General features: G+C 43.9%; 2 protein-coding genes across 2 annotated transcripts; both read left to right on the forward strand.

Annotated features, from left to right (window-relative positions):
- Window positions 1–7,200: 7,200 nt before the first annotated feature.
- LOC131289380 (loricrin-like) lies at window positions 7,201–7,784 on the forward strand. The gene is made up of 3 exons (XM_058318616.1): window positions 7,201–7,338; window positions 7,471–7,701; window positions 7,761–7,784. The coding sequence occupies exons 1-3, from the start codon at window positions 7,201–7,203 to the stop codon at window positions 7,782–7,784; spliced, it is 393 nt and encodes a 130-aa protein (XP_058174599.1).
- Window positions 7,785–7,875: 91 nt separating this feature from the next.
- LOC131286004 (uncharacterized protein CG43867) lies at window positions 7,876–111,610 on the forward strand. Its single transcript, XM_058314862.1, has 17 exons — window positions 7,876–8,004; window positions 8,071–8,163; window positions 80,539–80,601; window positions 103,419–104,176; window positions 104,270–104,654; window positions 104,723–104,975; window positions 105,453–106,015; window positions 106,083–106,223; window positions 106,290–106,434; window positions 106,501–106,613; window positions 106,690–106,869; window positions 108,657–108,752; window positions 109,710–109,822; window positions 109,911–110,289; window positions 110,363–110,537; window positions 110,615–111,254; window positions 111,420–111,610. Exons 1-17 carry the CDS (start codon window positions 7,945–7,947, stop codon window positions 111,607–111,609), a joined length of 4,347 nt encoding a protein of 1,448 aa, XP_058170845.1. The 5' UTR covers window positions 7,876–7,944; the 3' UTR covers window position 111,610.
- Window positions 111,611–113,519: the final 1,909 nt, after the last annotated feature.

Raw genomic sequence — 113,519 nt, forward strand, 5'->3', positions numbered from 1 at the left:
ATAGAACCATTTCCCACCCATAACAGAATGCAAGAAAAAAGGATTTCCTCCTACGACAGTCCAAACGTAGAGTGTAATATCGCAAGTAGCCGTTTTTCGAAACTCAACGCTGCCATTTCCACCATCATCATGGGATCGTAAAAAAGCGTTAAAATATGTCTCCTTCTGCCGGCTCCAATCGATACCGATTTGTGTCGAGTATTATCGAATATTTATATTTTTAGCTGGCGGCAAAGAAGAAACAAACCAAACATGGGGGGGAGAAGAGTCAGCGTGCATCCGATAGCGAGCATCTTAAAGTACCCGTGAAGTGCTGTGTATCCTTTTCCCAGCCCCCGATCCGTTCGCTCATCCTTTGTCACAAACGGCTTTCCGCGCCACAGCAAAGAGTAGCAGAACGAAAGTAGATCCCGTTTGGGAAAGCGCGATTTGTATGCCCCCGTTCGGACGCACGAACTCACGCACGCACGGAAGCGTATGCTAATGTTAGGCTGCTGCGTGTCACAGCTGCGAGTGACATTTCCCGACCCTGCACTGCTATCGTTTCCATTTTCCTGTACACATCTCCATAGCGCGATTGGGTTGTGTTTTTCCTCACCCCCCATTTTTGTATGTTGCTTCCTTCCGACGACCCCAAGGATCATCCGTGTTTTCCGTGTGTAAAAGAGCCATCTTTTGGGCCATCGCCACAATCGCAATCCACGGCAAAAAAGTGTCCATTTTCGGATGAGTTTGAACGCGTGCATTATATTAGAGTATTTTGGGGCGCAGAAAATGGGTTTGAAGTTTATTTTGTGAGGAAAAAAGAAAATGATTTTCGGTCGGTACTTGGTACACCGGCATTGGTTGCTTTCGAAGGGCCCATTGATTTTACCATTTTCGTTTCAATGGGCCACAAAAACGCCTCTACATGACCGGATTTTGATATGATTCCACTACCAGTTTGGACCAACTTTCCTAATACAGTCATTGGTGCTTATTTTTGCATGAAACGAAGCCGTGATTGAAAAAGAGCAACAAATATTTTGCTAAGGCATTTTTTTTGATAATTTTTGTCACTTAAACCATGAATTTTTACGCGTCATAAACAAGTTTTATCAGAAATGTAGAGAAAAAATATCTCTTAAATTCAAAATTTGTTCCCTATATCAAAATTTTGTGATTGAGCTTGTATTATAACACAGTTTTGTTTTAGAAAATAAACCAAATATTCAAACAAAACAGTAAAATGCTGAAAAGAAAATATATTAGCAAAAATTTATAACTACATAAGAAATATGTGAGTTTCAAGAACTACCATCAACATACAAGTCAAGTGAAGTTTGGTAGCTATTAACATACGTTTTGATATCGAAGGCAATTACTTCTGAGGGGAATTTAAAGTAGGCATGCAATAAAATCGACTTATAGGAATAGGAGTAAATACAATTATAGAATATAAAGAATAATAACGACAATTATCGTGTTTATTCTCTTGTTTTCGGTTTACTAGTATAGACAAAACGGGTTCAACTTCTTTGCTAGGACATTTCCTCTACGCTAGAAGCCAGCTTTGGTGAAAAATAAAGTTGTGTATCAAAAGTTTATCTTCTGTCGAAGCAGAAGCAATCAGCGTTTTTCCTAGCTTTAGAGGCATAAGAATTGACCTCGTTACCGTTGCCAGAAAAGGCAAAGCGGAATTGAATCGGATAATCTGCCAAACTTTTTCCTATCAAAATCGCATCGCCACGATCGTCCGGAACGGCCCCCACCACGGTATGGTACAAATCGCCATTGTCACAACATGAATTGATCCTCATTTAGGCAGAAGCCTCCATTCGAACGACGTCGAAGCCAACACAGCGCGCGATGTTGGCGTAAACACATCAATCAATCCTGCCAGGAGGAAAGTCCCGCCAAGAAGATGGCCGGAAGATGAATCGATGTCCTCGGGCTCTCGCTTGATCCAGTGCGGCCGCGCAAAGTGGTTTCGATGCTCAAACTCTTGTCATCTGCAATGAATTAGTAGCGGCTGTGGAGTCGACCTTTTTTTTACTTCTCCCAGGAAACTGTTCGGGCCTTCCGGAGTGGGCTCTCGGATTAGGTGAATCGATTTATTGGATGCGAACTCACAACTTTCCTCCCATGGTGCCGCTGTTATGTTGTGCGGCACTTGACCTGTTTAACCATTGTCAACCTTTTTTTTCATGTTCTTTTTTTCCTTACTTTCCCACCATATTGCTACGTTGATCGGGGAAAACCGTCGCACACCATCATACCGTCTCACTTTTCTCACTTATTTTCTGGTGCGACTTGATTTATGGTGTTGATGAAAGAATTTTGGCGCAATGGCACTGAACTTTCCTCCTTTCTTTGTTGGCATGAACGCACTGGTTAGCGGTAACGGTTTTTTTCCGGGGGAACATTTCGAGTTTTCCATCATTTTCCAGCACGTCGACCATTTCCCCCCCGCTTCGCTTCTTGGGCTCGGTGAACTAACTTTATCTATAAATCAAATTGATAAAAGTTTTGGTAGAAAATCAAATTTGTGTTAATGGATTTATTTGCTCGGTTTGTGCGGTACCGCGCGCCCGGGTTTAAGGTTGCCTTTAGGTTTTTTCTTCTCTTCATCTCGAGCTTTTGCCGTGTACACGTCCTTTTGCCATTTTCGATTCGCGAGAAATAGAAATCGTACTGAAATTTTGCTTCACCATTGTGTGTCCCCGCTCCCTCCATTTTCTGCAATCCGAGCGTGAAAGGCTTTTCCAAACGGACAGCTTGCCGGGTTTCGGGAAGGGAACGAAAATGGTGATGATTGAGTGTTTTACGTGGCGGAAGTAATTCAACTTTGACGACACTTTGTTACGATTGCTACCTGCGGCAGCCGAGATTTTTCTTTCATTTTCTTTAAATTGTTTCAGAAGGTTTCGGGGTTTCTCTTCATGGATAAATAGGATCAACCTCTTTTCGAGGGCTTCTCAAAGTTCAACTCTAATGAAATGTGTGTCACTGGACTGGTATGTTCCGTTGTGCTGTGTTTTGAAAACGATTTGTGAAACTCCTGTTGAAATATCTCATCACGCATTCCGAACACGCTCCGGAAACAAATTCACCTTTTTGCTCCCTTCGTGGTTTCGACGCGGGCAATAAAGTGATTCCTCGTTCGCCTTTTCCTTCGGTCGCCCGAAACGGGTGTTGTCTTACCAAACACCGGAAAAGTGGTTGCCACTTCCGACGCCGAAGTAATTATTAGCCAGTTTTTGTGGGAGATCCGCACGAGAAAGTTCAGGAAGTGAGACCCGGGTTTTGCTTCTTACGCTTCGGTTGCGTAAACAGGCTGTTGGGGTTGTATTGGTGGGTAATTATTTCCAAGTGTCAACGATTATGCAGTAGGATTTCGAGATATGGAGCCGGCAGTTCGCTGCCTCTTTCGATCGATGTTAATTCGGAAGGGATATGATGCAAAACCGTTTCGAGAACGTGCCTGATTGGATTATCAACGTCGGGAGGTACCTTGGAACGTACTCCGGAAAGCAATGCCAGTGTTTCCATTATCGATAGGGGCACAGGGGGAATTGGAGAAGTCAACCCGATTTAGAGGGTAGAGTTCCAGAAATTACTACGAGTCCGCACCGAAACTTTATGAGTTTGGCGAGTGAAAATCCAATCCACTCGGTAGACGAAAGGAATCCGTTGCGTTCAGTGTGTCGTAGCATAAGTTAAATGTTATGTACACTCGTTTGACCCATTTGGCACCGATATCTCTGCGGTGAGCGTATCCACAAAGGAGTAGGCAGCCATATCAAGGGTTCTGGGGGTCGTTGGGTAACGGTTTCGGGGAAAATTCTGCAGTAATTTGCCATCCGGAGAGGTATTTGATATGCCAGTGGGAGGAATGGGAGCGGTTTTTACTTTGTGGAGAGGTATTTGAAACCAGATCGTAATAGTGCGGAACGGGCACGTCCTTCCCACCAACCCCTTCGCCTTACCTTTGCCTTTGTAGGGCGTAGGGTTATTGGAAGAAAACACTTCGGTCCAGAGGTTCCAATGAGTGGTTCTGCAGTAATTTGCAAACGGAGCAAAGAGCCCTTTCTCCCGCCTCGAGGGCCTTTGGCAGAGTTTATTGCATTGGCATTGTGTGCAGCACCGAGTAGTTCTTACCTACTGAATACTTCACTCCGTTTTTCACTCTTTCTTTCTCTTGGTGCTGCACTGAATTGGTTGGAAGCTGTTATGCGAAGGAAAACTAAGAGCGGGTTTTTACAAACGAAATTGCTTTGCTTTCTTTTGAAATAGCGTAAAGAAGGATTCTTTCATTAGTATTTCAATGATTTTCTACGTATTTATAATTTTCAAACCCATTTCAATTGATGATATTTATGGGAGTAAAGTGAAAGACATAAAAGAAGAAAGTAATATCAACATAAATTTTACAACAACATTCAAATAATATCTACCAAACTTTCTCCTGTTTGGTTAAGATCATCGATTTGTTTGTAAATGCTATGTTAATTTCATGGTTTCCTTTATTTCTATGTGGTAGCAATTTATTCCAACAATACAGATAACATGAAATAAACATGTGTCCAATTCAATTCCAATCTGTTTACTCATAATTTGACTGTCCAACACTGCGATAACACTCATCTCGAACGATTCCATTCGTGCAAGCTCATGCATTGTGAATCCGTTACCCGTAAAACCACATAAATCTGAACCGCAACCGCCACATTGTAAAACATTTCACCTTCGTTTTGCGGCAACCCGACCGAAGCCCAGCATTTGGAATGGAAAATAAATAAAAACATTCGCCTTTTCCTCCGAAATCGACCCTCAGGCTTCAATCAAAACGGTCTTTTGCTACAGCCTTCATACAATCATATTTTTTCACGCAACAACCATACGCATTTGTGTCTTTTTTGGGGGCTCGACAACGTTTAGCCATCGGAAAAACCTGGCCTGGAGAAAGGCAAACGGCACAATGATTATTGTTGCAGCCCGCCGGATCGAACAGTGTGATCGATTTGCGTATTTTTATTTAAGGGTTTTTGATTTCGGTGTAGGTTGTGGATAATTTCGAGCCGATTCGTAAACAAGCGAACACTGTTTGATGGAAACATATGAGCGCTTCTGACTGCGTTTAATTTTTTGCCTCCGTTTTCTTTTGGTTCTTATTGCGGTCCGCAAAACTACGAGTGGGATGGCAAATGTTTGACAAATCAAATCCAAGGGGTGTGGAAATCCAATTTCCTTTTTTCCGCCACCACCACCCCAAGGTTTTCCTTCACAATAGAGGAAGGTTTTTTGTGTGTTATTTTCTTCATCCCCCCCTCCCATTCGCGTCTATGCAAAGGGTACCATTTTGTTCATTTCGTTGGGAATGTGTATGATATAGGTACTCATCGATTTCTGTCTCCGTTTTCGGTACGCAACAGAACCGTGTTTGGTTTACATGTTTTTCACGAACCAGTAGCAGAATACAAAGGATATTCAATGCAAGAAAAGTGGGAGGGTGGAGTGATTTGATGGGTGAGAAAATGCTTTGTTGAAAAGTGATAGCCCGTTGGAGCCCGCGGGTGTAAACCTTGTTGGTTTCCTTCATGTCCTTTGACGTATGATATTTTTTCAGTTGGGAAAATATATGAGTATCGGACGATTTGTTTGCAAACGTAATCTTGAAAGAGATTGAGTGTTGATACCTTCGATAAAGGCGAGTTTTGTCTGCTTGATCTGTAACCAGATGTGGGTGGAGTTGGACCTTTGGAATTAATCCACGAATCTTATTTTTGTCGTTTAAAATATTCCATTTCACTCTATGGAGTTTAGTTTTGGTGTAACAAAACAAATGGTTAGATGTATTTAAAGTATGTATAAGCTTCCAATGTTTCTTTAACCCTTGTTTTTCGCCAATCCCATTCGGCCAATATCCCATGTTGAAAACCCATCTCCGAGTTCGTGGCACTACGCAATTCCGGTGTGGAATTGCAAATGTGCGCGCGGCAAAATAGCATATTGGGGCGCTGTCTCTTCCGGTGGCGTCGTGTGAATTATGTATAAAATGTCCGCGCGCCCGATATGGTTTTGTGGGAAACATGGCAATATGCTGAGCACACGCCTATGCTATTGTTTATCGTGTCCTCGCGGGCATGTTCAGTTGTGTGTGGAGTTGTTTGCGAGGAACGGATTAACGAAGTTTTTTTTTATTTCTTTTGGTTTTGTGCAGAAACAAACGACTTCATGTTACCAGTTGGCATTTCACCGGGTGTTTATTCATGTGTTCATTTTTTTCACACCGCGTTCCACTCATGGTCTTGTTAGAGCACAGTTTGAGCAACAAAAAGGATAACGAATATAAAAATCGATTCCAACTGCCTTTGTGAGTTTGACAGTTCTTTTTATCAAACACGTTGGCTCTTGATGCATGGTTTAGAAAGATCGTTAACATCCTTCTACAGGTTTTTAATGTTGAAGTTTCCATAAAGCTCACAGAAAGAATCAAACAGTATCGATGTTTATTATCGTAGCTCGTAAAACAACCGCCACTTTGCACAAGCTAGAAACAAGAAACGTGCGCAATCTAGGACATTAGAGCAATGAAATATTCATATCGGATTAGAACTACTCGTAGTTATGTTCTCCACAAGTCGTTCGTGCCGTTGGATTTGAGTGTTTAGAACGTTCTGGTGCTAGTCTCGAGTGCATATGCAACCGACCAGCGCGCAGACAAGAGACACGTTCTGTGAACGAACTCTAACTGCACGCAAAATCGATCCTTTACCATTTTAGAGTGCTCGTGCTCGTGCAAATGATGCGAACATCGGCCTTGTGTGACCAATAAATCATGGCGCAGTATCAGGACGTGATTGAAAATTTATATCTACGCGTGTATTAACCAGTCAGTTCCTTTGTCTCGCACTCCAATGTGGAGGATGTGAATTATAACTGATAGAAATCGTCCACATGAATGCTTCGACTAAACAGATGTTGTATCGTTTGGATGGTTCCTACGGCGTTTGAAGTGGTCAACTGTAAAAGTATTATATAATTTCACCCATGTTGATACTAATTCTTTTCCTATTTAATTTTCTTTACAGATATTAAGATCCCATTGACGTGAAGGAACTGACCATGTTTATAGGAGCGGAGAAAAAATCCAACACCTGTGTCGTGACTTTTAAAGCGACTGTTACACCGTAGCACACTTGCTCAATTCTACACAAGATGGCGGAGGAAAGCCCGCCACGAAGGTTGTCGCAGATTTTCGATCCTCTGATGAGCCTTAGCGAGCTGCAGGCTCAGATCCAGCAGCAGCAACATCAACTAGCGCATCTTAAGTATGCAGGAGGAGGTGGAGGTGGTGTTGGTGTAGGAGGAGGAGGAGGAGGAGGATGTGCTCAACAACTTCCACTGCATCATCACCCTCAAGCCATCGGTGGAACACTGCCATCTTCTTCCTCGACACAAACGTTTTCGTCGTCTTCCACGCTACAGCACCACCATGGAGGAGGTAGTGGAGGGGCAAGTGGCCACACCAACGGTGCTGGAGGCGGATGCTACAACTACAATACGACCGCGTCTTCCTCCACATCGCTATCGTCCGTGTCAAATCAGAGTACGAAGCTTAGCTCGAGCAGCAGCACTGGGAGTTACATCGGTGGAACGCTCGGCTCTGGTGGCAGTGGAAGTGGTGGAGGAGGTGGTGGTGGTGGCATGGGCCTTCCTGTACCTCCCCCTCACGTGCTCGGTAGGATTATGATGGGCTCACGATCAACACCGAACAGTCCGCGATTGATGAGTCGACGTAATGGAAGCGGCGGAGGAGGAGGACCAGGTGGAAGCAGCTCCAAGCCACCGCCAATTCCGCAGAAACCAAGTGCGGCCTACATCGCGAACCCCTCGCTGGTGGCGTTGGACTGCGATGCACCGTGGCCTCCATTTACCAGCCTCGGTTCCGATCCGCTTTCGATGGCGGAAGGACACCATCATGGTGGAGGACCGGGTGGATATCTTCATCATCAACCGGAGGTGAATATACAAAATACTTAGCTATATAGTTCATAGTTTAACTGGTTTTCTTTTCACCATAACCAGATTAACTGGCAGGAGCGTTGTTTGGAGTTACAATTGGAACTGCATCGATCTCGGAATCAAGCTGGACGTGTACGGGATATGCTACGGGATAAGGTATGTATGGTAGTTACTCCCAAGTCTAAAGTCTTTAATCAACTCTAACGACTGCTTGTTTATGCAATCTAGGATTAAAACGAACGGTTGAATAATCTACTGATGCTGGGACACAAAACGGGATATCCAAACCCTGCTCTTTAATGGCGAATTAATCTGGGTTATTGGAACAAGTTCCTTTAACGATGTGTGGTGCATCATAAAACGGCCTTATTGGACGATCCCACCTCGATACACTCACAGCAGCTTCGTTTTGGCAGCTTCCTAATCAAATCAAATCACAAGCCACGCGTCAACGTGCTTTAACAAAGTGTTGCTGTAAGGCAAACAACGGCTCAATCCTCGCATGAAACTACATCTTCATGATCTTCCAACGGGCCCATTAAACTTATCTGTACTTTGTGCACAAAAGCTCGGCCGTTGTGGACCGTTGTCGCACGAGCTTCACGAGTCAGGGCTTCAGGCACCCTGGTCAAACTGGCGTTGCCGATGGCATTTTTTTCGCTTCCTCCGCATCAGAGCCGGAAGGCACGAAGGGCAGGATTCGCTCATCAACTACGGGACATTATCACCACCTCGTAAAAATGATATCCTTCGCTCGAATCCTTTCGTCGGTGAATGGGGGAGAAAGAAGTGAACAGCCGGGACGTATGAGTCCGTATTCGCCACCGGAAACCAGCTCGTAAAGCTCATTATTTTATGATTATTCATTTAGCCTCAAAGAAGAGCCTGCCAGTGGCTGCCTTTTCGCCTCATGGTAGCATGGATTTTTAGTAAACTGTCCGCATCCCGCCTCACACTCTGTGTCATTCCCTTATTGGTAAATCTCCATATGGTATGGTCCATTTCCCCCAGTTCATTGCGGTTCAACCTTCGAACACATTAAACGATGGACGTACAACGAGTGACGGGCGGGAGTGTGTAAGAACACATCATCTTTTTTGCGTGAGTGTGGGTGGTGAAAAAGAGGAGAGAAAGAATCAACATCGGAATACGCAGGGATAAAGATTTTATGGCACTAAAGCCGACCATTTTCTCCATTCCCAGCCGATCCTTCCTTAATTTCCTCATTTTGACAGCTGAAACGACGAGCCGTTCGCATATTGTCATTTCTATGGAATGGTGCAGCCCTGTCGGTGACCGTCACCACCCGCTTCTTTCCTCGTGGCCATATTCCCCGGTGCTCTCACTCTCTGTCTCTCTGTGTGAAAACCGCATGGCGGCCAGGCAAGATAAAGTATTTTAACACGAAATAAAACTTCTGTATGTGCTCTATCTCGATGTTAGATTTAATTTACTGCACCATTTCTCGGCCATTTGTGCCGGGGCTTCCCTCAACACGTGGGTGAAACTGAAACACGCGGATGAGGACCGGATGGAGGTGGCTCAAACACACATTCAACCGCAATATACCAGCGGGAATCGTACGTTTCGTTCGATTCCTTAGAGAATTGTGTTCGTTTTCTTCGAGAAACTTTCGTTTAAAGCTATGGCTTACACACTTCATATTTGATAGTATTCAGTCCTTGACATTCAACATAGTTTTATAGGAAGAATTTAAAAGAGAGAAATGAGAGAAAACTTAATATTTAAATTGTTGTCATTATAGTGTTTTATAACCAAATAACCGAATAATAATCTGTGACATAAAAGTCGCTCTTCAACAGTCGGTCCGTTTGAGAGGTGTTTTTTCTTTAATATCTTACCCGGCACGTGTTGAGATTGCGAAATGATGTTTAGCTGTCGCTACTCTTGGAAGGGTATGTTGACTCCACTTTGCTGGCGGAGTGTTCTTTTATTTTCACTCGACTCTGGCTTTTTCTTTCATTCACGACATTAGTTGCAAGCAGTCAATTCCGACGTGACAATGAACTCGCACAAAGATTTGCCCGAGAACGACGACGGGGAAGAAAGTGAAAATCGACGGAGGAGCAAAAAGGACGGAACCTGTTCAAATATGTTTTCTAATATTCTGTTTGAAAAAAGACCCATTCCAGAAACCAGGGGGAACTGAAAAGTGGATGAGGGAAGCAGGGGTGTTGGCGAGATCGTAATGATTTTCCCATTTTATGCAAGAACGTCTGCTAAATCGCTAAAATTAATTCAGCGACACGAACGTTCCCGTACCCGAAATCCGTTCGCTCTGTTTGCAAAGGTCCCGCTTTAGTATGTCCACACGAGCAGAAAACCGGATAAGAGGGGGCGTGGGATGAGATGAGAACATATTTTATGCGTGAGTCAGCATAAGGCGACCGAGAAACCCTTCGCAACTGCTGCAGCCCGCTAATAGTTAATTCTTCCTCGACGGCTGTTGGGAAGAGAGTGTGAAATGGCACTTTGAAAATTTGTCCATTTGCTTGCAATTTTGCATACGAAATGAAGCGTGCGATAGCGACGCTTTTAATCACGTTTGAAATATCCCATGGTCCGCCGAAATTCCAACAGCTTTTCAGACGAAAAGTGCTTGGAACCAAAGAGAGCAACAATGGAAATATGAAACGTGTTGAACGCAATAAGAACGGTAGAAAAGAACTTACTTCGTATGCCGAAGTTAATGTCCTGTAAATGTGTCTGTACAGGTGTTTTGATTAAACAGCGTCCATTACAAACCTCGTTACATCCATTACTTTTCCTTTGTGTCGTGGAAAAACAACTCAAATATTAAAAGTAAGCACTTATCGACGCTGTTGCAAAAAGTTTGGCCATTTGCAAAAATTGTTCCTCATTTCCCGGGCAGGCATTTTCAAGGGCAGGTACGGCAGCCGTCTGGCTTTCGAGAGTTCGTGAGTGGTATTTTCATTTTCTTCCCAAAGTCACACACACACACACACACACACACACACACACACACACACAGAGCTGGCATCCCAAACGGTGAACGGTGTAAAAAATCAATATTTTCCAGTTTAATTTGTTGGCTTCCTCCCCGCCTTTCCTTGCTTCGACGGGCGTGTGTCTGAGGATTCCTGAAAGCACTTTACATTGGGCTGCTTGAGACGGCAGCCGGGGATAAGAAAAGCAGCCGTGTTGATATTCGTATAATTGGCCGTCTGGCGAAAGTCTCTCTCTCTCTCTCTCCCTCTCTCTCCAGACGCCATTCGAGGTTCGGTTGATCTTGGTAACCGACTCCTTGGTGAAACGGGGGATAAGAAAGTGTGGTTGAAGTGGATTACTAAGGTTTAAATTTACCAGCGCTTGGCAACAGAGCCGAAGAAGGGCAGCATTTTCAACGTGGGACCTTTTTTAATAACCGACTGTTGCTAATGATATTCAAACGAATTGAGTTGATTGCAATCCCCTCTTTATATTCGGTTGTTTTGATAAACTTAAAATGTTTAAGTACACTAGACCTATTGGCTGTTGCGATAAGAAATATGGAAGCGTTTCTGAGCTGTTATGCGTATCTATTCGACAATTTTCACCCTTTCAATGAATTGAACAATTATATGCTACTAAGGTATTTATATTTTTCTTTTGCTTGTTTTTCTCTTGTGTGGAAATTATGCTTAGAATTCGCAACGATGCGCCAGCGACGTTTTTACATTTTCGTTTACTTAGAATGCCCTCAAATTTATGAGAGGACACCGAAGGAATTCTTCCAAATAAACTGTTCCTTGCTTGGAAATATGACCGTTTCAATCTTTAACATTATAGAACAGAGCTTTAAGGTGAAGGTTAAAGAATAAAGATTAGCTTCTATGTTGTGACAATAGCAGGGCTCCGTTCTGCTTATTGTTCTCAACACTCTAATATCCTTTTCTTGGCGGTTATTTCCTAATCGTTTTATGGTCAATGGCCGTAATCGATTTCTTTTTTTGATAGGGGAACGTTTATCCTGACGTGACGGATTCGGAGGTCGTTTTGTTTGGTGATTATGTTTAAGTCATTTGCTCCTATAGTTTCTCGCTGATAAAAGGTAATTCGAAGCGGAATATATTCAATAAAATAGCGACGCTACCATGGGTTGATGATTATGTTATGCTGAAGAATAAAATATTTTATCAGTCATTTGATGAAATGTTGATTTTTTTTCAAAATACATTAATATATGTTGAGCTTAAACTAATAAGTTTTCTCAGCGTTTTCATTCAGCAAACATCAAGTTAGTTTGCCTGCAAATATGGCTCCTAGAGTATAACATTCTATGAACCACGTGTGAGATTTGTTTAACTTCAACCCGGGCGTCGAAAGTTAATGGAAAACCATTTCGAACCTGCCATGAGTGGGACGAGTTTCCCGACCACGGAGGTGTGTTTGCTGTAATTGAGCTTTTGTTCGCTTGCGTTTGAACAACCGTCCACTCGAAGGCTCGTTCATCAAACACACCTTGTTGTCCACCAAGTTTCCCGGTTTGTGTTCGATTTCGTTGCTTCCGGCGGAGCGCTGGGTGGTCGCATTGTATCCTTCCACGTAAACAAATCCGGGTAAATGGTATTTACAGCGGGTTTGCCCTCTTGTCAAACTCTCCCCTGGTTGGGGGCCGCTGATGGATTCACCTAACTCGTAGGTTTGTCCCTTTCCAGACAATCAACCCGCCCGGTAGCGACCATCGATTTGTTGCGATCATCGACATGACCATCATCATCATCAACAGCACGCTTCGGGATCGTCGTGGGGTGGTCATTTGTTTCCACATGTTTACTGCAAACATTGCGAACGTGGGCCGATGCAAACACACGGTGCGACCATAAGAGTCCTTTGGGAATCCGGTTCGGGATTCCTGGTTTCAACCGGGGCTGGTCGTGACATTTACATCATTGCTTTGTTTTTACCCCATGAATAAAGTAATGGAGCGAACAAGTTGTTGGAGTGTTCGATCGTTTTGTTCGGCGGGTGTGGTTTTGTGAATCGTTTTCTATTTAAAGACCGAGCTGTTAAAGTTTAACTTTCGTCATTTGAAGTGTTTAACGAACACATGATTGAAAACACAAAGTGTTGAAGGTGGAAAGCCACCCGTTTTCAACCACAAAACTCATCCATGACATATTGAACAATAGAGCAGGGAAAGCATAAAGTATCATATGTTTTCAGCACAATAATTTTCCACCATTGGTCGTAAATTGCGGCACATTAATTTCTCTCTTTGTGATCACTGTTAGATACACTTGAGCCTATGGCCTTGGTACGACGTATAATCGATGTATCTCCCGGTATGGTTTTGGGCCTTCGGAACTAATTCCCATTGACACGTAAGGTTTTCCTCAAGGGGGCAAAAACCCCCGGTCCCCGGACAGTGTGAGACTCGGGTGAAAGTGAAACTCTACAGCAACATACGATGCCATTTTCCTCCGACCGGGGGGAAAATCGAGACGGGACAGCAAATTAATAGGAAAGTCAATGTAATCCTACACCAAACTGATGCTGATTAGGAGTGGCAAAACCCCATTTCATCATCATCATCATCATCTGGTGATGTGCAGGAAGCGTCCAACATCGACGGACACCGCTGTGCGAATGCTCCAAACGTCGCCACTAGGGAAAACAAGGCACCGAGGATGGGGGAAGCGTGTGAGCGAGTGTGGTAAACATATGCGCCGTCACGGAATGCGATTTATCTGCATCCCGTGCATTATCCGTGTCCGTTTGGCATAGACCCACGTTGGGGTTCGGTAGCCCCGAACGGTTTTCATTGTCGACAAATGAGTTCGTATCGAATGAAGAAGCATTTCCCGGACGGGAAAAAAGGGGGAAACGCGCCGTCGTGTGGCCGTCCTGCTCGGAAGGATTGTAATCAATCAAACCGTAGGTTTCTCGTGTGTTCGTTTCGTGCGATCGTTGTTCACCACTTGTGGTGGAACTGTGTGTGATTCGGTGCAGCTGATGTTCACGCACGATTTTTTTTTCTCAAACCATGGGTTGAGTTGTTTATGCAAATTTTGAAAGTATGAAATCCTCTGGCATGTGCATGTTTTTTTTTCTGTGCAGCACTGATTCGTTCATGAGTGGAAAAAGAGAAGGACCCTCCTCTGTGAAAAGCCATCATTAGTGGAATACTTCATCAAAAGGAGGTATAAGATAACTAAAGAAGGGTAAATCAACTCTAATTCTGTATACAATTATTGTAATTATTGTAAAATCCCATACAACTTGTTTTTTGACAAAATATCGCAGAAAAAACAACAAATTGTGCACTATAATTTACTAAAAAAAAACTCTCCGAAAGCAATAAGTTAGTTTCAATCGTTTAAATCCTTGAAAAAGTAGAGCTCAATACAAAAAAGTCATTCTAGTAAGTTAAAAGTATCACAAGAAAAAGGACTTCGTTATATCCAAAAGGTTTTTGTTTCACTCTTTTGTAGTCATACAATAATCCTTCTTCCTATTCATTTTAAAATCTGTGGTGAAAGATTTTTTTATTTGCAATTGCTTTTAGTATTGACTGTACCTTTCATCAGTGTTTTGTGTTTGTTAGTTTCAGCTTCCACAAACCTCTTTTTTCTCATATTAAAAGGAATCATGTGTAATGTATCTGTCGTGACACATTGTAGCTTTGTAAAGTGAAGAATTCATCAAATGGAATTTGCATTTGCACTATCGCGACGACAATGTTTGTTAACACCGGATATAAGGGTTTTGTTATTTTCATTTCATATCCAGTTACGTTTGTTTGAATGAGCAAAATAATGAAGGAAACATTCGTTACGTCAAAGGATAGTAAGCGAAACAACTTCCTGCGTTGGAGGCGAGAAATCATACGGCGACGATTCAAACTTGCTCGTGCTGTAAACCAAACCACCATTTGAAGTTCCTCGGAAGCTTTCATTCGCCGTCAGATCCTCCGATACCATGCTGTTATGGTATGTGTCTGATACTTCCGTTTGATCCCCACTCCCGTATCGATGTCGGTGTCGTCCTGGTGGCAGGATGGCAAATAAAAGTCAATCGATTTTTAAACGAAACAGTCACATTCAATCAAGTGGACGGTGGATGGGTGATGGAATAATGATTGCAACGCATGTGTGCCTTCGTGTGTATGTGTGACGAAGGGATTTCTTTCACCATGGTTGCACGGGTATTCCCTACAGCGAATTCCTACGCGTCAGCAGCATTCATCGTCGATTGGATGATGTTTCGTTGCGATGGAGACGCCTGGTCGCTTTCATGATCGCTCTGCGAGCAACTTGACACGCGTTCGTTTGATGCTCGGACCGGGTGTTTCCTTGTGTTTAACATTTTTTGTTTCGCTTTCTACACCCACCTAGACACCCAAAAAAAAAGGAAAAGCAAGCGGGGTTTGATTGTCGGTTGCAAATGGTCGGAATGTACTATGTACCGCGTCGAACCGGTTCGCTCCCGGTTCGTGTCGATTGGCATTGTTTGGTGAAACTCCACCCCGAAGTTTCGAAAAAGCCCCACCTGGAATAAAAAAAAGCAGAACGCCATCGTTTGCGTGTCGTGTTGAATGTCGATCTGTTTCAGCCCGGTGCTGAAGGGTATGTTGACACTCACTCGTGCGTCGGTCAATATGAGGCCAATGTTTGCCACCGATTTTCGGTCAGCGATGGGTTAAACATTGTACCTTTGTTTGTGCTTTGTTGCGCTTGTTTGCTCCGATTGGCGTTTCCCTAAACCAGTATGAGGGAAAATGGAACGTTGGTTACCGAAAGTTATCGTTAAGAGTTGCATTAAAGTTCATTTAAGATCAATTTCGAAAATTAATTCCCGAATAAAAATATGTTTCGCAAGATTTTAAATTAACTGTTGGAAGTCAACTGTGAAAAGGCAAGAAGTAAAATCTTTCAAACAAATGTTTCTGACGTGTGGTGGTGATGATTAGGAAGATTATTTCCTTTTCAGACTTTTCCGGCAAACCCTGCACAACGGAACGAACGCATCCAATTATTATCTAGTGTCTTTTCTCATCCTTTCCTGCGCTTCATACCGCTTCATCATACTTCCCTTGTCCTCGAAGTGGCCCTTAGCAACACTCGCTCTCATTCCTCGTACGGATGGAAATGCTAGGTTCCGTTTTCCTACCCAAAAAAGCGAGCGGACACGACGCACGACCGGCGGCCGGCCAGCTCGGGCCGAATGAACGTATGACTCTCCGGGGAGTACTATGAAGACCTTTTCACTCCTAAAAAGGGTTCCCCGCAAACGACGGAGAGGGGACCGGCAGGGATAATGTGGAACATGTTTTTGATGTTTCCCGCCACGTGAAGTGCTGCCTCGGCTGTTGGCTTTTCATTTTTCAAGCATTTAATTTTACCCCACTCGAAAGCAGACTTTCCTCCGCCGCCCGAACGCGAGCTCGTTGCGTACGTTTTCTCGGTTTGCAAATGGCGGTCTCTAATTTTTGGGACTCGCCAACCCCTCCCCCCCCGGCATGACTGTACGTATTCGTGTACGTGTAATTTTTCCGGTTTTGCGACTTCCTTTCGTGTTTGGGCAATGCGTTTTCGGTTTCTGTTTGAAAATGAAGTCGCCCGGAGCGGTGGGTTCGGAATAAAGGCGCTGCGCCACTGTACCCTGCGTTTGCTCGGGATGTGGATATTAAATGTGACGAACCAGGGTGGTAGGGGAAATGGACACTCCTCTTAGGGAAGTAACCAAAATCGAAGCAAAGCATGTTTGAATATTTTCCTCTCTATTATTACCACCCACCCCACTACGCCGAATTGAAAGCAAATTTGTACGTTTAATATCCGGGGCCGCATTGTTTATGCAATAATAGTGTTTTTCCCTGTGCAGTCATTGAAAGTTATTCGAAATGATTCGTACATTAAGCAGTGGCTATATTTTCCTTGTCGTAATAGATTTTGGTTGACTGTTAAAATAAAGGTCGCTTCCTTTGAAAGAGAAAATTGTGGCATTACAGTAACTTCCATCCAACGAAATCATTAAATTCATAATTCTTCGTCATTTATTTGTTTATGCGTAACTTCGCAAACGCGTCGGTTAGAAACCCGACTCGCAGTTGTTGATAGTTTGGCTTCATTTTCCTCCCAACAACAAGCCTAAAAGCTTCGCTCCGGTTCGACGAAATAGTTGCGGTTGATAATTTACTCGCTCGTAAATTTTATGCGAACTAATCCCCAACCCCTTTTGCCCCGGGAAAGGTGTACAACGCACGACACTAGAAGACAACACCTTATGCTGGGAAGGTGGAAATCCCCCCCGGTTGTTGGTGGATAAGGAAGCCGCATGACGAATTTGTTTATACTGTTGCGGGCGCTGCTGCTCAGTTCCCGGCCACCGTGCGGGGAAGAATCTTAATTATCAATTTTCCAACTCGCGTCGCTGCGGTATTTGGTGGTTGCGTGCGTGTGTTAGTTCTCGCGACACGGCGTGGCGTTCTCGGGGGCACGTGACAGCGGTTTGCCTGCGGGCAAAATGGTTGCTTTCGTTCATCCTCACGCCCCTGGAGCTCGTAATTGGAGCGGCTCACGAGAGTTTCCGCCGAGGCGAGCAGCTTTCAGGCGCGCCGCCGGTATTGTTTACGAAGCGATCAAATTTCATCATCTTCAGCGGGTGTTGTGGGTCGTGCGGAGGAGCTTATTAACATACGAGCCAACCGCGAACGTAGCGTTACCACCACCCATCGAAAGGTAATCAAGTTGGTTAATTTGCCGTAAACGCAAATCAAATAATTAACGTTACACGCCTGTCGCTTAGTTGCGTGATGGATGGGTTGGAGAATTTTATAGTTTCATAGATGTTGTCGTTGTTTAATCGTAGAATATTGGCTGACAAAGAGAGCCTTAGCAATGCACGTTTGAGTTCAAAATGCTTTCAAAATATTCTGAGGGAATTTGTCGTTTCACCAAAATAAACTCCGTTTCAGACTAATTCAACGACTTTCAAGGACCTCGATAGGACAACGGACAAGTCTCAAGAGTAGAACCTCAACGAAAAGGATCCAGTTTTCGTACGGTACTTAAAATATACCCACCTTTCTGTTCTCTTTCCGCTTCGGCTCTCCAGTTCGCCATGTGTGCTTTATTCTTGCTTTGTCTTCTTCACCGTCATCGATTCCAACCGCCGTAACCACTAAATCGTCAATCATTTGCAGACGCCAGCTAACCACCCATCGAGAGCCGGCTCTAGAGGCTATTATCGTTGGCATCAGTTTTTGGCCTTTTCCACCCACAAAAAGGCACTGGGCGACGAGATGGAGTGGTGTGGCCATCATGCCCAATCCGGCGATTGACCGAGGGACTATTATCCTTTTTAGGGGATGGCTGCTGGAAGTAGGTTTTTTTTCCCCGACCGAAGACACCACACTTGAGAATGGCCAAAGGCCGTTGAGGGAGGACCGCCCCAGGGATACTCCCAATCAAGCTATTTGTCCGTCTTTCGCTAGATCATCACCCCTTTCGGAGCGGCTTCCATTTTCCTGTCCGTTATTATTTTGCCGTCCTTACGATGCGCCCTCGATTTGAGTACCCATTCACGGCCATCATCGTACCATTTTCTCGTCCGCAGCGCGTGTGAACCATAAATTTACCATATTTCGCTAGTTGTTCCATTATATATTTTTCTTTTACGACCCAACACTATCGGTGATATAAAATTGTCATAAAAGAAAATATACAAATCATTCCGCGACGGTGGGAAGGGGTAAGGCTTTTGGGGACATCATAACAAGCAGAGACATGCTTGAGGCGAAAGCTTATACTCATAAGTGGGATGAATAAACTGAAGAATAGTCTTATCTTCCAAGCAGAGATTGGACTCATTAGACAATTTGTGTTTACTCTATCGTAATTGTTCAAATACAAATATATTCTCAAAACTGCTCCTGACATTCAACTTCTACCATTACTTAATGCATTTATTTTTTTTATTTACACTCCTTTCATAAGTTATCGTTCACCAGATCGATACCAGATTTCTTTTCGATGGTTTAATCTGTTTATATATTTTAACAACTTGTGAAACGACGCCTCAGTTGAACACTTAACCATTTTGTCATCTTTTTACTCATTCATTTTCTTGTTTTAAAAGAGTCTTGAAATATAATACAACATTTCCCATGCTATTTTTATGAGATTTTCGATTCTGCAACCTTTTATTAGTAGGTTTCTCACGCAATGTGTATTCTCGACTCTAACCTCAATTGATAAACCTCGGTAACTGCTGGCATATTGCAAACGGTGCATGTTTGTCGAATGATGTTGATACAGCTTGGGAAAACCATCAGTAATAACAAATTCGCACCGATGTTGTTCCTTTAGTTTCTTTTATTTCATTTGCTTATGAAACTTTCCCAATGATTCGTCCTATCTGGTGCGCTGCAACAGAAATCGTACGAGTTAGAGGCTTTCTCCTTCGTGCTACCCTTCTTCTGTAGTCTCCAAAGAAACGTTTCCATTCGCTGCGCGTTCACTTTCACTTCCTTTTTTGCAGTGAACATGAAGTGACCGAGTGGCGTAGAATAAATAAACTCGACCAAAATATGATCCCTGCAGTTTGGGTGGTTCCGCAGCTGACCTCAGCCGCCCGTGCCGCTTGTCGATGTTGGCTGAAAATTGCGGCCACAGGCGGAAAACGGCTACAACACACACTAACCGCCACCGTCACTACCAGTCCCCCTTTCCGGCAGGAAGGTAACCGAGAGGAATATATGACGGTAGCCTAGTTTGTGAGGCGGCTTGCCTTCCGTCCGGGGGACGGCTCCGGGAGGGCCGTGGTTTGTGCAGTGTCAGCACCACCATCAGGACCGTCATTACCCATCCCCCCGGGTGCGGACGGGAAGTCCGTTTAGCGATACCGGAAGGCCAGTTCAGTCGACCGAGATATCCTTTCATCGTGTGTATCGTTGCGGAAATGGGGAAGGATTGCTCGCCATACGATGCCTTCTCGAGTCCTTCGCCTTTCGCTTCCAACCGCAGAAGTCGACGGTCGGGTCGGTGGAAGAATTTGATATGTTGTGATAATTTCGTCGTATTTCATTTCTAGCATTCCTTTCTTGCCCTGTCGACGGGTTTGGGCTTCATTCTTTCGACGTTCATGGTTTGTCACTCCATTTGATTGTTAGGGTTTTGAAAGTCCCGGTAGTGGACGGTCGTCTTCATTCATTCCCTAGCCTGATGCAATTTCCTTCCTGTTTTGTCTCTGGTTTGATTTTGGCCCCCTGCTATGAGGATGCATTCCGTTTTAATGAACAGAAACCGAGCGTAGCGAAGGGCTTATCTCTTCCGATGGAGTTTGGCGAGCTGAATTGTCAAAAAGGAGCAAAAGTACCTAGCTTTCCCCTGCCTTATAGTGCCCAATCAAAAGTCACAATGCTCCTATTTGTCTCTCGTCTATGTGCTAATCGCATTTGTTGCATTCTTGATGAAGCTTTTAATTAAAAATTGAATAATTTCCTAAAGTTCTACACGCTTCAGCTGATTATGGCTCCAGACTAATTGCGAGAAATGTTGCTTGGGGCGCTTCATAGCAATCACCTCATTGTGGAATTAGTTTCCTTGCACTTCAGCTCAACTACAGAACTAACGCATATCGTTGGTAGTGATGGTCTCGATCGGTTGGGATTGATTCTCCGAATAGCAGGCAACTGGTGATATCCATCTAGATGACAATTAATCTGGTCAATACATCCAGATTCTGATCCTGCCAGATCCTGATACGAAGGGATTGCAATCTAGTATTTGAATCTGGATCCCTCGGGATCTGAATCCGAAGCAAACTAGATCTGGAACCCAAACGATTTCAATCCGAATTTTTGAATATGGATTCAAACACTGGATCTGAATCTTGGGAATTCCGGATCACATCCGGATCAATCCATCCGACTAACGGTTCAACGATCCAGACTCAATTCCCAACTCTAATCATCAACTACACTTACTATTAGATTTTTCAAGTTACATTTAAACTACTCAAATAAAGAAAAATTATTGCTCATTTCATTTGGTATCTAATGTTTAAGTAATCTACCGATGCTTACGTTAGCTTGAATAGCAGCAATCCTAATTGACACGAGCTGATTGTAATAGTGTGCGCAAATGAATCACCTTACCTGGGATGCTATCCAAAAACCGGACGTTGCCGGACGCTTACTGCTGTCGAAAGAGAGGATTGATTAATTTGCGAGTTGGTTTAGTTTCGCTCGTTTAACCAGTTTAAACGCGGGGGCAGAACGCCGCGAGATTACAGATCCGCTCGATTCGGCCCTCCCCTTTCAACGGGTGTTAAATTGAACGAACAGTGGATGGACAGCTATCAATTAGCTTTGAAATTGGACTTCGATCGTAATTACAAGCACGCGGGGAGGAGCGTTCGTTATTTTAGTGCAGGAATTTGTTGAATAACCAGTTGTTACATGAGCGTTACAGGACAGGGTTCTGTGAGTGATGGACATTGATCAAAGAGGTTCTTCGGGTTGGTTATTTTCGATGTGTAATGAAACATTGGAATATCGGAGGGAATCGGGTTTCGACAGGATAAACACTATAATTTACATTTTAATTTATTTAATTGTAAACGTTTGTTTGATATGAAAAATCTTTGATTCAAATTGTATTTAACAACTGCACTTTGGATCCCTTTTAAAAACCCCCCAATAATGTTGACCACACTCTTGTTGGACGTGTTTCCTCTTGAACACAAACTTGCACTGTCCGACAAGCAATATAAAGCCGCTTATGGGGGCTGGCCACTCAATGATTTCCTGTTGTCCAGCCAATATCCGGCAGACGGCAGTTTAATTTGTTTTTTTTTTTGGTTTTCGTCCTTGACTATCGCTAGGATGCGATCAGTGCGAGACGAAAGCGAGCACGAAGCACGAAAAAGTCCACAAGAAAACCACTCCAAGCCAAAACATTTAACCAAACCCGTTTTGGTCACACTCAACACAATAATTGCCACATTTATTGCCGTGAAACAAGCGATCCGACACGAAAAACTATGCTGCGCCCCGGCGAGTCTGGAATGTGTTTTCCCCCCCGTGCTGGCCCATCTTCCCCTCCTATCCTCCGGGTAGTTTCCTTCGGTTGGTCCCCCGTTTTGGCTTGTAATACAGTTGCTTCTCCTCCTCCGTCCTCGTATGGGACGGAAATTAATAAATTAAGCCATTCGGCAATTGGCCATATGTGGACACGGTCATTTAGCCTCGAACTGCCGGGACACGAAACGAGGACCACAGAAAAAAAAATAAAAGCACCGGAAACAGCTAGACACCGTCCGCAAAACGGCCAGACGACACTCCGGAAGCCAAACCGAACACGATTTTCTCTCGTTCTCTGCCGACCACAACGCACACACACACACACGGTGGCCGGTCGCATTAAGCATAATGTATTGCGTATTATTTACTGCCATATTTTCCCCGCCGGCATCATTTTGGGCTGGTTGGGAACCCCGGTTTTCTGGCGATAGCATTCGTGACCCTGACCGCCAGCTTCTGACACGAGTGGTCGTACTCTAGCGATGACCATGTCGGTGTGCGTGCGAGCGTGCGTGTGTGTGTGCGTTTATGTACTCTATGTTCGCCAAAATGACCATCATCCTGGTCACCAGCCGTAGGAGGGTGCGACGAGTTGTAAATTTTAGGATTTAATTTAAAACCGTTTTCCACATTCAAACCTCCTCCTCCCTTCGATTCGCATGTCTATCTGTCTGTCTGCGACTGTCTGGTTGTGTTTTCCAATGACCCCGAGGTCATGTCGACTGATGACTTCGATAATGAATTTTACATCGCTTCTTCTTGTGCAAGATATGATGGTGTTGCCAGACTTAGGCGATCCGGCGTCGTCGGAAACAAGATCCTACTCAATATACGGATGCTAAATTATTGAACATCTTTCTTCCTATCTCTATAATCCTTATGAATCATGAGAATTTACCGATGGGAGATAATGTTCATGACCCCAGAAATAGTTTCCCGGGCAAAGATTTATTTTATGGATATCAGTCTCATTAAAGCAAAAGCTTATTACTAACCGAACTTACTAATCTGAAAATCTTAGATACCGTTTCCAGACGGTTTGGATTTTCACTTTTCTTTATTTCAATGAAATACCGTGGCTCGCCGATGCTGAGCGATAGTGTGGTGATGTGTTTAATTAAATATTAATCTTCATCATCGCAGTAGGAGGCAAACGATGAGTCGATAGTGTTGGAAGCAAACGAAAAGAGCGATGCTGGACATGGTGGAAGATAAGAAAAAATGTTGAAATAACCTGATCAGGGCAGCATCAAACAGCGTCTCAGCAACACACGTGATTGCTTTGATTATTCAGAAAAGTAGCTAGCCTGCGTTTCGCCGATAATCTTTCCCTCGCTGAGAAGTACAAGTTTCGCGAGAAAAGTATTAAAAACCGCATTTCACATGCCCGTTCTTTTGTTTTTCTCCTTCGGTTGAAATCTTATTATAAGATCTACTGAAACCAGTCCAGCTGCGTGCTAAAGATATCGCCGAGAACGGATACCCTTTGGCGAGCGCTGGGTAACTAAGCAAGCGGATAAGTAGAAAATATTAATGAAACAGCTGGCATTCCCGGCCAATCGAAGTCCGAATCAGAAGTTCTGATTGCCCATGGAATGGAACCTTTCTTATCGATAGTGATCCGGGGAGTTGTGGAAAACAACGATTGGAAAACAACTTGCTCACGCTCGGGTGACTAGATTTCTTTCCGAAAAAGAAACGGAAAGGGGAGTTTCCGATGGCATACTGAGAAAAATACCATGAAACACCAGTAGCATACGGAATTTCGTATAACCCGGGGCAAAAGGATCGCCAGGATGTGGATGTGGTGCGACGAACGGCGAGGAGTATTTCTTAATTTTCACATTTCTTTCACTTCTGCTTGGCCGGCGGCACACCCGGGGAAGCTTTCCCCAAAACTGTTTGCGGAAAGCAAGCCCCAACCGAGGGTCTTTGATCAGAAAGCTCAAGCCTGTCGACTGACCCTTCGCTTGGAGTCAATTTAATTTTGATTCTTGAAACTTTTCATTGAGTTCACCCTCGTCGCATTTCGGTTCGTTCGTTTGTTCGTTGGGCGAACCAGATGTGAGATGGTCAGTTTTCTTCGGGGTGTTTGTCTATCTTTTTTTTTCTTCTGTGTCCAAAATGATAACAGTCATGGACATTTATTGGGGTTGAGAGTAGGAGAGTTTTCATTTTATGTCGTTGAAAACATGGTGTTTTTAATATAAAGTCTGTGGAATAAGACATGCATAAACAATAAAAGGGAAGTGGTCAACAATTTCTTTTTTCACGCAGAGTTTTAAAAGTTGGTCGGTACTAATTTTTTGTGATGTCTGAGTATACTTTGAATTGAGTTTTATCTACTGAACTTCTTAATTAAGTAAGTTCCCTTACTTTTTATTTTCTTTATTGTCATATTTCATTAAACATTAAATTTCAAATGGTTTACTAATTTAAAATTCTTTGTTTTTTCTTTGTAGGTAAAAACAGCTTATGTTCATCCATTGGCAACCTTGAAAGCCAAAACGGTTAAGTATGAATTTTTCGTTTCAAAAATCTATCTAAATGCCGACCAACGTGAAACCTTCGCTCATCAGCTTGAAACGGATTAAATCATCATCCGCTTTGCTGGATGGATGTCGAATGTCGAATCCGGAAAGTGTCGTTTTCCCATCCGGTCCGTTTTCTTTCGTCGGAGTCGGTGGCCTAAGCTGAAGACAGTCTGTTTTTCGCTTCCGGATGCCCCAACCTAGAACTCATTTCAACCTAATCCTTCACATAAGCCGCCACCATGGTTGTGTGATGGTGCTCGGCGTGGAGTTAAACTGAGCCACAACTGAGCTCTCGTCGACGTGGTGTTTTGTTCGGCTCACGCGAAAGGTTTAGTCGCAGCATTCAGTCCGACGGCAACGAATGAATTCGAACAATTTTCCAACGGCCTCGGAACGACATCCGCCTTCATTAAGAGCATGTTTAAGCTCTCGGGTTGCGTTTGGTTGACAGAGCTCAGTGGGAAAGTCCTCGATTCTCACACGATTAAGGTGGAAAGTGGTATTCCGTCGCGCGGTGGAAAGAAGGAATACTCCAGATGCTTTGGGAATTTAAGCCTGCAATGATACTTTGCCTTTCTCGGCCTTTTGGTGTGTGTGTGTCGTGTCTGGCCTGATGTTTTCCGGTATTTTGTACCGCTCGTCGCTCGATGGGCTCGGTTTGAATGAAAATTCCACACGAGTAAGGCTTCCAGCGAGAGCCGTTTTTAATTAATTTGTTTACAAAGACAGAGCCGTGCTCTCTCTCTAATGATTATAAAGAGATAATTTAAACAAGATAAGAGGAGACGAATACACTTTGAAATTGATATCTTCCCGGTCCAAGTTAAAGCTAGTGTCTGTCTAACTAAGAAGATCCGGAGCACGTTTTCTATTTCTTCAAATCAGCTAAAGGTGTTGAAAAAGAAATCCCCCGGATGTGTCCCCTTTTAAATGGTTTCACCGGAAAGTGTCGCTCTAAGGTTCTTATCAGTTCAAAGCTGCATGCTTCGGCTGCTGGACAAAGCAGAACCGCACAGGATCCACGAGAAACCCGAACCGGTACGACCGGCGTGGTTCCGTTTTCCGATTTCGCCGCAGACGAAATCTTTGATCCGGTCGTTGGCCGCCTCCTTCCGGCGAGAAATCGGAGACCCCGCCGAGGGCCGATTCCCTGGTGCACAGTAATTTCAAAGGATTTATAGGGAGGAAACGCTTGTTCGGTGGCCGATTGGTCGGAACCGAACCGAATGCTGGGCTGCTTCCTGGCGCCGGAGCCGGCTGGATGATAACACATCCTGGTTCCAGCAGAAACGCGCTGACTGCAGCTGACATTTGTGCCCTCCCGGAATCGGTTAGTCTGGAGCCAGTCGGAGGGCATTTCAAGGGACGCTAGAGCCCTGGACAAATAAAAAACAGGGAAATTCCCGGCGCTTGGGGGAGTTTTTCCACACTCTGCTCCGCTCCATGGTGGACATTTTCCGATGGTCCACTCGGGAGTATATATCGTACGATACTTTACTTTCTTCCATTTTTTCCCCCCGATTTTCCGACGCCGACGGGACGGAAACAAAAATATAAGTGTCGAGAAATAAAATCTCATCCATCCCGCGGGGGATGGAAAGCATAACCCACTCGTGTGCACTTTTCCCCCGATCGTCAACTATTTTCATCGGTGGAAATCCGTTGCCCCGAGACACTCATTTCCGGGTTTTGTATATGTGTCGGTTGACTTTTAATATCTGAGGCTTGGAGATTTGACCGAAGGATGTTTTTCATATATTCCTGGCTTGTTTTGTTTTGTGGTTTTTTTTAATTTCAACTATTTTATTCTTTTTCCGAACTACTGGAAGTGTTTCCAATAGAACTGCAAATTTAGTTCTTTTATTTCAAAATTTTTGACCAAACATTGTTACGTTTTTACATTTTTACAATCTTTTCAAGGAAAAGAAGACAAAGTCGGGCCCTTTCCTTATCAACTTTGCCTTGACCCTTCTCTAACACACCGCCCTACGGATGCAATGATTTTTATTTGTCCTTCCATTACCGGTTTTCCGGGTCCTCCGTCCATTGTCGCGAGCGCACACGATAATGGCTTGTAATGTCTTATGATGGGTTGATGTTCGCCCGCGGCAGCAGCATCCTCCCCTGGATGCGTACCGGGATTTCCAAAGGGGTTGCATTCCATTTAAAAGAACTTTACGAGCCAGGGATTTCCATTTTCCATCCTGCTCCATCCGGGGTTATCGGCAGCGTTGGCCATGGCCGAGACATTGTGCGTCCACCGTCGTTTCGCTATTAGACTCTGGTGGGCTGCAAAATGCGCTATATCTAAAAAGGAGGGGTTATGGTCGGAGGCTGGATGGGGGAAAATTACGACGACGATGGCCGCCAGCAGCCGGGAGGTGCATTCCGGCGAGGGCGATGAAAATGCACCGACTTGGCCACGGCCGGGTGTTGTTGGGACATTGTCGTCTTCGCCATCGTCGACGTCGTTGTTGTTTCGTGCTGTCATTGCTATCGCTCCCGGTTCGCCATGTTGCGCTGATCAAATGTTACTTCGGTGCGTTCCGGCCATTCCGCGCTGTAGACGAGTGCTCCGGGACCACCGACCGCATTGGCGGCAGGACATGGGTGGGGAAGGATGACAGGGAAATGGTGCGTTGTCGCATCGTTCCTTCTCTATTCCGAGCTGCTTGCATTTTCGAGGATGTCTCTTCTACTTCTCTTCACTAGAGGGACCGGAACCGGGGCAAGGAAACAGGGATGGTTGTGGGGAAGTAGATAAAGGTTAGCAGTAAATTCTTAATATCGCTACACGACGGCGACGACCAGGCACTATAAAACAATGGTAATAAATGTTGTTCTCACAGTAATTTCTTGTACCGGAAGTGCACCCGGAACCCAGCAAAAAGGACATGGAATGGGGCGTGGGGGCGGGATTGGAAATGTGGAGGTTTCTTGCCAGCAGTTACTGGGAAGATGTTCACGACGGAACTTATGCGTTACAATGTAAACCATTCATCCGTTGTGTTCGCTTTGGATCGTTTTTATTGTACTTTGCTCGACAAAAATTATGTATGTGTCCCCAAATGGTTGGCATGTTTTACTTTGATTTTTCATTTTACATTGCAAAAAAGCCGTTGAACATAGCAACTTCAACGGGTTTTTTGCAACTTGTACAGAAATGAATCATCTGAAGTTACAACCTTGTTCATGGGTGAATGTTGTAAAAAAAAGAATTAAACAATCTGAAATACCGTAATTATTAGTGATGTGCGCTCTGAGTGAGAATGAGTGAGTGATTCGAATCTTAATATTGAATGAACGATTTAAATCCTAACAGATAGTTTTTGTGACTCCCTTTGATTTGAATTCTTAACTGGGATTCGAATCCCAAAAGAATGAACGAGTGGGTAAAAGAGTCGCTAGTCGCCATAGATATTCGAATCCTAAGTTGTGATACGAATCCCAAGTTGTGATTCGAATCCCAGATTGGGATCACTACATGGGCGACTAGCGACTCTTTTGCCAACTCGTTCATTCTTTTGGGTTTCGAATCCCATATAGTGATTCCCAGTAATTGGGTTTCGAATCCCATATAGTGATTCCCAAACTGGGATTCGAATCACAACTTGGGATTCGAAACACAACTTGGGATTCGAATCACATTTTGGGATTCGAATCTCTATGGCGACTAGTGACTCTTTTACCCACTCGTTCATTCTTTTGGGATTCGAATCCCAGTTAAGGTTTCAAATCACCTCGAAGGTTAATAAATCATTTTACACGATTTAAATCACAAAAGAATGACTTAAAGATTCGAATCATCGTTATGATTATTCACTCTCATTCAAATCTCTAAAAAGAGTTGTTATTCTCATCACTAGTAATTATACCTTATTAAACCAGGATAAACGAAGTTTTTTTCAACACATTTTGGGCATAAAACAACCACGTCTTATGCCTCCTTCAGATTATCATTTACTTCATAAAAATCGCATCGTTCATGCATGGCAAATCTTGACTTGCAAGCCTGCTATCTCTCAGCCTGGTTCAATATTCCCAACATCATCCGCCAAGTGACTCGAGTGATGCTTATACGCCGCAGCCTTCAACCTTATCTGCTGGTTGGGTTTTCAACGCGCCCATCCCGCCGTAAAGTAAGGAGCCATTCCTTACGACCACGCTTTTCCCAGCACTAGATCAAGGGAGCGAGTCTGACTTCATCCGTCGGGGGGAGGGGAAGAGAAGAAAAAATGAAGCCAATGTCGGAAAATTGCATGATGCGGGCAAGAGGATGGTTAAAGATAGCTTGCAGATCGTAAAGAGTGGTAATATATGCACTCTTTAATGTTACTGAAACCTCATTTCCTTCTTGCCGAGTTGTGAGTTGTGCAGGGTTTTTCCTTTTTCCCCCTTTTTTCCTTGTGTGTCTGTGTGTGGTGTGTTCTACTTCTTACCAGTTCCATAAATTATCTGCTTTCTCTCCACGTTCATTGCAGATGCCTTTCATGCCGTTACCTTTTTGCCTTGTAAAATGGTACAATCCGAGTTAAACCCAAGAAATCTACAATCTTGATCTTTTTTCCTCCTTTTGCTTTGTCGCTCGCGCTCTCTGTGCTGCTCACCTGGTTTGTGGAACCTGGTTGCATGTTTTCTTTCAACCGGAAAACTGTCCGTTTGCCATCGTCAAGAACGTAAATGCTGGGAGCAGCCCATCTTTAGGGGAAGCAGGCAAGAGCTGTGCTGAACGATTTTTCTTCAGGGGAAAACTTTCACCCACAATTTCCCACGTGATCCTGCAACCGTCCGGGCCGTCTGCAGTCTGGCAGGAAAGGAAAAGGTAAGCGCGATGCGCTCGCCCTTCGTCGCTCTTTTCCTAACCGGCCCTCGTGATGATGATGATGATGATGATCCTGATGGTGCTGATGGTTCGACCCTTGCACGTTACCTTTCACGTTACTGGATGACGATGCTCGTGAAGTAAGCAGCAGCACGCTGATGGAAAAGAGAACTTAGCTGCAGTTTTTGAGGCGGGTCGGGGCAAATCTAGGACATTAGGGATAAAGAACGCGCTCTCGGTGGAACTGCTTTCCGCCCATCCGAGCGAGATCGGGCCGTCGTTGCTTTTATCTGATGATTGCAGCGCTTTTCTTTTAGCCCCTGGTGGGCCGGGTTGGTTTTCTTTCGCCCGTTAGAAGGGTCTTTAAAGATGGATTCTGGGGAAAAGTGGCCACCGATTAGCCCGTATCGAGGACAACTGACACTTTTTGAAGTATATTTTTATGTGTCAATAAAAACTATTCTTTTTAAAAGAATCTAATAACGTGTTTGTTGCAATTAAATGTGGTGGAAAACCACAGCCTAATACGGAAATAAATCATCTGATAAATATCTTTCCCATTCATCATCCTTGCTAGGGCGAGCTATCAAAATAGCAATTTTGCTGTTGGTGTCTCATTTTTCCGGTGTGAAATTTATAACTTGACGTTTCTCGATGGGGATGGAATTTATGACAATCCAACAACACCAAGCTTGGTGATCGACAACTGGAGGCTCGTTATAAAAATGATTTCATACCGAGTTGAAAAATAAACCGTCCTAAAATGTGCCATTTGAAACCAACGATATATGATTCCGTTTTTCTTCTCGATGCGATAACAAAATGTTGGTAGCTTTATTTATTTCACGCTGAAGTCTGCCGATGTTCGGAATGATGAGAGATAAAAGAAGACTCCGAAAAGGACACACCAAGTGAACCGAAATATGATTTCAAGCCGGCAAAGTTCATCGGGTTTCCCAGCGTACGCTTGCCCCACCAGGGAGTACATTAATAAACGGTAAGACTAGATTTCGCCGACTCCACTTGTCCCGTCCACCGTCCGCTCGTAATAAATAGGATGCGAAGAAGCGGAAAAATCGTTTCCACTTATTGGCTTCCTTTCAATCGCCAGTGGACCGAGTGGCGTATCCTTTTGGGGAAGGAAAACTAGTTATATTTTTCATCACTCCTGCCGTTCCGAGCGGGGATCCGGATCGTATGTCGCTCGGTGGCTTTGCCGAATGTGAGAACATTGACGGATGTTTCGATACAGAACATCTGGAAACGTAATTCGCTGCGTTGGTGAAAGGGAGGATTTTTTCCTTCCTTAACTTGGTTGGATGATGTGGTGATCCATTTAATAAATTTCCTCCATTTTATTCGGTTCGGCTTTAGATGGTACGACTCCGGCATCGCTGGTGGTCAAAGCTGCACCGCAATGGATCCCAATGCAATTTCAATCATACGTTTGCGATTGCTAATAACGTTGGTTAGTATTAAAAAATACTTTTAGCTCTATAAAAGCCACTCTCAGTACTGGTTCGCCATTCAACGTTGCTGCCGTTCCAGGAATCCATCCTGAACGTCGGTATGTGGTTTCTAGACTCGAGTGATCAAGATTATTGGCGTGTTGGATGAAAGAAGTACACATTACGAATGTTCCTAATTGAATGAGCAATACATTTTTCAAATAAATGTTTACACCACGTTAAACGATATCTCGAGTAAGAAGTTTTCAGGGGTTTTATAAGAATTTTGGATATGGTTTTGTATTAGAAATGACATACTAAATAGTAGACTACTCAAATATATGAACAAGTTTAAAAGTTCGCAAGCTAAATTACTACATATTAGTGATGGGAAATTAGTTATGGATGCGATCCGCGAATTGATCCAGATTTGTTCCCAAATGCGGAATTGTCAAGATCCGTATCGAGAAACTGGTTTCAAAATCGGAATCCGGATTCAGATCCTTTCGGATCTAGATCCATAATCCTTGAGCACCAGATCCAGAATGTAGAGCATTTGCCATCTTTGGAATCTAGGATTGGGATCCTTGTAACAACAAAGCATCGGATCGGATTCGGAGCATCAATCCCGAGTTGGCCGAATCAGCCGAAACTATTCTCAGCTAGGATCGGATCTACTCTTCACTACCTCATAGTTTAACGATCTTTATCCACTCTACATAAAATTCACTTTTCTCCACAATGGCATGAACATCTCCCCCTCTTTTCGATGCATCCCCAAACTTGATCCACTCATCAGCCCAAACGATTCACGCCCTTCCGATCCTCGCATCGTGTTGCATTTTGTGCGGTTTCATAATTTATCATAATTAACATTGTGCGCAACAATTCTGCCGGAAACGTTCGTTTTGATGTTCGCCAGACAATGACGAGTCGGAGGACGAAACCTTCCGCTCATACCTCTAGGTCTCGACCACAGACCGCTGAGACTCACACCGCCCGGTGCATCGGATTCGCTGGCGTTTTGTGTCGAATGTCGCAGGGCGACCGAATTGCGGTGCGATGCACTTTCAGTTCGCCGTTCGTCTATTTGTTCGTTAGCGATTTTCCGCCCTGACGCAGGCACTCATTTACTCGCACGACCGAGGGTATGAAATTTGTCAAACGTTGAAAGGACATTTTGCGTTTCCGAGCCGTGGTGTTGCTTGAAACTCTTTCGGCGAGGTGCGAGTGATGATGTTGCTGGTAATTGATTAAATTTTAGCAGACGATTGGTATTGGAACCGAACGGAAACAACTCGCAGCTCGTTAGAACAATGTAGAGCTGAGCGGTGGGATAAATTATCAGAAGCAATTAAAATTGAATTTTATTCACCAAACTGGAACATTTTAATTATTCCGTTACTTGGTTTATTAATGCCAATATTGTTTTGTTAATATGTTTTCCAGTTGGCTTTAAATTCAAGAGCTTTTCAATAAATTGAAATTTTTTCATCTTTTGCACTCTCGCTTCAAAATTATGAGTTTTAGATGTGACCTGACGTACATAAATTCGAGTGATAAACTCACTTCTTTTTTATGGAATCCATTAGGGAAAAGTTATAAACCTTGGAAATCAATACGTTCAAAACCATAATCTCGCCCGAGGCCGACCGAAGGTGGTCCGCGATTGATTGCAATCGTTTTGCAATATCTGTTTATGACTCGATCGGTCGTAAAACCGAGCAAATTTAATTGGAAAATATAAAAATGGCCTTCAAGAGGCTGTCAAGTTATCGTGCTTTATTTTTTCTCTTCTTGGAAATTTTTTCCGATATTCTGTGTGAACTCCAGCACCATATTTAAAGCATTTTACTTTCAAATGAGCTCCCGCAAACGATGCCTTTATAAGCCACTTGCCGAAGGGAGGCACTCCGCAATTACGCTCAAAAGGATGCCTGGCGTGTCAAGTTCCATCTCAACTGCACGCATTGATGCAGCTGCAACGGTGCATCTCGTTTCAAGGACTACTTTCCACTAACTTTTGCCTACCTTTGGCGTGCGTCGCACACGGTAATGTCGCTAATTTCAACTAGCGCAGGTTCTGCAGGTGTCCTTGACGGGACATCAGTTCCGGAAGTGCACGCTGACAGCTATTCATCATAGGTTCACTGTTCTGCACGGTTGCGTACCAATGCTGTGCCTTCGGTGCCGGTGCAAAGGCAGCTGGGAAAATTAATGTTGTAGTTCGTTAGGGAAAATGAGCAGTTGATGGAAAGACATGAGGATACTATGAGGACGTTACGTGTTAGTTCCTTTCCCTTCTACGGCATTCAGTACGAACGAGGTCGGCTTAAAAGCTTTCGTTTCATGGAAGACAGAGCGGGATTTAGTAATGTCCTATACTTTACTCGTCGTACTCGCTAAACGTACTGAAACTATTTTCTCAAATTGTCGAGAAGGCATAGTAAAATCGATGGTGACATTTTGATTTGAAATTAAACAAGCTTTTGTGTATGCTAATGGTGAGCAGAAAATGATCTTGAATAACATATAACTGAAACAAGTCAAATATAGAGTAATTCATATGTTATTTATCCTGAATGTTTCACTTCAATGGATTGGTCCCAACCGCTTGGTCGGGAGTGTAAACGCCTTTAATAGATTTTATGACATTCCTTTGCGACTCTTTGTTTGAAAACAGTCGACGAATTTATGGCCGTTTGAAGTGCTGCTGAAAACGCAAAAAATAGTTTATCCATAAAAGTGGACGATGATCAAAAGCATTCGTGGCACTCTCCTCGCAGCGAGTGTGTTTGTGAGGGCCTCGGGCGAAGCAGAACTACGAGAGGCGACCGAAAAAAAAGGACTGTGGATTAAGTCCTACATCATATCCTGCGATGTGCCGATATGATTTTCATTCCTTTGCCCTCAAACAATCACTATCCCGAGGGTGGTTGGCACTTTATGGTGGCGTTATGCCATCCACCGAATGGCGCGTTAGTGGATCATCGAGCGAGCGCAACCTGTCAGCTTGCGGTGGAAGATAGTTCAACATCGTCGAAACCTCCGCTCGAGTCAATGTGTTTTCTCACACTGTTCATAATTTCCTTCCCCCCAACATTCGGTCCGATCCTTGGACTTTGGGGTTGGGTTTTTTTTTCGTTTTTGTTGCTGCTTGCTAGAGAAAGTATAACCTCAACAGCAGCTTGAGGCGGTATATAAAAGGACACATCACACAAAAGGTACACGGGGACGGGAGGCGGGCAGCAGCGACGGGCGAAAAACGACTTTTCCGAATTGGCTATAAAATAAATTTAACGATCAGCAAAAGCATGAAAAACGAGCATTCGCCTGTGCACCGTCGAAAGAAAAGTATGAAGCTTTGGAGGAGGTTCGGGCGCAAGTCCCGAAAGAAAAACCGTCCTCGGAAAACCACTGGCCGAGTGGGCCTTGCCGCGAGATTTTCGTCAGTTTTGCGCGCGGCTCAATGTCGAGGGGTGGGAGTGATGAGATTTGTCACCTTCCATTTGCTTGTTTTCTTACCATTTTGTGTTCGGGTTGTTTTATTTGCTTTTGGTTTGGAGAAGTTCCAGTTGCGGCCTTTTTGCGAATATATTTTCTTTTCTGTTTCGTTTCAATTGAGGATAATACTTTACCTACCCGGGGAAAAATATTTGTCAGAAAATAAAGTATCACTTCCGGCAGATCATCTGTCATGAAGTACTTTTTCATCCAAGGAGGTCTTGTGGCACCCGATTATGGCAGCATACGTGAAATGTTCGTAATGTCGAGCGTAAGAAATTACCGGTAAATTTACCTTTTTCCGTAGGAAAAGCCGAAAACCGATGGTCTTTGGACGCAGTTCAAATCGGAAAGATTGGATAGAGGAAAAGCCAATAAATAATACATACAATATCCAGAAGTTGACATTAACCTAAATCCCACACTCTCGTCGTGGAACATTAGCTTTGATAGATCGGTTCGGAGGCGAGTTTGTTGTCTTCTTTCGTGAGTTTATCGGAATATTTATGACTTTTTCATAGTCCGAATGCTGTTTTTATTTTTGTTTGTAATTTTATTTTTTTGTTCTTTAATGTTCCGCTCTGATAAAGGTGCTTTATGTAGTAGCATGTATCATAAAATCATTTGGAGAAAGGTGTTTAGCTGAATAATTTTACCAAAAAAAAGTGGTTGCGTTATAGCTCCATTTAACAACTCCTGTGGTAAACTCGTTGGTCCTTCCAGAAACGAATGATTTCCATCGTTTTCCCTAGGGAACACGCAGGTTTAACAATTTATTGACCTTTCTTTCCGGATAATGGCCACCAATTCCGCATTCGTCCTGTTTTGGTTTTTTTTTTTTTGCCGGGAAGAGTATAATAAAGCCGATGATAGAATGGCCTGAATCTGGAGGCGCCTAATGTTGTTTGCATTTCCTATTCATTTTTTACTTTTATGTTAGTGGATTTGGACACGCTTTTTCGTTATTTCGCTTCGCTCTTTCGGGGAAGAAAGAAACATGGAAAAACATGCGATGACTTCAAATTACGGGCCGACTGTTTCGGGACTCATTTGTGGGGAGTCTGCTGACGGCTTGCGGCTTGAGTAACACATTGTGCGTACCCTTTCGATGGGTGCTGGTCAAGGATTCTATTTATACTACCCTCATCAGGCGCATCGAAAAATCGGCTGAAAAACCACCACCGAAAAACAACACGTGGCACCAACGTTCGTATATAATGGCACGTTATGGTATCGTTTATTTTGGGGTTTTTTTTTCTTCTACCATTGTTTCCTTTTTTTCCCTGTGCTAGTTTGACCTAATTTCCGCTTCTGGAACCGTGGAGACGCGGCGTTGAATCATAAAGTTTGGTTGGTTTTCCCACTCCCTCGATCGCCTTTAAGTATAAATTTTCCCGAAAGCGTTCCCGATACCATCCTACATCATCTTTATTTTGAGGTTAATGAAAGCATGAACAACTTTATAGCTTTTGCACCGAAAACGAGTCTAGGTTCTGATACCACTGGACAGGATGTCGCTCCCTCCACAATTTCCACCCTTTTCGCTGCCGTATCCTTCGTAAATGAACCATTTCGGCAGTCACAACTGAAATAGAAACACAGAAAACTAGCGGCCATCGCTCGCCTTGCTACTCTATTTACCCGAACGCTATTTTGTTTGATTCAGCACAAGGGATTTTCCCTGGAGAACGGATAGAAATCGTCGTAAAATAAGTTTTCGATCAACGTCCGTAAAATTGGTCAGTTCTTTTCCGATCGACGGGGCCCCATTTGGTGTGCTTGAAATTCGATGATTAGAATTGTTCCATTTGGCTTCCTCCTTCCCAGGTTGATAGGTTTGGTTTTATTATCAACTTCTCCTTCGTAAGTTTATGTGGCAAGGAAGTCGATGAAGAACAGTTGAAAAAAGTATGATTTGAACTCTTACGCAACGTTAATTTGTTGGACACAGTTGAATGTTTTCCGAGAAGGAAAATACTCATAAAAATTCTACCTTGTATTTTAACCACTTTTTTCCCCTCATTTCCTAGAACTGTCCACCTCATTATCTTGCCTTATTATCAACCATAAACGGCACACCTCGTGTCGACTCCCTTGCAGCATCGTCTTTGATCTCGTGTCGTCAATCGCCGGCAGTTCCTCTTTAATACGAACGCTACATGGAAAAATCGATTTTCTACCCTTTCCCCGAACCCATCGTCAACCGCTAAAGATACCTTTCGGGATCGGAAAATTCGAAGCGTGTTCGGACGCGTTTTGGATTCTGTTTCTTCGCGCCTTGCCTTCATATTTTATTCCCAGGATGCATTCGGAAGGTTTCTCGTGGTGCCGGAAGGAAGCGAACGTAGAAAAACGAGCCAATCAAAAAATGGTCAATGGAAATGTAACGGTGCCCTGACGTGACCCATTGCCCGTGACCGAAGTCAAGGCGAAACTACTGCCGATCCTCCTGTCGGTCGTTCTCGGTTTAGCCTTAGATCCGGAAGAAGCCGGACCGGGAAAGCTAGCTCGGCTGATGGAGCTCGGCCGTATTTATAAAATATTGTAAATCATGCCTTTTATTGCAAAACGCTCTTCAAGGTTAGATATTACCAAACGAACTAAAATGGGATTTTTTTAAATTTCCTTATGGCCTTATAGAAGAAAAGAGAAAAAGGTAAAATGGAAAATAAATGAAAGGTTACCGTTTTGAGTTCTCTAAAATTAACATTTGTCTCAACAATGTTTGCAGTTTGGGAGTCTATCAAACCGCCGCCCTTTTACACTTTTGGGTGGAAAGGAAAATAATCCCTCGCGAGGGAAATTCATTCGGTAATGAATATCCCTTTCCGCGAATGTCACTCATTCCTTCAAACAAGGATTTTCGTAACTCAATTCGAAAAATCCTGCCTTTTGAGAGTGAGTTACCTTTGTTTACCACCGCTCGCATCCCAGCCGGCGTGTTCATTGGGGGAGAGTTTTGAGGAGTTTCCTCCCAACACGAGAGTGAGCAGCGGACAATAAGGAGTTTTCCACTGTTTCTCTCATCTAGCGTTCGCCCGAAAATACCTTGGAAAACAGGCTCGCATATTTTCACACTTCGTTCGCTCTTCGCCGACCACGCGACAGGACTTTTCCGCCCTGTGTGTGTGGGAGTACGGTTACTCTCGGAAAATTGGTCGTTTCTTATCTCCTGCCAATTTTCACCGTCGTGGAATTTTCGTCCTGCCTTGGGAGCTACACGGCAGCGACCGGGGCTTGTCAGTGATGGGTTAACCGTCGTCCGAACTGGATGCTTTTCACCTGGGCCGAAATTTGAAGTCGAAGTTTTTCGCGAAACTAATCGAACGACCGAGTACGTAGCTTACCGTGGAAGCATTTGTGGTAAACGAAGGAAAACAACTCATTAAGGAAGAATGTTGGAGAAGATTTAAAAACCAAAATACTTACCGATGTCGATGAGATTATTATTTCCACTAACGTTTTCAAATGTGATGCATGTTACTCGAAAGTGTGAATAGTGTATGGTGAAATTCTATTCAAGTGTTAAATGGTGAAGCAATAGTCCCTTTGACTTGTTTTTTGATCTAAAATTGTGTGTTTTGGAAATCAAATTTGTATATTTCAACAGCAGTGTTCTCCAAACCCTTATACCCGTTTGATTTCTGTTTTCAATTAATTCATCATTAAAATTGCTCTATTAATTCTATCTTTGTTTCTTTTCTTTCAAAATCAATATTTGAACTTCGTATTTGTTAGATATTCTCTTTTACATTTTTATGATGGAATCACAATTTAATTATATCATGACGTCGTTTTTGGTGGGGTTTTAGGAAGAAGTGATGGTTTGTTAAGCTGAGTGAAAAAAGAGTAGTCATATTTGGGTGTAAATTCGAATGGAACGAAATTGTGTAGTGAAAAATCTTTTCCCAATAATCGTGTAAGCTGTAAACAAATGCTGCTGATAGTGAATTTGTGAGTGAGGTGTTCCGAAGCAGTGTTCCTTTAAAATGTGTCACCGTATCGGAAAAACATACCGCCAGAACGGTCCCGGGCCGTTCTTTAACCTCGCCATCGTCGTGTGGTGCTAATCGATAACATAAAAAAGCATCAGTGGCAACACATCTCGTCACACACATATCCCGGCGTGCTAGCGGAGAATCATAAAATAAACAAAACCAAACCGTGTGCGTGCGTGCGTGCGTGCGTGTGTGTCTCCCTGCTGCTGGTTGGCCTTTTGCCGCCCCGAACTGCCCGCCAGCCCCATTTGCGTTAATGCCGCTTTCCGTCGCCACCAGCATCATCCGCTTTGCCGTTACGCTTTTGCTTGCTTTTTATTTGCCGCTAAGCTTTGCCGCCGCTTCGCCGTGGAAACTTGAGGGCGACGACTCGACTGGAAAGCAGCCTCAGCAGCTCCTTTTCACTACACCAAGCAAGCCGAATCCCGTCGTAATCGAACGAGCATCGTCGCACGGAACAAATCGTTCGCTTGCATCATCAAGCTCGTTATCAGCACCGTCATCGGTATCATTGACGCGTTCGTCGTCGTCGTCGTCGTCTTCGCTGTCCACCGTCGTCGGTGGTTGTAATCTCGCATATCGCACACGGTTGATGCAATGGACCTAGCCACGATACTGCTCTTGCTGGAAACGCCTCCACCGAAGGGCGGCTACCATAATTTCCTGATCGAGCATCTCGCTTCCGGTGGTGCCGCCAACGGTGCCTCGTCCTCCACCCCGGGCGGTGGCTCGCCGGCCCACAAGCGCCTCTCCCCCGCCTCCCCCTCGCCCGGCGCCCTCGTTTCGTCCGCGCGCAGCACGCCGATCGCCGGCCGGAAACTGGGCCACCACCAGCATCTGCTGGTCCGGTCGAAAAACTACTACTGCTCCAACCCGATGCTGAACAACAGCACCAATCTCTACTGCAATCTCGACATGGAGTCCCTGGAGGAAATGCTCAAGAAGGTAAGCCAGCGGAGTACAATCGGTCGGGTGTATCTGAAGTGGAACTCATGCGGCGAGTGCTCGAGTGCGAAACTGATGATGGCCAGAAGTTCGATGGAATTGGTTCGAATGTTGTTTACCTACTCGAAGGTGAAGAAGTTCAGTGTCGTAGTGTGTCCAATATACAGTGTCTGTAATGATCCGTGGTCGAATATGGCAGGGAAAATGATCATAAAAAATGTTATACTGACCAAATGGAAATTCCTAGTGCCACATATATAATCCGCAACATCGAACGGGGTACTGTGGAGTGAGGAATGTAATTTAACGAGAACCAACATTCGCTTAATTTTTCATTACACTGCACCTCGATGCCCATTCGAACACTCTCCTATTGCTCCCATGGCCCTTGATGAGTTGATTACTATGCATCGGAGTTGGCTATGCAGCCCGGAATGGATGGCTTCCGGATCCGATATGCAAACGTACATCGGTGTGTGCGAAGTAACTCTTCTTTTTTCTGACACACACACACGCACCGATCTCAAATTGACCTCCCAACCCAACCAATCGCCACTTACGGTTTCGGCTTTAACATGGACTGCAGTAACAACAACCGTGTGCAATGCAGTGTTGATGGTGTGGGCTTCTCCATTATTATTACTACTGCAGCAGAGGTCGTTAAGTGTGTGGTTCAGTGTGTTTTCCTCCTCCCCCCTTTCCCTGGGCCAAGGGAACACTTGCTGCTGGGTGGGATCGATTTTTACTCCTTCCTGCAAACGGCAGCCTTGGCAATAGTAGGTAATAACGACAGGGAACAACAACTACTGCAGTTGTAAAAACCGGGTGCAAGTGCAATGCTTTTGATTTTTTCTCTTGCACACTCGCGTGTAACTTTTTTGCTTGGTGCTTTACATAGTTACATACAGTTTCTACCAAGAGTGACGGTACAGTGTTTATTTCTAATCCATTATCGAAATAGTGGATTTTCATGCTTTCAAGCAAGGATAAGGTCAACTTTGTATGAATAATACGAAATTTTAACTGAAAGGACCACTATTGAAGGTAAAAGATAGCACATTTTAGCAAAATATAACACTTTTACTGATACTGAAGCTTTTTTCTTGCAATTGTCGATGTGTGTACTATGACTTTAGTGACTTTCAAATATGTTGTTTTATTAATAATAGCCCAAAACTGAGCCAAAATCACTAAAGAATCTCATCTGAGGTTTACCGTACCTTCACTTTTGGGAGTAACTGTATGTTTGTTTTTCAAACTACTATGTAAAAAGAAATATTCATGCAGTATGTCCTGTTCCGTGAAGTAAAAAGTGTTCCTCCATTCTCATCCCCCCTTTTTCCCATTCTTCACTCAAACAGAGACACAAAACATTCATTAACTGCAAGCCGACCGTTCAGGCTATTGGTTAGCCAGAGGGTGGAGGTCAGTTAACTTTAGGAAAACAGGGAATGCTTCCGGACAGCGAGACACGAGCAATGCATCAAACATGCAACAGGATATTATCTGCCATTCGTGCGATGCGAATCGTAAAACCGGAACCCGCTCGCGCTGGAAGGTATGAAAATGATCTAGGAAAAACATAATGGTACGAGTTTAAACGGAAATCGCCCGGGGATGGTGAAATGTATGTGAGTTCAAAATGGAACCGGGAAATAAAATTCTGCGTTGTCTGCCGCGACCGCTTTCACACAACTCACCACTACCCGTGATGTTGTCTCGTCCCTTCGTGCTCGTCTGCGAATCGTCATGCTGACAATAAACCAGGCGTGATCGTGTTGATATTGTAACCGGGTGCACGCTTCCGGTGGAATGGATGCACTGGTGTTGGTGCACCCACTGCATTTCTCTATTATCCTTTCGTACGGAGGGAAAAGGAAACAAGGAAAAGGTAGATTGCGTTGAAATTGTTGGATTGAAACGGGAAAAAGTCATCACTGTCGATGTACGTCCAGCCGGGCCGCGTTGTTGCCAAGGGGGAAGTGGAAAATTGAAGCAAATTTTTAATGTGGTTCTTTTTTATTAATTCAACTAGCATTGCAATTGCGAAAAAACCAGCTCGGAGCAGAAACATTGTATCGACCACTTGGGTCGATGGTATAACAAACGTGGGTAAGTTAAAAAGCTCATAAATAATAAATTTTAATGGTAATCGAAATTGGTCCAAACGGTAGCAATCTGCATGTCGGACGTCGTTTGATGGTCGTTTTCCACGTTTGACCACTTAAAGCCGCACACAAAATAATCGGGCTTCCACCCGCAGGCACTTGTTTTTAAAGTGTTGCAATTGCATACATCGCCGTTAAATATTTTAAACCCAACCCTCGCTTGGAGAAGCGGATTGAGGCGTCGCCAATTTTTATGAAGCTCATTCGGTATGGAAATTGGCGAAACCCGAACGCGAACGACGGGTTGAATGACTGCACGATCCCGGTGTAAACTTTTGGGCGTCTTATCGGCGTGAAGTGATCCTCGGCGCACATAAAAATAACCGTTAACACTAATTTTATTCGAATGAAGCGTTTCTGTGAAACCGGTTTTATTGTACGAAGAGAAAGAAGTCGATTAAAGCGATTAACTGGAATAGCATCTTTATCGCTGGATTACGTTTCAGAAAAAAATAATGTGAGAAAGATATCCGTATAGGTAAAACCATACTCGAGAGGTTAGAAACCGTAGCGTTATGAAAATGTATATTGATGGCGTCGTACTTAACCTTTTCATTTAAAAAACCCTCAATAGTTCCGTTTAATTCTACGCGCCACCAGGCGCCTCCATCGAAAGATTTTTCAAACAAAGCTCATCGATAGTCCGATACTTCGCTCGGCTCGGAAATTGCTCCGTGGCCATGTACAAAAACTTGCCGGGTTTATTCCGCCTCGTTCATTTCGAGTGCTTCCGCTTGTCTTGCCCGTTTAGAGTCCAACTTCCGGTTCGTGCTTATAGCTTCCCTGTCAATCCGATAGGCAAAGCCGTAACCGAAAGCACGTCCCGAGTGCATCGTACAACAATCCCTACCCAAACAGTGGAGATTTTCCAGTATCCACGATCGGCTTCAATTCATTTTCCCTCCCCAAAATGGAGGCAACTGCATCTCTTCATTAAACACTCGCAGCAGCGGACGACACGAGCAGGATCTTCTCTTATTTTCCAGCTCCTTCCGGTGATGAAAAAGTTGGCCCAATGCCACACGGTACTCTGAGACGCGCCCTTCGACTTCGGTTGTTTTGTTGTGCTGGATCCGCTTTCCGGAACCCAACCCCCGGAGGGAATTGCCGTTCGATGCATTGGAAATTTATTCTTTGCGCACTTTCCGGCAGAACGACGAACCCAAAGCATGACAAAGATAAGTCCACAGCAAAATCCTCACCTGAAATCCTCCATGAAGAAGCGGATTTGCTTGGGAGAGGAACGAAAAAGGAGGAAAAACAGTCTCCCAGCTTGAGCTGACCTCCGGTTTAAGGGAAAGCTTTTCCGAAAAGGAAAGAAGAGCAGCTTAGCGGAAGGGAAACGGGATTCACGTTGAAAGGGCGTACGTCGACGTTTCGTCGTACTATCCGGAAATCAATTTAGTCTGATTTAAATCCCCGTGCGGATCGTAACTTAGTCAATCCTTTCGAAGCTCTCAACAAAGTGCGAGTTAAAGTAGGAAAGAGTGGTTTACGTAATGAAATGGTAGAATAGTTTGATTTAGTAAAATGTATTTTGATGTTCATGATTGTAACTTCATCGAGAGATTTTATGTCTCTTTAACGATGCACCCTATGATCTCTTGAATATATGCTTTGAAACGAAAAGTTTTCCATAAATAATGCAACGTAAAAGATTTCTTCACTTTAGCTGAATGTTTCATTTCGTGTTGCAACGGCTCTTCCTATCAATTTCCTACGGGTTGAGTAAGTGAACTCATTCGCTCGAGTCGAAGTACTGTCGATACACAACTTCAGCGATGGAAAAATCGGATCGTTTCAAGCGCGAAGCGGAATCCGCCATGCCGGCTGAAATGAGTCTTTCAATTTCTTCCGAACGCTTGTTTCCGCTTCCCTGGCGTTTTGACGTTCTTGCTGCCACTATTTTTCGCTAGTTTCGCAAGAGAGTTTGTTCCACCCGAGAACTTTATTTGAAGCACCCACCCATCGGGGGGCGAGCGAGAAGTTGCTCGAGAACCACTTGAAAGTATCATTTCCCATATTATTGCTATCGATTGGACCGAACCCCGGAGGTGCTCGGGTTGGGGTTTTCCGAAGTGCAGCTAAAGGAAAAATAAGAACAGTGAGAAACAAGACCAGCTTCGTTCCCTTCCGCTGTCACCAGCTCCTTTCCTACTTAAACGTTCCGAAGACGAACGACTGGAATGAGTCGCTGCGATTTTTTTCCATATCAACTCTATTATTTTTCGACATGCAGTTCCCTTCGTTCGGTGATCGGTTTTCAGATTGCGAAGTACAACAGCAAAAAACAAAATCGTAGAGACAAACTCCAACCACGGCGAACCGTTTTATCGATGGCACGGCGGGAAAGATGGAATGGTCCTCCGGGCGGGAGAATTATACGAGCAGTGAACATGCGATGATTGAATAATAAATTTCCAACCCAAAAGGAGGAACCCGAGCCCAAGAAAATGCCCTCGTCAAGGACCGCCGCGGCCAAAACCAAGGGGGAATGAATGGAGGGAGAGGGGGAAAAGTTTATGGGAACGTTTGCACACCGCCATTTACTCCGCCTCCGGTCATCGTCAAGCTCGAGCTCTGAGTGGGCCAGCATAAAAGGTGCTCGAGTGATGGATGCTTGAAGAAGCTGACGCAAACGATGACGTTCGACGTTTGGCGGGCCGGAGGAAATGGTTTCGAACGGGGGAGGGATGGTGCCAGGTTGTGACCGAATATTTTTCCGATGCACGAGGAAGTTTCCACATTGAATGGCGTTGCATTTGCAAAGGAATGGTAGGAAAATTGAAACGTTGCAATAGTTAGCAGTTGGTAAAGTTTCTCTATTAGTAGGCTATTGAGGAATACTGTGTAAACTTGCCTTATCTTTTTCATATTTTTCAATACGTTGACACAAGTCTTATTCAGCATCGATGACCAAACATGTTCTTTTGCTAAAAAACTTTTAAGATTGCTCTTTAAGTTCTCCAGAATATGTTTCCATGTGTTTTTTTCAGTTTTCTAACTCTTTAACATTACACTTTACCAATTTTTCTACCGTCTTCTCCATCATCAACACGTCCGATCGTTCGAACTAGGAGGAGTTTCTAGATTCAGTCATCCGTCAACCCTCGGCAATCAGTCACTCGTGGATGGAACGTAAGACGAGAGCTCAAAATGTGTCAATGCTTCATTTGCGAAGTTAATAGCAAGTTGTCGTTGTCTTTTTTTCTAGTCCAATTGATCAGTTTTTTCTCACATCGAACTATCTCTTATGTGGCATGAACAGATTCTTTGTAACAAGAACAGAGTGTTTAACGCGATTTTTTTATCGAAAAGTATTGCCCTTTGTAATGTAGCATTTTAAATAAACTGGTAGTAGTTTTATCTTTTTTAGTAAAGAAGGGGCGTACGTCGTAAAGTTAATTTACTATAACGATTTCTAAATGATTTTACGCATTTAATATGCCACAAATCGTAGAGATCTGTCCAAAACATAAATTGAATCCCTGACAAATCCCGTGACAAATTAGTCTAATGCTTGATCCAACTTTTATGCTAATAAGCATCCCCATTGCAGTACTTTTTCTAATCGCCTAGGGCTCTAATGAAACAATCCAAAGCTATTCTCGCGCCAGATGGATGAAAATGCTGATGATGAGCTCGAAAGAAAGGATTTTTAGCCAACAATTTAACCCATTTCCATCGACGGTAAGAAACACCTGGTCGTCATCACAAGAATGTAGTTGTAGTGGCAACTTCATTCCGCTTCTCTAGAGAAGAACTCTTTCTTGGGGAGAAGTTTTCCATCAGTGGACCAGTGAAAGGAAAAACTCGTGAAACCGTTCCAAACACATGGCCCAGCCAAAAAGAAAAGCAAAGAGATGCAAGAGGAATTTCAGATCGTTTCACAAGACTGATGGCGATGATGGATGCAACTCCATTACCGGTGATTCAGGTTTTCCCCCTTCTCTCTATCCCATCCATCTAATATTCAAGTGCACAGCCACAGTCGGGAAGAGAAGGAAGGAAACCAGCTGCCCAGATGTCCCCAACGGTTGCGCCATGCTCCTTTAAAGCAGCACTCGACGTTGGTTAACGTTGGGAACGATTTGGAAATTCGATTAAGTAGAAGTGCCCTAAACCGAAGTCTCATCTCTCTCTACCTGTTTTACATTCTAATCGGTTGCGCAGCTTTGCGCCCCGAATGACATCGCCGATGGAGGATCTCGTGGAGATTTGGCGAGCAAATGTTTCGGAATGGAAAGGGTTTTGCTTCAATTTTTTTTCTCTTCGCTGGAAATGGAGCTGAAGGAGTATCAATCATTTTCTCTCGTCAAAACCAATGTGAAATACTTTGGCGAGCTCTATGTCGCGTTGGGTTGCGGATGATGGAGCCATCGGAAAGTGATCTATTTGAACTTCTCGATTATGTTGATGAGATGAAACGAAGAGGAACGAAAAGCGAAAGCTGTATGCATAAATCGTTATATTATTGCGATCGAAAGGGATAATTCAGAAAAAAAACCTTTTAAGCTTAGCCGTACCCGACAATTACAGATTGATTACAGTTTACCTCTGACTGTTAAACCAGTTAAATAGACATCGAAAATGATGAAGCTAATTCGTATTCTGTAACTAAAATTTAAATACCGAAACATCAATGCTTTAAAGGTACACATCAGGTCAAAAGTATTTGAACCTTAAATGCAAAGCTTGAAGCAACACACTCAACTTTGTGAAGGTGAAAAGCTTAACGAGAATCCGCAACTCCACCAGACCTTAAAATCGCCTATTCGAAACAGCGCGGCGTGTGTGTTGCTGGTATGGCGTTCACCTCTGCAAAATTACACCTCGGGGTGGGGTTTTCCTCCCTTTTTTTTCGGTGTCCCGAAAGGATTATCGACATGGACATGCACTTACACATACGGGTGCGAACCTAGGAGAAAGCTTGCGTGAAAAGAGAAATTATATTCCTCACCGCGTTTTAGCACGTCTCGTGTACGTTTCGAGGCCTTTTGTGCCAGCACACACAATGTTGTATTCAAATGGGCTGCCGAATGGAAACTTTTCCATAACTTCCGAGGTTTTGCCTTCGTCCCGACGCTCTTTACAACACCCCGGGTGGTGTTTTGCGGTTTCGTTCACCTCGTTCGGGATTTTTTAAATGAAGTTGAAGCGTGTAAAAATAATGTGCAACACACGGGACTAGAAAATGAGAAGCCGTCTAGACCTTTAATGGGACTTTGCAGGTTTGGTTGGAAGAAAGAAGGAAGAGTGAGAACGTACAAACGGCCAAAAACTTAACATTTAAAAAAGTTAGTAAACATTTGCTTTTTCCTATAACCTCGTTTTAATTAATACAACAAGTAAACCTAACAACTAAATTGAACATCTAAACTGATCTTACAAAGCATTTTCTGACCTTGCATTACTACCCTAAAGAATTCGATAAGAAATTTCGATCTTGCTTTTGGATCACCTCAACGATGATTAAAACGTACACAACATGAACAAATTAACGAATGTTTGTTATACTTAACCTATCGATTTCGTGGTCCTCTTCAACGAATTTAGTACGGAATTATTGATCCATCGGTGTGCATCACCAAACCTAAACTAGAGAGAACCACAATATCTTTCGGTAAGAATGGTAGAAACTACACAATAGAAATCACATCGCAAAAGATGAAATCTTCAATTTCAGGAAGCATGTTTTTCTCTCCGACATCGTACCGGATCGGAGGCAGACGGAAGTGAATTTCCTTCTCATTCGACTGCCAGCCGGATATTTGCAAACAGGAAGTGCAGTCCGGTGTGGCAGAAGATGGCTAGAATGTGGGCTCCTGCGAAGCGTGCAGTTTGATTGGAAAATCCTTCGACTGCTGGAAGCCAGAAAAAAACCAAACCAAAACAATCGTTCGAACAAGCAAAGGCCATGAGATACGATGGAGGAAAAAACGAAACACGGAGCAGACAAAAATGGAATCAACGGAAAATCTATTTGATTATGCTTCAATAGGCGGGCATTAATGCATAGAAAATTCATGTCTACCAAGACCATGGCTTGCTTGTGTCTGGCCGGCCCGGAAGAGACAGGAAAATACGAACGAGATACCAACGAAATTGCTTGGATGGATTTTCTCCCTCGTCTGTTGTTATGATTGATTGAATCTGAGCTTGCCATGGTTGATTATGCTGCAGCGAAGCGGTGGAAAAGCTTAGTGCTGCCTCCCCCTGCCAATCCAATATTTAGAGCAGGCTTAGAAATTTAGCTACCGCAGGTTTTTCCTGTGACCACCCACGTCTACCTAAATAGCTGCCTCCGGTTTTTTTTTTTTTTTGGGAAATGCAACGGTCTACCGACTTTACAGACGCGGGATAAAATGGATGGAATGTTTGGCATCTGCAAACGAAAACGGAAATTGACTGATGGCCGGTAATCGATAGCGCAACAGCGTGTTGTCCTCTTTTCTGCTCGTACTTTTTCTCTCGCCTCACCAGGATAATTTTGGCATGAAGGGGAGCAAAATTGAGAAAATTATCTTTCGCTTCCGTTGCTCGCGTCGTTAAACACAACAGATTATTCCATTTTGTCGATAATTTTTCAATCAATCTCCTTCGTGCCGGCAAGAACGCTGGGTCGTCCGCAACACGCATCGTGCGCAGAGGCATTTTTAGAATTTTCCGAGCTTGCGCTTCGTCGAGAAACATTCCGGCGTGATGAATTAACGTTTATATTCAAGTTAATTAATATGGCGCAGCACAAAATTCCAACTTTTCACGAGATTACGGGGAGGCCTGAAGGGGCGCTAGAGGGGTACTGGAGAAAAATCAATTCCCGTTCATCTTGTTGGTGTGTGTGTGTGTTTGATTGTGGGTTACGTCACGAGCATTTCGTTCAGCTCGAAGATGGTTGGACCCAACCGGGGATGCTTTTAAGGGAATTAAAATCTGCGTCTCCTCGTTTCCGGCTTTCGCTTTGAGTGATGCGAGCCGAGGCTGAGGATGAGTTTCACTTTTTCCTTGTCCAGTAGCTTTCGTCGTTCGGGTAGTTTGCAATCGTTACCCCCAACACTGGAGCAGAGGAATACTGAATCTGACCAAGCGTTCGTAACAAAACGTTTGGGACGGCGTGCGCTTGCGGAAAAGTGAAAGTGAAGGCAATCAATCTACTGCTTAAGATTTCGGCCTACCGCACGGAAGAAAAAGGCAGATGGATTCACTGTTTCACTTCCGAGCGTGATTCCGCAACTGATCGGGCTGTTTGGAATTCTGTTTTAGATTAATTCTGCACATTCCGCATCTCCAGCCGCTCTTTTTATTACGAAATTCAAGACAACCACAGATGGAGGCGCCTGGTGTTTGTTACGGGAAACGGTTGACTTCTTTAGTAGAACATGGGAAACGCTCCTGAGCGGAATACTTTGTTGTAATAAAAGCTTAACCTTTTTAACAAGAATAGTTACAAAATTGTGTGATGTATTGTTTTACCTTTTATTCATAGAAGCATTATAAAGAAACGTAAAAGGTTCCACCTTTAAACTACGAAAACTACTTCTGCATCATTTCCTTCTTGGATTAAATTCATCCTTTTCAATACTTTGATTAGAATTTCAGCACCAACTCAGGAACAACTCGATTAGAGTTCCGTAATGCGCCAGACCACTTCAATCGAGTGCCAAATGTGTGCTAATGTTTTACATCCTCTTGCAGGACTGCTTCCGAATGCTTCATTAAGGGACGAAATTCATTATAGCTTTCCTGGGACGAAAATGTCTTCGTCTATAGCGCCACGCTGTAATCCCTGAATGGCCCAATGTCAACTGACGAAACGAGAAGGAGAGTGTAGCTGACAGGTGGTGGTGTTGGTGTCGGTGTGATGTCTGGATGTTTGGTTTTCCGAGTCGATTCGATAATTAATGAAAATCTTACCCGTCTTTCCCATTCCATCGTTCTTCAAACCATAGGATTCCAACGTTCTTGTGGAGTGTTTGATGTGGACTTGTTTGGCCCGTAGTAATTTGTGCGATCAACGTTAGGTTTCAGCTTCATCAGGAATAGTAACCACAATCCTTAGTGTCCTATCAACGGAACATATAGACTGGGTTCTGGAAAAGCGTAGAGCTTCAAATTATGTACCTTTTGTCAACACTTACCTATCTGTCATTCCTTTCGTTAGAACTAAGTGAATGGAAATCAACTTCCTATAGAAAAAACCTGTTTTATAAGATATAATTTAACATCATCGTCACTGCAATCAAGATTCTATTGTATTAAACGCAAAAGTGTGAGTTAACATAAACTGTTTTAACAACATCGCGTTCTCATTTTCCACATCTGAAGCGAATGCAATCAATTAAAGATGAATCAAATTGAGTTAAATCATTTCCACCTTCATTAGAGTTGCAGTTGAACCTCGTTGTCGTGCTCCGGAGTCAATTAATTGTTTCTTCATTTATTTATTTATTGTATCGCACCATACATTCGCTGGTCCCATCGAATGGTATAGTTTTGCTTTCTTCTTTTCTTTACGCCTTTTTTTTCACTTTGCTCTGATTTACTCACTTCTTTTCCGTCTCGCCCCATCCTTCGTTGCCGTTCCATAAGCCGTCGTAAGTTTTCTTCCACCCAACCAGTTACCGTCCGAGGGTTGAACGAGCTTTCATTAGATTAGACCGTGATTTAAGTTACCACTTCCGGACCCGTTCGCTTCAGCGAACCCCAACCGAGTTCTTTTCCTCGACGCAAGCTTTACCAAACCCCAACGTTCCATGCCGGCACGGATTTGGACCGGCTTCGATACGCTCCGTTGCTCGCCGATGGGTTCCGTGCTTGACCTCCCATTGTGTCGATGCGTCCTGTTTGTCCGATTCGTTTAGTTTGTTCCGGAAGCTTGACAGGAGCTGACAGCTTCCCATCGGCCTCCCTTTCCTTGGTCGTTCGATAGCGCGTTTTTACCGTTTCGTTTTCTCAGCAGAAAGGTTTGAGTAGATCAGTGCATTCCCGCTCGTGTCATTATGATCGTCCCGTTTCACTTCTCGGGCTTCAGATGGAACTTTTCTTTCTTTTCGGTTTCAGTATCCTTTATAAGAAGGAATCCGTAGACACGAGTGCCACATCTTGCTCTCGATCGCTCATCGTGTAGCTATAATTGAATCTAAATTGGATAATAAATAATGACTCTCTATCGAAGCGACTGGTAAAACGCTTTCCAACAGCTGGCGTGTGTTGTGTGGAAAACACTGTTTTTTTTGTTTCCATAAATTAATCTTAGCTTAAATCTTCTTACGAAAATTATAAACAGAAGCACTATAGTCTTCTTAATTCCTACCGAAGAAATTCTCAATCGTCTCAAGTTGAATCCACATCATGCTTTTACAATCACAGACGAGATAATCGTCGGTGTTCGACTTCCCACTCGTTTGAAACGGAGAAACACAGTTGAACGTTTTCAAATAAATCATGTTTTTAATCAACGGTTCTCGAGTTACGGGCCCATGTAGGGCCGATAAATCTTCCACCCGTTTAAGGCGGCTGCCAAACGGACGGCATCGACTCGATAGTGAGGAAATTATGTGATTAATGCTTCCTATGTCCTGCTGAGAGTGGTTGGATAATGACGGCGTTTTGTTACGGATGTATTTAATGGGAAAAATAAATAACTAATGCCGTGTATTGTTTTCTTCTCTTTTTTCTTCTAGGTAAGCTTGTGCCCACACATGTTTGCGAAGGGAAAATCATTGAACTTATCAGAAAGAGATGCATGGGATGTTTGTAAGTGTGACACATTTATTTAAAGATTAAATTTCTCTTTAAGTGAAAAAATTTATATCGGTTCGATAAATCATCAGACTTACCGACAATGTTTTTAATGGCTAGGTAGATGGAACGAGATAATCAAATTTATTGTAAACAATTGTATATTTAACAATTTACATATTCTATCTTACGTCTGTTTTTGGTGAAGTTCGATTCGAAGTACACGAAAGTAATTACATTAATTCTGTTGAATAATCATTGAATTTATATTTATGTAAGTTATTTTGCCGTTCCGGTGAAAACCAAAACGAGCATACTATTTGGACATTTCCACGGCGCTGGACATATTTATTTACTTTCCCCATTCGATGTTCTGAATCGTGATTAAAAATCAACAATATAAAAAGCTGTAAAAAATGCAATCAGTGTATTTTCATCTTCCGGGAAATTGTTTTCGGAACAGAACTTTCACTCGCTGCTCTTTTGCAACCGTGTTTTCGGCTGTGTATCGTATATAACTTATTTATTATTTGCATATTTTTCTCATCTGTACCTGTCGGCTCTGCCACTTGACCCGGCCGGTCAATGATAAAAACCAAATTATTTGCACGACACTCGTTCATCTATCATCGGTTTCACTTAGTTATGCTTTCGCCTTTCCATCATCAAGTGCGAATGAAGTCCAGCAGAGGGAATCCAAACGTCGAAAAAATCATAATTTTTTGCTTTTCCATCTTTCGTTCGGATATCGAAAATAATTGAAATGCGATAAAAACAGTCCTGGTCGAGAGGTTGATCAGTTTTTTTCCCTCCCATTCCCCCGGGAGAGATGTGGTCAATTTTGTCGCTTGTCAACTCGATGAAAAACCGTGTACGTGAAATTTCGGTTCGTGATCTTGAGCGAAGAAAATCCACACTTTTCCGGAGTGAGTGATGGCCGCTGGGAAATCACACCAACGACCCAATCAACTGTCATTCAAATCTTGTGCCTATCAAGGTGCCAACGAATGGTATAAAATAAGCCCTTTTCCAAACGGAACCTCAGTACAATTGGTTCCTTTTGTTGTTGCTGTTGTTGTACTAAAGCTTTCTGTGCATCATAACGAACGAACGACGCGTAATTGGAATCGCCCCATTACGCAATCCGAGCCGAAGCGACACGGAGAAAAGATTAGAAAGGAAAAGCGGTAATCTTGTAAGTATCCGCTAACGAAGGCAGCACCGAGTCGGACTGAACGGAAAAGCCTAACCGAGTCCCTCGAGGGAAAGTCCTGAAGGGCGGCGTACCCAGAATCTGCTTATTTTTCCTTCGTATGTTGACACATTTCCGGCAAATTGTCTAAATCATCCTTGACACAGAAACGCGTGGGACACGAATCTGTCACCCATTTTGTCCTCCCCCCTGAAATCCCTTAGGATACGATGTGGTGGGAAAAGAAAAATCTTTTTGACAATCAAAACTTTTTTAAAAGTAACTTCTGATCGTATAATGTTAAACACAGAGTAGATTATTTAGAGAATAATCATAAAATCGGTCTGACGAAACAAATCTTACCATTTTGTACTAAATTCGACCATATGTAACTTCAAAAGGTAAATTAATGTTGAATACAGTCGGTTTGGGCAGACATTCCTATAGACTCGGGGGATTTATGGCTATCTACACTAGGTCGAGATCGAAACAAGCCTCTATGAAGGTTCATCTTTTTCGAGCATCGATTTGGAGTATTGTATCTGCTGTTGACCGTTCCATTGATTGCTCCAATTTTCTTCTCCGCTTTTCCGTTGCTCTTTCCAAGCTACACATGTGCGTGGATCCCAACCATGTCCTTGCAGCTGTCACGGCCAGTGCCGAATGAAGGATGGTTTGGAAAAAAAGGATTCCACGAAACGAAGAAGAAACCCGCTCTTAAAGAAGAAGCGTACACCCTAATTCCTCTGACATATATATGTCTAGCTGTCAGGCGCAAATGCTCTACACTCTTTATTTTGCGTCAGTCTTCGAAGAGGGTTTTTTGAGTGTTGGGAAAAGGTTCCCTAAGAAGATCCTGCGGACGTAGGGAAGGGTGAGGAAAGGGCCCAACTTTCGGTCACCGTCTGGCAGCCCGATGATGATGCGTCTGCTACGCGCCGATGTCCGAAGTCAGTTTCCGTTTGGGGAAAGGGCTTATTATGTCATGCTCGTATTTGTTTCAACTCAAAACAGACACCCGGGGCTGGTTTTTAGATATTTTTCGGTTGAAAAATGATAACCTACTCACCCATATCGGCATCTTTTCTCCATCAACTTTGCCGGTTGCGAAGCGAAAGCTTTTTTCTTTTCTCGGCCGGATTATATGGGCTTTTCTCCCTCCATCTGTCATCAGAACCCTCGACCCGGATAGTGGCAAGCAGGTGGAAATGCGTGCATGACGAACGAGCAAAATGTTAATAACCGTCAGCCGACCGTTCGGACAGTTCCTTGCTGTCTGTGTGCGTGTGTTTGTGTGTGGGTGTATCTGCGGAGAAGTATCTTCCGGTTGGGTGGCTAAAAAATGGACAACTGACAGCTGTATTCAGCCTTTTTCCACCATGGGGACCACGGTGGCCCCGTGTTTTCATCCTTCGCTGAAAATCGCCTGCCATTCGCCATCATAATCCAATATGGCGGAATAAATGATCTGCCACTCAAACCAACGCAACACGGTAAAAATAAAACCGTGCCCTCGCGTGAGAATGGGAAGAAGAATCAGTTGTTTTTCGTTTTATTTGGTTTTACCTCCTGTTTTCGTTTTTTCCTTTTGCATACCCGTCGCAAAACAATGGACAATAAATATTAATTTTCATTGAGCAACGAAAATGAACATTCATCATTTTCATACGTGGTGCCATCAGAGAGGGAAAAGCTGAATTTTACAAACTCCACCTAGGTCACAATGTAGCGCTTTTTCGTTTTGTTTATTCTCTTAAAATGAGGTTTCCATGTTGCATGTTTTTGAATCATTCTTATTCATCATTTTCTTTTTATTATACGTTTACGTCACTTTGCAAAAAATCGTTTGAACTTTCACAAAGTCGGGTTTCATCTGTTTTTTTGTGTTGTTGAAATTATAATGATTATTATGAAATTTGAGTTGTTACATTTGCTTAATTTGCGTATTTAATAAATTTTTATGTCGATTTTCATCTATGTTGACTCAGGGAACTCTTATCTTAAATAATGAAAACTACAAGCACTTTTCTAAAACTCGTTTAAATTTCTTTGTTTATTGGTATTTTCAAAAACTTCTCAAGGGTTGTTTCATTTGCTTTACTTTTGTTTTTCAACCGCGTGCGACCGGAAGCGTACCAACACAGCTGGGCGCCTCCATCTACGACGGTTTGTTGAGCACGCGTTGGTATGATTCCCACAGCCGAGCTTTTCCGGGCCGGGGCGCACCGACCGATTGTGTTTTTCACCCATTTCTGTGGAAGGTATTTATCTTTGTTTTCCGTCTGGATAAAATGTATATTTATGCCTCGGAACTAAATGGTGCTAGTAGTCGCGTTCCGGCAGGATGGAGAGGTTTTTACCAGCCGCGAAGAAATTCCGGCTTAACCAGCTCGATGGGAAAACCTCTTTACAACGTGTGATGTGTGTGGATGTCAGGATGGTTTAAAACAAACCTTCTTTAGTGCCGTTGGGAGAACGGGAGAACTGCATCCGGTTTACGCTGGGACAATCCGTTCTTTCTGAAAGCGTGTGTGGAATGCCTGTTTGGGTTTGGTTGGAAAAATATTATCCAACTTGATGTGTGTCTGTGTTGCCTGCGCTGGAGCTTGCGAGTTTAGGATATCCTCCCGGAGAATGTAACCATACTCCTTATTTACACATGTGTAACGCAACGGTTCAGCTGAGGGATTTTCCCGGCCCCGGCCTGAAGATGCTTTTCGGCACTGAATATGTCTCGAGCTCTTATTTATGATCTCCGGAGGTAGAATTTTGAAATGTTTGTTCGCATTTACCGGGGTTCGTTTGCTTTGCTTTGTTGTACGTGACCCGGAACTCACCGGCGAAGGATAATGCAAATAAATAATAACTATCAAAGCGAACATGAAAGGGGTTCGCGCAGGTGATTTTCCCCCCGGATCGTTTTCTTCGTGCTGCGGCGTACATTAGTTTTCCCACGGCATCATGATTGCGCACCCTATTGTGCCGTCTTCTTCCCTTCCGAACTCCAGCTCAACTCCAGTCAAAAGGCGACATAATTTGGTGCCCAGTTTTCCACGGGTGGCGGTGGCCCCGGGAAAAGCTCATAATTCACGCTTCACGTTAACCTGCATTTAAACAGACAAATATTTATTGGTACATTAAAATTTGCAGGAAGAGAGAGAGAGGCCGGTGGGGTAGCAAGCAATCCGAAACGTGCGCGATTGCCGTGGATAATTTACGAGCTCTTCCGGCAATATCCCATTCGTGCTTTGCTCTGTAGTTCACCTTTCCCACACCCTTTTTCCCGCTTTCTCTCTCTCTCTCTCTCTCTCAATCTCCTGAGCCTTCGTAGAAAGTAGGAACCTCGTACGCCCGAAAAGAAACCTCTTACACGCTGATGACAAAACTGTTGGTAGTGATTTACTGAACCAAGATATGTTTCCTTTTTCCATTTTCACCGTTTCATACCTTGCTCAAGCAAGGGAAGCTAAGAAATGGCGTTCTGATTACAGTTACTTTGAAGTGCAATGAGTGCAGCGAGTCATTGCAATCTGCGCATCTTAGAAATGCAATTAGAAGTGCATTTTCGTTTCATTTCTATGAAGTAATTTATAGACCATTACTGTGTTTCCAAGGATGGAAATTTAAAACCAAAACAAATACATGAACTGAGGTAAATACTGTATAATTAAAGTTTCATGTTATCTCTGCGTTTGTTTCACCCAAATTTTAACTTTCAAGTGGGGTTTCATAAACATTTTCACTCCAAGCTTAATTTCGAATGAATAATTAACTGCAAACTAAACGATATCCGATTCACCCCCGCTATGAATATTGAATAATGTACAAATGTCTCCCGGCCGGAGGTTTGCGAAGTATTCTAATTTAATATGTTCGCTTCGTGTTGCTCATTTATATGGCCGTTAATTTCGTGGCCACAGACTTGGCCAGTGACCTCCATTCCGATGGCAATCTCCCGCGAAACTTCCCGCCGTCTTCCTGATGGCGGAGCAACGGTTTTCCCTCACACAGAGATTTGACACAGGACCGATCCGTTCGACCGGGCCGTCGTTTGGAAAATGGGTCACGCTAATGAGAAACATAAAACAAATAGATTGCGATTTCGCTCCGACCGGCTTTCTGTTCGGCGGAACCGAACCGGCAAACGGATGGACCTAGACTACCGATGGGACCGTCACTCTCCGGTTCGCAAAGGAGAACCGAATACAAAAAGGGCCACCGCCATGCGATCGATCGAGGGATCGAATGAACGCACGAACGAAGGCAACGAACCGTGGCGATAAATCGATAGTCTCTATCCTGGCCACGGAAGGTTGGCGTGGTGTGGGGGTGGTGGTGGTGGTGGTGGTTCTTCCGTGATTTTGCACCTCCGGAAATGGAGTAATTTATCTTCTCACCACAAAAACCCATCTCTTGCCAATCCGACACCACTCGGTGCCGCCTCCTTTCGATCGATCGATGAGGTGTGTGTGTGTGTTTGTCTGGCTTTCTATCCGTTAAGCATAATGTTCCGGTCACATCCTGGGCGTTTTCCGATGGCTTCCGAAGGCTGCCGGTAGCATAGAGTTGTTTTAACAGCCCAGCCGAGCCGCCGGTAACGGTCATCAATGAATTTTATTTTGCCTTTCAAAAAATCACCTTAGTAGTGATGGGCATAGTGAGTACGAATGAGTGAGTGAACTGAATCGTACTAAGGAATTGAACTCTTTACACCATTTTAGACACTATTTCTGACTCTTTCGTTATTTGAATCGTTAAAGATTCGGATCCCAACCGAAAATCAAAATCCCTAAATCGGTTTCGAATCCACCTGGGAGTTTTTAGTCGCCACAGCAATAGAATGATTCGATAAATCCGGATCTCCGTTTGGGATTTCAAAGAAGGATCGGATCCCTGTTTGGATTATGATCAAAGGATTTGGTATGGAAATATCTTTTTTAATCTAATAAGTAATTTTGCTGGTTTAAAATCAGAAAAGAATTACTAAAGAGTTACGATTTGAGCCATCATGATGATTGTACAGTCTGTTTCAAAACTCCTAAAACAGTTGCTTTTCCCATCACGAGCTACTAGTTTGTTGCTAACCTCAACCCAGCGAGCTGAGCTCTGATCTTATCTCGTGTAAAACCTGCGCCCGAGACATGGCCCGAGACGGGAACGATTTTCTTTTCAACTGCTGTCAGTCACCGGGCGCTCGCACAGCTTAATATGATTTTCACTAATCCCGACAATGTCGCTCATTGTGTCGACGTTGCTAAATCGCTTCCGCTTGAGGGCGTGTGATGGAAATTCTCTGCCTCTAGATAGACAGATGGTCTCTCGAGTGTTGAAGGTATTTTAGAAAATCCGTTCGGAAAAAAACTCATTCCCAAACGGGAGTAAGGAAAACGGAGATTAAATGAAAATATGGGGAAATAAAAAAAAAGTCCTGCTAACTTGAAGCGCAAGGAAATCTAATTTATTACCTCAATTATGAGACCACGGTGTGACACTCGCGCACCACGCGGTGGAAACCGAGGCGGCAGAGAAATGGCGAGAACACGTTGGCAGTTAATTTTCACAATTAAACCGATAATTGGATGGCTGATTTTTTTTTTGGTTTTTGTTCTACCCATTTATTATGTTTTAACGTGTCGGCGGGAAAAAGTGTATGAGGTTTTGTGCATGGCTGAAGGATTTACACAACGGGGTATCTTCACTGCCACTCAATCGAACGCTGACATGATTCATGATAATGTCGTCGATGGCCGCGCGAACTCTCGTCCCGGTCACGCCGTCATCCATCATCAGTAAATTACATTTGCATCTTTTTGCCATTCGAACACTGACCCTTCGATCCGTTGAAAGCCGTCGATAGTGATTTGGGCTGCCAATTAGTCAATAATTTATCGCCCAACCTCGACAACGTCCGTTTGTTGTGGGTGGAATCATAATTTGCAACTTCTCGTTCTGGTGGAATAATTCATTAAAGGCAGTGTTGTTATCTTTTTTATTTCCCGTTGCTAATTTTCGTTCTTTCATTTCGAGATTTTGGAACACTGAATTAAAGAGGAGAAAATTGGCTCAACAACCACCCAAGAAATCCCGAACACACAGGTGCTAAGATGCAGTAATCCTGGTGAGATTTTCCTTGTCGTGGCTTTTCCAGCGCGAGGCAAGGAAATTAACAAAATTCTGTTACAAAGTCTGCCCTACGCCACGGCACGCCTGCACTGAGTTATTTCTTTCAGCCAACTGACGAAAAAATGAGCTTATTTATTACCATGTGAAGTCGTTTACTGGCGACCTCGCCGCCGGCCCATCAGCATCAGCCCCTCTTCACGTTTCAAATTGCCGGGCGGAATTTATTTTCTGTTTATTCCCGGCACATTCCAGCAGCCCCCGGTCGAGGAGCTTTTGAATGTGTTTTTTGCGGTACGTTTCTTTCGTTCTTCTTCCATTCGGTAGCCGCTTTCCGCCAGTTTCGTTTTCCGCAAGCTGATGAAATTCAGTGTGTCCTTTTTTAATGTCATTTGCGTTCGCTGTGCGCTTCTTTCCAGAAGCCAACCTTCGCCATTCATTCTTTACTTCTCTCTTCGACACTCAACTGGGACGGTTTCTAGTCCATTGCCTTACTTTCTCGTGCATATCTCATTCAAAATTTAAATTTAATTTAATATCGCTCAAAACGAAACGCTACCCGTACCTTTTTTTTGGTCGCATTTTTACCTATTTGTGTATTCTCTTTGAAACATTCTCTTTTCTGTATCTTTTTCAACATTTTCCACCGCTCGACGTAGTCAAGTTTTGCTGTGTGGATGCTAATGTTGGGGTTTTCAAAACTGCCCATTCGAAGTGACAAACATTTTATAACGAATAATTAACTTATTAGAAAAGGACTGAAAAGTAGTTTTTCTATTTTTGGAAGTAAAATTCGTCAATCGAATTTCTCGTTCTCAACTTTTAGAGACTTCTGTTGCTTCAGCTTTCACGGAAAATGTCAATTCAGTAAAAGCTTTTCTTTCTTACGAACATTGTTCTTGGGTCGCAATAAAGTTGATGGGATAAAATTGGGTAATAAATAGGACAAAACCAAATTCTTCCTTGGTTAGCATTTTTGTAATATTTTCAGTGAAATTTATTTAGAATGCAAATTAAAAAGACTCTTTTAGTAAAACCAAGAGATTTCAACGATTGGCGATGTACATAAAGAGAACTTATAAGTCCTTAACATCTCTTATCTAACTCTATGTATCGCTTATCTTTATTGCGTTTCTTACTTTTTCTCTCTGCCTTTTTTTTGTCTATCAGCTTCTCTCAGGCGAGAATTCAGCATCTTTGGACCGCATCACCAAATTCCGTCCAACAAAAGCGAAAGTATGGCAAACATAAATCCGTTTGCAAACAAATTCCGCCGCAAGTCGCGTAATAACCGCGTAATGGATTTTAAATCTTCCTCCCGAACAACACTCTTCCGGCACTTTGCCACTTTGTGTTGGTGGAAGAGTTTAAAATGATTTTCGTCGGCCTACTGCGAACTTGCATGCCGTAGGCGGTGGTAAGTCGGGAAAAAGCTGCCAAAAAGTTGGCTGAAAAACTCTTTGGCAAAGCTTCCGTAAGCGCAGTTCTCCTTCCCCCACCGCAAGTAAACCACGGAACGACCGAAGGGCTCGTCGTAAATCCTCGTAGCAACGACGTGGGAATTGTTTATCGAAAGTTGCGTCTATTTATGTTGGAGGTCAGTTTCGTAAGATGCATTACGCTCACCGCTTGCCTGATGAATTTTCCTTTTCGGGGCGCTGGCTTTCGGTACTTGACTGATAATCCCTGATCCTAAATGGAATTTTGCACCTTTCGTCAGTCGTGAAACTTTGTCAACTAAGCGAAGGAAAACTCAACAGACTTATGCTAATTCTACGAATTGAATTGTGTTGATAAACTTTTTATGCACTCAAGTCGACTTTGTGCTTATATTCTTACACAGTACTCTTTAAAATCTCGTTTCCATGTAGACACCTGGAAGTATTGTGCACCAAACATGTAGATTGTTCCAAAACCCAACCACTGCTTACTCTGAAAGCCATTTGTTTACTTACGGGCACAATCTGTTGTTAACGGAAGCAATCAAATTGATATAAATTACGAACGCAACACAATACAAAAACTTGCTTCCTTCAACGTTGTGCTTCATTTTCCAGTGCTTGATCTCAATCCTCCCAGCCAGCACAACGAGCTGACTTTAAGTGTTCTGACTTATGCCAACGGTGTATAGTTTTGATCTATCGTCAGCAAAACGTTCCTCCGAGCGACGGCCTACAAACGATTGCTGTTTGTTGTCGTTCCTTTTTTTGCAGACGTTTCGTGAAAGAAATATTTTAATGTTGAAAAGCAGACGGAGGGAAGCATATTCGGAAGTGATTTTTCTTTTGTCATTTCCGCTCCCGGCTCGGTGGGATGTGGCAACATGGCGCGAGGGGGGAAAAATGGCAAAATGTGTAAACGGCACTTGTCTCTCGGCAGCAGACATAAACATTTGGCGTTCGCGGCATGTTTGCCAAGATAACATCCGCTCGCGGCCCGTGATATGTTGCACGTGCTACAAACGAGATTTAAATGTATCCTCCCGGTGACGTGTGGATGCGGGAAAAATAAAACATAACTTCCTGACAGTTTCAATTTTCATATGGTGAGAGAAGCTTTTTCAAGATTTTAAAGCAGAGCGCACCAAACGCGCACAGTCTTTAATATTTTGATGTTGAACTTTTTATACATTTGTTCAGTGAAAATAAAATCATATCTTCCGCTCAAATTTTCCTAAAAACCTCTGGTGAACATTTACAATTATTGTTATAGTTCCGCTTACGAATAAACTACAATCTATAGAGCAATCAAAACCGAACCTTGCGGTTTTACAGAACCTGAACACTCAACGATTTCTCAGGACTTGCCAGTAATTGTCAAAACATTTACCACGACACTAACACGACCCATAAACCATTTCCACCAATAGCTTCCCCACTGCCTTCCCCTGCCGTCCCCCTCCCTTATTGGACGATGCGTTTTTGGTGGAATTGTTACTCTAATGTATTATTTATTTTAAGCTCGTCCGTCGTTTTTCTTCGTTGCATCCGCTTTTCTCCGAAGCCTACCGTCGTCATCGTCGTCGACGTCGGCGAAAAAAGGAAAAACAACCAAACCTGGTGGTGGGGAAAGAGCCTTAGTGGAAAAGCAAAATATTCCATGAAATGCGCGAGATGAAATTCCATTTCATCTACGGTGTAGCCACAAAGAAAAATTTGTGTGGAAAAACGAGGAGAACAGAACGCCTACGTTGCGATGGGAAAAAAATGAAACGATACCCGGTGGTATAGGGAAAATAAAAAAAAAACAACAACAAGGTTGGAAGAAAAACTGGCCATCCAAAGTGTACCAGTCAACAACTAACTTGCCCGAGGGGATTTGTTTGGGAAGGGAAAATATTTATTCCGTTGCCGGTTCGCTGGCGGAAAAAGGAGGGAAAAGAATTCCTTACAGCCATTCCCAAGTGTAAGTGTGCGTAGGCGTATGGTGCGTTTGCTTCATGCGCTGTTTTTCACCCACACAACCAGCAACATGGCCAACAACACGGGTTTGCTTGTGCCAGCCCTCGGGTCCTTGGGGCACATCAACGCATTCATGCAAGAGTGAGCTTGGACACACACACGCACACACTTACGGTGGGCCGGGACAGAAACAGAAACAAAATGCTTAACTTCACTTCACGTTTCGCGTCACATTTTTTCCCGTAGTTTTCCCGCACAAGAATCTCGCGGCAAACTAAAAAATCGTTGTGTTCTTGTGTTTCCAAATTTCTCAAGCTCCTGAACGTGTCCACCACGTTTCCCACGGAAAACACACACACCGCACAACTCAACAACAACCACGAGAGGAAGAGGAAAACTAAATAAAACGCTCGCCCAGCGACGCGTGTTCGCATAATTTGCTTATATCTTCGTTAATTTTTCATACACCAAACGGCCAATTCTCGGTCGGCTTTCGCCGCGCTTCGTCGAGGATTTCCATTTGTTTTCCCAAGGCTCCCGGGCGCCGTCTCTTGGTTGATGTGGCACTTTGCCTTCACCGCGAGACGGTCCCCACTTGAGCAAGGCAGCGTCCCCCTCAACAATGATGGTGGCGATGATGCGCTGCTGATGACGATTATGCTCACATTTTTCCTTGCTTTCCCAGGCTCTTCAGCGCCCTGTTGTTGGCGAGCCCCAAAATTCCCCGAACGCAGGGTTGCTTTAACTTGGGGGTTCTTTTTCATTTTGCCGGTATATTTGTTCTCTGTTTGCCCTGGTGTTTGTTTTCGCCACCAAAAAACGAAAGAAATAGCCGCGAAAGATAAGAATGCCGAGGGAGATTTCATCTTTGATTACGAGATACGCGAACCAAGCGAATATTTAACAAGCAAAGTAAGTGCCTTAAATCCACGCAATTCGTTAACCGCTCGTTTTTTGATCGACGGCAATTCGTGATGGTGCCACAAAGCAACGACTTATCATCTGTAATAATGTTTGATGAAGTACAACCATCGAAATTCATTTGCCAAATGTATATCTTTTATTTTTCCTGTTTTTCATTTTGCCTATTTGTTTAACAAATGTGTTGTATTATGGAAATTTATTTCACTGTCATGACCTTTTACATTTAATGAATAGTTTACACATGTTTAAATACATGTTTTTAAGTTCTCTTTCACCAAAGGTTCGTTGTCTTCAACTTAATTCGTTTAATCCTGGTCTCAGAATAGACGATGTTTGAATCATAGCAAACTATGCGAAATGTAAATTATGTGAACAATCAAGTAGGCTATATTATAGGTTTAAAATCGGAATAGGAAAATTAGGCTCCCCAGAACCCAACTAACAATAATATTAATTCTCAGCATGTCGTATCTTCTGAATTACTTCTCCATTTGGAAAAGACATCTTTGAATGTCAGAACTTCTATCGGCACTTGCCTTCCTTTCGACATCATTTTCCCATTTTTCGACGAACCCTTTCTAACGTTTTCTCTTCGCCTTTTCTCGCCTTTTTTCGCAGGTATGTCTTCTCCAGATTTAACGTGTTCCTTCCACGCCGTGGTGAGAAGATCAATTAGCATCCTTGCGCATCGACGAAGGCAAGTTAATATGAACAGCCCAGAAACAGTTTCTATCCCTTTCCGATCGAGCTTCCGGAAAGCTGTAAATCACGGTCTCGGCGTACTCGCCGTAGCTCAGATTTGGACGATTCCATTGCGTGAGTTCCATTCCTCCAAGCAGCACACACACACACACACACACACATACTCACTGAAGACGGGGGCAGGGATCGTAAAAAGCAGGTTCCACGTTCCTGCACGCCCTCCGAAAGGTTTTCGTCCGCTCGTCGGATGTGATGATGGCTACTTTAAGCACCGAACCGGTGTGTAGGTGTGGAGATGGTAGCATCATTACCTGCACTTACCTGCTCCTGGCCTGGCCCTTTCGGGTCTCGTAGCGACTTCGGAAGAGCCACAGTGCGTCAACTCCATCCCCGGGTGCTTTCATTCGGTTTGTGATGTGTAGTTCGCCGTAATGCGTAGAAATTTCCCTCCAGAGGAAAAACCTTTCCCTCCCCCCCACGACTACGCTGCAACGTGTTTTCCCCCCTTTCGGAAAACTGAACAGCCCATTACCGGGGTTTTTGCTGGGCGTAGTTCCCATTGTAGTGCCCATTGTTGTTCCATTAACTGGAATCGTCCGGTTTCGCATTGTTGTTAAGGTTGAATTCAGCTCGGGAAAATAAAACGGAAAACGACCTTTGTGTATGTTATTTTCATCATACATACAAACACACGCACAGGTGGAAGCTCGTTTGAGTGCGTCGTGTAGAGTTCGGTCGGGAAAGGCTTCGTCCTTTTATTTTCCGCTGGAGAAAGATGCAAATTGAAATGCCTTCTTTCGGTTGTTGGTCGTATGATCTGCGTCGCGTTCTAATTGCACGCCGGCTTGAATGCCATTAAAATGGAATGAAAAAGTATAAACGGGTCCAAAACCCGGCTTCTCTCATCGCCATGGTGTTGATTGTTTCAAAGCTTTGTTTTTTAACGATCAACAATAAGAATTTGTGAACGTTGACTCTCTGCCAAACGACGAGTCTTCCAACAAATTGCATTAATCTTTTCTGTTTACTGAAGTGAATCGAACATTGTGGTAAATTTTACGACCACCACACACATACCAGTAGAATGAATATCTTCGCAAGCACGCATGGCATTAGCATTTCTCCAATTCCCGGCTGTTGAAAGGTAATCTTTAGAACTCAAATCATTCCTCGAAACAAACGCCCAATCCAACGTCGATGCGACTCAGTAGGCGTTTTATTTGTTTAGAATTAATTCAGTTCAGTTTGAATGAACCCTCTGATTCACCTCCCTGCGATTTTTTCAATTGTGGTGAGCTGTTTTCCGGTGGAAAATGAAGCCTTACTTGAAGGAAGACACAGGGATCTTATGGTAAGTCAAGGAAGCTTTCTTCACGTCGTTGAAGCAGTTTGTTGAATACGTAATTGCAAAGCTTTGATAACAAAGCCACTCCTTCGGTTCCGTTTAATGGCGAAAGCCGGCGTATTAAAGCAATGGAAAATGAATTTATCGCCTAATGTCGTTTTTATGGGCACCATTTTCCACATGCATTTATGCAAAATATCCATACTCGGAGGAAATTTTTCCTCAAATGATTATTATGATTAATGTAGTATGGTTTTTCACTCTTTGGTGGTTTGAAGTATTGAAAGACAGTTTTATTAAGATTTTACTGTATAGCAAATGTGTTTGAAAATCATTTTTTCGATGATCCTATATTCAGTTTTGGGAAAGGTTTCTTTTCTTCTCCTTTTTTTTTTAATTTATGGGTAAACCTTCAGGTCTAATGTTTTGTTTCATTGGTTGGAAAATCTAATCAATTACAGAAACAATCGAATTCGCTTGCTTGAAGGATCCTTTTTACATGTTTTGCTTTGTTCCATCTGCTTGTAAAGCGTCTCCATAAATCATTTACTTGTTAGCGCTTGGGAGAACTTCTTCAGCCGAGAGCCGATCTTTCCGAAACAGCGATGGATAATCCCGGATAAATCTCACCGAACGAACTAGAGATACTCCCATTCCTCATCGCTTAAGAGCTTGAACGACAAAGCTCGACTCGGCAGCCCAGATCCTTTTTCATCCTCGTGGGAAACGCCTTTAATGTGACAACAGCGAAGTGCGCCGGAATCTGACTCCCGCTTCCCACCCTTTAATAGGCCATTCCGCCAGCCTTCCGGCTTCGATGACGACGTTCCCTTCGCTAGTTACCCATCCCCCCCCCCCCCTCCCCCCCCCATACAAGTCGGCAAACCATAATGCGATGAATCTCGGCGGTCGACGATAAAAGAAAGCACTATTCAACACGGCACACGGCAACCATCGCTTATCGGCGAGGGAAATAAATCTTCCCGCGCGAAAGAGGTGCCTCGTTTCGTTCGGGAAATCCTTGCACTATTTGGGACCGAACTTGCGACTTTGGGGGGGTTAATAAAACGGAAAGAAAAGCACAATGCCGATTGTGACGGGCGTAATGTCGTCGTAAAACGTCGAAAGGCGGTGGTGGTGGCGGCGGCGGCCTGTTTTTCCGATACCGCCACCGGCTCTCACGGGGATTAGAGAACGGCGCACGACAATCCGGGAGCAATAAAAGACGTGACGATCAAAGCACAATCAAACATCACCTGAACTTTTACTCTGCGTGCCTTTCCGGGAAAAACAAAAGGCTGCTGACCGTTTGAATTAATATCAAGTGAAACAAACACCCCCCCTGTCCGATGTTCGTCCGGAAAAACCCCCTTGGAAACTAGCCGTTTCCGGGGTTCACTTTTATGTCCCGTGCATCTGGGAGTGTTTTCCCTTTTATCTCGGTACGCTCGGTGGCGGCGATTTATGGTCCACTCCCCCTTTATCACCGTACACAACAAACTCATCAAACCAAACTCGCGCCTGTAAGAGCACTGTCCGTTTTCCCTTTTCTTCCGTTCCCTTGGCGCACCGTCTTTATAGTGATACATAACTTTCTTCCCGGATTTTACTCCCTCTCTCTTGCTCGTGGAGATAATCCTAAACCTTCAAAACGACGTTCCGGGGTGGCGCTCCTTTGGGGGAGAAAAGCGCACACACCATAACACCGAGTTGCAGTAAAGCAAGATTACGTTAAGCATCGGTCGTTTGTAGTAATGAAAATGAACAATAAAATTCCCATTACGATTACGCGCTCCCGACACCAACCGACGACGCTGGTTGAAATTGAAACATTTGCATTTGCGCCCGAGAAGGACACTTTATGGGTTTCACCTCTCCCTCCTCCCTCGTGGTGGGTGGAGCGAGGGAAACAGATAGATACGTCTTATCCCTGGAGTCGGAGGTGGTGCATTATCGTGTCGTGCCCATCGTGGAAAACAAGTTTCCATTATCCCTCACTCCCGCTCGGCGGAAAGTGGAACAAGAAAGCTATATAAAACCACCCACCCCCAAAACGCGAAAGTTTTCCTTTTAAACGGAAACACACTAAAAATGGTTGGCCAAAGATAAAAATGCACTTTTTGACGACAAACTTTTTTCCCCCAAACTCTGCGGGCTGAAGGAGGAGAAGGAGGGGGAAATAAAACGGAACAAGAGAGAGAGAGAAAGAAACAAACCCCGACACAACCAATCGAAGAGGAAAACTGTGTCAAGATTGGGTGTATATGTGTGCGTTTCGAAATGGGACAAACTTGAACCGTCCAAGAAATCATTAAAGACTGTCTTGGAGGTTAAAAGAAACTCTCCCAAAGACACGTGAATTTCTTCCAACCAAAAAGGAAATCGTAGCTGTTTTTCCATCCAATGCAAATAAACGTGAGCGGTATTTTGAATCGTTTCGGTCGCGTGCGTTTAGTAGATGCTGCCTGTTTTTCTCTTCTTTTTATGCAAGTTTCGATGTTTTTAGCTGTCCTTTTTTGCACGCTGCATTGACACTCGCGGAAATCACCCAAACTTTAGGAAAAAACGATCTAAAGAAAAACGGCTCGATGAGTTTTCGCACCGTCAAGCGGTATCGGGCCACTCTCGTGCAAAGTTGGTTTTTTTTCCGACCCCGAAAACAAGTACAGAAAGTACATAAAACTGTAAAGTTTACCAAAAGATATGATAAAGTGAATGGTAACGCGCGCACATTTGGCCAAAGTTTTTCCAACCCACCGCAGTTGGGCGCTGCGTTATCGCTAGATGGTTTTTCATGTTGTCTTTCATTCTTTTTTTCCACGTTCTTTTACATTCATCCACTTTTTTTGTCCTCCTTTCGAGCGACTTTTAGAGCGCATAAACGATAGAAAAGTGCTCGCGAAAAGCTCGTTGCTGCTTATGCGCCTTGTTTAATATAAAATATATCCATAAAAAAACCTTCACTTTTACGATGTGCGGAAGTGCACTCCGAGAAAGAAACTTTGACAGGATAAGGCGTTCGTTTTGTTTGGATTTACTCTTCGTGGTGAACCTTTTGGAGGTGGATTGTATCATGAAACGTTCAAATTGTACACAAATAAAAATATTAGTTATGTAGTCTAGTGCAGAGTAAAATAAAATCAAACACCACTTGGAAGAATTGAATTAAAATTAGAAGAATAGTTTCTTATTAGCTGATCTGCTCTTTGTCGTACACGATCTTGTCTGATCTGAAACATTTGTAAACTGTCTACTATCATCTGCTCTGATCTTCTTTCTGATTTAAAGCAAATTATCGTATCTACTCTCAGGTTTTAGGCCTTAAACCATCACTCGTTTTTACTTAAGGTTGCCTTTTTTACTTTCTAATGGTTATCGCAATTCCGTGTCAAACAACAGTGTCGTTATTGATTTCATTTCGCTGATTTACTTTCGTTCTAATCAATCATTCATCCACAAGCAGTAATTATTAACCGGTAAACCGAAGAAAGAAAACTTTTGGTTATTATTTGCTGCCGATCATCAACGAACAATGAAACATTAAGCAAGAGGCGAACTTGTTTATAACGTATTTAATTCAACTCGACCACTGCCCCCTCTCCTAAGGGATGATAAAGTTTGAACAGTTCAAGAGATGAAAAATAATACCATAGGGCCTTCCCGCCCCTGGAACACGATCCCAAACACGCCGAAGTACCGTAACGTCCAATTGGCACGCAAATTTCGCGTTGCTTTCGGTCATATATTAAGATGAATTACGCCGCTGCCACCGGAGGACGGTCCCACCTTGGTCCTGGCACTCGGGAAAGAGAAAAAAAGGGGCCGACCAGCTAGGGCACCGGTAGCTACTTCGTTTACTTTATTTCTCCCCGCCCGGAAGTTGCGCACGAATTGAATGATTAGCTGCCGTTTCAATTCCAAACGACGCAATTCACTGTCGGAAAATTCCCTCTCGTCCGTTCGTCCCGAACACGCTCGAGATGAATTCAATTTGACGTCCAACCATCGGTTGGGTGTCGCCCACCGTGAGGGAAAATTAATGACCATCGATTTAGTTCCAGTGTGTCCGGCCACCTTGAACTCGATTTCCACCCTGGCGGGTGGAAAACTCCCGATCGAAAGATCCGCTACACGAAATGGGAAGGAAATGATTACCAATCAATTCACCACACAGCGTTCTGCTCTTCCTGAGGGGGAGAAAAAGTCCTGACCATCCTGACCCACCTTCCGAGAAGGCCCGGTCAAAGGTCCTTGGGCGTCACAACACGGTCGCCAGATAAGGATCCATCTCCACGCCTCCTTCTGTGCTGGGGGCATTCTTCCGCTGGAGGACACATAGTTTGCGTGCATAATTTAAAGCACGAGGAAGGCACGACTCCCGGCAAAAAGCGGTCCCGGCCCCGGAAGCGTGGGAGCCATTAATCAACAACGAATTGTGCAAACTAATACCAGCCGGAGAGGTCGGGTCAAAGTTTGAATAGTTTTCACGGCCCCCGCGTTTTCGCGTGGAGGATAATCGCACGGTAATGCGATCCGGTCCGGTAGCATTATGCAAATGAGCTCGCTCGGGGAAGTTAAAGCTCTCTTCGGTCGTTCGTTCGAAAGTTCGCTTCTGCGGCCGTCTATAATTAGAACGCGTCCGATGGATTCGTTTCGGTCTGATTTAGCGTGAGGCGGATTGGCGAAGAATAATTCCGAGTAAATAATATATCTGCGAATTAGCGCTAGCGGAATGATTAATTATGGGAAGGAAATGTATTCTGGTTTGTTCCACGCCGGATAGCAATCGATGGAAGGGGAACCATTGTGGTAAGTGTTTCGGAATAAATGCCACCAAGATATCTTAGTTTGATTCAGAATATGTAGTGTTGGAGAAGTGGGTCCTGATAGGCTTCTGGAGCTTGATCCCTGGTTGATTCACTTGGTAACCAAATCCAATGGGATCTAGATCCAGAATACGGATATAAATCTATTGAGTTCTAGATTAAGAATCCGGATTCGGATCATATGGGATCCAGATCCAGAGTACAGATTCACATCCCGTGAGTTCTGGATTCCAAAAACAAATTCTGATCTCTTAGTATCTCCTAAAATTAAAATTCACAATCCAGATTAAGATCTCTTGAGAAGTTATTTGATTCCGGATTTGTCGTTGGTCATCTGGCACAGCAGGGATTGAGTTCTGATTCTGAGAATCTAACTCTTGTCGGATCCGGATCAGTTGGATCTAGTTTAAAAGTTGATACAATGTTTAATGTTCTTCCTCCAGCAGAATGCACTGAAGGAAAAGCGTTCGTTTGAAAAATCTGTTAAAAGCTTTTACATTTTTCCTAACGCCATTTCGAACAAACACATATACCTACCACTCACGCCGAAAAACATCGCTTCTTTCTTTATACAACGCAAAAAACTAACCCTTTTCACCAGCCAACCGCAGGGTTGTTCAAATTTGCTGCAAAAGCATTCAAAAACCTGCTGCTCTTGGCGTTGCAACATACTTTCTCATTCACCAATCGCCCACCACCCCGACCCACCCCTGTGTGACCTCCCCCTGCTGCCAAGTTCCACATCCTTAATGTCGTTGATTTTCATAATCCTTCCATAACTTGTGCTTTGCAGCAGTAATTAGCATTTTGCCGTTTTGAAACCTTCATGTAATCAATTATGTTTACAAAGACCATCGTTCCAGGTTCCCTTGCCTCCCTTGCTTGACCCTTCGCTCGTTGGTCGGTTTGGGAAGTGGGAGGGGGGTTGAAGCGAATTTTGAAGTGGTATCGAAGCGACTGCATGCCATATCGTGCTCGGCCGGGTTCGTCCATAAGGGTAGCAGAAAAAGCTGACTGCTGATGAAGTCACAAACTCGCATTCGCCTGAAAAGTGAAGAAAAAGCTAGTTGGAGGCGAATATGGAAAGAGTGTCCCGGTCTAGGGCGAACGGTAGCCGATCCTGAAATCATTTTTAATCTTTGCTAATAAATTCAGCGCTTTATTGTCCGCAAACCCGACTGAAATGAGCCCTAGGGTTGGTTGCCTTTCCTGCCTGTTTTCCTTTCGGTTACGGTCGATTAGAGAAGGGAAGCTCAAACCTTCTGTCTCTCGGTTTCAGTGTGTGTGTGTGTGTGTGGACCAGGGATCTAATGGATCTAGTCCAGGACTGACCTCTAATGAAAACGCGATATCGCATGCGTTCGCTTTGCTTCCCCAAATAGTTGAATGAACAATTTGTAAAATGATATTTCAGGACATCGTCGAACCGGAAACGGATATTCACATACAAATAAAACCTTTTTTTTTTGCAGAGAAACCTTTAAAAACACAAGCTTCCAGTTCTCTTTCCCATCATACCTGTGAGGTAGTTTTTCCAGGCATATTTGTCCTCTTCATCCTTTGGGAATAGTTTTCCTGGTTAGCGAACAGTCCCGGAGTAAATTACGATCCGAGTGCTCGTGAGTGGCATACATTTTCCAAGGTCCAGGTGAATCTCATCCTGTTTTCGGAAGTATAATTCTTCTGTAAAAATTATCCCACGTTTCCTAGACCCGGAAAAGTGTTTTTGTTTGCGGTAGCGATTTTTCGGTGAATCCACTTTATTACGATGCGGGATTACGGGCGGGAGATTTAAATAAAGTCCACCCTTTAACGTTTGGGGAAGTCTCGCTGAGGGCGGGGAGGAGGGCAGGATTACGTAGTGAATTTATTTTCGCCCGCTCGCTTTTTTCAATTAATGTCACCGGACGATGATGACGGTTCCCGGGGCCGTAAACCTTTTAGCCTCGATCGCGGTAGTAAAAGTAGATAATGGCACGTGGAAAACGATTAATTGCATCCGTTTGTTGCCCGATGGAGCAGTGAAGAAGCGATTTGAATGAAGCATGTAGGTAGCTTCCTTTTTACCTCGGGTTATTAAACGACAAGCCCCCGGTGGGGTCAACTGGGAGCGATGATAATTTTGTCCTTTTCGATTTATTTTATAACGCGGGGCGTGCGCATAAACGAAAAAAAAATTATGGATAGGTAAAATAATGGTTTTATTGCCGGTTTACTCAACGTCCATCACGGTTGCGTGCGTTCTTTTGAAAGGCATTTTGGGAAATATTAAAGCAATCATCCGTTTTGTTCCGGGAGTATGTTGTTCAGCTAGGCGGAAGTATGAAATAAATTGGACAGCATGTATTTTCGTCGTTCAATCAAGACGATTTATTATTTCCCTATCCTAAAAGATTCCAGCATATGCTTCATGCCGCCGTTGGTTTCATCATTTGAAATTTATTAAATGGGACTTTTTGAAAAATCCACCCAACATAAGCTCAAAGGATAATGACCCCCACTTCGTCACTTTATCGAACTGAACTGGAAGTAGGAATATATTTCCATCCTTACGATTGATTGGCGATTGATGGTTCCTTTAGAGATTGCACGTACTCTTTTCTAGTTCTCTTATGGCGTTCCTTTTTTATTCTTCTGTTACCCTTTTCAGAAAAAAAGTGTTTGCTTAGAAAAGCCACCCAAGTAACATCGTATAAAAATGACTAAACCATTTCATTCAGCTCACAAGGGAGTGAGTATCGGTAGGGGTGATCTTTGGTACCCAATCGTGTACCTTTTTTGGCTCCTTCTTCAAGTACATGAGGCATCCATCACGTTACGGTCTATCATTAGCGTCGTCAGTGGTTGCGATTAATCTTTCGAGCTTTTTCCTCCCTTTCGGATCGCTTGGGTTTTATGGGAGGCTTTATTTCGCATAGCGACCGCAAGCACATCGATTGATCCGGGAAAACTTTGGTTCAGGTTGACTGTAACTGATTCAAAAAAGGGAAACACGAATGGGGAAGCAAAGACATTTTTCATTTTAACCCTTTTTCAATGGCTTCCAAACAAGAAGGAGCTTGTACTAACGTAACATTTGGCTTTTGGGCCAAACAAATTGTATTTAAATCTCGCAGAGAAGAAAACATCTCCTACACTTAAAATCTCGACGAATTGGAGGAGCTTTTCCAGTTTCCAGTCCACTCCAGATCCGGGTTGTAAAATGCACGTCGCTGGTGAAAAATGGTTCCCTATCAACGGGACGGAGCAAAACATCGGGGAAATTTGAAAACGATGGAAAAAAAATAGTAGGAAATTCTCCCAACCAAGAGCTCAAGAAAATGGTAGAACATCAGCGACCTAACGATGGTTGCTATTAGAATCAGCTGCGATGGGGGATTTTCACCATGGCAACGCAAGCTTTTCATCGCTTCCAGAACAACTGAGGTGCAGTGGATTTTTTTTTCTCCCCTTCCAATGTCTATAGGTTTTCTTTTCCTCCGCTTCGAGGAGTTTCCCTGAGTCACGGGACCGATTCAATTCCGTTCCCCCGTTGGGAAGCGGGTAATAAATGAATTACATCTTCGTGATTGTTGCACTTCGTGCTCAGGGCTCTCGGGGTGTGTGTTTCCCTGCCATGCTTTTCCCAGCCAGCGATCATCAGGAACAGAAGACAGGAAGTTCTTTTTCCACCGTAACTCAAAGATGCGCACACTAGGGATGGCGTGCCTCGAAGAGACGAACGTCTTGCTCTCTAGGGGGAAAAGTGCGCCACCGTCCAGTGTTTTTCCCCCCCTTCCCACCGTCGAGGTATTGTCCAACGAATCTAAAACAATCTTTCATGCTATCCCCTCCCATCGAGTGAGGAAAAAGAAAAAGGAACACGGCAGCTCACGATGCAACGTGGAAAATGGCACGTGTTTGTGTGCCGATGGAAAGCGGTGTGGATTGTGAGGGAGCGACGTTTAGCCTTTGAAGAAGCGAGCGGGTAATCCATGGGCGATCATATTTCTTGCAGTCTTCTTTCCTTCCCCCTCTGCCGAAAACCTCAGGTCAGAGTTACTCGGTAAAACCTTTCGCCAGGAAGGAGGAAAATCATGGAACACTTTCCACCAAACGGAAGGAATGGTCCGTTTCTGTGTCATTGTTGTCGACTGTAGTGAGATCAGTAGAGGGCATCACCACATGGATGGATATCGGGGTTTCATTGCAGACGCAACGACAAAAAACAATGGTCAAGTGGAACATGTGTTTTCCTTATCGTTTTTGTTTTGTGATCCGGGAGAAAACCAAAAGGAAAAAAGGAGGATCCACCTTGGGAAACCATAATGAATTTACGTCCAGACGAGGGACCAGAAGGAACGTACGGGGTTGTCTCTCTCCCAAGAGCTTTTGTAGGTAGTTTTTTGTTTGGACTGTTTACTCATCCTTTGCAAACTAATTTTCACCACTTTGACAAATTGTGTTCTTATGCTTTTTTAGGTACGGGTTCTCAAGGGATTATGAGGGATTTTGGAGGATGATGGATGAAATGTTGACCAAGGTTTTGCACCTTACGTGGATTATTTCAAATGGATTATATTCTAAAGGTAAAAATCCTCCGTTTTTCCTTCCATTATTTTTTACTAATTTAACTCATTTATCCGCGATATGCATATTTTATTCTGTATGAAACTGCAACTAAACCACCAACTTTTCATCGCAAAACTTTCACACTTGTTTGCGGTTTGAAGAAAAGTTTTCCCTGCGTGCAGTTTTCCGTGTATAGCGAGGAAAGTTTCACGCGCTACAAATATAATGGAAAATATTGCTTTCCATCGCTGCCGTTGGCGTCGTTTGCGCTGTCAACATTCATTCGCTTGCACTTCACTTCCTTCATCTCGACACGATGCTTGATCTATGTTGATGCAGTCCTTGGGAGACAACCCACCCTGCCCTTACCCACCCACCTCTCCCTTGCAGCCGAGGACGAGCGATGAGCGTCGCTTTGTTTTTATTGGATAAAATATGCATGAGCTGTGTTCTGTTTCGTTTTCCTGCTGGGATGGAGAAAAAAAAGGTAAAGGAAAATACTAGTCTCCCCACCACATCAACCATCATCCCAACTGGGCGTTGAACAATGGGAGGAATAATTCGCGTTTCCTTAGTGTGGCACATAGCGGACGGTCGTGTACGATTCGCTTGGAAAATTCGGAATTTATATTATTGTTTTTAACAATCATCACCGTTAACCATTTGGAAAAATGGGTTGTTTCCAGCAAGACTCTCCCTTTTTAAGTTGTGCATGTATGGTGAATTCTTGTAGTTGGATATGTTTTTAGGAAGACAGATTGTGCTTCGCAAAGGGAAGTATTCAACAGAAGTTTTCCGCGTCGAACCGAAATTATTCAAAATATTCCTTTGACACTCTGCCTTGAAACGATTGCCTCTAATTTATTCATAGAACTAAACTAATTAGGGGGGCAATGCATTGTAGCGTTGCCACACAATGGCACCGTAGCACCGGAGTTTTGGTGCATTTGGGCGAGTTCATGTTTGCCTTTCGCTGCAATTTCCTCCGGCGCGCGTGGTGTGTGTGTGTCCCACAAGACCCGAAGAAAATGCTCGCCTTTGGTTTCGTTCCTGGTTTTACTCCAGAAACCCAAAGGCACCTGCCCTACTCGGTAAGCGAACCACCGGTTGTGTCGTGGAACGTGCCGGGATTTTCCTGGACTTTTCCAATGTCAACATGTCACACCGACCGCACGACGAGTGTCGAAATAAATGGCGTTACATGAAGCGTTACAACGTTGGCGCCTCGTGCAAGCAAGCAAGGGGTGCATTCGACGAAAAGGTAATCGTAATTGTGCTCGTGGAAAATCATCACGCTTCGGGGCACACCGCGCAGTGTGCCATTGGGTGGAGCTCGTGCTCGATCGGAAAATTAGGTCACACGGGGTACACGTGTTCTACGTGCAAAGGGTAATGTCTTGGAAGGTGGTACCGTTCCAGTGCATTCAATTGGGAGTTGATTTTAATGTATTTTTTTTTAATAAAAGGTCGTATAACAAATAACTCTTTTCATGGATTTAATCATTTCAATTTGTTACAACTTCTTTTAACTCCATGTCGTTCATCCCGGAAGTAATTTAATAGTTCCAAATTATATTCTAACGATTATTTTCCCTCCTTGCGGGAGGCCACCGGAAATCAACAAGTGCGAATCGGTCAAACAAATGGGAAATCCCTCGAACGCTATCCATTTCCACGCACAATCTTCGCGACGAACTGATGGCACATTTTCTTCCCCTTCCTTTCGCTCTCGCGCGCGCCCTCTCTCACGTTTCGTCACGGGTCTTTTCACGCTAACCTGCGTACGGAACCGCTCATCTACCGCACAACAATAAAATTTGATGGTAGATAAAATTCGATTTTCCCACCTTATTCCCCCCACCCCCACACCCACTCTTGCCCCGGCGAGCAAACACGAAAAATCTGCGAAAAATCAAACCACCCCGATAGACGTCACCGGAAGGACAAAGAACCGACCGGGAACGTATTCGAACGAACGGACAATCAATAGTCGAATAATAGGCCGGCTTTCCCGACCGCCACCCCTCGAAACATGCTTTTGGTAACCTCTCAAAGCGCCCTGTAGGTGGTTTTTCTTCTCTACTTTGATCATCTTTTTCGCTGAAGAATCTCCGAAAATTGGAGACGCCTGGTACTTCATTCCCCATTCCCTACCCTCCCACCAACGGCTTCGAAGTCTTCCCCTCGTTAGGCTTATTGTATTCCTTCAAGTGGCGAGCGAATGAATCCTTGACGACAGCCCCCGAAAGCCTCGCCAGACGGCATCAACTTACGATACAAAAGGGCGTGACGTACCACCACCGTTCCGTTTCCGACACCTGCATTTTTCTACCGCACGAGGGGAAGGGCATAAGAATGAAAATTCGGCTCGAGTGGACGGGGAAAGTTCTTTTGTGTCGGCGTGCGAATGTTGCGGCCTCTTAGGTGCGTTATCCTGTTTCAAAAGGCCACTGGGCCGTACCCTCCCTATTTTTCCTGGGAAAACGCAAACAGACACCAAGTGAATTAAATTTATCAAATTGTAGCTCGTTGTGTTTGATTTCTTCGTCACACCGTTTGGCCCGGGGCGAACAAAAATCCCCCTCAAAATAACCTGGACCGGAACGGACCGGGGGAATGGGGGGTTGGAGAGGGGGGTAAACTTTGCCTCCGACAGGCTTGCGTCGTCCCCGTCGCCCTCGGATGGTTGAACCCTTGTGATCCCGCCCGAAGGGATGGATGCTGGACGTAATGTCTATCTTTGCCTCTCGATGTTCCCAAGGTGATGGTTGTTTGACGGTGTTTGTATCACTCTCTGCGTGCCTTTTTATTCTTTTCTTCCCGTGCTCTTTCCTTTCGCTACCATTTCCCAAGCCACTTGTTGAAGTTTTGATGAACGAGAAAACTTTTCCAGTGGCCGCCAACTTAATTAGAATTCAACCGAGTCCTGGTTATCTAGGCGGGTGAAAGGAAAAAGGGAAAGCAAGAAAGCTGGACTCGTTTTCACTCAGAAGGTAAAATTATTTGCAATGTGTTAGTTATGGGAAAATCTGTCACCATCATCATCAAAATGTTGTACAGCTTTACACCTCTTTGAATCGGTACCAGTTCATTAGCGTAAAGGTGGAAAAGAACCTTAAGCAAAAATAGAATAAAAAAGACTTAAGGATTCTTAACAAGTGGACATGTTTCCGAACTGAAAGGATTCAGTAACGTTCATAACTCTTCTTTGCAGCTTTTCTTAATTTTTACCTTAACTCAAGAGAAAAACAAACGGCAACGGAAACAACCCAACGGAAAACATTGGTTTGGGGCTTTGGGGCGTGAAAGTGCAACTGTTTACTCAACGAAAATTGGATCCACCCCACTTGGCAGTATTTTTGGTACTTACAACGGTGTGGAAAAAGGATTTTTCGCCAGGAAAAAGCCCTACCCAGTGTAACAACAATCATCCTTTCTCCCTGCCATTGTCGTTCATCCATCATCTTGTCATCTTTTCTTTCGGCGGGGGGAAAAATGATGAAAAATCCTCCATTCGTTCGCCTATTTTCCGGTCCACGCTGGGAGAGCGCATTACGATCCTTTTTTCCTGTTCTTCGAGCCCTCCGAAAACCAACCACTTTCTACTGGAAGAAACGGAAAAAGGTTCTGGTAGAAACCTTTAAGGTGTTCTTGAAGGATTCTTCACGAAACGCTGCTTTCGGCGGATGTGAGCGTGGAATGTCTTTCGCAAAACAATTCGGCAGGAACATTTATCAAAATAGATTTCCATCCAGAGCACCCCCGCAATGGTGGTAGGCTTTTTCTTTCCTACTTTCCAAACCGAACTGAAGGAAGAATATGGTTGAAGGAAAATCGCATCGCCCGCGGAATGCTCCCCCTAATGATATGCCAACAAAGGGAAGTACGGGAAAACCTACACTTCGTCTGGCATTCGTCAAATCCCATTTACAGCCGTAGCAAAACCCACGCACATTGTTTTTCCTTGTTAGGAGCCAGCCTTGTTAGGAACCAGCCTTGTTAGGAAAGTAACTACATTTAGCATAGTTGCGCCAGAGGGACTTCGTTCCTATTTGTGTTGTGTCGGTTTTCTTTTTCACAGGAAATCTTTACTTCTCAGTAATCAATCATTTATTCAACTCTACGTTACTTTGGGAAAAGTTTATTTTCATTTGAATGGACATAATAATATCCGAATTCTTGTTTGATTCTTTGATTGAACTAATTCTTGGAATCGTGGGAAAACGTAACGTACTTCAAAGGTTTAGATAATTTAACTAATTGTCTAATGATTCTTTCGAGTTCTTGATTTTTTTCGCCTTTAAACAGGAAATTTTACGACTCCTCAACTTTGCTCCTTTACATACCTCTTTAAATTGAATTAGACTTTGGTTTCGGAACGGCGTTTCTTTTTTCCTCCGAATGGTTAAAGGCACGCTAACAATATTCCTGGCAAATCTTCACCTTCGAGGCTTTCCCCATTTTCCTCGCGCTGGATTGGCTCACGCGCCTTAATGTACGCTACGTGCGAAAAACGATCGATTTTCCCGTTCGATAAGCCGGAACTGCTACAACTGCTCACCTTTTTCGATACTCGTTAAACGCGTTAGATTGTACTGGCGGAAAGCAAAATCTCGCCGCCACTTCGAAGAAGAAAAATTCCCTCCACTTGGAAGAGATCGGAAAGAACGTTGGTGAACCGGCGCGGGAGGAGGTCGCCGGGGTAAGTGGGGCTGAATAATTACATTTCATTCCGATGCTCACAACAAATTTTCCTGAGCCCGGAGGCTTGTTTAGCCATTTCGATCCCTTCGAAACCGGGAGCAAAGGGACGGGTTTTCCCGAGCAACCCGAACAACCTGTTGACCGCAAAATCCAAAGTACCGGAAAATTGACGTTCGGCGAATGGATGAGGCAAAAGGTTTCAATCAGGGGTTTCCACCGCTCGCCTCGGTTGGCAAATATTGGCTCGAGGTTGGAGGGGAATCTGTAATTGAAAGTTGTTGCATTTTCCGTGCCTGCCTTTAATGGTGTTCTCGTGGAAAAGAAGGAACATGAGTGCCTTGCTTACGATACAGAAATTCTTATATTCGACATAAATAACCCTATGAAATAACCACTTCAACATGGATGTTTTGAGTTAGATTTCTTACATCAAAATTCATTATCTGAAGAAAACTGTTGCTTTTAAAGTTTCCAAAATTTTAATTTCCTTTGTCGCTCTCATGCTGTTTATTAAATCATTTCCCTTGTTTCCCTGCTGCAGGTCCGTTTAGTCACACAGAATTCGTCCTAATGACATCCCACGCCGTCTATGTAGTCATTTCCGTTTGCGATTGTTCCAAGAATATCCTCGGTAATACAAACGCTAAGACGAATTCTTCGGAACTCCACGTCGTCGTTTAGCTTTGCCAAGCTGCAATCCAAGCTCATGATCATTAGTTTGTATTTTCTTGCCGCTTTGCCTTCTGTTGCCTTCATCCTACGCCACCATTAACGATTGTGTGCTGCTTGCATTTTCCGTGTGGTTGATGGAGCTTCCAAAAAATGTCACCCTTCTCCAGCGTTTTCCTCCGGTTGCATTGGGCGAAGTCCATTTGTTGGAACTGCTGCTGGAAATGGTGGAATGTTTTCATCAGCGCCAGAGCGCGCCACCAAAACACTACACAACACAAACGCCATGGAAGAGAAAGTTGATCACGAAACGAAATTTTAATTAGCACTAATTGCAGTCATCAACGGCAGCAGCAGCAGAAGAAAATCGCGTGGTAGAAAGCAATGGCCGACCATTTCGCTTGGAGGCAAAAGGCAGCAACACTGCTCATTATGACTTCAATCCTAGAATAAAGTCGGAATCGAGAGAGTTGACAAATCTCTCCTAGGTCCATTGTGGTAAATCACTTCACAAACTTCTCCATCACTTAATTACAAATAAATGTTTGGGTAAATGAGACCCTCGTGGAATGTGGCCGAAAGCCCAGGGAAGCGAGTTTTCTTTCCGTAAAATTATCGTTTTCCTTCGAAGACGAGTAATCACTTGAAACAACAGCAGCGCCACCTGGTTGTCAAACAGAACAACTGCTCGTATTTAGTCGAGACACAAACGTAGTTCGAAATGAAACTAGCGCCGTTTGTGCAATTTCGAAGAATTAACTCCTAAAAAATCTTACAATTTTTTACCAGAAAAACGTATTGAAAAATACATAATTTATTAAAGAATATAGACATAATTAATTTAACTAAAAAATAAGTTGAAATTCTCCACTCTGCTTTCTTTTCAGCTCTCCGAACTGGAGCAGCGAGTCATCGAAGCGGAGGAACGCGCCGATGAAGCTGAAGATAAGGTAAGTCGTGTTTTCTTTTCCGTTTGATCTTGGCAGACCATGTTCCTCATCCTCGGGCAAAATGTGTTATTCAAAACGAAGAATTTCTTTTCCCTCTTATGCCTTTCTTCGATAAGCCAGTTTCTTACTTGGTTTACTTTTCACGATAGGTATCCAGGAGCGTTGACATTTATTCGTTTATGATGGATTTGCCTTTCGTTCTACAGATTCTTTTTCGTTTCTTCCTCCCAGGCTTCCCTCGAACCCCAATACAACTTGCACTCAATCATTTAATGTGGTTAAAAGTAAACACGGCCCAAAATAAACAAACGTAACAGGGAGGGATTTGATTCCGAATAACGATATTTTGTTCATCTTCTCAGATAGGGTAAACATACCTAGCAATCGATCGCTTCGTCGAAAAGGACAAACCTTATACATCTAAGTTAAGGAAGTATTATTTAGTTTTATGTTTTCCTGTTTCCGATATACTGTTTCGTTAGCTTTTATTAGTTTTAATGTTAAAAAACAAAAAAATTTCCCTGATTTTTAATAAATCCTTTCTCAACATTGTCACAACTCAAGTTGGAAACAAGAAAACACTACCATTTAACATTTGGATTTCAATGGAGCTTGAGAACTAGTACTTTATAAAAAGCTCCAAAACGGTGCAAACTTAGCAGCCATCAAAAGCACTCCTTTTTCCGTTTTGATCGTTTTTCTGTCAAATTATGACAGTCTGGATCTGTCAGGTTGCACCCACCATCTTCATCCCTTCGCTCGTCCTGCACGATCCACCAAAATTTCTCGCATGCGCACGAAGGATCCTTCTGCAGGGTCACAAATACCATCGTTTGGCATTCAACTGTCTACATACACAGACACATTGCAATCCAACGACTAAAAGGCCTATTTTCCACGCTGCTCGATGATACTTACACCATTGCGAAAACGAGCCCATCGAAAGAAGATGAAGGTCCCTTTTCTTGGGGGAAGAAAACAGGGGGAAAAAGGACTTTTCCGTGCGCCCGATCCCTTCAGACGAGCCTTCTTTGAAAACTGTCATCATTCCAGCCCTCCTTGAAAAGGGCCTTTTACCCAACTCCTTATGTTGACACTGGTTTTCCTCACCCGTAGGACGAATGTCGTGTTGTGTTAGTGGCAGTAAGCAGCACTACACATAGTTCATATAAACCAAACGCAAACACACATACGCACACCAACACGTCTAAGCGAGGTAGTTTCGAATGTCTCGCGTTTTTGACGGACGTTCTGAGGGGTACGCGTTTTTTATCGACTACCTCGACGGATCTTGTTTTGCTAGTCGCGTGCGCGTGTATTTACTCGGAAAATTTTCGATTCGATTCGTTTTCCGTAAGTGCGGCTATGATTTAACAGTTCAAAGCAGCAAACCAAACCTGCTAGAGAGTGGAAAAGTGGCGTGGAAAATCGGAAAACAACTGTGTAAATAGCGAACACACCACAACCATCCAGCGCCAACTGTGTTTTCCGTTTTCACCAGACACGAGGGCGTCCTTTTGCATAGGTTTTCAGAAAAGATAGCAGGTTTAGAGCGTGTAGAATGCACAGCATTTTCCGTTCAGTGCAGAATCAATCGTGTCTGAAGCGCGTGCTTTTATTGATTAATGTTACTTGTAGTCGTTTTCTTTATTGGCCGTAACCATAAACCCCCTGTTCTTAATTTGGCGTTCATTTCATCTAGTTTCAATATTCAAATGCGCGTCGGAATCCTTCTCGCGTACGGTGGTGTTCGTGATCGATTGCGCAAACTTGCACAGCCCGTACTTGTTCCTCTACCTGCTGGTGGAAAATAGAGGAAAAGAAAAAAAAACCCATATCAAAATCGATGAAAAGGTCGTAAAAGAGTTATCCTTCAGCAGGGGGTTTAAGAATTGGAAATGTCTCCCATTCTGGGCCCAGATGCGTCGGAAAAGTTCATACCGAAAACGTAAAAGTGTGAACCAAACCAAGCTGTACGACGTCAACTTTCGCCACTTTCGGGACAAAGTTGAGAAAATTCCGGTCGTAAAAGTCACCAGTCAATGTTTTCATCCATCAGCGTTTGGGTGCTTCTGTTTCATTGAACGGAATGGCAAGAATTTCCCTCCGCCTTCCCTGGTTTTCACCCTTGCTCTGTTGTGTTGTAATGGAAAATGTGCGAAAGAAGAAATAAAGTTAAAGTTAAAGGAATGCCAAAACCGTGGCTGTGAGACAACAACAGAGTGGTGAAAATGCTCCCCGCGAATGTGAGAGAGAGCGAGGAAAAGCGTCGTCCGTCCTGTGACAGGAAGCTCCAAAGAGATGGAAGCTTTTCCTGTGTGTTGCTCTTTCGATCGAGAAAGTGAGTGAGCAAATTTCGTAACACTGGATGTTAGTTCTCATTTGTGAACGAAAAACAAAAAAAAGGTTGTGTCCTCTAACGCTGTGTAGGTAACCGTGGCGGCGTTTGTTTGTAATATTTTCCTGTTGTGTACTTCCCTGATATGGTATTTAAATGTTTTCCAACCCTAATCTAAACCTATTTCGCTAGAAGTGTAGCAGTGTTTCGGTGAAAAGTGTCACTTTTTTAAGTGCCAATATCCTTCAAGATTCCCACGAAGTCAACAACCGTCACGCAGCCCACCAGCACACAAACATAAAATGTCACGGGATCTATGAGATAAGGTAAACAGGAAGGAAAATTGAGAACGTGGGAGAAAGCATGGACTTACGGGAACATCTCATCGATCGTTTGGGGAAACAGTCTGGGATCGCTTTGGGCTTTTCGATATCATCGTCGTTGTTAAAACAGACTCAAAGCTACCAACACACCGATACCGATCAAACACGCACGTGTTTTAACCTTGACCTACATAGTAATTATTTAGCTGTTTCCTGTGAAGCCAAGCAATGGGAAAATGTATGAAAATGAAGCAAACAAAATTATGTGAAATTATATATTTTTTTCTGTCTTACATAACGAGTTTTAATCAATCAATCTGTTGTTAGAAGGGCATTGACCTTATCCACACTGTGCACGTGATTTCAATATCTTCCCTCATTTTCTTTCGATGCCACGTTCGAATGTCCTAACCATCGTTAGCGGAAAAGTTTTTAAAATTTGTTCTGAAGCATCTTTCCCTTTGGGCAAAGTTTAATGCCATCGATAATCCGTGTCTCCGCTCTCCGTCTGCAAAGCGTGGGCAAAGTTTAATGCCATCGATAATCCGTGTCTCCGCTCTCCGTCTCTTCAGGCAGGAAGATCTAAGAAATACCTTGAAAAGAATAACCTAAGGGAATGACACTCTGCCTCAACCGGTTTCCAATCGGTTGTCTATACGGTGCAAAAATACCTTCATTCTTTCCACGAACTTAGTCGCAGTTTCTTGTCATCAACTCCATTTTCCAATGCTCTACGTGGTTTAAAGTGCGGTACGTGGCGAAAGAGTTAGCGAAGGAAAGATACTTTGAGAAAATCTGTTTTTTTCCTAAGCAATAATATGGTCATCGCGAAGGAAAGTTTTTCCTTTGAACATTCTTGACGCTTGATTTGGATTTTTCTGTTCCCTTCTCTCCTCGGTTCGAAACGGTTAAGAAAATGTTATCGGTGTTTGTTTTATATGTTCACCTTTTCGTCTAAAGATGGTAGTAATAGATTAATAAACATCCTTATCGTTATTGTATTGATGATCATGGTTTCGAAAACCCTTTAGAAATATATTTCACACTTTGCTACACAAAAACCCTTGTTTACTGTAGCTTATGTTTTAAACTGCTTTAATTTTTTAAAACCATCACACGATAATAGACTCGTTTTCTCCAATTCTTTTTAAAAAGGTTAGAAAAAAAAGAAAACCTAGTTTGGGGGGTGTGAGCGATGGGAGTGGCCGAAACTTTGGCACCCATCATTTCACACCAGACGCCACCGCCAGCATCGAGATCACGCCGTTCACTCAATTTTCCCTTCGTCCCGTATAGTTCGGAGAACAACTGGCGAGACACTTTCCTCCCCCTGCCGTCTCAGGAAACCCCCAGGAAAAAAGGGTGGCGTATGACGAGTTTCCCTGGCACGCGTGGCGTGCGGCAATTTTCTCCGGGGGTCGTTTTGCTACCGATGGCGACCGAAATATGTTGGCCGACAGCCAGACTGGCCACTCTGGCGACGACTGCAAACGAGCATAAGCATAAGGCACGTGGTAGGGGTTTTCCCCGCCCGTACCTTCGTCTGGGTGTCATCGATTTCCTTCCTCTCCACTGTGCACCCGATACACGGTGGATGCTGGCTCGTCCGAGAACGTGTTTCCATGTTTCGGCAGCATGCAAGAAAGCCGCCGCTCTCAAGTGTTGCCAACCCGGATTATGTATGCATCATCGTCGGTGTCAGCATGAGCGCACGAGATGTTGAGCGATGTACAAACTTCCTTTCTGCCTGGGATGGGTCCTTGTTGTTGGTCAAAATCCGCAGCCCGTCCGCAAAGCAAATCCCGCTGATCCATGTCTTGTAACGATCGATCCGTTCCGTGGACGAGTTTGGACTTTATGGAAGAGGGAAGCTGGTGAAAACTAAACGATAAGAAAGAAGCACCCCACATCAACCCACTAACACATGAACAGTGGCAAATTTCTTCCCTTAGGTCCAGGGAAAGATTAAGTAGAGTTATCACCACATCCGAGAAGTGTAAGGGTTGTTTCAAGTCAAGCAAAAAAATAAGTATTTTTAAAGATAAAAATAACTCAATCAAAAAATGATAAAAACTGTTAAAACTAATAAACCTAAGAATATATGAGTATTTATACTAGAGTGAATAAGTAAATCACAACTTTTGGCATATCGTTCCAAACCAACAAAACCAACCGATTTTCCCGTGGCGTCAAGTGGTGTCAAGTGTTTTCACCACAATTCAACCCGTCCGATGGAAAACAAGAGAAACACGGTGGAAAACATGGTTCATGTTTTTCGTTCGCACCGAGCCACGCCTTGATGCAACCATGTAGGAGGAAAATTTATTACAAGTACTTTCCATTTATACGTCCATCATCATCCTGCTGACCGTGGCTAGGAAAAGGGAATCGTTTTAATTAAATCGTTTTTGACAAAAAGGGGTAAAAAAAACGCTTTTTATCGATGATTAAATTGACCTCAAAATTGCGCTGCAAAACGTCAGTTTCAATATTTTGCGAAAGAAAAACTGCTCCAAAGAAAACCAACTGTCGGGGAGGGGATTTTTCATGCTCGTCATTCGCTGACGGACGGATGGGTTGGAAATAAATTAATTTTCCCTCGCCTAGCGCCAACTTTCACGAGAAGAGAAACTCCCCGGTCTGTGTGTGTGTTTGTGACGATAGCGAAAATCGTGAAAATGCAACGATGTTACTGCAACGTTCAATTCAACGACGCACTGGCATGGCGCAAGATGAGTCGTCGGAAAAACCAAACCCATTTCCCTGGCCCAGCGGGAGCGCACCGTCCGATTCCCAGGGAAGGTGCAGTATTTCCCTCGCGTGTTGCAGATTTCGTAAAGCAGTCAAATCATGCCCCAAAAGCCAACGCGAACGCGAATTTCATCCCAGCCGTTTTCCGAGCCCCGTATCTTTCGGGTGACAATTTTTCCGCATCCACGCGTCCCAAACTCCGGTCAAAAACTGGATCAACTTGTTTGTAAAACTTCCAACCCTCCCCCGGGAAACGTCCGTCTGCGATGGCCGCACTTGAGCGCGCGTTCGTCAGCGAAAAACGGAAAGAAAAACCGAAAGAAAACGCCTGGTGCCGGTTTCTTATATGTTCCTCTCAATGATTTTATTTATAAATCCCGCAGACGCAATCGCCAACGTAGCAGGGCACCAAGTCAAGTGAGGTGGCCACAACAGGAGGCAATCGACTCTCGCCTTATGTGTGTGTTTGAAAGTCAAGAAAACCCGCTGTGTTGTGAGTGGTTTTGTTTTAAAAATTTCGTGGCGTGATTGGAAGAGGTTGGCCCGGCTTTATGCTGCCATCTACTTACGCTTGCCCCCAAGTCGAAAGACGTATTCAGTTCTTGCGTGAAATGTGTTCTAACAACGCGCGAGTCTGGAAAATTCGACACATCTCACACCTAATTTGTTTGGTCCCTTGCGGGGCTACATTTTTTCCATTTCCCAACGGCACTGACGGTCTCGGTGTTTTATGGTGAATTTTTGACTTTTATTATTATTTCATTTCTTCTTTTTTCACGCGATTTGTCGCGATGGATTTTCCCAATGATTAACTACCGCCGGCTCGGAACTGTCTCGCGTCTAACTATCAGTTGAAAAATCAACAATGAACCGACCGAGGGAAGGGAGTAATAAAAACCGACCCGACATATTTAACGAACGTCAACCACACGACGTGTTTTTCCTTGCCCAAGAGAAAAACCTCATCCTGCGGTCGCCTCAGGTTTGGCTTCAGTAGAGTCATTAATGTGTCACCACAAAACGAAACACGCGGGGCGTGGAGGGTGAAAGAAAACAAGAAAATGCTGAAACGAGCATCGTCAAAGCTGCTTCATGGAATTAAATTTGATTCGAGCGGAATTAAAAACAAAGCTGACACTTCACACGTAAATGTAAGTGTTTCGGAACGTTCCCGTTTCGGTTATGAAAATATGAATCATGGACCGGGCCGCCAGCGAAAAGCGGTTACGGTGGATGAAAATACAAAACAGATCAAACGTTAGGAGTGGCAGCACGATTGGAAACAGTCACGGGTTTCAAGTTGTCACTCTTCAAAGTTGATTTATCGGTATCATTAAGCGATGTCGTCCTTGTCGGGACGCGCCGAAAGGTGAATGGCTAACATATTTTAAAATTTGTTAACGAATTTGTCACGGGCTTGAAATAATTCTTCAGTAAATGTGCTGTTTGATATGTTGCTCGTAAAAGGAACAAGGTTGTACTATTACCTAAAACATGACGATTATTATAACTTCTTCATCCTTTGCGAAGCTCAGCTACAAATTTTCACAAAGTGTCACAAATATGGCCACGATTATCATTACCTTCTTCTTTTTTTGCCACGCACCCTCTTGATCATGATACCAACGTCCAAAGTATCCTTCCAATCCTAACTCCTAACAGTTTTCCCTCGTTTCCAAACGATTTACTTTAATTGAATCGTTTGTGAGCGTTTTTTTCCCTGCAATCGCTTTTATCGAATGGTGTCTGTCTTCCAGCTGAAAGGCGGAACGAATCACCTTTCGACTGCAGACGTTCGTCGTCGGGAAAAATATTTTATTTCGTTCACCTTTTCCAACCGTCGGTGGAAACCAACAGTCGTCCGGTCAATCCGACGTACCATAAACGAAAGTAGAGATGAAATAATAAATGTTGTCCACTTCTTCAACGACATTAAGTTGCACTCCGCCGAAACGCTGCGAAGGAAGAAATATTTCTTGTATCCTATTTATACGCGATAAAAATCCAACTTTTCCATTCAACCCAATGGATTGCCAATTTTCAGGTTGGATTTGTCGTTTGGCTGCAACGAAACTGCAACTTCTTCCTGGGACCGCATCATCATCCTGCGAAACTAGCGATGGAAGTAATCCATCTTTGAGTTATTTTTCCGAAGTTTCATGTCGCCCCTTTTCTTCAGTGAAATAAACTCCGGTTTGAACACCGTTTTCCATTCCGTTCGGTTTCACTGTCTGCTCGGTTTTTTGCGAACGTCCTTGTTTCCCATTTTGATCCTGTCCCATTAAAATGATGGCAATGCGCTACGGATCCTTGGGATCCTTGTCGAGATCGAGCGCTTCCTTCTATCCGAGCAACCCTTGCGAAAAAAAGGGAAAATAAAGTAATATCCTTAACCGTGCGGGGTTTTTTTTCGCCTACTTCCTGGCACTGTTTTCGACAGTTTACTCTCAGTTGAAAATTGTAAAAAGGAAGGAAAAAATAGGAAGAGATGAAACAGCAGAGGGAGCTGTGACAAGTAAAAACTTTCCACCGGGCGACGTGGCTCTTCGCCAGGTATTGTTTCGAAGCTGCAGAAGGAAGTTGTCGGAAAATGACGATAAAAGTGAAACGGGTACGATGCACAACTTTTCTATGATAATATGAAAAACACGGTGGGAGGGGGGACTCTGCAAACAATTGAATGCTCACGGGGTGTTGTAAGAAAAAGCCTTTATGATAAATGTATGATTTAAATTTATTTATTTTAATCATGAATACATATTGAATACATGCCGTTTAAGATATGTTCGATGATTCATTTTTGGTAAGGTTAAATAAAATTTTATCCACTCTGGTGTGATTGAGAATGTCCACGTTTCCGCTTTTCCGCGCAAGATGAGAAAATGCACGAAGCACATAAAACAAACTCCCAGCGGAAAACGGATCGTGCAAACCGTTTTTACCGCAGCGGACTACAAAGCGAAGGGGTTTAAACATTATGCTGGCAAAGATCCCAAACGTCTCGCCGGTAGCAGAGGATTGACTGATAAAGTTGCACGTTTTCTAGGTTACGCAGTGTGATCCTCTTCTTTTGCTGCTGGCTTATAGGAAGGCGATCCGTTGCCTTTTTCCTGCTGGCATGGTTTTATCGTTGCCACACTTCAACTGCAGTACGAATGGCTTTGAAGGTGATAGTGTCCTTGTTAAAAAAGGGACGGATATCAAAGGAAAGGAATATTATCTCCTTTATTCGAAAGTTGACCTACCATTATACGTGCAGGTTTGTCAGAGGGTTTACATTTATACTTGTTTTTGGTGATAGTATCCTTGTAGAATAGTTGATCCTTTTCTATCTTAAAGTGAAATCAGTTATCCCCATCCGGAAACGCGTAACTTTCACGATACAATATATTCCTTGCACATTTCCCAAAACTCCATACTTCCGCGTTGCATTCCAGAGATAAATTGGAACTAAGGAAAAAAAATCAAAGAGCATTAAATAGCACCTTTGCTCCCGCTAGCATCCGTAATTAGTGACACATAAATATTTCCCCACATTGTCGACTGGGGTGTAATTTCCTTTTATTTTTTCGAAAACAAAATACCCTGAAAGCGATGTTTGTGGTGGAACGGAAAATATATACCGGATGCACCTTCCCCTGCAGAGAGAGGAATCGCGGAGAGGAATCATAAAGTGTTGAATTTACACCATTACCATTAGTGGTACTGGTTTTTCCCTACCGTGAAAATGGTAATGTATTTCATGTTGCTTTAATTCATGCCTGCCATCCGGCTAATGAGAAAAGGCTCGAGAATGGGAGCCATTTGTTATGCGAGCAACGAAATAATCTACTGAAAACTATTGAAATGGGTTTTAAAACAAGAACCTTTATTTATGTTCATAAAAATCCTATCAAGGAGTGTCAATTTTATTGTTTTTCTAATAGAAGCGCATTATGCACAACGACTCTTTATTGTGAAGTGTTCGAAATCATACTAACGGGTATTTTTTTCATTAAAGGATAAGATTCACTTTATATGAAACGTCAACAGCTTTTCTTTATGTTGTCCCCAACTCCTTAATATTCTTTTCCTTTTTTATCCCTCCACTACTACCCCGAAAGAGATTTGATTATGACAAACAATCCTCGCCGGCTTTCGTGGCTGCTCCTGGGGATGGCTTTCCGGGTTTTTGCATATTGCAGTGGCATCTGCAGTAGTAAAAGCTGTGCCAAAAAGGCAAATCCACCCTTTGGGACACACTTCACAAGGGTACTCGGGAAGCACTCTGAAGGAAACAGACCCTGGTTTCCTGTCCAAGGCCGAACCGGAGAACCATGGCAGGTTGAATGCAATTTCGAACCAAACACAGATGAGCAAAAACGTGAAATCCAGAAACTGCATTCCAAATTGCTCCGACGGGGATTTACCTTTCGATCGTTTTCTGCGACAACAACACGTTCGGGACGTGATCAAAACAGCTGACCCGAGGTACAAGACACCTGACCGGTGGGAAAACTAGAAGGGATTAAAAGAATTTTTCCACCGTCGGTGATTGTGCTCGTAGTGGGAAATAGAAGAAAACGAATTCTCGGGATTGGAACGCGGAACTGTTAATTAAATTGCTTCCATACAAACGATATTAAATTTCTTCCGTTTTTCTTTCTCTCGTTTCAGGTGAGAACCCTTTTCTGTCAGATGTCCTGGGCTAAGAAAAGGTTTAAACAAACAAATGCTCAATATCGGTAATGAAAAGAATGCTTGTTTTGTTCATTTACAACAGAATTAAACTATCATAACACAGTCAAGAATATAAAATGTAATCACAATACGTTGTTAATACTTTGTTTTCTACGGAGTTCTGTTACGTTTCCCAAAAATTGCTGCCTCAATTTGTATGTAGTTTAGGGGCTTCTAAATTCTTGTTATTTTATTTAATTGATACCTTAGACGCTCATCATTACACACCACAAAGGCAACCTCTCATTTGCACATGTTAGTTCTTCGATGTTTCTTTCCAATTGACTATTTCCTAACGACCATTACTTTCGAAATGCCAATCATGACGGTGGCGTCGCTAATTAGTTTCCAACTTCTACGGGCGTGCAAAATTCTAACAATGTTGGTTGATTGCTCAGTTCCTCAAAAACTAATGCAAGAAACAAGTAATCTTTATGCCAGTATGTGCCTATCACACATCCGTGTGTAGTGACCAGTATTTCCCCAAACCTTGCCTATCGCTAGGAAAAACAACCGAAACAGGTTCTATATGTCTATCATTTCCAACACCAACGCAGACGAAAATGTTGAACGCATCTAACGCGCCCGGCCTTTTCATCAGCCCCACATAAAACAAACACGTAATCGTAATCCATTTCGGATTAACCTCGCCTGGCACTCGGCTTAGAAGACTCTTAGCCTCTGTCTGCCCTGCGTCTTGGTGGCGCTAAGTATAGTGTAGCCATTCTAATGATGTCGTTCCTCGCACCCCGTTCTCGGCAAGTGCCAGTTCCAAAAAACCAAATCAAGAACGAATGGGAATCATCTGCCAAAGAACACAGGTTTGGCGTGAGTCGAAGCGGCCACTCCACGACCGAAAAGAGAGTGCGTTTGATTTTCCTGCCTTTTCCTGGTGTGGACTTCTGCGGTGGACTTCGCTTGTGGAAAACAGCGATTGGAAGGGAAAATGGTTTAAGAGAACCGCACTCCCCCGTGTAACCATGTCAACGTTCGTAGTTCGCTCCCAACTTGCGGTCGTGTGCCGGCGGTCCCTTGAAGCGTTTTTCATGCCTCAAACGCCTCAAAACCAACTGAGAACAAGGGAGTACGCACATCGCCGTCCCTTCGCGTACACGCGAGAACCAGAGAACCTCGAGTTTAATGTTCGCTCACTCAGACTCTGGGAGTCCATTTTCTCTCTGCCGAATCCTATATGGGCGACGCTCTCCATCATGGAATCTCCTCCTGCGTATTCTATAGCGAACCCGACTCGGCGACGAGGACTCTTCTTCGAATAGTTTTCGCGTAACGCTCGATCGGATCGGTTTGGAAGTTCTGGTCTGGTTTCTGATCTTGAACAACCCGCTGGCTCGAGTGCGAACTAGGAGGATTTTGGTTTCTTAATTAGCAGAAAAAAAAGGAAAACCAAAGAGATCCCATCGCACACTTCGATCTTTATTTCGGGAGTGGATTTTTCGCGATGGAAATTCCGCCCGGTTGTGTATTTGCGGTGCCGGAACGCCCGTTTGGTTGATCTTCTCAAAGTCGGGGCGTTTTTGAGGTGGTGTTAGTGGCACGGAAAATCGGAGGGAAATGAAAATTTCGTGATCATGTGGTCAGTGAAAAAGCATATTGTTTGAAGCTGTTGTTGGTTCTTGTTCTCAGTGTGTGAAAATAGGAAAATCCTACCATTGAGTAGTTTTAAAGTATCTCATTCTTTCCACCTTTTTATTGCCACAATTAAACGGCGCATCAAGAAGAAGAGAAAACACCGGATACGGGAAAAATCGTACCGCAAATGGAACTAATTGATCGACGCCTGCTGTTTCCTTCCGTTTTACTTTTCTTTCTTCGCTACTGTGAATTGTGTGAATCGTCGTTTCGTAGCGTTTCGTGCGTGCTTGCTTCGATGCGTACGTGAGTCAGTGCGGAATGAAAAGCGGGTTTTCCACGCCGTGCGTGCTCGATTACACAAGATGATCGGAAGGAAGCGGAACGAATCGAGATCCTGTTGAAAAAATGCGTGCGTGAAAAGTTTTCCATATGCTCTGTTTCCCTTCGAAAGCCAAACGTGATGATCGAGCACAGACACGAGACGAAATTATGTTCATCGGAAACTGCCTTGATTTAAGTCAAACATATTCGCACAACGGTTCTGTTGATTAATTTCCTACCAACTCCAATGCGTCCAAACCATAAATTATGTAAACTTGCGACAAATTGGTATACAAATTGATTTTTTTCCATTCCGAACAACTTTCGGTCGGACTTCAACAAATCAGTTTTCCAAACAATTTTCCTTACCCTGTGAGAACAGCACGCACAAATCGTTTTCGGGCAAAATTTGAACCACGATAGAAATGGAAAGTTCACCAAATGTTCCTTTCCAACCACTCTTTTGCACGTGATTTTCTCGTTCGCCATTATTCGGGGGTTTCGCTCGGAAGGCGAACCAAACACGCAAGAAAACCGTTCGAAGGTAGCAAATCTTTTGCCATGCCTTCTGCCGCCTGTTTGTTGTATGAGTGTGTTGTTCGATCAACAGTAAATTATGTTCATAAACAAAAAATAAAATCTACTGTCGATGGAACGGAACTGAAGGGGCCTTTTTTTAGGCTGGGTTTGAAAAATATAACCTGCCCTACATTATTTTGGCATATTTTTTCCTGTTAAGAGTTGCTGTTGAGTGTGTCAAATAAATTAACACGTTTACTACCTTCCAAAATTGGCGCCAGGGGTTTGGCGACGTTTTGTTGTTCTTTTATGAAAAAAATTGAAACCCCCATAGAAGTTTAATTTTTCTGACAAAGCGTTTTTCGTCACCTGGTTTTGTTTCGCAATCGTGCAATTTTCGTGTCAAAACCAATCAAAACCGCACCGAAGGGTTAATGTTGCGCTGGTGAAACACAAAGAAAGCCCCGAAAGACGGTTCAACATCCCGCTGGCCACCCTCCGTCCCTGTTCGTGCGCCACTTCTTTGTTGCTTGCGCAACACATCACAAATCGCACCATAACGCACGGGACTTAGCGAGCATAATTATGTTGAAAATATGTTCTCCGTTTTTGGAGACGTGCGAAAGAGCGAAAGGGCACGTGCTTTGGGGGTGGGTGCGGCGGGAAAGAGTGGGCAGGAACGACAAAGCGAAGCTGAAAATTCATCAACCATATCGTCTCGACGTCTGCCGCTGCCGACGACAACTTCCCCGCCACGTCATGTTCCCTTTTGCATGTTCCGTCCCTATGTTAACGAAACGTTGCCGAAGGGTCGCGGCCAGCTGACGCTCGCTCTCCGTTCGCTTACGCATACAACCGCGCAGTTGGCCGCCAGGCAAGTCGCAGGAACGCATGATGCTAATGAACGCATTAAATGCACACTTGGTCATAAATTTTCTTTTGCGACAGCGACGCGAACCGAAAACTGCATTGCAACGATCAACGGAAATCTCAAGCGCACCGCTCGAGAAGAAGGACTTTGCAACTTATTTTTCTTCATCGGCAAACTGCAGGATGAGGCATCGTAAAATCCTCCGGTCGATCAATGCGTTGTACAGTCATCGCATCGGTGGTTTCTCCCCTCACAGTTTTATTCCCCTATTTTGCGCGTGTGAGGTTATCGTTCCCTTGGTAACCCCTCGAAAGGAACGCGTATCCTTCCCGTCAGTTAACGGTTCCCAAGGATGTGTATGTGTGTGTGTCTGTGTTGGTATAGGTTTTAATCACCCCGAGTAAACCGAAAAGGTTGGAAGCAACAGAACAAACATAGGAATAAAGTATTGAGCATAACACAAGGGTTCGTATAAAGCTAGGATTCAATCATCTTCCGTTCGATGTTTCCTTTTGATTTATCGGTAGGAAGAAATACCAAAAATAACTTGAAAACCATAAGTTACTTTTGATTAATTGTGTTTAGGAAAGTATACAATCTTTCTTGTTTTGGGAAAACTTGCTATTTTCCAACGAATCGATCCACAGTTTTGTTAGTGATGCTAAAATAACACACATTGCATAGAACAAGTGCTCAAAAGTAATATTACAAAATTTAATCAATTATTTATACGTCTCCTTGTGATGTATGTGCCCATTATCTTTTGGAATGGAAAACCTTTTCAGCCATAATTTACAATCATTAACTGAGTGCAAACACGTGTGAAGAAAGATTTTTCTAAGAAAAATCATAAAACACTCAACGAAATTTGATCTCAATTTTCCGCCACACAAAAAAACCATAAAAAGGTGTTGTGCCCAAATGTGTGTGTTTTTGTATGTGCGTTTTCTTTTCCGAATGATATCGATATGGAAGTGAAGTGCCGAAAGTGTCATCTGGGTGTTCGAGGAGAAAAATCAGATTGAAAATATATACATAATAATTCCGACAAATAAAAAACCGAGATACTTTACATGAAAACCAAAACTGCGAGAGAATAAAAACGTCTTCACCGCCACCATGATGGCCAGCAGTATCAACGTTTCGATGAACCGCACGGAAGCGGATGTTCTTCCTCGTCGTCGTTGCAGCGAAGAAACCGACGAGCAGCACAATGGCGCTGAGAAAATTATTTCTTTTGTGTACGTATTGATTTTCTTGGTCGAAATTATTCCCCCACCTACACATTTGTCCCCCTCACCAGCCCACCCATTGCTTCCAAGCTTCCTTTGCCAACCGGTTCCGGTTTCTGCTCCTTTTATTTTTTCCGAAAAGGAGAAGATACGTCAATCAGTGCGCCGGCCATAAAGAGAGCGCACCCATATTTTATGCCTCGAGCGGCACGGGTTTTGCCCAAGCATCGAGCGCATAAACAGCATTAAACCGAACCCTCCCCACCTCCCATTGGTGACCGACTTGAATCCCCAATGATTTCCATCGATCGAATCGAGAAGGGCCGAAGGTTGTTAATCATGGCCAACTTTCATGTGCGTTATTCTTCTGCTTGAAATGATTCACTTACGGTCGGAATGGAATTGCGCAAGATCGCTTAAACTAAGCCACACAATGGTTTAGTTTTTCCAAACTGGAACAACAGAAGTTTTTCTCCAAGCGATCCACAACGAAACGAAAATGGGAATGAACAAACTCAATGGGGTTCGTATCATAGAAAGTCGTTGCATTTACTTGACCATCTGGCGAACTGTGACTGTGGCTTATTATTATTGACTTTGCCTCTCCTCCCCCCCCTGACAGGAACTTCCCTCTCGTCCAGTCAGTTTGTGGGCCAACATAAGTAAAGCCAACGGTTACGGTGAAGGGTCCAGCATAAATAAACATATTTATTAGAGAGCTGCTCTACGTTTTGTAGCAATCGTAATCGAGGCGCACGGTCGTAATCAATTCGCTCGCCATACCATTTTCAAATGCATAAACAAACAAAGTGGTAAAATGTGTTTTGAGTCAGACGAACTTATTAACTGTGAAAACATCAATGCAGCAATGGCAACAAGCAGAACAAATTTCCATTCGATAATACTAGTAAACAAATGCGAATCGTACGCCGTTTTCTATCCAATCAAAACCGTAGAGACATTAAAAATGATTAAGCCATGTTGTTCGAAAGCAAAAAACCAAGTTTATTTAGAATGATGATAAAGAAAAGTTCCCTCTGCGGAGGATCAATGCATGCTGGAAACGAACGATGCAAATCTGCCCCATGAAAACAAACTCCAACCACATTCAGTTCCGTCTGTCTGTAAAGGAAATAATGGAAAAATGGCAATTTAAAAACAATCATCTAGCGCGCGCGCGGCTGTGCGATTATTTTCCACTCTACATTTCATTTGCTCACATTCTAGCACGTTTATTGCATTTCCATGCCGTTTTTTTCCTATTTGCATCCCATGGCGAAACGAAAAATTGAAACCGGATTCGAAAAGTGTTGGACCTCGGGTGATCCAGCTGGAGTTTTTTTTTATTGTGGAACGGGAAAGGAAGCAATTCAAATAGTATTGAAAGCTATTTTTGTTGAGAAATAGAACTCGATGTTTCCTGTTTGAGTAATAACCGACGGTAAAGTGGGCCATTATTTTGTAAAGCGATTTAGAATGTTGCGCCATCCACTTTTTTTTTTGCAGCACAACAACTGCAATCCAACAACCGGGATGAAGCCCAGTCGAGAGCCGTTAAGGGCTGCTGAAGGGCATCGTATTCAGTTCTTTTTTATTTCATCTAATACTGTCCCAACGTTTTGGAGCGAATTCTAATACGTTGCCGCACAACTTTTGCCATTTTAGCGACACTTTTGCACCCCCCCATTGCGTTCTAGACGCTAGAACGTCCCAGGCTAGACGACGATTTCTTCAACTCCCAGTCGGCGCCAGTCGTCGCCCTTCTACGGCGTTCCCGCCCCGTAAAGTCCGCCACTTTACCGACGTCTTGGAGCCATCATCAGCTGTCAGTGCCCTTTTGTGGCCGTTGCCTTGCAAAAACTAGACGCCTTACGCCGTGCGTTTCTTACGCTCGTTTCTCCACACCACGGCGCGCTTTTATGGCCTCGCGATGTCATCGGTGACATTCTTGATCTTCGCCTTGCTGGTCGGAGAGCCGTTGTCAGTGCTCCGAGTGGAAAGGCACATACCCTTTCTTTCCACCACGTTTTGCAGCCTTAAAGGGGAGGCACAACCTTCTTCTGCCTTTAGAATAACTTTCCTTCGCAGCCGCTTACAACCGCAACGCAAAATACTGGGGCGCGAAGAAAGAGATCCACGCGGAAATAGAGTGCAATTCTTGACAGCTTCCTTCATGTATTTGCAGATTTAAAGCAGCTCGGAAAGGGAAGGGAAAGAAAGAACTTAGAATGACACCCTCGGAGGAACCTGAAGTGTCTGTTGAAGGATTTAATTGAATCCGCAATCCGTGGCTTTACGTTTGAAGTCGTTAATGGAACCTGCAAGTGTCCCGTTTAAGACTTGGATGACACCAAACTAAATCTTCCTTACTTTGACACCGAAGCATATCTTCTGAGACTTCAAATCAACAATATCAAATGTTATACTTTGTTGCATTTGAACCTTGAAGACTATCTCACAAAACTTCAATTAGAGTACGCATAGATTGAAGTTCGCAATGGGTTTGTAACTGTACTTTCTTGATAGCTCAGTACTTTAACAAGGATTTAAAGGAGCTAGAAAACAAGTGACACTGCTGCAAAGAAAGTTTAATTAGTTTCGTTACGCATTCTTCCCCGAGTTCCCGCTCCAGTTGGGTGTCTTTAGATGGGATTAACCCCTAATGGTAGAACCCGTACAAATCTTCCACTTAAACTTTCTTAAGCCAAAATAAGGTGCTCCTCTGTACGGCTGTGATAGGCCAAAGGTACAACCAGAGGTAAAGGCAAACCAGCAAACTCGAAGCCCTATGAATGATTGAGCACACGAAGCTTTGGAAAGTTGATCTTCGTTCGGTCAGGTGACTTTCGCCGGCAAGGATGAGCTCAAGCCGAGCCGAAGTTGACGAGAACCCGATGAGGTATGCAAATATGACGAGACATTCCACCTGCTCGAAACCGAAGTCGTGGGAAGTTCTTCAAAGGTTGCCCGAAGCAATTTTTACTCCAAAGGAAGCAAACCTTTCCTTTGATCTTGCTTCTTTTGCAAATGGCTGAATGTCAGTTAGTAAAAAGACAACTTTAACGAAATGTATGTAAAACGTTCCCTATTTTCATGAAACAAAATTTAACATTACCTACCAGATATATTTTTCAAAACGTTTCCATTTGATTTACTTAAATCCAATCCAATTCCCAGTCGTGTAATCCTTCGCACTCGCATTTCCGGTAGAAATGCCGATGGCATAATAACCATAAACGGGAAGTAATGTCGTCGATTGGATTAAGGTACCTTCGAGGCGAGGATCAGCGCACCGAGATGCATTTTGATGAAGGAAAAACATCGACTGCATCCCGGTGCATCCGTTGAGAGTGCACACAATCTATGGAAAAAAACGGATTGTTCCGGTTCGATGACGAGCTTTTTCCGCCCGAATTATGGATGGCGAGAGGATTATTATAAACCCTATCTCTCGTGTGTGTGTGTGTGTGTGCGCATTTCCGCAAAGACCATCAGCTCTTTCGTTGGTGCGGGAAATGGTTTTACATTCCCCTGGAAACGTTTTTGCCGGGAAATATGTGCGGGAGTGCTGTATCTTTCAGCTCCAAGCATCCTCGACCCCCCGGACCTTCGGTAGCCATGTTTATGGTATCGGTTTTTCCCTCCCATGGCGCGGATCATCCACCACCGGGAGTTTTGCTGGCACGAGATTGCATTTAATCAGCTGCAGGTTTGCCTTGCGGGGCGAAACTGCTGTGAGAAAACTCTCTCCTTCTCTCCCTCTTGCTTGCCTGATGGGAAACGCATTTGCAATAAATTACACGGATCCACGGAAAGTTCGCGAGGAAAGCAGGGAAACTACCGCATCGCCTATGGTGCGCTATGTTGTAATACTTGTGCGCTTGTCGAACTTCTTGAGCGGAAGAAGCGGCAGCAGCATCGTGTTCGGTTGTGTATTTCGGTGCCGTTGCCATTGCCGTAAATTTTAAACTTCACGCAAAATGCACTTTTCACCCAACAAGCAACAAACAAAGCAGGCGTCGCGCGCTCTCGAGAAAGAACGGGAGGATATACTCTGGAGTTCGGGAGTCGATTTCAAATGTTTCGCCAAAGTTTCGCCAAAGTTTTCCCCGCTCGAAGGGAAAGGGTGATCGAATCTCGCTGGGAGGGAGGAGGGAAAACAATGTTTCCTTAACAACGTGTGGGCGTCGGTGGTTGGTGAAGGGTAACAAATTTCCCACCCAAAGTCGTTCATTTGCGCGAGTGCGAGGTTACATTCCCTGGCCCAGGAGCTGGTTTGTTGAACGTTAACGGCACGCTGTATTGTTGTGAGCCAATTTTGTAGTTCCTTTCTGGCTTGGGAGGTTCGAAATGGAACACATCACGTAAATCAGGTTGATTAATTCAACAACGCCCCCCGTCTTATGACGTGCCACATGCACGTACTTACCTCTGGAAAACGATGTAACATGTCAAAGTCGGTCGCAAGTTGATTACGAATTATGTACACCTCGATTATTCATCGCCCCGAAAGAGATGTTTATCCACTGTTTGTGCCCCGTTTTGGTGCATGTTTTTCGGTGGAATCATTGTTAATCCGATGGAATTTAATCTTTCTCGATCGATGTCGGAAAACAATCCGATGGTTTTTCATATTTTCCCCCCGTTCCTTCGCCCGTGTTATGCAAACAAAGGATGTTGATGAAGCATTTCAGCATTCGTTTGAATTCATACCAATCCCCGTTAAAGGGTTTTCTGCTCCAAACACGACCAAAAGGGGCATTTTCCGACATGCTACACGATTTGTGCGCCCATCAGTTATGCAACCGGATGAACTTTTCCTGCCCGTTTTTTGTGGCCCAGGTCAATGACATGCACTTCCTTGCTGCACCCTCCCCCCCACCCGGGTCGGGAACTTCTGAACCCTTTTTGGCCCAACACAAGTATCCGTATTGTTTTTCCTTCACTCAAATGATTACCCGTTTGTCTGATTTGCCATCGTCCTACCCGAAATAACGCTCGATCCCCGAGAGCGGATGTCTGCGGATGGAGATAACGGTTGGTGGATGGTAAAGATCAACATCCTACCCGGTACAGGGAAGCGCCGGTTCCATCACGAAAGAGCAAACAGTAGTAAGCCAGCAAGCAGTAAAATTCAATCATAGCCCTCGGATCCGCTGGTTGTTTTGAATGGCTGTTTTCTGTCCCTTGCATTGCTACAAACCCCTTTCCCACCTCTCCGTCCCGTTTTGGAAATGGTGGAAAGATTTTTCGCAATCTGCAATATTTCATCTTGTCCCGGCGCAATGTTACGTCCATACCTCTTTTGCTCGCTTGAAGCTTGGAAAACTGTTCATCCAAGAGGAATGGTATGAACAAACGTCCATCAAAAAGTGCATAGCATAAGATAAAAAGTACGAACGTGCGTTTTTTTTCGCGTTTGCATGTAAACCTACACTTTCAAAAAAAAAAACATTAGAAAAGCAAACAGTGTCTGCTCGTTGTGAAATCGGAAGTGAAATTTTCCATCTCACACGGACACATCCGCGCACGTACCTGCCAGGCTTCGCATTTCCATTTCTACTCGGTCGGTCTTCGGTGTTTCTGGTGCCGGTGAAACGTAACGAAACGAAACACTGTATCTTCATCTCAGGCGGTATTTCGGTGCAACGATGACACCGAAAGTGCATCCTCGTATGCACAAAGGACTTTGCGAACCCGAGAGCGCAAAAGTTTCTGACCAGCGAACAACGCGAAACAATGACATACTGAAAGGGGAAAAAAAAGAAAGGAACAAGAGGGCGTGATAAACTGCAAATTGTTTCACTAATGGTTCTTTCCTGTCCAGTGCAAGTGTATTCTGAACGATTTTTTTACCATTAATGCTGGTCAGAATTTCGAAACATAGGTAACTCTAAAAGTTGGTTGAAAAACCATCCAAAATATCGTAGAAAAATGTATTCGTGTTACTTTTCAAGCGCAATTAAATGCAAGAAAAATGACACACTTATAGGAGAAAAGAAACAAAACATGATGAACTAATAATACAAAAAGAAAGTTATGTAAAATTATTGACAAAATAAAAAGAAACCTTTAGATTCAAAAGTAAAGTAACATAAGCTAATGCAAACGATCATAGACTTGGGCGAAATAGGAAAGACTATATATATACTGGAAAACTGATATAAGGATACAAATCGATGAAAAAAACCTATCATCGACTAGAGACTAAAATAGATTACTAGAAAGTGATCTATTAAATACATATAACGAGCACCATCTTCCAATGAAACGTGTGAATAGCACAATAAGGTTGCAGTCTATTGGAAAAAGGGGTTTGAAATGGATGCGAATATTCAATCAAATGTAAGTGATGCTGTTGCACAACGTGACCCGTTGGTTCATCTTCACCCTTTTTTCTTTCTTTTGATCGCCGCTCCCAGCCAAGTTCCTTGATCAGTGAAATGGAAACGTCCAGCGATTGTCAAGCTTCACTGCCAACGAGCACAACACATCAGAGAAATGCCCCTGCGCACATTGTGTGCATTCTATCTCGTTAGGAGGGTGTCATTGCACCAGGGGGGGCATAGCTATACTCCTCCGGAGCATCGTCCGAGATTCCTCGCCCTCTCGGATGGGGGTGGGGGGATGATATATCACGCCATGCCCTGCGTGAACACTTCGTGACACTCACTCACACTGGGACAATTCCCCGGGGCGCGTGGAATACTCATTTTTCATCACCCATTCCCAGGGGGGGATGTTCTGAACCATTTCCCAACACGACTGAAGCCGACTGGTTGGTGGGTGTGTTAATGTTTACTTCCAACGGATAACTACTATGTCATTCTTCATAACGCAATGTGCGATCGTTTGAACGTGCCCCTGTTCGGGTTGGAGCTTCTGGTACGAAATTGGCCCAGAAAGAATTAGATAATTGAAAGAACCTCACAGTCATAACTCACACGCGCCAGCACATTCCGAGCACGAGAAGTCACGAACTCCACGGGGAATACAAATTGGATGTAGAACAATGCAGCCGTACGGGACAATCGAATTACGGTCTCTTCATCTCGTTTCGTTTGACCCTTTTACGTACAATTTAATTTGTCCATGCAAAAGTTCTTTAAACAAACTGTCAGACACTCGCTGCTTCAATCTGTAGAACGGACGAAGTAAAACAAATTTCATCCATTAGAAAAAACGGTCGCTTCCAGGACAAAAACCATTCTGATGGCGTACAGTAATAGACAGACGAAGGACATAAAAGATGAAACGAATTGTCCCGGCCCGGGGGGAAGAATCGGATCCTCTCGAATGACAATGTGTAAACATTGTTACTAATTAATTGTCAACTGGCGCTGAGAGATTTACCGTGCTCTAGAACTGGGTTCCTGTGGCGACACGTGTCTCGACACGCGTCTGTACACTTTGCATTTCATTGTGACTAAATGTTCTTTCCCGCAAGAACCCAAACCAAGTTTTGTTGGAGACTGTAAAACTTTTACCAGAAAACATTTGTCTTTATTTGTGGTTTCCTTTAGCAACCAGTGTTTGTCGATTTAACTTTCATTGTTATTGTTTGTTATTCTACTTTAATCCTCTGACCGTTCGGCAATGAAATCGCGTTCTCTTTCGCAATTTTCCATTATTTCCGTTTTTGTTTTCCTTTTCTAAAGAAGATTTTCCTTTGGCTGACAAGCTTCGGGAGAAAAGAAACATCGCATATTGTCTCTGTAAGACAACGTTTCACGATGCTGCATCACCATCCTCGTTCAAGAAAACCCGACGCAAAATGGACAAGGACAACGACCCAACGAAAGTCCTTTAAGCGGTTTCGCCTCCTTCCCGGCCACTGTCCCGGCTCGACCGTCCCGGCTGAATGCGGTTGCAAAATTCAATTAAACTATGATGAAAACTAATTTGCTCGGTCATCGTGCGGCGAGAAACGGAGGCGACCCGAGTGTGTTCGGTGATGAAGCAGTGGGAAAGTTTAATAACAGCCAGGATAATAGTCTCCATTCTCGGCGTTTGGTTACGGCGAAATTGCTTGCCTTTGCGGACTTGTTGCTGCGAAGTGTTGCTCCACGGAGGGAAATGAAATGGCTTGTTTTTGTCTCATGGACTCACACTTGTTTTCTTCTTTCTACTTCTCTTTCCTCCTCTTTTAGGTGCGGGCCATGGAGCAGCGACTGTGTGACTGGCCCAAGTCACAGCACTTAAGCGGGCCATCACCATCACCGAGCAGCAATCCGGCCGCAGCAACAACAGCAGCAGCAGCAGCAACAGCAGGCTCGCAACAGTTAGCCGTTGCCGCCGCTGGAGCCGGAGGACCAGGGCAGGGACCGGGCGGTCTCGGAAGCAACGCCGAGCCGACGAAGAACGGTACCGATCCGGTGAAGATCAGTCAGCTCGAGTCGGCCATCGAGGAGCAGAAGCAGCTGCGCCTGCAGGACGCGCGCCAGGTCGGTGCGAAGGCGGCCAAGATCAAGGAGTGGGTCACGAACAAGCTGCGCGAGCTCGAGGAGCAGAACCAGCTGCTGCGCGAGCAGAACATCAAGTGCAACCAGCAGCTCGAGCTGCTGCGGAACCACATCGCGACGCAAAGCACCCGGCACAGCAGTATCGCCTCCTCGCAGCCCGTCCGGACGAGCCTGAGCTTGGACGTGCAGGACGTCAAGCGGCGCAGCGGCCGACGGCGCAGCGAGTCGCTCGATCCACCCGAACACCGCTCGCTCCACGCCGGCAGCTCCGGCGCCGGCTCGCACCATCACCCGCATCATCACCACCACCACCACCATCACCACCGGCGGAACCTCTCGATGGAACCGCAGGAGTTGGCCCGCGATCTGGCGGCCGCCGTCGACGGGTTGAATCTGCTTCCCCTCAGCCAGCAGCCTCCGACGCTGTCCACGGCCGTACCGCAAACGTCGGCCCACCATCATCACCCACCGACGATCGTGGGCCATCACCATCACCACCACCAGCATCCGGCTCCTCCGCCGCCCGGGGTCGGCGTAAGTCCCGGTTCGGATGTCGACGCCGTACACGACTATGCCGAGATATACACGCCTTCGCGTGAGAAGGCCCCGGCCTGGCTTAAGGGACTCCCAAGCGGAGGGTCCAGCACTACCACCTCCGACTCCGTGGCCGATCTTGGCACACCGAGGCCACCAACTCCACCCTTGCACCGCTTCCCCAGCTGGGAGGCCAAAATCTACCAGGTCGCCAACGATGGACTGGCCGGGGCGGGGAGTGGCAACGGTGCTGGCGATGAGAACGAATCCCAGGACCAGGAGTCCGGTTCCGGTATGACGTCCAGCCTCGGTGGGCCCAACACCCGCTCGCAGACCGTCTCCGGAGGCTACTGTGATATCAGCGTCCCGGTGTACGCCACCGTTAAGGGGGTAAGGCGGACGTCAAAAGGTCGCAGAGAAACCCTGGTTTGACATTCTCACTGTTTTTCCCTTCGCAGCGTGCATCCCAGATCCGCTCGATGCCGTTCACCGGGGACTCCAGTGACGACAGCAGCGACGGCGAGGACGGCCACGGCGCGATGCTGACCTGCGCCACCTCGACGCACAACTCGCACAACTCCACCAGCACGGACAACACGGAGACGAGCACGTCCGGCAGTGCCTCTAGTCCCTCGAAGTCACTCAAAACTTCCTCTAGTCTCAGCCCGGCCAAGCGCTCCGGCTCGGAAAGTCCAAAGAACAAAGGGCGTGGTAAGTTCCAAGGGTTTTTTTCAAGGCAAAGAAATGGATGGATACACTCAGAATCCATAAATAAGTTTATTTTTATTCGAGTTGCATCATGTTTTAATTTCCTAAAACTTACCTTTTATTTTGAAGGTCTGCTTTTTTATTTACCAAATGCTTTGCATTTTTAAATTTAAAAATCTACTTTCTACTATGCTTGAAGTTATTGCATTGACATTAATACCATTAAAAACTTTTTCACTCATTTACATCTTTTTGTTTTATTTTCATTTTGATTCTCTTTTTGTTTCGTTTGTTTCTCTACGTTTTTTTTCTATTTCTTGCGTTGCGTTACAAAACACTAACATCAACAACAAACAACAACAACAACAACAACACTACATAAATACACCAACACTCGATCATCGATCTCGATCTGGCGTGTCCCGGCGGCGAAATCCGCTTAACGCTCGACAGTAATTTCCGAACTGTCCTTTGAATCAGGCCTCTCGGACGACTACGCCATCCCGCCGGACGCGGTGTCCACCGTCGATACGACCTGCATGGACGCGTCAATGCCCTCCCTCCTGATGCGCACCTCGTACGCCGATTCGCCCAACAAGAAGATGGAAACGCTCGAGAAAGTGGGCCACCTGGCGAAGCTGGGCGGAAAGCTGAAGACGTGGCGCAAACGGTGGTTCGTGCTGAAGAACGGCACGCTGACGTACTGGAAGAGCCAGCACGATGTCAACCGGAAACCGCAGGGTCAGATAGCGCTGGACGAAGCGTGCCGTATCAATCGGGCCGATGGTGCGTCCACGTTCGAAATTGACACCGGCAAGAAGGTGTACTATCTGACGGCCGACTCGAACGCCACCATGGACGACTGGATCCGGGTGCTGCAGAACGTGCAGCGTCGGAACGCCACCAAGTTGCTGCTGAGTCGCGACGATCAGAAACCGACCGTGCAGGGTTGGGTGACGAAGGTGAAGAATGGACACGCGAAGAAGTGCTGGTGTGTGCTGCTGGGAAAAATGTTCCTCTACTTCAAGGCACCGGGCGAGACGGTAAGAAAGGAATACTCTGATTGGGAAGACTCATATACTAACCCTCACCTTTTGGGTACCTTTCCAGAATCCCCTCGGACAGATCAATATGCGGGACGCACGCGTTGAGGAAGTGGAACACGTATCCGATTCGGACTCGGAAGAGAGGGAAGATCCCGCCCAAAGTCAGGCGCGTCTCACGGTGGCCATCTATCCACAACAACAAGGAGTGGTAAGCCCGATCTACGGCACGCGATCAACACACACTAATCTGTCTCCGTTTCCATGTCCATAGGGTCCTACCTATCTAATCCTGCCAGGGAAACAAGAGCGAGACAATTGGCTCTATCACCTAACGGTCGTTTCGGGAGGAGGACCCAATGCCGGCACGCAGTACGAACAGTTGATCCAAAAGCTGATGGAAACCGATGGTGATCCAAGTACGAGCTTTTCCTCGGTGCGCTAGTGGCTGTTCTTTACTGATTTCCTTCTTTCCTTCCCTCCAGACTGTGTTCTCTGGCGACATCCGATTCTGCTTCACACGAAGGACAACATTACGTCCCCCTTGACTTCGTTACATTCCGAAACGCTCCAAGCGGAAGCGATAAAACTGTTCAAGGTACCAACACCGACCATCTCAATAAGTATTTCGTTCGATTTCACGACGCTCGGTTAACACTTTTCATCTCTTTCAGAGCTGCCAACTGTTCCTCTCGGTGGCGGTCAATCAGCCCGGCATCGACTACCATGTCGTGCTGGCGCAGAACGCACTCCAGCAGTGCCTGGACATGCCCGAGCTGCAGTCCGAGCTGATCTGCGCGCTGATCAAGCAAACGTCCCGCCATACCGGTCAGAAGCTGGGTGTAGGTGTCCAGGTAAACAAGAAACTGGCCAAACCCGCTCGTGTAAGTTTGTCCCGACGAGGGCGCTTCTATGTGCTTTTTATTCTTCTCCAGTTTTAATTCGTCTTTCCGTACTCGTTTTGCGTTACGTCTTCAATCTAACACTTAGTTCTAACCGGCGTTGACCCTGCGTTAACCATCTTTATTATTTGTTTGTCGTTATCCCCACAACAATGTTTCGGAATCAATCGTTACACAACCCTCCCTTCCAATTGGATGTTTCACCAAATTCGTGATCGTTTGTTCGGTTTTGTTGAAATCATTCCTTGCACGAAATTTACTTCCTCCCAAAGGAAACAACATGATTCGGCCATGTAAATCGATCCACAATCAGCTGCAGCACCCTTGCGTTTTTGTTCAGTTTTGTTTTCACTTCCGAACTAGAATAGCAGCGAATGCAGTATTTAAAATCGTCCCATACCGTAAAGGTTTCACACAAAATCTTCAACGAGTCCCACACACTTCTCGGTTTAAATTCTCCAAACGTTAGTTTCATCTCAGTTGCGTTCATTAGTTTTCATTTAGCAACCGCAATAGCGAACCCTTACCGAATGGCCAACAACCGTTACACGAGTGTAGGTTATAGAATGCCCTCAGTACTCATACTCATCTTATTTAATCGTCCTTTTCTCCGTCCGAAGATAACATATCATACTATCGAATGCTGTTTTAACATTTTGCTTTGTATCGTAAAACTAATTGTGGAATGATAATACTTTTGCTTGCCTTAGATTAGCAGAAAATGCATAACAATTTAGTTCATAGCAACATGTGTAACTCGCTTTGCTTTGTATACATTTATTTTTGTGTTTTTATATTTTGCCGTTTGACCAATACTTCTATGCTTTTTCTACAGTGATGCAATCCATAACAAACATTTTAGTTGTAAAACTTTTCTTTATTTCAATTGATGTTCAATCGAAGTTTTGTTTAACTTTTTATTTATTTTCACATTTTTTTAGTTCTTTTATTTTTAACAGAAACCCGTAAATACATTCGAGCTCATGTATGCCAGCTAAATGGTTGATTTATACATTTAGCCTATTTTATAGTTATAAATGAAAAACGATAAAAATATCTACTTCCTGCCGCGAGCATGTGTATGATTGAACATAGACATTAGGCAAGTCCTATTGCTGCAGTGATTATCATCTTTTTCTACTTCATGTATTGTTTATCGATGTTTTAATTTTCATCAGCAAACTAGACAAAACATAGTTGTAGTTGTATCGGAGCCAAACTAGTCAATAACTGTTGTAGTGTGCAAAAGGATTGTGCATAAAACAAAGTTATTATACACCTAGCTCATACCGATAGGGGTCTATATAGCAGTGTCGATTAGTGCATATGTGAAATCAAACTAGTTTTCATGTCCTTTCACTACTTCTCGTCACTACCGTTCTACTCTATACCACCAAATGATGCATATCATGTTCATTCGATTGATTATCTTTTTCAATCATATTCCATTAACTGAACTTTGTTTATCTCTTTCTCTCTTTTTTCTCTTTATCCCCTACCCCGTACCTATTTTGAAAAATTGATTTGAATTTCTCCTGTTTGTGCATCTTTCCCCAAAATGGTTGTATTTCATTAAAATGTTCCTTTCGCAAAAAACCACCCAACGACACCTTTGGCAACTGATATGTTATTTTTGGATTCTGATGCCAATTCTGCCACACACCCTCCCCGCCTCCATCGTCGCCGGTTACCGTGTCCATCCGTTTGTGCAATTTCGTTTCTCCTTTTCCTCTCTGTAGCAACTACTGCTTTGCGCAACCCAGAGTTTGTTCACTTGCGATACGCAGCAGGGCCCAGGTGCCCAAGCGAATGGGAGCTCACCCACTTCCATTCAGGTAGGACAATTTGTTGGATTTGAGTTTTGTGGCTACGACTTTTCGGTTTGATGTTTTCGGTTTCTGTTCTGTTCTCTACCACTTTGTTTAGTTGTGTTTTTGGTTTTATCCCTTTTTTTTTGTCCGAATTATTTTTCTTGCTTTAGTTGCCAACCGAACTCTACTTACACAACCCTTTATTGACAGGGCGTTTTTGGTTGTTTTCTTTTCACCTGATTTTTTAACACAATCTGCACCCTGTTTTGCTCGTATAGACCCTCATTAAGGCCGCCATGCCCTAATTTTCCTCTAATAAGCTTATTATTAAGTAAGAAAATGTTTTTAATTGGTACCAAACAAATTTTTACTACAATTGTGAATTGTGAATATTTTTGATTAATACAATCCCTAAAATCCAATTGCTCCATTTAATGCTCGAATGCCAACACAATATTATCCGGAGTTAAAGAGCCTCAACCTTATTTCCTTTGCAATAATCATTCCTTCGCTTCCCATTGGCTTTGAAAACTGCTTCGCAAAAAATGTTAAAATTCACAATTTTACTCCCCGATATGGCTGACTATTATTCTTCTTGAGTTAGTACGATTGGTTACGCTTTACACCAACTACGGGCATAGCATTTCTATTTTGCTTTTCTTTTTTTTAATTGATTCCTACTTATTAACACGTTTCTATGACTAACCAATCATGAACACCGTTTGTTTGCTCAACTTTCCATTGAATCATTTCTTATCATCAGTTTAAGCTTCTTTCGTGATGTTACCTTAAATTAAAAATCCCTCTTTTTACTTGCATAGATTGTTTATGTTTGGTGGCAAGTTGAAACTAACTATGCGTTACAAACTTAACCTATAATTTAAACGCCTGTCATGTTGCTTTACTAACTAAGTTACTTATCAATGCTGCTACTTGATTTGCTGCTTCTCCTTTCTCAACCGGAAATACTCCACGTTACAGGCCCCAACCGTTCCTCCGATCGATTGCAAGTCAAACCCTCCAACGTACACGTTCATCCAGGGCTGGCAGTTACTGGCCCTGGCCGTGTCACTATTCGTTCCTAAAAACAGTCGGTAAGTGTTAAGGAATATCCACTGCACGTAATGTTTCCTCCTATCGCAGTAACTTAACCCATGTTTCCTTGCGTTGCCTTTTCTTCAGCCTACTGTGGTACTTAAAGCTACACCTTTCACGGAACGCTGACTCGAAAACGGAGTGCGGAAAATATGCGGCCTACTGCGAGCGAGCGCTAGAACGCACCATGCAGAACGGAGGACGCGAAACGAAGCCGTCGCGCATGGAGGTTCTGTCAATACTGCTGAAGAATCCGTACCACCACTCGCTCCCGCACGCCATCCCGGTGCACATGATGAATGGCACGTACCAGGTGGTGTCCTTCGATGGATCGACCACGATCGAGGAGTTCCACAGTACGCTCGCGCAGGAGATCGGTTGTCGCGATTCGGCGAACGGTTTCACGCTATTCAGTGACGACCCGATCGAGAAGGACCTCGAGCACTATCTCGATCCGCAGGCGAAGGTAAGAAAATATTGTGAGATTTGTCATGGCAATGCAGCGATCATACTGACATGTCGTTGCTTCTTTCCTCTAGCTTTGTGACGTGATTTCAAAATGGGAAACGGCACTACGTGAGAAGGGATCGGGCAAGTTCGAGAACTCACGCGTTATTCAGCTGACGTATAAAAACCGGCTCTACTGGAAGCATGCGGCCAAACTGGAAACGGAGAAGGAACGGTTACTGCTCTGCTATCAAGTGAATCTACAAGGTATGCCATTAAATAACTATTGTCATAGTTGTGATGATTAATCTGAAATTTTGGATTAATCTGAATTTTGGTTCTAGTGGTACAAGGACGTTTTCCGCTATCGCGCGATCTGGCTCTGGAACTGGCCTCACTTATGGCCCAGATCGATTTGGGAGACTTCTCGGCGGATAAATCAAAGACCAGCTCGCTGCAGGCACTGGACAAGTTCTACCCGTACCGCTACCGGGACGCCCTGAACCAGGAGGGCTTAAAAGAGCTCCAGGATCTACTCTCGGCCAAGTGGGCGCTCCTCAAGGGCCGATCGATACTGGACTGTGTGCGAATCTACCTGACGTGTGCCCGCAAGTGGCCCTTCTTCGGGGCGTCCCTGTTCCAGGCGAAACCGAGACACTCCGATCAGGCAATGGCTTGGTTGGCTGTCTCGGAAGATGCCCTCAGTGTGCTCGAGCTGTCTTCGATGGCGACGATCGCACGCTATCCGTACAGCACCGTCATGACGTTCGGCGGTTGCCAAGACGATTTTATGCTAGTTGTGAGCGCAGAGGACACGCTCCAGTCGGCGAACAACGAACAGAAGCTACTCTTTGCCATGAGCAAGCCAAAGATACTGGAAATCACGCTACTGATTGCGGATTATATGAACGCACTCGGGCACACGCTGCCCGGAACGCCACAGATGAACACGCTGACCCGCAATGGAAGCCATCGGAGCATTCGGTAAGCATGGATGTTCCGACTTCATATCCCTCATCTTCCACCAAAAATCATCCTCATCCTTTCAATGTTCGACCCCATGCGCTTCGCTGAACCCGCTAAAGCTTCGTCTGGTGTACTTTTATTTATCCTTTCTTTGTTTGTGTGCGTTTTCTTCTCCATCCGCAGATCCCGCGCAATGCCCGGTTCGCTGACGGGAACTCCCGCCCACAACACGCTGAACTCCCACGCCACCCATGCCAACAACACGCTCACCTCACACTCGCACACCCTCAACTCCCACGTCAGCCACACGCTCAGCTCGCACGGTCAGCCGGACATCCTGAAAAGCACCCCGGATCACCAGCGGCTCAAGTGAGCGCACCTGCCCGGCTCACCCCGGCGAGCCTTCTTCAAAGACTAGCGTGCTTTCTTTCCTTCCCTTCTTACGCTGGGACGGATGCTGGCGATCGTTTATCATTTGCATTTACAACGATTCCTATCAACACAGTAGACTTTTACGTATAATCCTCCTTTGGAATGAGCGACGGTCGTGGGAAATATTACCATGATAAGGACAAATCGACAACATCATCAACCTTCAACCGACCGAGCTTAAGCGCTTCGATACTCTGAGCATAACCGACTCATTTTCGTAGCTTATCATCTTTGCCCCCCTCTTTATCATTAGCTTTCTTTGTGGCCTCCTCAGGCACGCACTAATCTTATCAACCTTTTCGTGATCTTTATCATTATCATAATAATAATCATCATCATCATCATCATCATTATTACCAAATTTCATGAAGCAAATGTTATTGAAACGTTTTGTTTTCATCGTAGGGTGTTACAGTGAATCACTATCATGAGACGTCCTTGTCCGCGTGTTGAAGGAGACTTTGGTATTTTACCTAATTCGTGACGATCACATCGATAGTCATGTGTGTTACATCGTTTGTAATGAGATCTTTTTGTTTTCACCATTGCGCGTGCTATCGAGAAAAGTGTATAATGATATATTTATGTAGCGACCAGTTAAAACATAATCAACCATATGTATGTACGATAAGTTACTTAGTTCGACAACACAAAACATTCCCTCTACTAAGTTATGACGTATAAGATCTGAATATGGAGATCGTTCGGCGGTTTGTTTAAGCTCAAAGAGGGACAAAAGCCCACGCGCCACTCCTCTACTGTAATTATAATGTATTCAAGAACACTCTGCCAAAGCAACGGTGCAGTAAATTTGAACGTTTGTATCTGCATTTAGTAGGGGTTTGTTTTTTCACAATAATTTTCTACGTGCTGATTAGGCGCACCAATAAGCGTGACCGTAGACCGAAGGCAACTCGAAACCAAATCGATAGATTAAAAATTTTAACTGTGCATCATTTATGGTAAGAACAGAAGGTATAGGTTCTTTAAAGTCAGCTTTCAGCTTCTCTACTAATTTTCTTTATTTTGTTAAGGACCTGTTTTCCGGTTTCATGTTTAATTTACTTCTTTGTTTCTCTGTGCTGTTTTTTGTTAACTAAGGTATTTTTAACCCATCTATCATAATTATTTGTTTGCCCTTATGTTTTAATGTTTTTCGCCAGGACAACGATCCCCCTAGAAGCCAAATTGTCGACGTTTACCAATTTTCACACGTAACGGAGCTTACCGTGGCACAGTCAACGGTGTGGCGTACGCTGTCTGTGTGCCAGATAACAGAATAGAAAAAAAGAGCACATTTGAAAACGTTTAATCCCGAATAACAATACTGTAAACCATTGTGATCGAAACGAATCTAATATTAAACAATGATAATTAATAAATCGGCAGAAGAAATCGGAGGTAAAAGTTGTCAAACGGGCTGCTAACACAAGTATAATTTGTGGCAAATCATATTTGTAAATTAAAGTAGGAGAAGAAAAATGAACGGAGTAGGAGATCCGCTTAACATACGAATTAAGAGATGTCAGAGTTTGCTTCACGAAATGAAAAATCGCACCGAACACTTTAAGATAATGTGTATTAAATTAGAATAGAATATATGCCACACAGGGTAGCATTTAACGAAACGTTTCGTACCGAACGACGGGCGCGTATCCTTCCTTCCTCAATCCAAAAGCCCTCAGTAGTACGGTGGATGGAAGCAGTAACAGAAACGAATACAAACACCGAAGCCTAAAAACACAGGAATGGAGACATTTGCCATCACTATTGTGAGTGCGGACATAACTAGAGGACACACTTTAAAAACGATACCCAGTACGGTACTACGCCATGGATGGAAACCCAGAT

The sequence above is a fragment of the Anopheles ziemanni genome, chromosome 3, assembly GCF_943734765.1.
Source record: "Anopheles ziemanni chromosome 3, idAnoZiCoDA_A2_x.2, whole genome shotgun sequence".
Classification (NCBI taxonomy): Eukaryota; Metazoa; Arthropoda; class Insecta; order Diptera; family Culicidae; genus Anopheles; species Anopheles ziemanni.

What these genes read in the sequence shown, in the direction of transcription:
- LOC131289380 (XM_058318616.1), top strand. Translation starts at nt 7,201, where the DNA reads ATGGCGGAGGAAAGCCCGCCACGAAGGTTGTCGCAGATTTTCGATCCT. An exon ending in CAGGAGGAGGTGGAGGTGGT is followed by an intron (nt 7,339 to 7,470) that starts GTTGGTGTAGGA and finishes TCCACGCTACAG; the next exon opens with CACCACCATGGAGGAGGTAG. An exon ending in GTGGTGGCATGGGCCTTCCT is followed by an intron (nt 7,702 to 7,760) that starts GTACCTCCCCCT and finishes AACACCGAACAG; the next exon opens with TCCGCGATTGATGAGTCGAC.
- LOC131286004 (XM_058314862.1), top strand. Translation starts at nt 7,945, where the DNA reads ATGGCGGAAGGACACCATCATGGTGGAGGACCGGGTGGATATCTTCAT. An exon ending in CCGATGAAGCTGAAGATAAG is followed by an intron (nt 80,602 to 103,418) that starts GTAAGTCGTGTT and finishes CTCCTCTTTTAG; the next exon opens with GTGCGGGCCATGGAGCAGCG. An exon ending in GGAAACCGATGGTGATCCAA is followed by an intron (nt 106,435 to 106,500) that starts GTACGAGCTTTT and finishes CCTTCCCTCCAG; the next exon opens with ACTGTGTTCTCTGGCGACAT.